Genomic DNA, 141,374 nt, shown 5'->3' on the forward strand with positions numbered 1-141,374 from the left:
GTAATCTGCTGCGTGTGGAAAGAGCGGGCATGCCATGAAGGCGTGGCACCATGTAAGCTGTTTTCCCGCACGTTTAGTATTGAAGGTTGCGCAATCTCGAGTTTTGATGATCCGTTGGAACGAGAAGCAGACGAAGCATTCGCTCCCAGCTGCCGGCGCTTTTCATGATAGCGTCGTCGCAGTGCGACCGGGCGACGCTTTGGGGGCGGAGTGCACGCGAAAGCATGGCGTCACTCAATTCGTACCGCTGATGTAAAGATATCAACGTGGCATATGAAACCGTATCATTCATCGCTGACTCCTATATTCGTCAAAATAAAATGTTTCCTAATTCAAACTTGCTTTTTTTTATTGCCCAATAATTCGGAAAATTGCATGGCCCCTTTCCGTGCAACAAAAACGATCGGCGACTGTACTCATTTGCATAACAGATCGAATTTCAATACAAGGAAATTTCTATATAACGAAGCGAATTGCCGATTTTACTTCTTTGTTATATCAAGGTCAGTGGCGTAGCTAGGTCGTCTGGCACCCGGGGCCCATAGGTCTTCTGTCACCACCCCCCCCCCCCGGCTGTAGTCGAGGAAGGCGAGGACATCAACAAGTTCCTGGTGTCTTCAGACGTATATGACACCCACCCCCCCCCTCTGGCCCCTTGCACCCGGGGCCCGCGGCCCCCCGGCCCCCCCTGTTGCTATGCCACTGATCAAGGTTTAAGTGTATAAAGAAATTGCCTGTTCTCTACACGGGGGTGGCAATGTGGGCTTGTTCGTTGATCATCATGGAACGGCATGTAGTGTAGCGCAGCAAAAACAAGAACACAAGAAGAAATGAAACACAGACACAAGCGCCTAATTATGTCTGTGTTTTCCTTTTTCCTGTGTCCTTGTTTTCGTTGCATTACACTACATGACATTCAATACTTTCACTGTCACATTCATGAGCACTGAAAACCTAGAATCAACTAATATCTTGCCTGATTTGCCATAATTAAAAAGAAAAATGTGTGTATAGTAGGTCTAATTGAGTTCTGGGGATTTTAATCGTTTCTTCTGTTAAGGCAGAGTACATGCTCAACTGCTACAATAAGTGGGAACGTAGGCAAAAACGACATTTTTGGCCCTTGCATCAATTTTATGGCATGTTGCGTGATCTAATCAAGTGGTTTCAATTTGACGAAGTTCTCGATTTAACAAAATAAAACCTCACATCCCAATAAAATTTATTAACTAGACTTACTGTACTTTATAACCAAAGTACTGTATAACTATAAGCAGCTACAGCCGCCATGAGTGGCGAGCAGAATTGAAATGAAAATGCTTTAGTCGAAACACGCTGAGCACTGCTGCTAAAGTATGCGCCACATGCATTGGGCAACTGTGGGAACCGCGGTGCCACACACAGTTATTCAAAGCAGCACATAAAAGTGCTGTGGACTCAAATTGGTTAGTAAATGCATTCGGAACCAGTCTTTCGATTACTCAATTAATATATCAGCCACACACTCGCATAACACGGCCACGTGGCAAACGCGGCCATGCGGACGCTTCACTATGCGCGGATCGGCTTGTTGCAATATTGGGGCACTCTATGGGTGCATGTTTAAAGCACAGCGTTTTTTGCCTATCGTGTGATCGTTGCAGGTGCTCCATGGCTGAGTGTATTGCATGGTACAGAATTGGCCCCAGTACCAAAAGTACACAGGTAGGGCGGTCCGTGCAGATGAAGCGTGAACGCGAGCTCAACATAACCACGTCGTCATTATTCTGTAGCGATTATTTATGCGAAAGCGTCAAATGGCCCATTGAGCAAAAAAGCCGGCGTCTGTCGTCTCAGCGAAACAGCGCCTCAAATCCCATTGGCTGCGACCACGTCACGAGCGCGCCTCGACGAAACAGAGCAGGTGAAAGGGTACACCTGCTGTCGCTATAGTGCACCAGGTGTTGCATGAGGGGAGAGGGCATCGTCGCGATGCCCATCATCCTTGCTCTCGCAAGCCGCCGCCCGGTCCGTATCTCCCCCCTCCACTGGCTTAGCTGCTGCGCGTGCCTGCCGGCCTTGGTGGCCACTGCTGTTTCCTGGTCTCTGGTCGTGCAGCACGTCGGTGGCATGCGGTGTTGGCACTGCAGGCTGCTGCTGCTTGCTATCTCGGGCCCAATGTAGCTCTAGGGTGCATCACTTGCAGCGTAAAACTCGAAGGACTACTCAGTGGCGTTCCATTGGGCATTAATGCTTTCGCAATCACAACTCAGATAAGACATGCTTAGCTGTCCTCATATGTTTTTCTTTAGTTGCCAAGTGGACGCATCATTGTTCACCATTCACAGTCTTCAATCTGTCGTCATCATTGCATTGTCATTTCAAATTAGTTGTAATATCACGCCGTTGGATGCTGCCGCCTTCACGCTGTGTAGTAGATACGCAGTCATTGCCATGCATGCACTCATCATTCCAAAGTCGTTATGCCTCAGTCGTGATGACTCTAGAATTGACCCATCGTCGATCATGCCATCGTTGTCACCATCAGCATCATACTGTTGTCGGCATTCGACAGATGCATTACACAGATTAGCATTACCTTTTCAGCTTCTAGGACAGAATGCACGTGGTGATCTGCCGCAGTAATATTATGAGAGACACTTGGGCGGAACAATTGCTGGCCTCAATCGCCAAGCCTCCCTAACATCATTTATTTCAATCTCCATAATAATCCTAAATTGTGTCACAAAACTTCTACAACAAATGTCAACATGGTTGCCATAAGACCTTGTCTCTCATGAAAAACATAACTATATTGTCATGTTCACTAACTTGATCTCCTCCATTGAACTTAGTTCTTGCGTTGAATGGATGCTTCTAGCGTTTTAAATTCTGCTACTTTGTGCCACTGCCTCCTTCTCCTGAATAAGCTAACTTAATATTGATCCACATGCAATTACTAAAATTCACTGAATGCTTTCTTCATGACTAAACACAATTTGTATGTTAACAACTCCAATTCACAAATCTGTCTTTTGTCACTTCTGGCATGCCACAATGCTGAGTGTTTAGGCCCTTGATTTTTCTCATTTTAGATCTCGCAAAGAACTTAACGTAGAAAACTAAACTTTTTGTTGATGACTGTGTGTTTTGTCGTGAAACAACCAAGCTCTGGCAGGTCCGTTTCTGTTCAAACAGACTAAACAAATGGCCCACTGAGTAAAAAAGCCAGCGTCTGTCGTCTCAGCGAAATGGAACCTCAAATCCCATTGGTTGTGACCACATTGCGAGCGTGCCTCTAGGGAGCAGAGCGGGTGAAAGGGTACGTCTGCCATCACTCTAGTGCGCCAGGTGTTGCGTGAGGGGAGAGGGCGCCGCCGCAATGCCACGTCATCCTTGCTCTCGCGAGCCGGTGCCCAGTCCATATCTCCCCCCCCCCCCCCCCTCCACTTGCTTAGCTGCTGCACGTGCCCAGTGGGGCAATGTCTCCACTAATGTCTCTTCGGAGTGCCATCACTAGTTTAAAACCTAATATCAGTACCCTAGCAAAAAAAACTGATAGAAATTTCTACAACTCTCTTAGGAATATGTATAGGTTGTATGGGTCCTTCTAAGGGTGATATATATTCCTACCTGACCCATAGAACTCTTTACCAGACTGGCAGGCATCAGATAGATCTCACTGTGCTGCCTACAAGACCAAATAGCATGATGTATCAGTCTTTTAAACCCAGGTAGAGATCATCATATGACATACAGGAAACTGATTGAGGCACTGATAAAGCATGTTAGAAATAGCACACAAGCCGGTGCCCACACGCCTGAAGAGACGTTTTTAAAATGAACTGAATATACAACCCTGAATGCATTGCCTGCCATGTGAACAGATTAACAAACACAGTTGGGATATTAGAGTATCAAATAAAAATGAAATGTGTAAACTGTGCAATTATCAAAACTTTTTACAGCTTGTATGCAGATATATTATCCTAAACATGTTTCAACATAAATTAAAGCACACGTTTTCAAAGCACAGCAGTGTTACTTAGCCTGTGAAACTACATTGGGGAAGTTGCATGAGAAAAGTATCAGTCCATCTTTGTAGCAGGCGTGCTCCAGTTCTTTTAATACAAAATTACATTTACAAATTTTGCGAGACAGATGTGCAACATTTAATGCATATTCAAAACAGAATTACTGTCATCATCATCATCATCATCATCATATTTATGTCCACTGCAGGACGAAAGCCTCTCCCTTCGATCTCTAATTACCTCTGTCCTGCGCCAACCGATTCCAACTAGCACCCGCAAATTTCCTAATTTTGGCGCACCACCTAGACTTCTGCCATCCTCTACTGCACTTCCCTTCTCTTGGTACCCATTCTGTCACCCTAATGGTCCAACTGTTATCTAATCTGCGCATTACATGACCTGCCCAGTGCAATTTTTTTCTCTTAATGTCTATTAGAATATCATCTATACCCGTTTGCTCTCTTGTCCAAACTGCTCTCTTTCTGTCTCTTAAAGTTATACTTAGCATTCTTCGTTCCATCACTCTTTGCACGGTCCTTAACTTGTTCTCAAGCTTCTTTGTCAGTCTCCAAATCTCTGCGCCATATGTCAGCACCTGTAAAATGCACTGATTGTATACTTTCCTTTTCAATGATAATGGTAAGCTCCCAGTCAGGAGCTCACAATGTCTGCTGTATGCGATCCAGCCCATTTTTATTCTTCTGTGAATTTCCTTCTCATGGTCAGGGTTTCCTGTGATTAGTTGACCTGGGTAGACGTACACCTTCACAGACTCTAGAGGCTGACTAGCGATCTGGAATTCTTGTTCCTTTGCCCGGTTATTTATCATTATCTTTGTCTTCTGCTTATTAATCTTCAGCCCCACTCTTACACTCTCCCTGTTAAGGTCCTCAATCATTTGTTGTAACTCGTCCGCAGTGTTGCTGAATAGAATAATGTCATCGGCAAACCGAATGTTGCTGAGGTGTTCGCCGTCGATCCCTACTCCTAAACCTTCCCAGTTTAATAGCTTGAATACTTCTTCCAAGCACGCAGTGAATAGCATTGCAGAGATTGTGTCTACTTGTCTGGCTCCTTTCTTCATAGGTATCTTCCTACTGTTGTAATAAAGTTTATTTACAAAAGCAAAACAAAGCACTTTCAAGACTGTGGATACTAACTGTAGCTCTAACATGTCAGGCTGAGTTTGTGAATGCCATAAATTAGACACTAGCAACGTGATTTCATTAAAGCTACTTTCTGGGCTAGTTGGTGCATACTTGATTTGAAAATTATGACAACGCTAATGCATCCATCCACAAAGGAACAAGGACAAGACACAAGCAACATGACTACAAACATGACTAGGGTTTATTTTACACTCCATTATCTAAAGAATAAGCAAGCAACTTGAGCCACATTTAAACAAACACATAAGAGGAACAACACAGACTGAAGTACGAACTTCACCATGCCCATTTGTGCTCACAGATGCTGTATAGAACACCAGGTCTAATTGGCACATGGTTTTATAATATTACAACTTCATATGAAGCTATTTTCTCTAGACTATGCACTTTTGCATTCATCCCAAAAGTGTTGTGATATGTGACAGAACACAAGTGAGCTTGAGCAAAAAGAACAAACTGGCATGGCACACTGACAAGAAGCAAGGAAACAGGACAAGCATCGCTATTGGTACAAGATCTACAGCAATATATCAGAACATGACAATACAGCAATATTATTTAAGCAAAAGTGAGTACAGATCTGAGAACTTATTCAAGTAAGAGCATGGATTTACCATTTTTAAAACCACACATTCATGAACAAAAACACCTAAACATCAGTGAACATATTGCAAAATCAGAAGACACAATTCTTCACTGGGTGCTAGTTCAACCACCGCACGTCGAAATGTGTAAAAGTGGTTTAACCTGTGTAGCCTTCAGCATGTGACAGCAAAGAAGACTATCAGAACAGGCTTCATGTATAGTGTTTGCAGTCTTTGATTAAAACCGTAATACACTGTTAAAATAAAATTTCAGAGTTTGCTTGTTTCATTCAGAAAAAAGATAGTGTCTTAGTCATGCCGCCACAGTTAACGGATAAACTTGCACCAGCTACATTGAGTCAAAGGAGAAAATAAAGTGAGGAAGACAGATGCACGGTGTGAAAATGATGCTGTTGTATCGAGTAGCATAACTGCTCACTTAACATTCAGCTGCTTTCCATGCCTCTGCATACAGACTGAGAAGCTTTACCTCTTCACCATCTGCTAGTGAAGCACTGTTTGTTCACTGTGATCACCCACTCAAGGCAGTCACGTGGTTAAGTAGGGCCCTTCGCTACATGTAAGGACACCGACCTGAAACTGTGCATAAGTCCTGTAAAATATTGTCATGTTTTGGCTACTGCAACTGTTCATTAGCAGCTGCGTCACTACTGCCAACATGCAGACCATGCAATTCCCCAAGCACTTAATTAACAAGCGTACAATAATGAAGAGTGGCAAATTGGGCTAGCTGGTTCATTAGGAAAACAAGAAGCTATCGCAAGAAAAAATAAACACTCTAGAATTTTGATGGCTCTGGCTTGTTTAATATATTCAAACATCAAAAAGCTGATTATTACAGAACGCCATAAAGCATGGTGCACTGTTACCAACTGTTGTTTTTTAAAGCTATAACCTGTTATAACCAGACATTCATGTACCATGGCTAAAGACATACTGTTCATCATTGCCATGTCTTGAGCACGGGAATTAGTCTCTTTCTTAAAGGTTTCGTATTGTCCATTCAAAAATATTGTTGTCTATTTCTATAAACACATAAAGGCGCATAACTTCGCTGGGTGTTACGTAAACTAGTGGCTCCTCTCTCCTGACGCAGACTGAAAGCATGGAGAATTTCAACAGGAAATAGTTTCTTGCATTTCAGAATTATACAAGAATTCGCTCCAGTAAGAATTCTACAAATGAGAGAAAATGCACCTGAGAAGCTGACAAATGCACTGTTTTTAGTCTTTATAGTTCAAGTGTACTGGAGAGAGTGGAATGTTTGTTGGTTGACGACCATTTGGTAATATTCAGTGACACTTGTTGAGTCACAGCCACGGTTGTGGACTACAGCCTGTTTTTCACTTTCATCCAAGTTCAGGCACAGCTTTCCAGTGCCTAACGAAACTGTCTGCTGATCAGCTCCCCTCTCCTGTGCACCAAAAAAACTCACTGCTTCTGGTGAAAGATTTAAACTAGCTTTAGCTGCCTGTAACTTACAAGCAAGTACATAACATTCCAATATTTGTAAAGGAACATCATTAGCTCCACTGACCAATTTCACAAGAAGTTCATTTCCGCCTTCAAATACAAATGAACAATGCGACCAATGAGGTCCTAGTTTAGCCGCACTTTTAGGAACATGCAGGATTTCGTGTACATTCTATGCCATTGCACCCAATCCATACAAAGACTGTGCTCTCACAACAAACTCCGAGAGAAGATCAGATGATCTCATTATGGTCATCTGAAGTGACGGTGTCTAGTAGAAGTATATAGACACCCTCCACAAGCAAACTGGAATGTCTGACATACTTATCCGGCAAAAAGCTATGAAGGCATGGTAATGAATAATGAAGAACCCACCACTTCCATTCACTAGCTTTCCAGATTGTGAAGTCTGATAATCTTTGTGGTGTACGTGTGAACCAATTCGGTGGCTTGATTGCCAATAACCTCCTGTTTAAAGAGGCTAAACTTTGTTGTGAACCAATTGAAACATCTTTTCTCTTTTAAACATGATCACATTTTTATTCTTTTTAAGCTATTGTATGGTGTTTATTTGTTCCAACAATCTTTCCTTTCTGAATCCTGGGCTTAATAGTTGATTTATATGTATTGTCTTTTGTGATAATATAAGTGCATTATTTCTGACTCATTTTTTGGGCAAATGAGGAAGCTTGCTTCTCCTTGAAGCACATTACACCTATACAACACACATAGATACTGATAGACTATAGATCTGGCAAACTAATATGAATACACTATTACACTAATAAAAAGAATACACTAGTAGACTTGTACAAGCAGAATAGCACAGATACGTCCAGAATAGAACTAAAAGTAATTTTATCAGTGTATCAGTTGTATTGTTTCATAATGCAATAGAAAAAAACTGATATAATTTTTATTAGGTTGCCCTATCAGATTTTTTTTCTAGTGATCTTTCAGTGTAAATGCATATCAACTTTTTGACTAATGCTAATAACTGAACACATGGCTTTTTGTGCTGCAATTTTTCTTGGACTCCTGCTTCCCTTAAACTTATACTGTATAATATGCTTGCAAGATCAAAAAACTGGAGTATGCTTAATCAATCCGGGATATACCTACAAAAAACACAACTCTCATATTTAGTTGAAGCCATACAAAACCAACCTGTAAATTTTATTGCAGCTGCTTATTCCCATACCGTAAGCTTATCAACAATTAAAGCTTGCCTTGATTGGCCAGGCTTGTCAACAAAAAAACTTACCCATTTATTTCACAAATTCTCAATTGAAACATATGTTATTACCTCCTTGTATCTCATTGAGAATGAACTACAACCTCAAGGTACAAGTGCCAACTTGCCAAACCAATCTTTACTATTCCTGTAAAAGGCAGCCTCAGAACACACACACGCACACACATGCACACACATATATATCAATGAGCTACAAGGAGGTAATAAAAGCATGTTTCAATTGAGAATTTGTGAAATAAACAGGTAAGTTTTCTTGTTGCCTAGCCAATCAAGGCAACCTTTAATTGTTGATATGCTTGCGGTATGGGAATAAGCAGCTACAATAAAATGTACAGGTTGGTTTTGCATGGCTTCAACTAAATATGAGAGTTGTGTTTTTTGTAGGTATATCCCGGATTGATGAAGCATACTCCAGTTTTGATCTTACAAGCATATTATACAGTATAAGTTTAAGGGAAGCAGGAGTCCAAGAAAACTTGCAGCACAAGAAGCCATGTGTTCAGTTATTAGCATTACTCAAAAAGTTGATATGCATTTGCATTGGAAGATTATTAGTAATATGAATACCTAAGTACACGGTGCTTAATAAGAACAGAGTGTTTAATTTTGTAGGTAAATGTGTTAAAAAGACTAGTCATGATGTGAAAATCTCTTCATTTTACTTTTACCACCCCACCTTACCACCTTCTACCTTTACACACACACACACATACGCACACACACACACACACACACACACATATACCATGGCACCCATTCCGTAACTCTAATGCTCCATACGATAGAAAATACGATAGAAAATTGGGCAAGTTGTTGAAGCTTCATGGCAGCTACTGCATGACAGATGCCGACAAAAGTAATAGAACGGGACAGGATACAGCACTATCAAATGAAGTTTATTGAAAGAAAACAACCAATATATAACACACATCACGTGACCAACACCCGGCCCCCTAGCATATGCAGATACATACCAAAACAACCTTCACATCACCGAATGCACAGGTTTTGACGGCAACACACATGTCACGGCTGATTAATCAATGTAAAAAAACAATTACTAAGGCACAATGCAACTCAGTGGCTTTACTTAGGATCTAACACGGCAACCTCGCTATCTTGCAGCGAGATGGATGGCTGGCTAACACTTAGTGAGCTTTTCTTTCTAATGTGATAAGCCTCCACTAATTCATGTGAGAGCTTTTCACACGTGTGTGAACAGCAGAATAGTACTTTCAAAAACTGGATGACGCCCAATGCTGCAACAATGCACAGAAAGGTGTGGATGCGCAAAAACCCTTAAAGAAACTATGGTACTTCCTTAGTCGAATGTTTAAGCACCTTCCAGTCTGACTGATATATATTTTGTAGGCTTCAAGAAAAAGGAATCAAATAAACAACATTTTGTGTGCAAGAGACAAATTATATGCTATATTTCACTTTGCAGTCCTCCCTGCTCAGACACCTGTTGTGAAGAATGTGCTTGTTTATTGCTTCACATATTCCCTTCAGCTTATATTTAAATGAAAACCCAATCCTCTCCTGGAACTTAGAAGCCACCTTTTTCTGTGCCACCTGTGCGGAACTTAGAAGCCACCTGTGCGACAATTAATAGAGGGGATAATGGCAACTTTGTTCCGCTCTTGCTCCTTAAGCTTCTTCCACCCTGGTTGCACCTTAAGTTCCTTAATTAACGTGTTTCAATATAAAAAAGCCACTGAAACTGAATAACCTGCCTCATTAAGCCTTGTCACCAGATTCCTTACACTTTCAAGGATAAGGTGAGGATAGCTCTTGGTTGGGGCATCTCTAATTGTGTGAGTGGCAATACTGTACTTAATAAGTTTTGAATGGCTAGACCTATAATCAAGAAGGGGCTTAGAAGTTCTCGACTGATATCCCCAGCATACGTGATCCCACATAAAAGTAAGCCTGACATAAGAAGTTGCAGCACATATTTTTTCTGGAACTCCTAAGTGAAGTTGAAACCTTGCTATTGTTCTCTAAATAGCTTCAGTACTTCGATGACAGCTCTGCGAAAGTTATCATTTGCTCATGAAAAACAAATAATCATCCACGTATCTGAAAATTTTAAGAGCAAGCCCACTCAGGTTTTGATTATTTTCTGGTCAACATAACTTAAAATATTACTGAGCACTGGTGCAACACCAGAACCTATGCAGATGCCAGCATTCTGGACACATATTTTACCTTCCCACTAGACCAAAATTGACCTTAAATAGAAATCAAGAAGCTCCAGAAAGTTTGCAACAAGAATTTTACACCTTTCAGCAAATTCCAGCAAACCTGTTTGATTGTGTATGCAGTCCTTACCAAACTACAAGAGACGCACCTGCGGCAAAGAATTGTATAGAACTTCTGCATCTATACTAAAGCCTGCCCATTTTCCCAGATTATGCTCCTGCAGGAAGTGTACAACAGTCTGAGAGCTGGCAGCAAGGAATTGGTCGTTGATTCCCAGCCTGTCAAGGTGTGTCTGCAGAAATTCTGAAACATGAAGCCATGATTTATATTCCGACACAATGGTTCTGAAATGGATTCCCTAAGCTTGTGTGTTTTGCACTGAAGAAGGCGCATAAAAGAAGACCTTTTTCCACCTTAACATCATTTGAGACTGTTGTCAAACCAAACTGATTCAACTTCGTGACAGCTCAACATTTTATGTCAGCTATATTGGTATAAATTTCATTAAAATTTATGTCAGTGGCTGACACACCCTCCTCCGGAAAAGTGCTTTCCAACATGACAACACAATGTCCTTTCTTGTCTCCAAGAAACCTGCAAGTTTCTGCCCCATACGTTAGCACAGGTAGAAGGCAATGATTCTATGCTTGATTGCACACAATTATATATATATATATATATATACTTTGTATTCACCATCCAGGGCCAGGGATCAAGAGAAGCCAGACACCACTGACCAATTTCTGACTAAAAGAAGTAATTTTTTACCTTATACATCTTGTTTTTACTGTACATGTCCCTCACCTCCATCCAGGTTCCCAACATTTATATCTAAAAAGGGTCTGTCCTGAAAGTAATGTCAATAAATTTATTGTGATGTGACTGTATGTCAGAGCGGTCTAACTCGTTGAAACTAGTAGTGACGGAATCCAGCTAAGCAGCGGTTCGTCACTCAGTGTGCTCCGAACATTGGAGAGTGTTGGACGGGCCTGTCCGTGAGAGCTGTTTTTTATTCTTGTGCAAGTGAAAATGCAGCGCTCATTAGAACAAAGATTTGCGATCAAGTTTTGTGTGAAACTTGGCAATACCGCTGCGGAAACTGTTACTATGCTCAAGATTGCTTATAAAGAACATGCCCTGTCAGATTGGCAAGTGTTTCGGTGGCACAAGGCCTTTTGGAAGGCCGGGAAGAGGGCGACGAGAAGGACTGCGCTGGATGGCCATCCACGACCGCTATGACTGACAATGTGACACGAGCGAGGGAACTGTTGAACTCAGACCAATGATTAAGTGTTCGTTTACTGGCCGACATGTTAAACGTTCCGAAAACTCAAGTTCATGAAAGTGTTACAAACGATATCGGCATGCGGAAGGCATGCACAAAAATGGTTCCAAAAGTGCTCACTGACAACGAAAACTCACGCCGCGTGGAAACGTGCCAAGTAAATCTCAACATGTGCAAACGTGAGCGAAAATTTTTGGACAACGTCATTACAGAAGACGAGACTTGGGTATTTGAATATGACCTGGAGACCAAAAGGCAATCATCTGAGTGGCACACACACTCGTCCCCTCCCCAGAAGAAAGCCAGGATGAGCAAATCAAAGATCGAGATCATGCTCATCGTTTTTTTTTTTTTTTTTACATCCACGGACTGGTTCATCATGAGTTTGAAGAACCTGGAACCACTGTGAACTCCAAATTTTATGTGGATGTCCTCGAAAGACTGAAACGCAGGGTTCAACATATCCGGCTGGACATTTCACACAACTGGAAGTTGCACCACGATAATGTGCTGGCCCACAGCGCCTTCATCGTCACTGACCACCTGGTTAAAGCAGGGGTGCCAACGATCCCCCAGCCCCCGTACAGCCCAGGCTTGGCTCCCCCCCCCCCCGACTTATTTATGTTTCCATGACTCAAAACACCCCTGAAAGGCAATCATTTTGGGACAGTGGACATGATCAAAGCAGCTAGCACCACAGCATTAAAGGCCATTCTGGAGGAGTACTACCACAACGCATTTGAGAGCTGGAAGTCTCACTGGAGCCGATGTATTGACGCAAAAGGAGAGTATTTGAAGATTTTTAAACTTTTTGTAACAACAAATTCAATAAATGATTTTTAATTGCCTTACTGACATTACTCTCAGGACAGACCCTGTACATGCACCTTGAAGGTATGTATGTGGAAAGCATTTCAACCTCTGCTTGCTTTTCTGGCATGGAATAAAATGGCCTTTTGTCTCTAAACCACTTACTTTTAAACTATTCCATTTGGTTCATTTTTCTAACTTCTCCAGAGTTGCATTCACAACTTTCATAGTTAACCGGCTCCGTTTTCATTCTTGCTTCCTAAATTATGCCCTCCTGTCATGCATAATTTGGAAGGCCTTCTGTTAGCAATGGGTATTGTATTTCAAGACTATCAGTTCAATGTTGCATGAAGAAACCTATTCTTGGAGTGAATTATTGTTGAGCTTGATATCATGATACTGCTGCATGGTTGTTATTTAGCTCTGCAAGAGAATGGTCCTGCCATCCTACCAAGAGTGCATTTCATGGGTATTACTCTCTTTCTTTTGACATTAGTTTATGAGGCTCACAGATATGTATCTGTGTCAACAATAACACCTGACATCTAATTTTGTGCAACATGCACTACATTTAATCAGATAAAAGTTGCACGTTTTGTCTCTTGGACCAGTCTGCTCAATGGTAGGAGCTCGAGACCACAAATGAGAATGGTTGGCCAAGATCTGTGGTGTATGTCCCGTGTTATGCATCTGACAAGATTTCATGGTGGCAAGAAGACATATCAGACATGATGTGATCTTTCTAATTATTGTGCACAGAGTTATCAGCATGATAATATCCTTAATGCTATAAAGAGTACCTCCAGCAAGCAGTCTATATGCTTATGCCTTTTTGCTGCTTATGGCAACAAAACCCAACATCCTTTGAAACATGCTCACTTGCTGTCGGATGCACAAAATGAAGAACGCTGCCTTCTCTAAATTTATTAGCAACAAGAAAGCCACTCTGGAAGCAATTATATACATACACAGCAACACACACTAAAACCTACAAATGGGAGAAACACACAAACTAGGCTAACAATAAAAGAAACCTGACACCAAACAAGCGTTGCACGTTACTCAAGTATGCACATTCAACCTGAGTTAGAGAGATAGATGGTCGACTCCCGCACTCCTGTGCATGCATGTGGATATGTTAAACCTCAGCTACTCTTTCTATATCACAACTATCCCCATGTTTGTGAAATCTGGTGTACAACCGCAAGAACAATGATGGCTTGACAGGTGGTTCACCTTTCACTGAGTTCTATAAGGAGGATGCATCAACTCTTCCAGCCAATGTACACATTACCACATGAAAGCAGCAGCTTATAAACAGCACAACACCATACAGCACAAATTATATATTTGCCACGTGTTATTAAACTTACATCATTAAAGTACATTAGAATTGGTGCTAAGGCTGGTGCACAATATATGCATATACTTTAAGCAATCAAATAATGCAGGAGCTTGGAATATGATTGACTATTCTCGGAACTGCTTTGATAATACAAAAGTCAAGGCTTTGTTTTTGGCATCACCCACTCCAATTCGTTTTCTTTTTTTTTTTTTCAATTGAAGCTTTGGCAAGGTTTGTGCCATGCGCATCGACCGTGATTTTTCCTTGTTCGTGCACGGCCATGACCATAATACAAGAAAATCGCCCCAGTAACGCAGTGGTCCCTGACTACCTTCTTATATACTTTACCGCAATACATTACGTATGCTTCACCGCATATCATGACTGTATTGCGGCAAAGCTGATTTTATGAAACTGACATTATGTAACGGACCTTTTGTTCTTCTGCTGCTCGCATGAGCATAAGCTCGAGAAACCACAAAATACAGACTTGGCTTGCTGCTAGTTGATTTCTAGCTAACATTTCGAGACGTCCACGTTGTTTACAAAAAAATCGGTGAAGTTTCTCGCGCTCGGACGCGCTTCAAAAGGCAACGTGACCACCTATAATTAAGGCAGTCATAAGCGGCAACGAAATCCACACAAGGTACATCAACTTCCACAAAGCTACTGGGCAACGCCATCAATAACTGGCACAGGGGCCACCCAGGAGCTGGCAAAAGCTGCGATGACATCCACACAAGCCACGTCGCTTTCCACAAAGCTATTGGGCAACACGATCAGTCACAGGCACAGGTGAAGTCCGCAAAACACTACATGGGCAGAACCACTACGGCCATACTCAATCACTTCGCCACAAGCTCTCACATTTAACGACATCAAACAGCTACAATCACTTCCCTACAGCCACGGACACAGGCGAAGACCGCACCATACCGCACGGGCAGAACGGAAGCACCGATTCAGGGCTCTCGTAGCGTTCATCGCTTTAGCGCCACCTATTTAAAAATAATATACGGAGCCAAGCCAAACCATTATTTAGCGTCTATTTGGGTGAACCTAACGCTTTTGGGCCCTAAGCGTTCGAACGACCAGGGCACTATAACGCTTACCCCCCCTTTCCACTCCGTCGACCGGGTCGCAGGAACGGCGGCCCATGGCGATGCTCCGCCTTTTGGGCCACCCTCCTCTCTTGTTTACATCTTTCGCGAAACCACGCCGCGCTGCGCGTGGTGTCGCGCGCGGAGCGCGCGCGCGCAACATCTGGCAGAGCACGGTGCAGGTAACACAGCGCAACAAGACACGGTGACTAACGCAAACCCGCCCACTCAGCGCCTTTGCCACGGCCCAAAACCTACCAGAGCAACACGTGTGAGCGCTCAAAACCATAACAACGCCGCCATTGTGGCCCAAAAGGCGTGGCCATACAACAGAAAAAATAAAAAAGCAGCAAGAAAATGAGAACCTACTCCGTCATTTCCGCCACACTTTTCTCCTAGCGCGCGGAGGGGGTAGGGCCTCTCCTTAGTTTCCTTCCTCCGTGGCCACGCCTTTTGGGCCACAATGGCGGCGTTGTTATGGTTTTTGAGCGCTCACACGTGTTGCTCTGGTAGGTTTCGGGCCGTGGCAAAGGCGCTGAGTGGGCGGGTTTGCGTCAGTCACCGTGTCTGTTGCGCTGTGTTACCTGCACCGTGCTCTGCCAGATGTTGCGCGAGCGCGCGCGACACCACGCGCAGCGCGGCGTGGTTTCGCGAAAGATGTAAACAAGCGAGGAGGGTGGCCCAAAAGGCGGAGCATCGCCATGAGCAACGCCAAATTGCGGCTTCACTTTTGCTTCACAAATAGTGACGTCAGGGCCTCTCCTTAGTTTCCTTCCTCCGTGATACAGGGTTAGAGTGGATCAGTAGTTTCGGTTTTTGCGGATCGCGCATCCAGGGTTCCTGTTACGAACGCAAAATAAAGGTAGCGCAAAAGTTGTTTCTTTTTGTACATATTTACTTCACTACAATTTTTGTGTGTGTTTGGCTACTTTTTGCATAAATGCCAAACATGGAGGGTAGAAAAAAAAAATGTTTTCCCCTTCCTTGGCTTTTAGCATCTTTCCATAGAGTTACTATGCTGACTATGCATCTTTCCGTTGTTTAGACCACTATCATCATCAGTTTGCCATGCGTTTGCGAAAGCATAGAAAACGCCTGCCGAAAACCACGCGTGTGTCGTCTCTGTGACAGCTGTGACATGCAAGCAGTACAAGCAGTACAAGGGTCTGGTAGCAATCGTGTGGATATGTCGCAGGTACGATTTTTCGCCTTCGTTATATCGTAAATATACTGCTGGCAAGTTGAAGCCGCTGGATTCGGAGAGCAGAAAAATATGCGTTACTTTACGCAAAGCTGAGTAATCCCGGTCACATGGGACACTTGGATCGCGATCGGAAGATACTGTCTGTCGTTCGCCAAACAAATGTTTCATTGGACCTTGTGAATGTATTTTCAGGTTACGATTTCTGACCGGAGGCATGAAAAGGAGGTACCGGAGTTCCTTACGTCCCTCAAAGAGGTGAAAGATAAGGCGTCTGGTGTTTCTGCGGCAGTGGAAAGTCTTCTATCTCGTGTCAAGAACAAAAAGGAGTTGAATACTGCTGCGGTAGGTAATTATAGGGTACCTGATGCGACCTGTTTCTAACAGGGTGCAGAGGAAGGTGTCTTGACGTGAATATTGTGTATTTCTGTGAAGCATACTAATCGCGACGGGCGATCTTGGCCCGTAGGGTTCCTGCCGACGATGAACGGAAGGTTCTAGCCCGCCGCGCAGCGTCCGTCCACTAACTGTTATAAACGGGTTGTTATTACAACTAGCTTTTACCCAGTAATAAACCATGCGGTTTGTGCTGTCGATCGCGACATTACTGTTGTACTGTTGCGCGCGAGAGCAATGATAAAAAAAAAAATCAATATTGGTTCTATTCACATATCTTTATAAATTGTACCGGCTACGTGAAATCAGTGTTACTCATATTTAAGCTGAGTGTGCTGTGGACAAGGTAATCATATTCTTGACTGCCGTCAGCTTTAATTGAACTATGATTTTGAGGCATAGGTATAATACTTTGCGTTATGACTAAGTGAACAGATTTTAAAGCGCTTCTGTGAAAACTGCTGTACCCCAACCGCTTGGGTTTATGAGGACCCTTCTCCAGATCTATGTTACCGACAAAGCTACAGAATGAATGAGAAGAGGTATGAATAGCAAAATGGCAAGTCTAAAAGAGAAGGTAATTGTGGTGATAAAATTGCTAATGGCTATCCGATTTAATTTTTAAGCTATAATGTTAATGAGAAACAGTGTCCTTCTTCACTTTTGATCAAAATATCTCATGGTATCAACTTTCATTGTGGCCCCTTGATGTATAGATTTTAAAATAGCATATTGTTTAAGAAACCTTTGATTGCGGAAAGACAGCTTTAAATAGGTACACAGTCACTGTTAAGTAATATTGAGTGGAGAAAAACACGATTATTTCGGTAGCCTATGCTTTACGGAAGAACTGATAAAGAAATATGCCTTTTTGGTTATAAATGAGTAGTATTTGGCATTTAAGCAATCTTGTCAAAGCTGCAGGGCTGGTAATTGTTTAATTTTCTCATTAGCAGTCTTTGAATAGCACCTAAGCTGATGATGCATGCACCTTATGGTTAGTAGGTATGATGTATAAATCCCAGCACGTTGCCTTCAAGAATTTTCAGCGTGCCGCAGGAGGCTGGTGGGCGCAGCCTAATTTCAGAAGTCATGCCAAGGAACCACACTATTTTTCAACGTTCTGGCTCATGTGTCACTTCCTCTGAATGGTAACAGCAGTGTATTACCAGTTTCAGCATCAAAAATATTTTTTCTGAGCCTTTCCTGATGCAATGCGCTTGTATTTCCAACTTTATATTCTGCCCGGTGGCTGCTGTAAACATGGTCCTAAATCTCGTTACAGTTGGCCTTTAGTAAACTGCTACAGTGACCAATTTTTGCAGTCCCACAATTTGTTGCAAAGTATTTGTGATCTGATGCACATTTATTTTGTGTAAAAAGAAGCTTTTTCAGAATACCACTTGGCTCACTAATTCGCATTCATTATTTGCATAAATATTGCATTTCATGCTCTAGTTTATGTAATTGCAAATTTGGTATTTAGATTTCACTGGTTCAGCTGGTATAAATTAAAGAAAAGCTCTGGCATCTATGGTCCTGGCACATGAAAAGGCAAATTTAGCCTGCCAAGTGAAGTGGCCTCAACAGCTGCCGGAGTAGCTATTCTGCCGCTCTATTTTGGCATTACATGTATAGCACAGAAAAAAAGTTCTCTAGGGTTTGCTGGCTCATTGACTCTCTAAATTCAATTACTTCAAACAGCAGTTACGAGCATTTATTTGAAAGTGATTTATAGAACACCCGTAGTTTCTAGTAAACTTTAAGAGAATAGCAGTGCCACCTCATCTCTTGGACGACGCTAAGAGGCTCCCCTGCAATCGGAAGCATGTAGCAGCAGATGTGTGCTGACACTACTTTGTTTGTGTGTGTGTGTGTGTGTGTGTGTACGTGTGTGCGCACGCACGCACGTGTTCATTTCCTTGATGAATCAGCAAATCTCGACAGCATCAGATAATTGTGGATGAAGTGAAGGAAGAGCACACTGCAGTGGACATGTGCCAATTTTGCAAAAAGTGTGTCAGGATAAACAAATGCTGTTGCATGGTACAGGAGATAAGCTCGACAAATAGGCATTGAGATTTGTTCTTGCCCAATGCAAGTGGCATCTATTCGCCTGCGCAGAGCTGCTGTTGTGTATTGGTTTGAAAGCCCAGCTTCAAAACACATCATTTCATTTTATTACCTTAAAGACCCGTTGTGTGATATTACATAATCATTATTACATCATCATTAGCTTTATCCCACGCATGCTGAGATATTTCTATTTTTTCTTCGTCACATTGTGTCGTGCCTAAACTTAGTCATGACAAATGAGCAGACAGGATCTGCCTGTTTTCTAACTCATGACAACTGTTCACAGTAAAAAAGACTAAGATTGAAACAAGTTTAGACAAAAGCAGAAGGCTCCACAGGCTGGTAACAATGCCAGTCAACTTGGCAGTACAAACTCTCTTTCTTGAGTGGTGAGGATGTAGTGATGGCAGTTCTTCATTTATAGTGGAAGTAGTGGTGTCTACATTACCATTGCAAATAAAATTTGAACTGTGCGCCACAGTGACATTTGGAAAGCGGATCATTGTGGGCATGCTCTGCTCTGCTGTAGCCTTCGCAGTGCAAGGCATTGAAGAAGGAGTGGGAGCACCGCAAAGGCCATGTATCATTGCCAATAACTCTCATTCTGCTGAATGCATTGAAGTACTTTTTGCAGCAAAGTATTTCTGAAATAGCCTATTTTTACTTCAAATGAATTTCTCATTTTCGATAAAAAGTGGTTCAGGGCCCCTTTAAGTGCAGATGACTGTACATTACATAGGTGCTTGACTGTAGTGCCCACAGTTATAGTGCCCCATGTTGTAGTATAGCTAAACCAAAACATAACAAAGCTTCCTGTCAAAAACTTAGCTGAATAGACTTTGATCAAACCAAGGTTCCGCATGGTCGAAGTTGGTGTGGCATGTATTGTTGAGTAAAAAAAAGGGCAGGAAGAAACGTAGTGGACAATATAGACACTCCTGCACACTTCATTTCTTGCTGTTTTTTTTTTTTTCCGCTCAACAACAGAACATACTAAGGTTCTGTATTTCAGCAGTCCAGTGAAAAGCTTGGCCTGTCAGCTTTTATGAATAAAAGAACCTGTTAGACAACTGCACAACAATTTCAATGATCAAGCTCCCTGGTTATCATTTGGCACATCATTGTAACATGCGATAGTGCAGGTGCATGCTGGAGGGAACAAAGCTGCCGTGCTGACTGCAGCTAGTCCTCAAACTTACCATTTGGCGGCACCACTTGTGTGATCACTATCAGCCAACATCTTTCATTTTTATTCAGTGCTATTGGAAACCTGTTAATACTTCAGTGCATGATGATGATCTGTGGGTACACTCTTGTGGGGATCTGTGTGATTTTGGGGATCTGGGGATCACTCTTGTGGGGATCGTGTGGGGATCTGTGGGGGCACAACCTGTGCATCCTAGCCGGGGAGAGAAAAAAACACACACAAACAAACCACACACAGCACTTCACTGGTTTGCTGTCCAGATTTGGATCATTTTCTACCATTATTGTGGTCTATCCTTTGTGATGGGCGTGGCAGTTGTGCAGTGTCCGCTGTCCATGGTGAATCCATGGCCTGCTGTATGCCGGTGTCCTCTTGTGGGGATGGTGAGAGCTGCCTGCATTGGAGGGAAATATTCTAGTAGTGACAGTGACCTCTAGTGGAAAAAAAAGCAAAGGCCCCCATCTCTAAGCCACTGGCAGTAACGGAAGGAAGAAAAACCATTCTCGGTGCCAGGGGTGCTAAAGGAAAAAAAAGAAAAAGATAATAAAAAAGGCATCGCTTATTTCGTTCAGTGCCTACCATAAATGTAAAAAGCTTTTTCACCACACATTGTGTACTGGAAATTTTATTTCTTAAGCTTATTTTAATTTTATTATTAGGCTTTGAGGTTGTAGCATGACGTTACCTCTTAGCTTTTTCATTCTTTATGATGCTGACGTGCTTATACATGGGACACAAAAAGATCATGCCCTACGCAAGGTTCATGCTGGGTTAACAGATGGCACAGTGTGTGTTTTTCTTCACAATTGCTTTCCATGCTTGCTAACGTGTACATAGAAAGATATGTGCAAGTGAAGTCTGTCTCAGTGGATTTTGTATTTTTCTTGTTATGAAGGCCCTAGGTTTGTGCACGCAGTATGCGAGTACTTTGTTAAACTCAAACTAGAATGCAAGATTACTTTGCTTCATTGTGGGAAAAGAACGAAAAATTCAGAAGGGAAAATAATTAAGTTGCTAATATTGTTAATTCAACATTTGGTAGATTGAATTACCACTTTATAGTGAATGTTTCCAGAATTTATTTGGGGCTTGATTTTTAGGCTTGAACAAACGGACAGGATGTCAATCATTATGTCCTCATGGCTTGTATTTATTCTTGTGACATTGCGCAGACAGGCTCAGGTGGCGCATTGTTGAAGTTATTCATCCATATTTAACTGTTGCAAGACTGCTGAAATCATTAGAAGCTTATGTGGTTTTGTTTTGCTTGTTCTTATATTGCCGGTATGACGGATGGGCCTTAGTGAGACATTCGCATAAAGCAATCACAGTGTCTCAGTATTGCATTGGTAAGCTCTTTTTCTAAAGAAGAAAAAAATTTGTAGACATTGCTGCAAAGAATTTTATTCACCAAGAAGTTTAATGAGCAGCAAGTTTGCTTATAGTTTTGATGACCTGAGTTTTACCTTGTATCCAGGGCCTGAGCTTCCTTGAGATGAAGAACCATGTCATGCTTGGCTACCTGCTTGACCTGACACACATTGTTTGGTGCAAGGTTTCTGGCAAGAGGATCAGTGGTGACCCTTCAATTCGTCGGCTCGTGCAAGCTCGAACTGTATGTGTCACTGCTTCCATTATTTTGTTCTTTTTAGCTGTTTCATAGCCATGCGATTTGATTTTAAAGGGCCCTGCAGCAGGCCACATAGCAAATTTTGTTTATATGCTGGAAGTTACGTGCCCTCTAAGGAGTGTTCTACCTTAACAATTTTTCAAATTAGTTCATTAATAGCAGAGATGTAAATACTTAAGGCAGCACAAACCCATGATATCAGGAGACGAATATCACCGCCAACATAGACACTCTCTCCACTTGACGCATCTATCCTCCACAAGAGAAATTCCTTCCATGCATTCTTCCATAGCTGAGGCAGAGGATCGCATGACAAACACGTCATGGGCCCGCCTTCTTTTTCTTTTTCTCTCTTGTTTTTGCTGAGTGATTCACATCCGGTGACGGTCTCACACGCGAGCTGTTGCATTTGTCTTGTTTTGCACAGCGGACGATTTTGCGCACTCTGCATGAGAACACTACAATCATGAGCAATGAGGCCAGGCGTGAGAGAATGAAAGTGCATAATCACAGAGTGCGGCTGCATGACATGGGAATGAGCAGATGAAATGAAAGTGCATTTCTATTCCTACAGTACAAAGTAAAACAAAAACGTCCAGACATTTGGTTTGTATGTTTTATTATTTCTCTAAAGTTTAATTTGTCAATTGAAGCAACAGATTAAACAAATAACTGATGTTGCCTTGAATAATTATCGAAATATTTTGTCACTATGAATGATGTCACAGCACTGCCATTTACATAGATGCATTTGCGTGATATATGTCAACTCTCCGGCTGGGAGCATGGTGCCTGCGAGGAAAAGGGCAAATGCATTTGGTTGAAATTTGAGCTCTTTCTGCGGCATGTAGGGATATAATACTTAGCAGACATGATACCATAAAAACCCGCATATAATACGGGGTTTTTTCCTATTATTAGCATCCCAAATTTTCATCTCGTACTATATGCAGATCCGAACAAAAATTTCAGTCAGAAATTTGAGCTAGAAGTTTTGGTTTCGTTATTGCTGTGTGGCTATGGCTTGACTTCGTTAATGCTGCTTGGCTACGGCTTGGTTTCGTTATTTCGGCGTGACTACAGCATCGTTTCTTTATTGAGTGCGCAAAGTGCTTCTAAAATGCTTCGAAATGTTTCTGCTTAAGAGATGGTTAATGTATTTTTAATGCGCAGGTGTGTCTCAAAATTTCTTCTGTGCATTTAACTTTAAGCAGAACATTAGTTCAATCCCAAGTAGTTCTAAAAGTTTAAATTTATCTGCTCTGAAAATTTTTGCAGCATATTTTTTTTTTGTTGTTGTCATGTCCTTGTTACAAAAAGTGATTTTAATTAAAAGGGCCCTAAACCACTCTTTGTTGAAGTCAAGAAATGCATTTGAAGTTAAAATAGACTACGTATTTCAGAAATACTGTGCCGCAAAAAGTACTTCAATGTGTTCAGCATAGGCGAAGTTATTGGCAATCAAAAGTCTCCTACGCAGTGCTTCCACTCCTTCTTCAACAACTTGCTCTGCGAAGGTTATGGCAGAGCGGTCAGACTGCACAATGCTCAGACTACTGTATGTCACTGTAGTACAGTTAAAATTTGATTTTGGATGTTAACATAGATGCTACTACTTCCGATTTGGTGCTTACGACGCGCCAAATGCAGTTGTCCTCAGCAAGCCACAATGCACTCAGTGAGCTACAGTCATCTACAGGCAATGGACTCGTCGCGGCGGCTGCAGTATCTACGCTATGTAGCAGACAGCAACTATAAGCAACTATAGAGCATGTACACAATGTTTGCTTTGTGCATGATAGGCCTTGAGTGCGTGCTCGCGCTCATATGCTCCAGTCTGGTTTTGCTATGTGGTGCAGACTGGCTTTGTCCTGCATCAGCTTGACCGACGTATAGTAGCCACATCCAACTTGTGCATTTTGAAGCTCTATCAAGAGCTCACTGCGAAGTGGTCTGCCAAGGCATCTAACCAGGAGCGGCCTGGAGTGAGCACACGCTGGTAAACATTCGTGTGGTGTGACCTTAAGTTTTGCGTCCAAGGCTAGTTGAGTGTTCAAAACTAGTCGAAATTAGCGAGACCCGATGGCTACAACACTGATAAGCAGAGTAGCCAAAGTTTAATTTCTACGTGGGCGGCCGTGGCCAAGCGTGAGCATACGACAGTCAGCTTCTTTCGGGAGTATGTAATTATTATCGAAATTTGAAAGCAGACTTTCCCTTACTTCAGCCTGTTTGTTAAGTGTATCAATAAATATGCACAGTAACACTAACAAGAAGTGCACTGACCCAAACACCCTTCTTGATTGATGTGACCTATTGACCAATAGCAGCCATGTATGGTAATCTGGTATATTTCGAAATAAAGCATGCAGAAAAGAGTGAGGAGCACGCACCTGTTCAAAAGAGAACGTTTGAGAAAAAGATGACTTCGCTTGCGAGCTCCACGCGCCATGTACGACTGTAAAATGCATAAAAATGTGTGCTGTCCGCAGACTGTGTTTTTTCATCAAGCCCGAGGGGTGGTTCAGGACTCCTTTAAGCATGTTTCTGGGAAACATTTTTCACTGATACGTGGTAGGGAATACTTGGAAATAGACTGTTCTGACTCCTCTCAGAGTACATGCACATGTGCCCTGCTTGCACTGCGATGTTGGTGGTCCTTTTTGCTTTAATTGGGTTCAGGGAACCTTAAGCAAAATGCTAAAGCCACCTGCATTGTGAATTTTGACGTTTGATTATTTTAGTGGTGGAGGTGGTTTTCTGGTAAGTCTGGTCCTGCTTTTGCCGCAGAAATTTCTTGTCCTCACCTTCCTGCCCCATCACAAAAATTAGGACTTAGGGCAGCTTTAAAGGTTCTCTTTTTTTTTTTTTCAAATCTAAACATACAAAAAATGCGAAAGCACCCACGTACTTAGATTTAGGTGCACGTTAAAGAACCCCAGGTGGTCGAAATTTCTGGAGTCCTCCACTGCGGCGTGCCTCATAATCAGAAAGTGGTTTCGGCACGTAAAACCCCATAATTAAAAAAAAACATCCAAGAATGCAAATAAAACTGCACTTCCAAGCATTGTATCATCTACTAAGGACTACCAATATCAGCACCCTTTGCAGCAGTGGTGGTGTAGAGAAACTAACTGTGAGGTCAGTCTATTCTTTTATCTTGCGTTACACTACTGTTTGTTGCGTAAATATGTTCTCAATATTACAGGTCCTTGAAAGAATTCGTCCCATTGACCAGAAACTCAAATATCAGGTTGACAAAGTTGTCAGAACAGCGACTCTCGGAACTCTTAGTAAGTCTTGCTTTCAAATTTATTTTGTTGTTTCTAGATATCTGGCTGCTAATCACAGGGTGTCTACCAACCGAAAAAGCTGGGAATTCTCAGGGAATTTAAATAGTCTGGAAATACTCGGGGAAAACTCGGGGAATTTCTCGTTCTATCAGGAAAAATTAGCTATAACGTTATTGAGAGGGAACGAAAGTTGCGCTAATGCTTGCTTGAGTAGCAGAGAGGAATCGTAACGAATTGACTTTGACGCCGTGTCGTTGGCTGGAGAAGCTTGCAGCATACAGTCGACACCCAATTTTTGGGACATGCCCGATAATTCGGATGGCTTTGCGGCACCACCACACACTCCATAGAGTCAATGTATAAGAACATCTGAAATTTCGGACGCAAGAACTCTTTGCCGTCCGATCTTATGGACTTTTTGCTGTGACTGCAGGTCCAAAACCGCGTTAAGGAAAGCCACCACCGTTTCCCATTTTGATTATTTGATGACCTCACTGCCTCGAACCGGCGCTCTCGCACGCCGATTCGCTGGCAGCTGTAGCCACCACCGCTGCAACACTAGGCCGAGCTGCTTTGATGTTCGCTATTAAGTTTCTTGCCATTCGGTGCCGTGTTCTTCATTGAAAGAATTCGCTGCTGTCAGCAATGGCACTGACTCTGCCTCTGTAATCCTCGCAATTGACTTCGAAACTTGGAAAGCATAGCACGTTGCATAAAGCTGGTTCCCGGAAGTCGACTTCGCCTCAGTACAGAAACATTGCGCGGTGAAGCATGCGCAAAGTATTGTGGTGAAGAGGCAATAGTCACGGGATACGCTATGTATTCCTTAATTATACACGCATGCACACACCGTCTCCTGTCACAGTACGAGCACCAATATGCCTAATAAGTGTACTGGCAGGCCTTCAGAGCTTCTTCAGGCGTGCCTGTGATGATTTGAGCCCTTAAGGGCAGTAAAAGACATAGATTCATTTTTTCGGATGTTTTCGCGGCCCCTAGGGAGTCCGAAAAAGCTGATGTTGACTGTACAACTGACCAAGAGGATGCTTCAAATGGTCCGTGGGGCGAACGCGCGGTGGGAGGAGGATGACAACACAAAAGACCGACCCATTCAGGAATGAATAGAATAGGAAGTGTGCCGCCGCTTCTTTGAAGGAGCTTGAGCTCAAAAAACAAAGTGTTGGCTGACGCTGAGGTGCAGGTGTCTCTCTTCCAAACCAGAATAAACTCTTTAAAGCAGTGAAACGCAACACTGAGGCATTGTGCACATGCTGAGAGTATGTCAGGACACTTGAGGTTTACTTTACAGCTGCTCAGAGAGGATCTCACATGTGACAAAGTTTAAGCCTCATACAAATGAGCTTGCTATCAGTTGATAAAAATAGCTCATTTTCGAAAATATTTGCTTCTGTATGCATCTATTTTTATTCGTATTTGAAAATGTTTGACTCGATTTGGAATGGGCTTTACCATTTTTTTCGAAGATATTTTATTTTCTGTGCATTTTACTAACCCCTCCCTTCAGTTTTCTATCTTGAATAAACACTACTGCTTACTATTCAAACTGGATTAAGGTTTCTTATTATTATTTTTTAACATGCTTACTAGAGAGTGACAGCATCGGCCGACATGGTGTCAGCTCGTCTTGACTTAAAGCAAAATTCTGTGTCACTCGGGGGAATTTCGCAAAGGCACTCGGAGAAAACCTGGAAAACTCGGGGACCCTGAGATGCAGTAAAATGGAAAACATGTATGTCAGACTGTAGCGCTGTAATAAACACATTGAGAGCAAGCAGTGCAGTCTGCAGACGGATGTGCTCTGAAATGTAATTCTAGTGACCAGTAAGTGGTTTGCTCCTGGCATTTACTTGTGATGTTCGCCAATTATAGACTTTTCTAATATTCTTCGCTGCATTTTACTCTGTGCCGTCCATGTTCTTTCCTCGTGAGCTTTCTTGTTGCACATTTGCTTGAACATTTTTTGTAATGGAGGAGGATGCATACATGTAATATATTTTATGAAGCGAAATGTAAGTGTCTGAGTTTTCATTTTCTTTTTTTTTTTTTCAGATTCAGATGACCCTTTGAGGTTTAGAGCAAATCCTGCGGCCCTTGAAGCTGAAGTAAGTTGTTTTTATTTAAGAAAAAGAAAGTGCTTAGATAATGTCTTGGTATTTTTGTTGTCGCTTTTCATGATGCATGATTTTTTTCTTTTATATTGTAAATATGCAAGCAATGACATCAGATGTAGCCCTGCATTAATGTTTCAGTAGTATCATTTCTGTAGTTTTATTGTTTTTCAGAGTGGTGATGAGTCCACAGATAGTGTTGAAAAGGGAGCTGGAGATAAAGTACCCAAAGTGTACAGACCCCCAAAGTTGGCACCTGTTCACTATGGTAAGTTGGCATCTATATTACCATCCATTGTAGCTTAAAGGGACATTAAAGAGAAACAATAAGTCACTTCAGATTTATAAAGTATTCTTCCAAATTTAACTTTCATTGATTTAGCAGTAATACATTGATTATTAGAAGAGAAAATGACAATCAAAGTTTCATTTTTGAATTTCGCACTGATGCCCACGTGCCTGTATGTCAGTGTGACGTCACGGATTGCAAGGCATTTTTTTTTTTTCACATTTTGGCCATTGTGGTTAAGTAAATGTTCTTGAAACTCCCTAAATTCAACCTCTGGCTCTCTTAAAATACAATGTAGTTGAACATGTTGAAGGGGCGGTGCAAGATGACAAAGACAGAAGGCAGGAACACACAGGACAGTGCTGAACTCGCAGCTAACTTTATTTGAAGGCATACACAGACTTATGTACTGCAACCCATGACCATGTGCTCTCCCATCGATGGCGTCATTACCAGTGCGCAAGCAAAAACGTAAAATCCTGCCTTCTGTCTTCGTCGTCTTGCGCCGCTCCTTCAAGATGTTCAACCAGTACCAACTTGCCCAAATGTAGATCCTTCTACAATGTAGTCCATTTTTACCGAAAGAAATTTCATTAGGCCCGAGCAGACAGCATCAAAATCCATGATGTTACAGCAGGCTGGTGTGGGAACTTCAAAGCAGTGTTGCCACCCGTTCTTTGTTCTTGCAGCTTTTCTGGCGTACCAAGCATCTTCTTGCAGTAAGAGTGGGCTTTTTGGTATTGGGGAAGGGTAATTTGCAAACACAGGTAAAATAATTTTTCTCTTTAGTGTCACTTTAATACAAAATACGGCGGCTCTGTTTAAGCATTCCTAGTAGGAATTAGAGAGTTTTAATACTAAATGCAAGGAATTAACATTGGTGTTAGCAATGTGTGCCCCACACCGTGCATTCACAGTAGTAAAAGCTCGTTCATTCGAAATTTCGGATAATTCGAAGTATCTGCCACGGTCCGTCCAGCAATGTATTGAACGCAATATGTTACACATCCCTCTATTTCACACTGAAATCCACACCGTCACCGATAATTCTAACTCCTCGCCATTATGGATGGAGAGAGTGCTAGTGTGTGGGAGCACGTTGGCGAAGCTGGCGTCGCCGCGCGGGCCGCGCGGCTTTGCTTTTTCCATCTGCAGCCCTTTGTTTAGGCCTGACTAGAGAGAGACGCATTTGCGCCTGGCCAGGCATGGCCAACACCTCTGTTGCATATCGCTTCTCGCCCATGAGGTTCGGTACATAGCTCAAGGGCGATAAAATCGTCGCCGTGCACCATATGCTGTATGTGCAAGTGAAAGCGTGCGAGGGTAAGCCAGCGTACGTGGCACAATCTCATGTGCATGAGCGAGAAAGGCAGGGCGGATGCATGCCCTCTCCTGTCGTGCGCAGGGCACGGGGGTGAGGTGGAAAGAGGGAAGGGAAGGGGCGGAGGGGGCATTTTTCTCTGGCGGCAGCTGCTTATGGTGCAGCCATGCGGGCGCCATATCCTGAAAGGGATCTGCGATGTGGCCAAAGTGCGCGCACACATGGGCCTCATCTTCAAAGCGATCTGTGATGTTTGCAAAGAGCGCGTAGTGCCAGTGGCTTCGTATGCAATGTGGTTTCTACATTTCATTCGCGTTGAAGCGAGAGCTGTACGAAGGTCAATTCGCTCGCTGCTACTGCTGCGATTCCTCACTCCAACATTTTTCAGCGAGTTTCCACGGTCGTCGAGCAAGATGTGTTCATGTTTACCTGTGTGTGCATGACACCGTATTTGTCAATTTAGTTAGTAAACGAATGTTTACAAGTTTATACGACCGATAAAACTACTATTGTTACTTCATATAGCTATCTACTAATTTGCTATCTCAGTCGATGCTTCGCTTTTGAAGTGAAACTACATTTCTTTTTTCTCCACGCGAGTCGGCGAGACGAACGTGCAGATGGAGCAAGAGCCATCTTGACGTCGGGCACGTCGGATCGCTTTGGCCGCATCCAGTTACGTTGGATGCACCAGTGCTTCAAAGTATAGACATTGTTGTTCATGACAATGTGATGTAGTGTGTGTGCGCGCGGGCTCACGCTATGTCGGGCTATGTACGCGCCTTATCTCAGCAATTTTTTTCTCCAACTTTAATTAGTTCAGATTTCGTATAATTCGAATTTTCATAGCATCCCTTCGGAATTCGAATTAACAAGCTTTTACTATGTAAGTAATGCCGGGGATATTGTGCACATAAGCTATTTACAGTACTTCATGCTCAACACTCTTGCATCGGGGAACATGGAGGTGCCTGTTGAAGGAAGGACTGTCTGCTTCAGGTCTATCAAGTCATGGTTCTGCACTGTTTGCTTGATTAATGCCTAATTCATGCTTTAGGTCTGTGTTGGGGTATTTTGATTCTTGGTGTGTAGGCTTAATTAATGAATAGGCTTGAACTGGTCTCTCATATAGGGTGGCAGAAGCGGTAAGCCTCATGTGGTGCCAGATCTTAAAGTCGATAAGTTGCTGCATTGCGTGTTTTAAAGTGAAGCTTTCTAAGCGAACCATCCTGGACTTTGCTGACCTTGGTTGCTACTGCTGTCTTGCCGAACAGCTCACACAAAGAAAATAAAATAGTGTGTACTACTTGCTCAGAGGCGGGGTTGATCGTAGTCTTCCTGCAGAAGTGCCAGATGCTCTAACCATTATGCTACAACTGCTCACATACTTTTCTCGTGACAATTCGAAGTAGCCCTTCCATACAATAGCCGCACATGTCTCGTCGCACAGCATGTGCGTGTGAGAGCATGTCCATGCAAAAGCACATGCACGTGCACCTGCTCCCACTTGCTCATAAACACTGGAATGACACGGGCAGATAATAGTTAATCTTACCTCTGTCTTTCGCATTTTACTTCTCTCTGTGTAACTCTTTCCTCACTGTTCTTCCCTCAGTGAACATCAAACATCACTTTAGTCCTTGGGACATCACTTTGTCAACGTCTCACAGCATGCATTTCAGGAGTGGAAATTCTGCGCCAACTGTGCCATTTTTATATGCATATTGCTGCGACAAATTGGACTGAAAGTGGGAAAATGATCCAAGTTGTGTCACACTGTGCCAGAATAGCTTTGGCAGCTTTGGCTCTGGCAGGCATCAGCAAAAGGATGCTGGCATGGTGCAGGTAGTTGTGTTGTTAATCTCAGAGGTCATGTAAGATTAATTTTCGTATTCTGGTTGCCAATGGGCACGAGCAGCTGCAGAGAAGCCCCTGGAATAAAACTAAAAGGTAGTGACATTGTTTTGTCTTGCCGCCTGAGCCGGCGAGCGAGGGCACGTGAGGATTTATTCACACCTTCCTGTTGGTGGAATGGAGTCATGTGGTTGTGCTCAGGTTGTTTCTGCGGAAACAAGCGCCTGAGCGTCTGTGCGCTGCCGTCTGCGCCTTTCATGCCTTTTTTTTCTTTTACTCCCACCAGCACTATGATCATTGCTTTTGATCGCGGTTCGCAGCCCCGCAATCATAGTGATCACGAATCCGTATATTGCGCTGATTGCAGCGCTGCGCAGCATGATCGCCCCAATCAGAAAGAGCTAGCTGAGAGGGTAAGCGGTGAGGGAAGGCGCATGTGATGAAAATACTCTGAGAAGGAGAGGCCAAGAGAGGACAAATGACGCTATCGTTAGCTTATTCAGGGGCCTTGAACCTTTACACCCAATCGCTCAAAGTGAACTCCATATGTTTCAGTGCTTCTAGTGAGTCTAGTGAGTGGTAAAGCGAATTCAGTTACATCCAGAATCTCTGTTTGAAGTAGTGAGGGCTGTTACATTACCTAGAAATGTCTTTGAATAAATCACATAGGTGTTCACAAACCCTACCTTATTCTCATCTTCTGGGAAACACCTTCAATCATTTCACCAGAATTTAATACAAAGATAGTGTGAAAGATGCCTTTAGGCTGCTCTTTAACATTTCTTTAATGCTGCATAATTCAAGGTTTTGTGACTGTTACCCTGCCTAATCATATCAATGCTCTAAATTAAAATTTGCTTGCTCCAGGTTTCTCCACTAATAAGATATAATATGCTACAGACTGCTTCAACATCTGGACTTGTCTGTTCCGGTCTGTTCCTAAAAGAAATTTTACCTGCTGCATAAATTGCTATGAAATGACTTTGTGCGTTCCCATTCATGGCATCCACATGAACTGCTATCAGCAATTTGGAATAGCTTGTGAACAGTGTAGTCCATAAATATAAACATTGCATGACATTAAAGTTGGGATCCGTGGGTGAACAAACATAAGCATTGCATGAGATTACACTTGGCACAGGATGACAGTAAAGACAGTTCTAGGTATTGTATTTAATTTTGTCACATTTAATTAAGCACTTAATGTAAGCCTCGCTTCACATAGCTTCCAGCTTGTGTGTTGTATCTGCATAATTTTTTTCACATCTAGTTGGCACCGCAACTGTTTATCATTAACAATCTGTTGCTATGGTGCTTTGCAGCAAATCTTAGCATTAGTATTGTGTCCCACACTAGTGCTAACATAAGCATTTTACATTATACTAAAACACTGTATTGTTACATTAGTTTGATTTACTGAATTCTCATGCCCACAGAGGTGAATATCCACTTTCTAAGTAAAATAACGCTCATTGCAGAATGAGCATTCATGCAGTTCAACTGTTCATGGTATCATGCTTGAGAACAAGATATTGAGGTTGAAACAATAAAGCAACCATGTATTAACTATTCGGACCACTACAGCCTTGATACTTTTCCACAATTGGCTGCCAACAATTAATGTGACATTGATGGGGCCTAGTCGGGACTAAATTGTGGGATTTCTGTCCCAAAAAGAAGCTTAAAGGGTTTTTAAGTATATAGTATTTGTTGGATGTAGAAATATCAAGAGATGTTTTTATTGGTTTTTGATTTTGTTGATTATACTTTGCACTGCAGCATTATTTGCAAAATTTCTTAATGGTAAAGTGCGGCTTCATTTCAGTGAATGTTCAATTTTTTACTATATAGTACAACATATTTGGAGTTTGCACTAAGTGGCTTACCGAACTGCTGACAGTGTAAAGCTTTCTTGCATATAATTTTGCATGCGCAATTTCGACTGGGCTGTGTATTTGTTGACATTCGAAACGCAGTAGTTGTCACTGTGGAATGTGTTTTGACTCGTAAAATGCGATTTCAGATGGTGATGAGACTGAAAAGGAACGTAGGGAGCGACTTCTAGAGCGAGCAAAGAGAAAAGCTTTGTGCACTAGTGTTATGGAAGAACTGCGAAGCGAGTTCTATGATGGTCCTATAGAAATCAAGGTGAGTTTTGCCTCTTTTAGAAGCTTATGTCATAGTTTTCATTCTTTTCATGTTAGAAATGGAGCCACGGTCTCAAACATTGTTGCTGTAGTTCATCCTATCTATTCACATGCTCCACATGCACAGGTGTGCATTTCTTGGTAGTAGATCATCAGGTGTACAGTTTGGCTGTCAGTTATGTTACTTGGCAATTATTTCACTACAAAAGTTTGAGTTGTTGAGTTTATTAAAAAGTTCATGCTGGAAATAATATTCAGGTGCAATAGAATAATCTTGCACGCATATCATTGCCATTTCATGAGTGCTGACATAAATTGTGGTCTCAGAAAGCTGTTCTGGCCCACACTGTCACATATCGGTCTTTCTCACACTGGTGTAGATGGCACTTTGGGTTTATCTTAATGTATTTAAGCCGGAGTTCCTGGCAAACACTACCGTATTTACTCGCATAATGATTGCACTCGCGTAATGATCGCACTCCTGAATTTTGTCATCAAAATTCGTTTTGTTTTTCTTTCCCGTGTAATGATCGCACACTGAACTTGTCGCAGTGATATGTTGTGTGCCAAGTCTAGCTAATGGTGATCGCGCTTACCATCTCTTGAATGCTACGTGAACGACTCTTGAAGACATACCAAGCAGTCTGCACGCACCCAACATTCTCAAGCAGATGCCCCATTTCATTCCTGTCATCACTTTCCGCACTTCCGTGAAAAAATAAAAGCTACAACCAAACTTGCCTCGGGTTTATTATTTGTAGGCTTCATAATGGTTTTGGTCAACAACAACAATATAAAGGGCGCCTTTCGATTCTTCTCGTCTGCACTCGTGGGCACACAACAAATCGCGAGCGGCAACGATAGTGGCCACGTTTACACTGATACGTTAGAAGTGTACCCTATTCATACGCTGACGCTTGTAACGCAGCTAAGATATTCGCCCACCCTTAGCGGAAATGTGCCGTATTAGGCAAATGCCGCAGTTTCCGCAGAATGCCCGCCATGTCACTCGCAGCTAAATGCGCCCATCTCTGTTTCTGTCCCTTCAAAGTGGACATGGCTACGTTATTGTCGCAAACTTCCCAATATTAATGATATTGTTACGGGGACATTGGGAGTAAAGACTGAATATATTTACAGTATACAGTGAAACCTCGTTAAACCGTAGTTGGCCGTAGCTCGGAAAAAGTACGTACTAAACGGTCGTACTGCTTAAACGAAATAGCATGAGATCGCCCACTTACCTGTCAAAAATGGAAGAGAGAGTGTGATGAAAGGGGAAAAAATTTGCAGTATTTATTTAGTATTTATTTACTTCGCGCGGCAAAAGTGTTATTTTCGTTTGATGCAGCGGCGGCCTGGCAGCGACAACATCGGCCTCAAACTTACTGAAGCTGCGAGCCAGCTTTTCAACTAGCCCCCTCTTCTCGGCAAACACTCGCATTGCAGATTCCTCGTTAGTGTTGCATATTCTCCGTACGTGGGCGCGGTAGCATTGCAGAAGTCGCGGGGCACCTTTTCATTGCGGGGTCTGTTCTCGTCACGACGATTGCATTTGTGAGGCTGATGTAACGCGCAGCTTCTGCCGCTGTCAGGCCTGAATCGCCCGTGCTGTCGCTTTCCGCGTGATCCTTATCACTGCCGTTAGGTGACACTTCGGCAAAACAGAAGCAACAATGGCGAAAAGTCAAACCTCGCAGCCTACATCTCTTCGTGGTCGCAGCAGCGCTGCCGAGCAACTTCTTCACATTCCAAATGCCATGCACCGTAGTCAACAGTAGACTCATGTCGCATGCCAGAGCTGACTGCTTCGTGTCACGTTCGACAGCACGAACGATGTCTGATTTTTCTTTTTATCCGAGCTTCGGTATGATGCCAGTCCTCGCTTACATGACGCCACAATGCTCTCTGGGATGGTGCCGAAATGATGTTGATGTTGATGTGGCTTCACGCGCAAACACATAGGGCGCTTGGAGGCCGTTGTTCAGATCTCTGAAGCTTGTTTTTCTACATGGAGATGAACCACCGCCATGTTGACGCGACGAAAAGTGGAAACACTACGTGTTAACCGATACGTATGCAATAAGCTGGTACGGTTTATGCGGATACAAAACACATTATGCTCAATGGCCGCTTAGTCAGGGATTTGACTTTACTAGTTTTAAAATGAAACTACTGTTTAAGCGGGTACGGTTTAACGAGGTTTTACTGTATAAACAAGCAAAATCAGTGTGGTCAAGATGGCTGACCAGACAACACGCAGCAGCCAGTGTCTCGTGATCTTCTTCTTCCTCTCTCTGTTCTGTCATCCTTCCATAACAGGACCCCCGGGTGGTGAAGCGCCGTCTTGGCGCATGGTAGGCGAACAACTGTGAGCGAAGTGTGGCTTCAGCCGCGAAACGTGCACGACGTCAACAGGCGGCGTACTTGAGGATGGGTGAAACTGTAACGGCGCGATCTCGTAATTGACATTGTTAATTTGACATAAGACTTCATAAGGCCCTGTGTAGCGAAAGAGGAGCTTTTGGGAGAGGCCGACCCGACGACATGGTGACCAAAGCAGCACCCAAGCACCTGGGGCGAACTGAACATTGCAATGGCACCGGTCGTAACGCTCTTTTTGCAGATGTTGTGAGGCTAATAAGCGAGATCAGGCGACTTGACGCGCCATGTGAGCGCGATCGATGACTTCACGAGCGTACACAGTGGCAACGCGGGGCACAGAAGGTAGGATGGTGTCAAAGAGAAAAGTGGGGTTGCGACCATACAAAAGGTAAAAGAGTGAATATCCTGCGGTGTCATGTCGGGACGAGTTATACGCGAATGTCACGTAGGCTAGCGTGACGTCCCAGTCGCAGTGATCGTTGGAAACGTACGTCAACAGCATCTCTGTGAGTGTTTAGTTGAGACGTTCCATAAGACCATTCGTTTGTGGGTGGTAGGTTGTGGACAGCTTGTGCTCAGTGGAACAAGAGTGGAGGAGGTCGTCCACAACTCGAGACAAGAACGAGCGGCCACGGTCTGTAAATAACCGTCGAGGTGCACCGTGCTGAAGAATGACGTCGTGAAGGAGAAAATCGATGACGTCAGTTGCGCAGCTAGGCGGCAATGCCTTTGTTATCGCGTAGCATGTCGCGTAATCAGTAGCGACAGAGATCCGCTTGTTCCCTATAGTCGTCAGAAAAGGGCCAAGCAGGTCAAGGCCAACGCGAAAGAATAGTTCAGAGGGCCGACAGGTGGCAGGGGAGGTTTCTTCCAGCGCTCACACAATTCGCAAGTTGCGACATAACGACGCACAAAGCGGTAGAGACTCGGCCAGAAGAACTGGCATCATACACGGTCGTATGTACGCAAAACTCCAAGGTGTCCCGCCATCGGTGCATCGTGAAGTTGTTCGAGAACGACTGATCGTAGATGACGAGGAAGGACAAGGAGCAACTCAGGGCCGTCAGGGTTGATATTGCGGCGGTAGAGGATGCCAGATTGCGCTCTGGTGATGAACTGTAAGGATGTGTCGCGTTGTTCTTCAGCGCGCATGTCGGTCATGTCAGTCAAAGCCATCACGCAGGTCACCGGATCATGCGCAACAAGATCGGGAGGATCCACGGGGTGACGCAAGAGGCAGTCAGCGTCCTTGTGCAGGCGTCCAGACTTATAGTTTACAACATATGAAAATTCCTGGAGCCACAACGCCCAGCGACCAAGCCGTCCTGTGGGGTCCCGGAGGGAAGACAGCCAACAGAGGGCATGGTGGTCTGTAACGACCGAAAACGTGCGGCCGTACAAATATGGCCGGAACTCGACGACAGCCCAAACTAAAGTCAAGCACTCCCGCTCGGTGATGGAGTAATTTCTCTCAGCAGGTGACTGCTGGTGGCTGGCGTAAGCTATCACGCACTCGGTACCATTCTGCTGTTGGGCGAGAACAGCGCCGATGCTGTGGCCGCTTGCGTCAGTGTGGACTTCGGTCGGTGCAGATGGATCAAAGTGGGCATGTATGGGAGGAGTGGTCAGAAACCCGATGAGCAAGCTTATGCGATGAACGCGGGAGCTCGTTCAGGGCCCCATAAGAACGGTGTGTTCTTCTTTAAAAGATCTGTCAAAGGCCGAGCAACATCGGCAAAGTTTTTGACGAAACGGCGAGAGTAAGAACACAGGCCGACTAAGCAGCGCACGTCAGAAGCAGAATGTGGTACAGGGAAACTGCGTACGGTTTGAACTTTTTCCGAATCTGGTTGGACACAGGATGCGTCAACGAGGTGTCCCAACACGGTACTCTGATGGCGCCCAAATTGACACTTCGTAGAGTTCAGTTGGAGGCCGGCTTTTCGGAAGACCGCAAGAATGGCAGCAAGTCGGGTAAGGTGGCTGCCGAATGTGAGAGAAAAAACTATAATGTCGTCAAGGTAACAGAGACAGGTAGTCCATTTGTAGCCTCGCAGAAGAGAGTCCATCATATGTTCAAATGTCGCAGGAGCATTGCATAGGCCAAAGAGCATGACTGATATAATATATACGACTGAACTGATATAAGCCATCCGGCGTGATGAAGGCCGTCTTCTCGCGGTCCATTTCATCAACTGAAATCTGCCAGTAGCCGGACCGAAGATCGATGGCCGAGAAGTATTTAGCTCCGTGCAAGCAGTCCAAGGTGTCATCGATGCGTAGTAGTGGGTAGATGTCTTTTCGGGTTATCTTGATTAAATGGCGATAATCGATGCAAAAACGCCAGGTACCATCATTTCTTTTTTTCACAAGGATGACAGGCGAAGCGCGAGGGCTGGCTGATGGTTCGATGACTCCTTTGCGGAGCATTTTGTCCACTTTTGATTGGATGACTTGACGTTTAGCATGTGATACATGATAGGGACGCCGACGAATAGGATCCGTGTCTCCAGTGTTGATATAGTGGTGAACAACAGATGTTTGTCTTAAAGGCTTGTCGCTGAAATCAAAGATGTCAAGGTATGATTCGAGGAGGAGTCATATGTCCGTGGCCTGTGCAGAGGTGAGGTCAGGTGCAATCATCTTCACCAAGTCATCCGTTAGGGAACCACAGCTGTGAGCTGCAATTGGTGCTAAGAAACCGCTCTCGGCATTCAGACTTTCAATGTCAAATTCGGAAGTATTAGAAACGCTGGCTAAGAACATGCCAGCTGGAAGCACTTGAGGCCACAGGCTGAAATTCAGAAGCGGAAGAATGACGTTGTTATTAGTAATCGTCACCAGCATATGCGGAAGAGCAACATTCCGGTTCAAAAGCACGTCAATGAATGGGCGAAGGATGTAATCACCGTCGGGAATCTGTGGCTGTGCGGTCAAAGCGACGTAAGTGACTGCCTCAGGTGACAGACGCACATCTTGAAGCAAACACAAGTGCGGTGGAACGGTGCTCGGAGCATCGGCTACTTGAGGCAGTTCCAGCTGAAGAGTGCCGGTTGCGCAGTCGATGAGAGCGGAATGATGGGATAAGAAGTCCTATCCAAGGATAATGTCGTGAAGGCAGTTGTCGATCACAGCAAAGAGAACAGAAGTAGGGCGGCCGGCTATACTTATGCACGCAGTACGCATTCGAAATACAGCCGCCGTCGGCCACATGAAGCACTCGGGCAGCTGCTGGGGTGAGGACCTTCTTTAAATGTCTACGTAGGCTAGCACTCATCACAGATACGTGGGCTCCAGTGTCGACGAGTGCTTGGACAGGTAAGCCGTCTATTTTAACGTCAATTACACTTCTCTTGGTGGGCACAGACAGAGGATTTGCTGCAGTAGTGGGCAATGCAGCGCCATCTCCGAGGGCTGCATTTCTTAGTTTTCCGAAAGGGTGTGGTCAAAAGCGACAGGGGACGAGAGGCGACGTGGCTGCAGCGAACAGGAAGATGGGCGATGTGTTTACGGTGAGCGAGACTGGTGTCCACGCGACGATGGTGAGCGACTGTACCACGTGTTCCTAGCAGAGTTGTCGGCGCTATTAGACTCAACGGTGGGCGAAACATTGCGGGCATTTACATTAAAACGGCTCAGGTTTATCGGCGTGCGAGGTGTTGGGGGCCACGACTTGCGACAGTATCTGGCGACACGACCAATACAGCGACAGTTGAAACATATCGGCTGGTTGTCCGCGGTTCTCCAGTCAGTCAGGTTGCGATAATGCGGAGAGAAGCGTCGGGGTGTAGCGAAAATAGTAGAAGGGCGTTCGGTGGCTCTGGGGTTGGTGACAGCACAGACAGAATGTAGGCCAAAGTTTTCAAGTTCCTGTCAACCGATGGCTTGCAGGAGGGGAATTGAAATAGGGGTAGCATCAGGGCTACACGAACAGAAAGCTGCGGGCGCCTTCGCGTCCAGTTCACGTCGGAACGATTCGCACCACGTCCTCTGATGGCGACGCATGCTGCTGTGCGGGCTGATCTTCACACGTCGACGTTGCGGCAGTATTGGGAAGTCTGGTAAATGGGTGCAGGATGCGTCGGCTTTTGGCCTGCTCGAATAGGCGGCACTCTTTGATGATAGCATCAACTGTAGAGCAGCTTTTGCACATGACCAGAATAAACGCGTTGTCAGCAATGCCCTTGAGCACATGCCCTACCTTCTCAGCTTCTGTCATGTCGTGATCGGCTATACAACAAAGCGCCAGCACGTCCTGGATATATGAAACATAGGACTCTGTGGGGGATTGGGTACGAGAGGCCAGTTCCTGCTTTGCATCAATTTTACAGCCGGCTGGTTTGCCAAACAACTCTGTTAACTTCTCTTTGCATTGGTCCCAGCTGGTCAGCTCCTCTTCATGGTTTTCGAACCACACCTTTGCCGTGCCTCTTAGGTAGAACAACAGGTTAGCTAGCATAAGCGTAGGGTCCCATCTGTTGATTCCGTTCGTACATAGCCACCCACTCTTCAACGTCGGCGCCATCAGTCCCGCAGAAAGTTCCGGGATCCTTGGGTTGCACAACCACAACCGAAGGGGACAGTGTCGTAGCGGGTGGGATGGTGACATTGGAGGCGGCAACGACGTTGATCCCGAGTGCTCACCGTCATTCATGGGGAGGACGGTGATGCGATGTCCACTGCGGAGCTCCGTTTCCAGCCGTGGTACCCCGCACCTCCCACCAATATGTTACGGGGATGTTGGGAGTATAGACTGAATATATGTACACTATATATACAGTCGAACCCGACTATATCGAACAATTTCTGGTCACGGTATAGTTACAATGAGTATATATAGCAAAAATTACACTTACATCGAACAAATATTGCAGTGACTCCCGATATATCGAACGTCAAGCGGCGGAAAAGTACCCCCAGAAGTTGGCTTTCCCTCGCGGTAGCGGGGAAACCCGGCGGTGCGGCTCCATCCAACCGCTCTCCCTACCGTGACCGCGCTGCCTCAGGCTGTTCGGGCGAGCCGTCGACACTCCCCCTGTCGCGCATAGTGGAGTCTATTAGGCCACATCCTCCCTCTTTCTCTATCATCTTTCACTTGCCACCCCCTCTCCCCTGATGACGCTTCGCCATGCTCCCTCACGGGTTGCAGAATCAAGCGTCCTTCCTTTCTTTAGATCACTATCTAGCGACACTCCCCAGCAAAAAATGATCCTGGCCCGCCTACAGCGCTTGCTCAGACAGCCAATCAGAGGCTCTTGTGCTCTCTTCGTGCAAGATGGCGAAAGTGCTGCTTCTCTGGTTTATCGTGTTTGCGCCTTGTGGGCCTTCTCCCGCAGTGTTGCCGGGATGAAGTGGCAGAATTCGCCTTTCGTCGTGAAGCTCGAAATCATTAATCGCGTCGAACGCGATGAGAAGTTGGATGTCCCCGCAGCGTGCAAGATTCCGAGGAGCACTCTCGGCTCGATTAGGGCTAAAGTGGCCAGACTCTCAACCCGGTGCCCATGGGACCCGACGCGTACGCACGGCCGTGTACGAGGGGTTCTTCATACGTGCCGGTTTCCGCATGCTCGGTGAGGACTGTAAATTCTGATGAATGCGACGAAGCCGTTGCCGGTGTTGCCGAAGTTTGGAGCGAGCTGTCAAAATTTACGGGACATTCGAATCGACGGTGGACGAGTTTGTGAGTGCAGATGATGGTGTCACGACCACGGTAGAGCCCGGAAACGATGACTACATTGCCGACATCGTACTGAGCACAAATGAAAGTAGGCACATTGAGGAAAGCAACTACGGCCCTTTGCCCACATCCTCTGAAGTGATTGGTGCACTCGCATTAGTCCGGCACTTCTGCGCGAATGCGGAAGGTTGCGGCCTCAGCTGCTCCGACTAGACAACGTGGCGAAGTGCGTGCGTCGCAGGCAGCGAAATTGCCCAAGCAGAAGAAAATGCAGGACTAATTTATGCCAAACTAAGCTAGTTTCGTTAATAAAGTTATTTTATAAATGGTATGTGCTTTTATGACATCCAATTATTTAGCAGGCTTATATCGAATTATGCTCTATATCGAACTGATAGGCGTTTTTTTGCGAGTTCGATGTAGCCGGGTTTGACTGTACAAGCAAAATCAATGTGGTCAAGATGGCTGACCAGCTACAACATGCAGCAGCCAGCGCCTCGCGATCTTCCTCCTCTCTCTCTTCTGTCATCCTTCCGTAACAATATTATTCATTGCTGATATGGAAGAAACTGTTTCAATGCACGTAATGTACTCACAAGAAGAAAAATAATTACGTTCGGTGCGTTCGGCTTGCTCCGCCGGACGCCATTTTTGTTTTGCTATCCCGCACTGACAGCGGCAGCCGCCTGCTTGTCATGATGAAAAAGAAAATGTTCCTTTTCGTGGGAAATTTAATCCACATAGTGATCGCACCCCTGAATTTGCGTCAATTTGCTTGACAAAAAAGTGTGATCATTATGCGAGTAAATACGTTATTAAATGACCCTTTAATGCTTTCAAAGCTTCTTTATTCTGTGGCGACTTCTGAGTGCCAGTATATTTTATTGAATGCCAGCGAATGTATGCATTATTATTGAATGACAGCAAAGCAACAAGGGATGGATTTTGAAAAATTGAATTCAAAACTCCCAAGTTTAATGACACTTTCCCAAGACAGACCGGGGGCATATTCAGTGTTGTCTTGAGAACTTGGAAGCATGTTGTTTGTCGTCATGTGTAGCGCGTCTAGCAGTAGGAGTAGACAATCAAGGAGGCATTTATTAATAAATAAATAATAAATGTGAAGCAGTGATGGTGTATCAGAGCAATCACTTTCTAGAGTCTGCAAGATGATGCCGCAGCTGTTGCCATTGTAGTTTTTGTTTTATATTTAATTTTGTCATTTAGATTTCTATTTGGCTAGAAAACGAAAAAGAAAGGCTAGCAGCTTAGATAGAGCAAATCTTCAGTGTCAGGTCAATGGTGGTGTGGGCATGGTTTGCACTTGACCATTGGTGGTCTATCATGGTGGCTTGTTTGTAATCGTATCATTCATAACAATCTGAGCAAGCATTCATGCCATCCCATGTGTTACACACTCCATATAGGTCAATGTGGCTGGGAGTAAACAGAAATGGTACCTCAAAATTCACACCTATCGTAGTCATGTCGTTAAATTAATATGCGAATTTCACAGTGTCAGGATACGTATCAACAGAAAGTGCAAAGGCGGATTATTGTGTTTTTTTGATGAACCTTGCTTACTCCATTGTCAACTGGTTGATGAAATGTTATTCTGTGTTATCCAATATGTTAATTCATGCTATTTTGTTACATTACAGGATGCTTATGACAGCCACAAAGCAAAGCAGAATAAAGCAGTGCAGGAGCGAGTGCAGTAAGTGTGCATGCAAACTTTAACCCTCAATATAGCGTACGTTGGTGTGAAATTGACCTTGGATGCGCTTAAATGTAGGGGTGTACAAGTACCAAATACTAGATTTCGAATCGACTATCAAATCTAACCAAGAAAAAAAAAAGGCGAATATTGAATCGAATCGCAGCCACTTTTTCAGAAAAATTAGTGCTTACAAATTCTGGGCAAGGAAATATAGGGCTGCACATTCTCGGGAGTATCCTAACATTGCATAACAAAAATGTTGCAGGCTATCTATAACTTAGGTACATAGAAATCAAGATATGCAGTATGGTCTATTCTTATAAAAGGGAGCAGTAAATTAGTATGCCAGCACTGATTACAGCTCAGTTCAAGCATATGAAGGTCTAGAAAATATTTTTTTTATCAATATAATTTCTGTTGAATAGAATAAAGCATTTTTTGTTTTTTTCCCCTCTGAAACTAATGTATGGTGACATTATGTTGCACTGAATACCAATGAGGTTCTTAATTTAATAGTGAACCTGTGTTTTGCTGCGATCTTTTATTTATAGCACAGAAAAGCTTTACTTTCAAGTTTTAAAGTACACGAGGGCTGAACGAACTTTACGGCAGTTGGGTTATCGTAAAGCCAATCTGCGCGACAGACAAAAGCACCATGCACCACGTGACTCAATCACCACTCCACATGTAACCAGCGCCGACGGTAAAGAGCAGGCACCATCCACATCATTTTATTTTCCGGTTGGACGTGATTTACCATCCGTCAAAGAATGAAACCTGGAGGTTCACTGCATGTTTGCGTGCCACTTGCATCCCCTCCCTATCCCCTCTTCATTCACCCACCATCTCTCGCTTTCATTTGCAAGGTAGTTTGTTGGCTTTCCAAGTGTTGCATGGCTGCTTCGAATAGGTCTGTGCCAAATCTGTAATTCTTTACCAAACCGTAATTTTAGTCTCCAACGCCTAATGAGGCAGCGCCGATTAGGCATAATTGCTGAGGCAGTGTGGTTGTGATGAAAATTCTCTGCTGGCCGATGTGGCAATGGAACCCTGCAAGCCATCGCGGAATGCTTGCCACTACAGTCGAACCCGGCTATATCGAACTCGCCAAAAAACGCCTATCAGTTCGATATAGAGCATAATTCGATATAAGCCTGCTAAATAATTGGATGTCATAAAAGCACATACCATTCATAAAATCACTTTATTGATGAAACTAGCTTAGTTTCGCACGAAATAGTCCTGCATTTTCTTCTGCTTGGGCAATTTCGCTGCGTGCGAGGCAGGCACTTTTCCACTTTGTTTAAGGAGTCGGAGCAGCTGAGGCCGCAACATTCCGCATTCGCGCAGAAGCACCGGACTAGTGCGAGCGCACCAATCACTTCGGAGGATGTGGGCCAAAGACGGTCGTTGCTTTCCTCGTTGTGCCCATTTTCACTTGTGCTCGGCACGATGTCAGCAATGTAGTCTTCGTTTCCGGGCTCTCCCGCGGTCGCGACACCATCATTTGCGCTCACAAACTCGTCCACCGTTGATTCGTCAACAGCTTCCGGAAATTCTGACAGCTCGCCCCAAACTTCGGCAACAACGGCAACGGCTTCGTCGCATTAATCAGAATTTACAGTCATCACCGAGCACGCGGAAGTCGGTACGGCTGAAGCTATTTTGGATGAACCACTCGTACACGGCCGTGCGTACGCGTCGGGCGCCACGGGCGTAACTACGGGCACCGGGTCGCAAGTTAGGCCGCTTTAGCCCTAATTTCCCCCTTCAAGATCGTGCCGAGAGTGCACCTCGGAATCTTGTACGTTGCGGGGACATCCGACTTGTCACCGCGTTCGACCCGATTTATGATTTCGAGCTCCACGACGAAAGGCGAATTCTGCCGCTTCATCACAGCAACACTGCGGGAGAAGGCGCACACAATGAATCAGATAAGCAGCGAGACAACTCGCACTTTCGCTGCTTTCGCCATATTGCACGACGAGGGCACAAGAGCCTCTGATTGGCTGTCTGAGCAAGCGCTGCGGGCGGGCGGGCCAGGATCATTTTTTGTAGGGGGGTGTCGGCGGCTCCGAGGTAGCGCGGTCACGTAGGGAGAGCGGTTGGATGGAGCCGCGCCGCCGGGTTTTCCCGTCACTGCTAGGGAAAGCCAACTTCCGGGGGCACTTTCCGCCGCTTGACGTTCGATATATCGGGAGTCGCTACTAGTTTTGTTCGATGTAAGCGTAATTTTTGCTATATATACTCATTGTAACTATACCGTGTCCAGAAATTGTTCGATATATGGAATAATTCGATGTACACGGGTTCGATATAGTCGGGTTCGACTGTAGTACTATGTTCATGTGGATTGCTCATTAGTGATCAATGGCTATCAAAGCGACTTGCACTTCGTTGCTGCTTATCCAGCGCAATCTGCATGCCTATCAGCAGCTAATCGACCCGATCTTCACACTTTACGGAAATACACACTGCTTTTGTTGCCATGCTCTTCGTCCATATCGCATGATCATTTCAATGGGTCCTGTCGATCTGGACGAACCTTGCACTGACAGAGGTGGATCTGGCCAACATGATGCCGCTGTGCAAATTACGGCATTCAAAAGCTGTTTGTGCGATCTCTGCGTTAGCCTGACGTCGGGGAGTGCTCGCACTGACCAAGTCCGCTACCGAGTCCAGCGTTCCTATTGTGCCGAAAACAAAGTGAAACGCCTGCTTGGGTGACATCTGAGCACAAGTGGCGCTACTGGGCACACAACATGAGGCACTGCGCTGGTCCCTACACCGAATAAATTTAATATTCTAAAAATTGAATTTTAGATGTTTGAATCGCAGATCGAATTATTCAAATGTTCACTATTCAATTCAATTTGGTGATATTTGAATACAGTCGCCGACCGTTTATTCGGACCTCATGGGGACTGCGGAAATGTCCAAATAAACAGGTGTCTGAAGAAAGAAAGAAATCCTTTATTTCCATGCACTTATTCAGACTCGGCAGTAGGCTTGAAGAAATCGTGAATCCGCCATTGCATGCTGTTCTGTTTACGCGCAATCAGATAAGCCTGAATCTCGGAGAGGGTCGTACAGTCACTATAGGCGGCTGAAGCACAGTCATTGCTTGTGCACGCTCCGCATGCGACGGCAGCGCAGCACATGGTGCGTCATCTTCCGACTCGGAGTCATCATGCGGCGGTGCAGCAGAAACTTGACAAAGGATCTCGCCGTCGTCAAGTTCTGCACATGTCAGTACAGCAGTGTCAGCACCTGTGAAACTGTCAAATGAGACGGTGTCCAGAATTGCAATGCAACCACTGCGCAGGTCTCGGCAGAACATTTTCAGCGTCAGTAAGGAGCACATTGAAAGGTGACAAATCCTAGGCCTCCCGGCACCCGCTTGCCGGCATTCCCCAGCGCAGTCTGCGCGGGCACTGTCGGCGCCATTAGACACTTGACGCGATGTTTCCGTATGCCGATGTTTCTGTATGAGCGCAACCTCGGCACAGCACACAAAGCAAACACCACCACGCCGGCACCCGTCGCACAAACGAAAAGCGTGGCCTACTCGCAGCGTCGTGCACGAAGAAAGAAAGAAATCAGCTGCTGGATTATCTTGACATGGCTTACTAAGCTAAGACCGGAACTGCTGTAGCCACTCTATCGAACCAGGCAGAAACGATGATGATGTGCGGGGAGTTGCAGTAGCGCCACTTCATGGGGCAGCAAGGAGGTTCCGTTCAAAACAAAAATTGCGTTCAGCAAGTCGAACCATGCACCGGTCAGAGTCAATGCATGGTGTTCTTGATCGAGTTGGCTCAACTAGTGTCCGAAAAATCAGACGAGAGGTTGCAAGGGGTCTGCACTTTCGGCAGTTGTTATACATTATGGTCTATAGGGAGAATGGCGGTGCCGCGAAGCAGACCAAATAATCGAGCATGTCCGAATTTTTGGAGTCCGAGAAATCAGTCGGCAACTGTACACTCGAACCTCGTTATAACGAAGTTGAAGGGGGAGAAGGCATTACTTTATTATATCCATTACTTCATTATATCTATTGTTCCATTTTGAGTCTTTCGCATCCGCTTTCCACTTCGCTTGTCGTGGTCGAGCAGCACGTGGCACACAACGCAGTGCTCTGCTGTGTGATTGAGAAGGCAAGCAAACTTCGTCGCGCCAGCTTAGCTTGGCCTGCTCGTGGCCTCTGATATTCCACCAATGCCAATGCAATCTTGGAGGCCATGCCCAGCTGGCTGCCAGCCTGTGCAGCGTGCCACAGGAAGAGGGAGAAGTGAATGCACGGCCTGAGCATGACCTCCAGTATTGTGCTGGGAAGACCTCTGAGACCAGGCCCTATAGAGCAAGAGAGAAGTGAATGCACTAATTTTCTTCACCTTGGCGTGTAAACGTGCTTAGCCGTGCATCATGACGCAGCTCATGCAGGCTTGACATGACCCCCGAGGTTGCGCCGGGGAGATCTGGGAGGCGAGGCACAGCTGTGCCTGGCCTCTAAATGTGCTAATCTTTAGCACTGCAGCACGTAGCTGCGTGGATCACGCAGCCAGGCATGCGCAAGAAATAGAAGTCGGTGGAAAAGTATGATAGTCAGCAGCTCCTTGTGCGCAGGTGCACAGCTACGCGCAACGATGAGAAAGACCAGTGTTGCTCAACGACTTATTCAATGCGAGGATATGGGAGTTCTGAACTGCCGCGGTGAATGAGGGCCGAACCCTGCAGAAAGCAATGTACTTGGCGCGCAACCGTCAGCAATCTTTTTTCTTTTGGAGACTAATCTAGTTTGTTATATTCATTGGCAGGACAATTTCACTTCGTTAAAACTAGGGTTTCAATACAGTTAAACCCACTTATAACGATACTGGTTTTAACAATATATCGTTTATAACAATGAGAAGCTACTGCACCGTTGAATTTTGTATGTTTTCAATGGTGAAATAACCCGCTTACTACAATGCCCAGACACTGCATTATTGGTTATAACGATGAAGTCTGGTTGCTGGGTGTCCGAGCCGAAAGGTAGTGAAATGCAAAATCCTTTAAAAGAAAGAAAGAAAACGAAACATTAGAGCCGCTGCACGATGGGCCGCTGTTCCAACAGCCGCCGCGCTCTCATTTTCTAGCCATCTCCACGCGGCTCTCTCCCATCACCCTTCCACCCCTCCGAATATGAATGGGCTGCGCCCATAGCTCTACACTGCCCCACCCTCTGAAACACAAATGGACTGCGCCAACTGCGCCGCAAGCAGATTGCTCGCATGTTGCTTGCTGGCTCCTCATTCAGTGCAGTTCTGCGAACAGCTTAATCGCTCGCATTCGTATTTGTTGGTTGTGTCGAAGTCGTTCCTGGCCACGCAGTTTCTCAACTTCGCTTGACTCACCATCAAAACGGAACATGGCTGATCCACCCGCTGATGCATGCAATGCATGATGTACTGCAATGCACACCATTGCCGGTGAAAAGAAAGTGCACGGCTATAGGTTTGGAAACTAAGTGCTTCTAACCGATGAGACGATCGTTACGAACATGCATCAGGTAGCGACGGCGACGACGGCAGCGGTGACACGGTAGGGCAGGCTGCCTCAACATTGTCCTCACAGGAGGCCCGGCATGATTCAGTCCCTCCGGGGCTTCGTTTTCACGAGGAACTTTCCGCTGCAGTCTACATAGAGCGCTTGGATGCCTTGGAGAAAGATGTCGGCAAGCTTCACGTAAAGCATGCCTGGCTGAGGGACATAGGCTTTTCTTGTGCAAGCCAGTGACGAGTACGTGGTGAGATGCTTGTGGCAATCTCTCCTCAGTGTTTCTGCTGGATTTCTCAAGCTGAGAGGCTGCCGCGGCAGCCTTATCGCCATTCTTAAAAGGCCCCGTTTGGGGCCACCAAAGTGATGCCTCGGCAGTGCTCGCATATCGCTTGCCACCCGTGACACCTCTTTGCAGTTGTTATAGCAACGCCATTCTTTACCGCCGACAGCAGTGGCTTGTTACATGCGATCGGAGCGCCCACGAAGCAGTGAAACAAGTGAACACAATCAGCAGTCGGGCGGAGGAAGGTGGTGGGGAGGAGCACTGGCGTCCCTGTCTCTATAGTTTTCTCATATCAGCTCTGCCATCCCCCTATTTAGATTTTTCATGCAATCTGGTTATAACAATTATCGCCTATAACAAGGGAATTTTCGTGGCACTTGAATGTTGTTATAAGTGGGTTCGACTGTACACGAAACTCTATGGGGATATCAAGGGGAATTTAATTTACTTCGTTATATCCTGTTTCGTTATACATAACAAAGTCCAAGTATATTTGCACACCCCTGCTTAAGGGGGGAGGCTACCCTGTGGACCGAACTTTTTATTTTTTAAGATATCCGGATGAAACCTTCAGGGTACGTTCACACCACCGAAGGAACTGCAATGTTTCATGAAGATGTGTTTATTAGTTCCAGAGTTATTGAGGTCTAACTAGGTGGTTCATGTATATGCCTGAGGAAGAGCCTGGAGAAATGCCAGCACATCGTAGGAAGCTGAAATTCATTGTGATGATCCCTTGATAGATATCCCAGGGTGCTACAAAGTCCTTTTCTTTAATTTCCCCTTCAAAAAATTTTAACGTAACTTTGAATTTTATGTAGCCAGCAATGACCACATTCATCAAAAATTATTGCTTATTATAAGTTAACTGCACCAGCTTTCAAAAAAAGAAGCTTGTTACACCCTGGCAAAGTCATTCAGGAACAGAATAAAAAAGATGGCACAGAAATCTGAAGACCAGTTCTTGAGATATCACCTTCCCCAGCACCACTATTAGCGAAAAAATCCATTTCGATAAAACAGGCCTTAACGTTGAACACGTGTTTTTATTAGAAAGCTCCTGCGGAGCTTCCAATTAGCTCTTGCGGCTCCAGGCACACTCAGTGTGTCGGATTGGCGGTGAGCAGCTCGCAAGCAGGCATCTGTTGAGGCGGACGGAGCAAGGGGCAACAACGATGCGAGCGCGGCGGGCGCGGCATCAAAGGGAGCAGCCACTGCCACCGCCTGCGCAGCAGCCAATGGCTGGCACATTTTAGCCCGTGGGATTTGAACGCGCTGCTCCTGGCCAATCAGCGCTCCGCATCACATCGAGGGAAAACGCCAATAGCACCTCAACCGCGCTGACGATGCCATTTTGCAAAGCGGTAAAACAGAGACAAAGAATTCACGGTCAAAACGACACCAAGATGGCGCGGGCAGGCCGCATGGGCCGGGAATGGTGCGCACACAAAGTTTGACTTCATTTCAGCAGTTCTGCGTGTTTTGCGGGCCGCAGGGGCCTCAAAAGTAGTTTTTTTTATATACTTTACGGTCTAATTAGGTGCTGATAATTACAGAACAGGCAGTTTCTGAGACATACAATCCAAAAATATTGTTTTTGAAAAATCAACTTTTTCACGATTTTTCGTTTTTCGAGGGCCACATCCCCCCTTAAGTGTACTAGATATCAGCACTTTTTTGCTTAGAACAATTGAGCTTCCATGTTTGAGGGGAAAGCACAATATATTAAGTTTCCCAGCACACCCACGACATTTATTTTAACACGCTTTTCCTGCAAACCAGTTCCATAAAAATTTTTTTAGCCAGGTGCTTGCTGTTATGTCACTAGGGTGTTGAAACAAAACTGAAACAAAATCCGAAAAAACTATTTTTTCATGAACCAAAACAGGAATGGAACAGTACAATTTTCTTGCATTCTGGAGCTTTTCATTGTGCAGTATCTGCACTTATGGCCCAACCTTGCTATGTGGGCTCTCAGACATGCTCTTAGGACCGACGAACAACACACAAGTGCAAACATAATCACCTTTTGTACAGCAATGCCAGCTAGTTGAATTACAACAAATAGAGCATGCCCATTGACACTGACGAATCAAGGAATTCCGATTCACTGCGGAATATGTTTGCCCCATGCCGGACATCGTTCGTGTGTACAGTCACGCAAACGGTAGCGTGTTTGAACGATCATGTTCATCCATTCTGGTCCCTCTCTCCGAAGCCTTTCATGGGACAGCACCATGAATTGTGTCAGTGACCACGTGGTTGTCTGTGCATGACCTCAGCCCCTTTAGCACCCGAGTAACCCCGCGGGTGACATTAATAGCTCTACCCTCACGCCATCTCTCGTACTGTTCTGCAACTACAACAACCGGTGGTGTCGCACTGCTACGCGGGGAAGCCAAAATACAGCATATGTGAGAGCCATGCAGAGAAGACAACATCAGGGGACGCATGTCCACCTCCCTCCAACCCTAAATCGCTACATGGTCTGGTGAAACATGCCACACGGTCTAACATGAACGCATACCTTGCGAGCAAGAGGTAGTAGATGTGGCAGTGGCTGTGCCTAGGAAATGTCCACGCACTCTTGTCCATAACAAGCCGAGAGTCTTTTTGGAGAAAAGCTTATCCTTGTATTCGAGTAGATATACTAACTTTGTTCATATCTCTTATGATTTCTTCTTTTATCATTGGGGCGTAATTGAAACTGTAATGAGAAAATTTTGGTTCAAAGCGCCGGATGTCACTGTAAATTGAGTGCAAGCGTACGAAAGGAAAAGCAGCTGTTGAGTAATGTGGCCTCAGGAAACGGGTGTCAGTACATGTTTGCCTCCTGCAGTCCAGGCCGCCTAAACAGCCTGAGCAACAGCCAATCTCAACTGCAGTCCAGATGCAGTTGAGTTTGTCATTTTAGCAGTGACATTGTCAAGCTTGGTGCGACTGAACCTTCCTAAGCTTTCCATTGTAGACCTCGAAGAAACTTTTGCTTTATTGGTAATATTAGAGCTATTTGATGAGATCACTATTCATCAAATTTCTACCCACCGTGGTGGCTTTGGCATTGTGCTGCTAAGCCCGAGGGCGCGGGATCGAATGCTGGCCACAGCAGCTGCATTTTGATAGGTGTGAAACACTAAAATGCTCGTGTACCTGCAATGGGTGCATGTTAAATCTTTCGTTACCTCGAGAAAATTATTGTTTTTATAGGTCTCGGAGAAAAGTTTTTGCCACTACAAATAATATACCGGCACACATTGCAGCATAGCAAATTGTACACAGTGAAATGCTCTTTCCAAAAACATACACAAAGCAAAAAAAGTTTATCAGGTAACACATAAAAATTGTAAGAAAGCAGCATTTTTGTGGTCAGTTGATAAAAACAACAATAAGAAACATCTACAAAAGCCTTAATATCAAAGAAAATTCAGAATACAGTGAAGTCTTGTTGATACGATTCTGCGTAATACATTTTTCTTTCTTTTCCCGGACACCATCCCATAGGAGCAATGTATATTCATATGGTTATTGCGATCGCGTTTACATCTAAAAATTGGATAATATGACTGCAGAAGTGGGCTTTTACTAATATTTCTAAATCTCAGCTTTATATTTCAGTGTACTATATTAAATAACATTCCAATGACCTCCAAACAATGTGTTAAGCCCCAGCCACAGTGGAGGAAATACACACGTGGCGTGCTGCCGGCAGTAAAACACTGCTGCAACAGTGCAGCCACGTTGCTAAGTGAGGAAATGGAAGTTTCTTTTTTTTTTTTTTTTTTTTTACTTCCAGCAAAGATTTTTACAAACATTGAAAAGAAGAAACTTCAGAGCAAACTGGCAAACTGGTTCAACGTTGCTGAATAAAAGTCTGTTGACTGCGGCTCATGTGGTTTTGAGTGATGCTGCTCTGCATAACATGTTATGCGTAGTAGTATCACTCGACGCCATATGAACCTTTGCTATTGAGTTTGTGACTGAGTACGCCTATTTTCATACTTTTTGGAGCTTGCTTTGGATAACAGGATTTTCGAATGATATGCCTTATTTTTCAGTTCTTGTGAAGATCATATCAACAAGATTCCACTGTATACATTTCAATGATAAATCACCCAGAAAAAGTGTCTGGAAATGTAAATGCTCAGTACACTGCCATTCTTCGGATACAAAAAAGAAGCTAAGACCAGGAACTGCTTTATAGCTCCTGCCATATGGTCAAGCAGTTCCTGGTTTTTGTGAAGCAGACGTACGATCTGCACTTTTCGCACAAAGCGTTTATTTTTTATTCAACGTTGCGGTCCTTGTAGCCCATTTGGCAGTTTTCCTTTTTCAGCACCTTCTGAGGGTGGTGTGATAGAACTCCAATAAACTTCATCAGTTTGTCTAGAGTTGCCCCTTTCCAGGACCAATCTCTCTCAGCGTGGCTGAGCTACTCCAGAAGATGCATCCAATCATATTTGTTTGTATTTTCGCAGACGGTCTTTATCACTTCTGCACTGAAGAAGAGTAGAAAGAAATCCCGCGCCGTTGTAAACTGTCTTGCGCTGCTCCGTAGTGTTGGGCCTAGTTGTTCTAGGCCCAACATCGTTGTCGTCGTAGCTTGGATGTGGTTTGCTGTCATCTTCAGACTTCTAGCTTGAGTCCTCATTACTAAATTCAAGTGCGGGCGTAGCATAGTTTCGAGTGAAATACTTTGCTCGCAACGCAGTCGGGCAGCGCGCCACTGCCAATGGAGTGACTTTCAATAAGTGCGTAGTAACACTGTTAGCACCCCTCGCTGGTATTTTACAAGAGAAGCGAAACCGAAACTCTTGGAAACTGGCTGAAAAGGCCAGGCCCACATGTTGGAGATACGGTGGGCCTTCAGAAATGTGCTTTTTGTGGAATAAGACTACTTCGACTCCAATCCAAAGCTTACTAGTGAACAGCTGGCATTATTTTCGGGTAATTATTGCTCAGCACTGTCAGATGGTAAGGCCAACCACATAATTTAATTCTTGGTTTGCTGAGAGTCTTTTTAATCACAAAAATTTGATGTTAGTGCTGCGTAATCATAACTGGCATGCTTTCTTCTTGAGTGTGGCAGAGGGGGATAGAAACTCCCCTTTTTGCTACAATGCGTGCACATTAGTTAACAAATAGTTAACAAAAATGTCTGTCAAAAATTACAACATCGCCACAGTGGGAAAATTCAAACTGATTCTACATGTTGAAATTGGCGATTTAAAGCATCAATCACCGGTTATCGATCTGAATAAGCATGATAACAAAGGAGTTAAAGAACCCCATGTGGTTAAATTTAATCTGAAGTCCCCTGCTACAGCAGGCCTCATAATCATATGGTAAATTTGGCAAGTAAACCCCCAGAAAGAAGAAAAAAAGAAAGGGGTAATGTTTTGTTGTTTCTTTAGTTTTGGTTACAAATTGCAGCATTTTCATGTGCAAGACATTTAGAGCACGCCTCGCAAAAAAAAAAAAATAGGAACTTAAGCTTAGAACCTGTAAATAAGAGCTTTCCTAGCTGCCAAGTGACAAAAAGTTAAGTGCAGAAACACTGCGCCAGCTCATAAAAAGTGCTGTGAATAGTGCATTTGTTTAATAATTCTAATTGTGTGGGGATATATACGCACACATTGAACATTTTGTAATTCTGTGACTCTGTCAGTTCATATATATTGTCGAATACCATCTGACATTTGGTTCCACGTTTGTTATGTTTAGGTATGAAGAAGACAACATGTTGAGACTTACATTGACCAAGAAGGAAAGGGTGAGTTGCTTGAACCTTTATTACCATTAAGTTTAAATTTCATTGATGTTTGTGAAAGTGATATCAAAGACTATTTTATGCTTTATCTATTGTAAAAAAACTTGAATCCATATTTCCTATATTGTGTTATGGTTTTACATTATTTAAGTGCATGTTTCTTGGAAAAATGTGGGTTGAAACTGCCTCTTTGCATTTCTTGTGCTCCTGATGAAGTAACAATACAACCCAATTGGGAATGAAGTGCTGGTGATACATACATACATACATACATACATACATACATACATACATACATACATACGCGAAATGCGAAAACACCCGTGTACTTAGATTTAGGTGCATGTTAAAGAACCCCAGGTGGTCAAAATTTCCGGAGTCCTCCACTACGGCGTGCCTCATAATCAGAAAGTGGTTTTGGCACGTAAAACCCCATAATTTAATTTTTAATACATACATACATACCGTATTTATTAAAATCTAGGCCGATAGTTTTTTTTTTTTTTTTTCACATAATCATATACGAAACTCTAGCGTCGGCTTAAATTCAAGGATTTTTAAAAATGGGCCAGTTTGTAATTGTAAATGATAAATATGGTGCATAGCTAGCGCCATATAGAAAAGTCAGTATCGCAGCCACTACTAGCCGCGCCACAAGCCAACTGAAGTACATGAGTGACTTCGCCATTGTGACCTGTGTCGTATCGGTATGGTGGCCAAGTATCGGTGTGCGGCGTGGCGTTATCGTAATGACACCAAACAGGCGATGCCACAAACGAAAAGTTGTGCTAGCCGCATACGCACCATCAAACGTTCAAGCCTGATGGGACTTCAGCATCGATGAGAAAAACGATCCATCATTAGAGGGGGCAACAGGAGACGCCTGTTGCATGTGCCGCTTTGAGATGATAGCAATAAGGAAGATAAGCGCGCGATGACAGAGAGGAGCTGTTCACCGAGATCGTGCCACTTTTCGACGCGTACGAACCATGCTGCACTGTCTGCACATGCGTGGGTGTGGAGACGCGAGCTTGCACGCGTCAGCAAGCGTACGAGGCTAGCAGCGATAATGACATAGAGTGAGCTCGGCATGCTCATATTAAATAAATACTGTTTTCATTTTGTGAATGCTGTCCTTACTTTTTTGTTCAGCTTACATTCAAGATAAGTTTTTCAAAACATTTTTCTGGCTTCGGATACAGTTCAGTCCACTTATAACGATATCAAGAAAGACGAAAAATATGATCGTTATAACCGATGATCGCTATATCTGGACTGCAGTTATAAAAAAAAAAATTTTAACGCGTTTGCGCTCTTTACCTTTGCAGCTCTGAACTCGAATTCGCTACTTGCTCTAAAGAATAGATGATGTATACAGTAGGCCGTGAAAAACAAACTTTATTTCTAGCGCCAATGACCGTGTCAAGGATTAGGCGTGCCGAAATAGTCCGAAATCTGCACTTGCTTTTGCGGCAGCTTCAGCTTCACAACCGCGGTGTGCATGAATTCCAGCTGCTGCGCGAACACTGACGGGAATCCTTTAGCATGCATAAAATCAATTAAGGAGTCGATCGACATCAGTGCACTTTGCGTGGACATCGTGGTCGGGGTCAAGGAGCCACTGTCGATCTTGTTGTCACTGTCGCTGATGCCGTCGCCACCGTCGCACAACTTTGCGTCTGTCGAGACAGCACATCTTCGGCGATCGCCTCGTCGGTGACCTCATCGCAGAACGAGGCAGCACTGTCTGCAGTCAAAAACTCCTCCTGTGTCACCAGTAGGAACGAGCTCCCAGAGCTCGGTTATGTCAGCGACTTCCACCGGGTCGGTCTCAGCGGGTTGGGGAAGTTCGTCCTTACGCACAAAGCCCGCCTTCTTGAAGCAATTGGTGATGAACCACTGGTAAAGCGCCTCTTCAACATCGGCGTACAAAGGGTCTCTAACCCCTTTTCCGCTGATCGGAATGGCCGCTGATAGCTCCTGCCTTCACAATCGCGGTGCTCCCGGTTTTCAAGATGGTTGATATCGTTAACTGGACGAGCTCATACTTCTTCGCGAGGGCGCTCACCTTGAAGCCGCATCGAGAGTCCTACAAAATATCCATCTTCGTGTCAAGCGACACAGCTTTGCGCTTTGTCGGCGCCATCTTCGAACTGGGTTGAACCGTTGGTTGCAAGCTGCTTCGGTGGCGTCAGCCTGCTATTGCGAAAGAGACGCGGGACGGGCGCCACCGCGCCGCTTTGCTTGTCGCTTCTTTTTTTTCTTTCTCTCTCTCTTTCGGAGCAACTGTGGCCGACGCGCATGAAGCAGCTAGCGCCATCTTGTGGCGCGCTGCGCCAACGTTGGCTGCGCCTACTCGTGCGCGGGTGGTGCGAGACGCGCTGCGCGGTAATGGCGGCAGATACGAACTTACGGAGGTAAACATCGCCTCGTCTCGACATCGTTCGTTTCCGTGAACTAAGCAACACAAACGTTACGATTATTTGGCACGGAAAACGCCGTCCAGACTGCAAAATTTTGATCGTTATATCCGATATGCAGTGAATAACCTATCGTTATACAGTTAAACCTGGATATAACGAAGTTGACAAAAGCTCGCAATTTTTCGTTACATGCAGGTTTTCGTTACATGCAGGTTTCGCGTGAAGGCTCGTACGAATGATGCAGAAACGAAACCAAATAGCTCAATATATCCGTGAAGGTGAACTCGCCCTTCAATCATTTATTTTACACTAAAAAACTGCGTAATTTCCGCTTGCTTCTTCGGCACGAGTGTAGGCACAACACGCCGCTCCAAAGAGGCTAAATCGTGTAGAGCTCCTTCATCGTCGAGCGAGCCGACGAAACGGCGCATAACGTCCATTGCGTTCATCACCTCCTTTGCAGTAGGCACGTCACACGGATCTGCCTCACAAGCACCATCATCACCGCCATCCGGATTTTGCACGCTTTCAGCTACTGCTGCATCAGACATTTCTTCTGTAGTCACGGCGGCGTTGTCGGCAAACAAAAAGTCAGTCAGTTCAACGTCGTCGGGTACACCACCGTTAGTACATAGCTCGTTCCACGCTTCGGCCACATTGGACGGAGTAGAAAGGTCTTCCTCCTTCTCGTCGGCACCAGCCCGTGCGTTTTTGGCTATTCCGGCCTTTAAAAAGCAATTCGCGATAACTTCTGCCCTGACCTCTTGCCAGGAGGCAGCAAGCATCTCGACTGCTTGATAAATGTCGATCTTCATCTCCCGTTCCAGACGAATGTCGAGAAGTATTTTCAGGATTAGTCGGCGCCGGTAACAGCATTTAAAACTGTTAATGACCCCTTTGTCCAGGGGTTGTATTAGGGACGTGCAGTTGGCCGGGAAGTAATGCAGTTCGATGTTCGACAGCTGCAGGCCCTCGACGGGGTGCGCCGAGCAATTGTCCAGCAGTAGGCAAACTTGACGGCCTTGCCGCTTGACGTCCTGGTTAAATTCCTTTAACCACTCAGAAAATATTGGCCGAGTCATCCACGCTTTGGAATTCGCCACATACTTCACGGGCATACGCTTCGTTCCCTTAAAACACCTGGGACGGGCACTTTTGCCGACAACTAGCGGGACTCGCTTGTCTGTGCCGTCGAGGTTGGCACACAGCAGAATCGTTATGCGGAGCTTGCTCTGCTTTCCACCGCGGCAGTCATCGCCTTTTAACGCTAGTGTGCGGCCCGGAAGCATTTGATAAAATAGAGCTGTCTCGTCGGCATTGTAGACATCAGCCGTCTCGAAGCGACTCAGGATTCCAGGCAGCTTGTCAGCCACCCACGAAGCAGCAGCATCGCTGTCTGCGGAGGCAGATTCGCCGCTGATTACTCTTCCGACGACACCGTGCCGGCTCTTAAATCCCTGCAGCCACCCGTTGCTTGCCTTGAAATCGTCATGACCCAAGATACACGCAAAATCCTTTGCCTTCTGTTGCAAGATCGCGCCGCTTATGGGTACATTTCTGGCTCGCGTGTCCAAAAACCACGTGAACACTGCCTTGTCCACATCAGTGTATGTGGACAGCTTCAGTCTTTTTTTCTTCGAGCTTGTTCCCGACTCCACTGCGTTTGTGATGCTGTGTTCCGCACTCAAAATCGTTGATAGTGTGCTCGCTGGAATGCTGAAACGGGTGGCAACGTCCTTCTTCTCGCCCGCGGAGACTGCATTTAAAATTGCGAGTTTGTCTTCAAAAGACAGAACTTTTCGTTTTCTGGCAGTAGAACTCATCACGACCAACCGACGACGCAGTTAGAAGCGGAGACGCACGACTACACGCCGACAGGCAGGCCTAGCACCTCCAAAACAAGTCGGACAAACCAGTACCAGAGCACAGTTGACACATGCACACGTGCAGAACGCAGGACAACACTCAAGATGGCGAATGCAACGCACCCATAGAGAAAGAAAAAAAAGTGACGGATATCGTTCGTCATCGTCCCTCCCCCTCTCCCTTCCGGCGCCTTGGCAATGAAAGAACCGGCTATCAGCGTTGCTTTTCAAGTGAATTCTTACACATAAGTGTGTATACGCCGTTGAAACAAATGAAAATCACAAAATAAGAATGCTTGTCCTCAAATCCATACGAAACAAAATAATTCTGCAAGAGAAATCAGCTGCCGATACCAATGCCACCTGGTGCCACGCTAGACAAGCAAAGCCTGAAAAGACTGCTACGTTAGGCACGGAGCGGCGCTAGTTGCCGCCATCATCATCATCATCGCTAACTTTGCTCGGTCGCGGCAATCCCTGGCGTGCGCGTAGCTGCTGGCTCCTTACAGCATTAATATTCAATAATCTAGAGCATTTCTTCGGCCGAATTTTCCTTAAAAGTGCTAAAAGTAATGACTGATCAGCTTTGGGAGTTCGTTACATCAAGGCTAACCGCCGCAACGCATTCGTTACATCAAGGTCGAAAATACATGGGCTTCAATGGGGGCAGCGTTGGGGAATTCAAAAACTTCGTTAAATCCAGGAATTCGTTACATATAGGTTCGTTACATCCAGGTTTAACTGTAAATGGTTTTTTTCCCCATAGACCTAATGCATAAAATGACACTCTCATGTCGACCCATCGTTATAACCGATATATCGTTATATGTGGTATCGTTATAAGTGGACTGCACTGTATTTGGGGGTTGGCTTAGAATCGGGGCCAGCCTAGATTCAAGTACATACATACATATATACGTACATACATACATACATACATACATACATACATACATACACACACATATGTGTGTGTGTGTTTATACAGTCAAACCTTGTTCAAACCTTGTTATACAGTCAAACCTGCAAGTACAACTTCATTGTACTTGCAGCTAAAAACTTTGTCATATTACGAATTTCATCAATTCAAGGTTTTAAAGTTTCAGCAGTAAAAACAACTATTCCCAGAGCATTCCAGTGGATAGTACCTTCTCTGTAAACACTTCTAAACAAATCAGAAAGTCAGGCCGCAATATCATGGTTATGAGTGCCACTGCATGCAGTGCAGGTCGCACTGAGAGCAATGCATTGACGTGGCTCACGGTGTCTGAAATTTGCGTGTGTTGTGTCACGTGGTGCTGTAAATCCTGGGCACCATGGTTACTGCAGTCATGGCTGACTGCGCCTAGTACCCACAGCTGTGGTCAGATGATGCTCCCAAATTCAAAGTAAGTGTAAGAGGAACAAATATTCGTCCCAAGCAACAACTAAAAAAGTTGCAGTTTTGCCAGAAAGGCTGAGTCTTGATGGTGATAGTAAAGAGACAACTACACGAAGTAACGTTTGCAGTTTTATTGGTGTCGCATGCTCAGGCAAACACATGAACAAATCTTGCTTGATAACCACGAACTTGCTGTCACAATGTGAACGAATGCTTCACACTGTGTCTCGGACACTTGAGATTACGTGACCATCAACAGTAGACACGTGGGAAAACAATGCGCATCAAAACACCAACCGGCTCAGCTCAAGCTTTGCACTGATTACCTTCAAAATACCGCACGTGGCCAGCATGAGAGGAGGAGACCCACGGGCTAGTGGGAGAAGGAGATAGGCATGCCTCCCTGCCCCCCCTCCCCGTGCTTGCTTGATCACATTACCAAGCGTTCACTCCCTCTCCATCGCCCTTCCGCAGAAGGAATCGTTGGCTCTTGTGCTCCTCTGAGTGCTGTGAGCTGCTGCGTGTCCCACACCTTGTGGCTTCTGCAAGTTATTTCCCAACGTTACAAATGGTGCAGCGGTGTTTACTACCTATCGCTTCCCGGCGCCGCGTGCTCTTTGAAGGCTTTTTTGCCACTCAAGCTTTTCGTGCGAGATGACGCTTGGAATAACTTTTGCCTTGGCCGATATTCTTTTAGTTCTTTGCTAGATTTACTAGCCATTCAGGCTCAAAGTACATGCTTGAAATGGGTGAAAACTTTGTTAAATCGTTGATAGAAGTTGATAGAAATAACTCATATCCGAAAATATTTGCTTCTGTATGCATCTATTTTTATTCGTATTTGAAAATGTTTGACTCGATTTGCAATGGGCTTTACCATTTTTTTTTTTTTTTTCAGAGGTATCTTATTCACTGTGCATTTTACTAATGCCTCCCTTCTGTTTTCTTCTTGAATAACATAGGCACTACTAATTCAAACTAGATGGAGTGTATTTTTTTTATTTTTTAACATGCTTACTAGAAAGTGACAGCATCGAGCGACATGCTGTCAGTCCGTCTTGGCATAAAACAGAGTTCTGTGTGTCACTCAGGGAAAACCTGGAACACTCGGGGAATTTAGAAGCGTCAGCTTGGTAGACACCCTGGCGAAAAATCCGGCGTGTGTGGGCCACCAAAATAGCACCTAAATTCCCATGGGCTGAGGCGCTATGTCACATGCGTGCCTCGACAGAGCAGAGTGGGCGAAATAGAAAACCTGCTGCTGCGCTGGCACACCAGGTGTTGCCTGAGGGCATCGCTGCGACAACATGTCACCCTCACTCTCTCTTTCGGAAGCCTGTGTTATCTGCTCGTTCCTTGTCTGCGCAAGCTCTTGCCTGCATTCTAACTTCGCCTCCGTAATCGCTATAAAGAAATTAATGTATAAAGAAACAGTATATTCAACAGGGAAAACGTTGACGGTAGTGAGTTTCGTATGACGCCATGTTTAGAAGCCGAGTGTCTTACCCACTGGGCTGAACCAATGCTTTCTAGATAGCATACCTGTGCACTCTGCTTTATGACATCATGCTACTTGGACTGAAACTTCCATTGCCAAGCTTGGCGTGATGAAAGCAGCTTACTCAGGAGTGTCCCCATTAGATTACATGGCAATCAGGCAAGGTAGCATGACATCACAGATCAAAGTGCACCGGCTTTGTGCCATCTAAGATATAGTGGCCAAGCGTCTCAACGTGCTTGCTTGCCCCTGAGGAGTTCATAACTGGAAGGACCACTCAGCGGCGTTCACCTGGACATTAATGCTTTTGCATTCACAACTCATAAGAAGTGCTTAGGTGTCGTCAAATTTTTTCGCTTTAGAGACGTGATTCAATTGTGAAATTGAACCTGACCAGTAGCAAGGTCATGTCTGCTTAGTGGAAATTCTAAGGCTAGCAACGCTTTCTCACAAGAAAATGAAAAACAGAAAGAAGACAAAAAGAGGGAGAACCAAAGTGAGGACTACTGCGCACTGCGAATGTCACCACCTTTTGATTTTGAAGAATTCTACCTCCTTGTCAATCAGTGTCACACATGCCTGGCCGACATACTTTTCTTTGTTTCTACTAATATGGGGGGGGGGGGGGGGCACTTTCTTACATTCGTAATGTTGATGTGCGCATGTGCGGTAAAAAAAGGGTAAGGAGTCTGCAGGAGTGTTTGCGCAACACGTGTAGCTTGAGCCTGGGAGTTTCTTTTTTTTTTTTTATGCACTCTATGCATGTGTGTTATTTTTTGCCTTTTGTTTATTCCTTCAAGTATTGCTCTGTTCATTTTGTTTCTGTCCTTTGTCTGGTCGTGCTGTTGGTAACAATGAATCCGCACCAACTTGCTCGACTTTCAGTTTTTATATTCTGCTCAGGATATTCCAAATCTAATAAATATTCACTAAGTGCACTCATATTCTAGTGAGATGTTTGTTATTCACAAATCTTAATTCATTATCTGCTAAAACGTCTGCTGTTTGCTAAAAGGCAATTTTGCAGTGGACGAAGGCTAGTCTTCTAGATTTGGTGCAATATCCACCAAGATGGCAACACTGCCCGTCTTCCCTGAAACTAGTGGCAGAGCACTTTGGCTGCAGACAGCAGCTGCAGTATTTTTATTGGTGACAACTGAAGGTGCCAGAGATTGTGCATAAGGTTTTTACTTGAATTTGTGCTGCCCCGCTATGCATCAGTTGGCCTGCATGAGGGTGACTGGCAAAATGTCAAAACTTTCTCAGTAAGAATGTCACAGTCTGTTTAGAGGATCGCAAGATTTTTAAAATGTTCAATTTGCCCTCTTTGTTATGTGTAGCATTGCACTGCAGCACCTTGTTAATATTGCAGAACCTGGGAAAGCAGTTGGGAACCATGTCAAGCCTGAGGGACCTGACCCGCTTTGGGGATTTCTCAGCTTTGGATGCCAATGATGCAGATGTAAGGTTTTATATTAAGTTGCCTTGTTATCATGGTGCAGTGGTATCTGCACTGTCTAACTGCGTTCAGGCCTAGTTAACATGAAATTAAGTTAGAATCACCAATCGCATCACTTTGTATGGATATCTTATAATATATATCTTGACATTGAGAATGCATGTTCCATACTAAATGGTAATATTTGCTCTCTCTGCAGAGAACTGTAGGGCTTAATGTGTGTCCTTCCAAGCATGCACTTGATACTTTAAAGGTTTGCTCAAAAAAAGGAACCTCTCTGCAGGCAAATTTATTGCACTGAACCTAAATAGTATTGAGTAGGTTGTGCAGCTATACAGTCGAACCTTGATATAACAAACAGATGGGTATAACTACGTGATTCTGAATTTTCCCACTGAAATCAAATGTGTCATGAGAATATGCTTGTTAGGAATATTGGATATAATGAAGATATGCTTGTGTCAGATGCAACATTGTAATACTGAGATTCAACTATGTAAATCAAAAATTTCAGATTTAATTCTAAGTGGCCCCTGTTACTGAAGCTGTGTTCAATGTGAGATTGGATATTCTAAGTTTTTTTTATCATTCATTAAGGTCAAATGATGCTGGATAGCTATGGTTAAACACTATGTTTAGGGTGAAACAACTATGAGGAGTGGGTGTACAAAAGTATAGTGGACACTTATAGAATCTGTGAAGCTGAATCAGCCAGAAATACTTGGCCATTCCTGCAACCTCTGTTCCAAATGATTGTGTGTATGCTCCTGTGCCAGTGGTGCTGATTACTGAGCAAGGCATGTAGAACACTCAATTGTTTACGTGATAACTTGCACTGATGTGTTTAATGGTGCCTTGTTTTCCACTGCCTCCACATTTAAGTATTAGGTCTGTTTATGCAAAATAAGATTTGGTTTCTTTGGTGGGTTTCCCCACGTTGGCATCACTGAAGTGCATCGTTGAACAAACAGAAAAACGTCGGCTTCGAAGCGTTGCCACTCTTGTACTGGGGTAGGCAGAGCTATAAGGTTGCTCTTATTGGATTTCTTTAACCATACAGAAGTCATTGATGTCCTGTTCAGTGAAAGCTGAGGAACTGATCTTTATTCATATTGCTAATTTTTTTGTGAATATAATTAAAAACTCATAAAATTAGAGCCAGATGAAAAACAAATAGGCCTCATATTCAAATAAGTACATAAAGTTACATGTAAAGTCGGTCCTGAGTATATCAAACCCAGATATATATATAATTATTAGCTATATCAAACAGTCATTCCCTTCGAAATCCTCTACAAAATTATAGTGCTGTGCAGTCAACGACCAATTTTTCAGATTTTCTAGGGGGTGCAAAAACATCCAAGATATTGAGTGGAAATCTGGAAAATATTAATGGCTGCCTTTTACTGCCCTCAAGGGCTCAGATCACTACAGGCCCATTCAATATAGCTCTAAAGGCCTGCCAGTGTACTTATCAGGCGTATTGGTCCTCGTACTGTGACAGAAGACAGAAGCTGCAAGTGTGTGTAACTAAGGGATACATACTGTGTCCCGTGACAGTGGGCCCTTTCTACTCTTGTTATGTTTCACCGCAGTACACTGCCTATGCTTGATGCTAAAAACTGCTGCATTGCAGCAAAGCTCACTTTTGGGAGCTGGCACTATTCAATGCTTGAATTTGCCATGCTTTCCCTGCTTCTAAGTCATTGGCAAGGGACAAAGGTGGAGCCAGCGCCATTACTGACAGTGGTGAATGCTTTCAATGAAGAACACGGCACCAAACCACAGAAAAGTTGGCAGCGAATGTTGAAGCAGCTAGGCCTAGCATTGCCGTGGTGCCCATGGCTGCCAGCGGCTCAGCATGCAAGTGCACTGGTTCGGGGCTTTGAGATTATCAAAATGGCCGTGGTAGCAACTTAAAGGGACCCTGAAACGCTTTTGACGATTTTCTACAAACGTGCTGAGTCGTTAGAGTAGGTCCTTCTGATCATTAATTGACACATCTAAGTGCCCCGCGTAAAGCGTGTAATTTATTATAAGGTTTTAAAAATGCACATCGCTGCCGATCGCAGCGCACTGCTCGGCGGAATTTTAAGCCGCCCCTACCCATATGACCGAAATCACCCATACGACGTCAGTGGGGCGAGCTATCCGATTGGCTGACAAAGGCGTGTGATCGATAATTTTTCCAACTTTATGGTAAACAAATGATCTTCGCAATAGTTGGAATGTTAGTTAATTTGTTTTTATGAAAAGAAAGTAACATAAAGAGAATGCACAAGAAAAATTTTTCAGTACACTTAAGCACTTCCGGCACACAGCAAGTGTCGTCTGCTTGTGTTACAACGTACTCCATTTTGACGAGTGCTCCGCGGTCAGAGTCGGTCTCAGTCTTTTCGCGAGCACTATGATTCGGCTTTGTTGCCTTGTGGACTGCAAACGTAGCGACTGGCAATATGTCAAGCTGCGACATCGTGTCCCTCTGCAAGGCAGCGTACGAGCGAACTGGCTGCTGCGCATCGGACTGCCGCTATCTGATCGGCGTCAGGATTGGCGTGTTTGTGGCCGTCACTTTACACCGGAAGATTACTAACGCAATAGCGTTTCGCGAGTCCGGTATTAGGGCAAACACAAGCGCAAGGGGACAGAGTCTGGCCGCTTGACTGTGCCGTAACGGGATGAGCCATGAGATGAGCAGAAGGGCAAATGTGAATGGTCTGCACGGTGCAGCCACCTGGTGGCACAGAGCTCAACCATACACAGTAGCAGCAACGAAGTGTATTCTTCCTTGCTGCTGGTGTGTATTTTTCCCAGGAGTGTAATCATCAACACGTTGTTTTTATAAATGTTTAAAATGTTTTACACTTGGTTAGAGCAATATTAGCGCTTTGTTTGGATGGTTAAGGGGGGACACGGCTCTTTGCGGCGAAAAAATTGCGAAAAAATCGATTTTTTGAAAACGAAATTTTTGACATCTACAGCTAATATTCCTTTAATTCACGAAGTTTCGAATCTCGGGGAAGAGTATTTCGTCCGCAATATCAATTTATAACATCACTGTGAGCTGAATTCCGTGCAAAAACAGCCCTTTTTATCGCGGCGCGTAGCTCTTTTTTTACGCGCGCGATCGCAGCCATCTTGGTCTCGTTGGAAAGAGGAGCCTTCCTTCTTTAATTTCCCGCCAAAAGTGACTCCGTCGGTACGCCAGTGACGTTGAAATCCAGGGAGAAAAAAAGCCCGAACGCGCGATCCGATTCGTTGACTAGCGCACGTGACCAAAAACGCGCGCTGTGGTTGGCTGCGCGAGGTTCCCATCGTCTGCTCCACTCCGCAGGCGACGCGACTGCGCGTCTCGTAGGTTTGTTGGCACCATGCCCAACGATGTCCGATCCACCGGGAAAGTTCGCCACGAGGCACAAGTTCGGCAAAAAGAAGCGATCAGCTTATAACTTTCAAAAGCGCTCCATTCCTTCTGAAAGCATCGAGAGTAGCTCGCCGCCAACCGCAAATGATGCCGAAGTAGGCCTAGCCAGCTCACAAATGAAATCGTTACGGACAGCGGCCGCGTTCGGCGTGACACTGCAATGTTGCAGCGTGCGGATTTGTTGCAGAGGGAGATGAATGCTCAAAAAAAACTTCGAGTTCTTGCGTCAACGCCAGCAACAAAGCGGGTGTTGGATTTGCTCACTCGCGCCGACGGCGTTGCAGCCGCGCCAGTCGACGCCGAGGCAGCCTTCGCTTTCCTCAGTAGGACTCCGTGAACGGACTGATGTCGTTAAGTGCAAGGTGTGCGGCGGCAGCGTCGCAGTAGGCAAAAGCGAACGGTAATCTGGCCTCGCCATAAAGATCGTTATCACGTGCGCGTGTCGCGGCGATATCGCGTCGGCATGGAGCTCGACCCTCGTGAACAACCTTGCCGCGCGCGCGATGCAAGTCACCGGGAATCGGCGAACGGCGCTAAACGATGTTTTTGCCGCATTTGGGTGGCCGTGGTCAGAGCGACTACATTCCTGGTGGCTTTTAGCCACTTTCACTGCAAAGTAATGCAAAATTATTTCTGCACTTTTGATTAAAAGTGAATGTATTCCTTTTTTCTCGTTTTCTCAAAACACCGACTTTTCACTTGTACACAATGTAGGGTCAGATTTTGGAATTTATGCTTTAAAAATTTTCAATTCTGCTTTAGATCAGACAGTAGGGTAGCCACAATAACAGTAAAGATTGAATTGCTATAAAATTACTAATATTTGATATATCAAAATAGTATTCCTACCATTATGTTCCTTATGTTTTCTAGTACCCAGGCATGTGCCAATACGAATTTCGTAGCGCATTTACCCCCCCTATTGTTTCTGCAAATTATGAACAATGAATTTAATTTATCTTCAGAACTAAATGGCCTAATGGAAAAATAATTACGTATTTGAAATCAGCACAAACGTCTTAAGAATGGAAGGTTTTATGAATATTGATGGAAAACATCATGAACATTATTTGAATTAGTGTCCCCCTTAAAGAAGCGAAAGTTTCATTCTTGCCTGGTTGGACCCCTGTATCATCCTTGATCAATTTAGTATTCAAGCATTTGCCGTAATCACTATGAACATGTCCTGAAATGTTTTTCTAGTTTTCTCAAAACGACATTTTTGATGGTAGTGTAGTTTTGGAGTGACGATATCTCTGGTTCTACTCATCTTATTGCAATAATTCTTTTTTCATCAGAAAGGTGGACAAATTGGGAGTGCAGTAGGCCTAAAATGTGAACAAATATTATTACAGAAATTTTGAAAAAGTAATAATTTCTCCAGGGTTTCACTAATGCCTTCTGCTCACAAAAGTTTGACATGCTGTAACTTCGGCATAAATCAGTTTAGAACATTCATTCTTGTACCACTGCAACCTCTGATCATTCAACATCATTTTGATGTGCCAGTCTCCTTCATGAACAGCCAGCATTGTAGAGAGAACTTGCCTCCAAATTAGTCCATACAAAAAAACATGAATTGCTTATATTTTGAAAAGTACTTGTTGCATGGGAAAACCAACTGAATATTTGAAATCAGCATGTCAAAATACATAAGTGATGGAAGTTTTATCAAATTGTGGCCACAAATAAAAAATAAAAATTTAAGTGGGGTGTCCCCCCTTAAGCGCTGCGCCAACAAGTGTGTGGACCGTGCAGACCGATCAGGCCGCTCACGTATGTCTACGCTAAAGTTCCTTCATCAGCTTGAGTTTATGCCTCCAGTCATTTGCTGAAATGACCAGCTTGCCTGTGGTTACCGGAATACAAGACACGTTCGGCGCTACGACAGAATGCTCGCAACGCACGCTGCTTCGATAGCTCTCGCTTGGGGTTGACGGCCAAGCGGCTAGCGGAGAGGTCTCGCGCGGGCGGGGGCGGGCTCCAAAACCACCGGAAGTGGACGATGTGACGTCGCATCGTGACGCAGAACCAGTGAAGGCGGAGCTTAGCCCCGCTCGCTCGGCGAACGAGTTGAGGAGGAAAAGCGTGGCTAGGGAAGAGGGTAACTTCTAATCACTTGTAGCTCCCTTAATACGTAACGCTTCACTTAAATTGTGGTGCGGATGTTCTACTTAAGCTGTACCCTACGCGTCTACAAAATTTGTCCGAACCATTTCAGGGGCCCTTTAATGTTTTTTCAGACCTCTGGTCATAGCAAAATGTCTGGAAAATTGTACAGCGAAGGCTTTCAATGTCCAAAATTTCAGACTTCCTTATACATTGGCTCAGTACGGTACGTGATGGCACCATAAAGGCATCCAAATTGTGATGGCACCATAAAGTCATCCAAATTATTGGACATGTACGAAAAATGTCATTCACTGTGGTATGCATGTATTGAACTACCGTTCACTTCCACATTTAATATATTGAACGCTGTGCTGCACCGTTCTTCTCCTAATGGGGATGCAATCACGTTTTGCACCATCTGAAATATTCACTGCCAACAAAACAGCCCTGTTTTGGCAGCTGCTGTCAAACAAAGCATTGAATCTGAAGGCCAGCATATGCCATAGAGGAAAAATGAGCAATTTGTGTTTCTCAGCTTTGCTTGCTTAAAATATGAATGGCTCGTGCATGCTGCAGCCATTGGTTATAGGCAAGAGAAGATCACCACGCTGCTTCAAGAACACGAAGGGCCCCTGGTGCAATACACATTCCAATAGAAAGCGGGGATGACATTCAATCTTCTCACTAAACGACTCTGGCCATGGGACGCCAAACTGGAGATGCCTGAGCACCTGCCGGATTGACTCACTGTCGGGGAATGACGATTAGCTGTTTAAATGATGTATCGTAATGGACGTGCGGCTGGGCCCATTCACAGTGAATTCACAGTACAAGTGTGCTGATGGTGGCATGGCACATATCCATGCAGGCTCATTTACTTCTGCACTGCATCCATTTGTACCTTATCTTGAAAAAAAATATGTAACAACAACTTTGAGGCATACCATGGTCTTGCAGCATAGAGAGAGACGCTGGCCTTTAGGGTTAGCATTGCAATCACTATATCAGAGACCATCCTGCAGAGTGAGCAACTTTCAACATTGATGCGCAAGAAATTATTAAACTTTGTGCATTTGGCACAGCCTTGGAGAAACAAATGAGTAAATTCCCACTTTTCGCAGTCTCAGGAAATTGTCTGAAATAGATATTTGTATTTCAGATTATCAATATATTGAACCGTTCGCGATCCCCTTTGAGTTCAATATATCCGGAATTGACTGTATCTACAGGTTTTTAGCGCCGTAAAATTGCAGAATAATTTAAAACATTTTTGGTGTCAGACCCAACTTCTCTGTAGTTGTTGTATCAGAAATTTCATTAAATCAAGGTTTGAATGTACTATGCACCATCACATGTCCCAGGTTGCCGACCAACCTGGAAAACTGGGAATTCTCAGGGATATTGAATATGCTGGAAATATGCAGGGAAAACTCAGGGAATTTGTGCTTCTATCAGGGAAAATGAGCAGTAATTTTGTTGAAAGGGAACGAAAGTCGCTGTAATGCTCGCTAAAGTAACAGAGAGGAATCGTAACGAAACCTTTTTGACGCCGTGTCATCCGCTGGAGGAGTTGCCAGTGTACCGTCAACGACCGACTCTCTGGACGCCTGATAATTCGGATGGCTTCGCGGCACCATGACGTCCCCCACAGAGTCCATGTATAAGAACGTCTGAAATTTCGGACTCGAGAACCCCGTCGCTGTCCGAGTTTTCAGACTTCTTGCGGTGACCGCCGGTCCGAAACAGCATTAATCAAAGCCGCCATTTCGATTACCTTGCCGCCTCGAATTGGCGCTCTCGCACGCAGATCTGCTGGCAGCCGTAGCCACCACCACGGCAACGCCAGGCCTAGCTGCTTCGACGTTCGCTATTAAGCTTCTTGCCGCTCTGTGCCGTGTTTTTCATTGAAAGAATTCGCTGCTGTCAGCAACGGCACCCACTCCGCCTTTGTGGTCCTTGCGATTTGTTTCGAAGCTTGGAAAATACGGCGCGTTGCATAATGCCGGTTTCGGAAAGCTAGCTTCACCTCAGTACAGGAATGTTAAGTGGTGAAGCATAACAAGTGTGGTAAGAAGCAATTGTCATTCGACACAATATGTATTCCTTGATTATACACACGTGCACCCGCCATCTCCTGTCACAGTACGAGCACCGATATACCTAATTAGTGCACTGGTAGGCCTTCCGAGCTTTTTCGGATGTGCCTGTGGCAATTTGAGCCCTTAAAGGGCTCCTCACCAGGCCTGGCCATTTTGAGTCGACAAGTGCCGTGCATACTATGCGCGCTAACGATCGTGTCTGCTAACTATTGCATTGCTACGTGCCGCAGAAATAGCTGAAATTTCAAACTGAATGCCGTCTGCTTCTCTTCGTGGATGCCATGCTCCCAGTCACAGAGCGGATGTAATCGCACAAGTATGCCTACATACACCCGTGAGCAAAATTATACGGACCACAGGGTCCCTGTAAAAACTAAATTTCTTTGCAATTAGCATGCATAAACTGAGACTGACGAGTAAACTGGAAAGTTCCCAATGCTAAGTTTGGACTGCACTCCTTAGTTTCTTTCAATGTGCATTTACAGGCTAAGGAAAAATATCGGCTTTATCGTGCAATCCCTGGTCCGTATACTTTTGCTCACGGGCGTACATTGCATTGATGTGACGTCGCTCATAGTGACACGTGACTTCGAGAATTATTTAAGGCAACATCCTTTATTGGTGTAATCTGTTGCTTCAATAGACGAATTAAAGTTTAGAGAAATAGTAAAACACACAAACCGAATGTCTATGTGTCCTTGTTTTACTTCGTACGCTGCAAGAGAGATGTACTTCTGTTTGCATGTTCCCACGTCGTGCAGTCGCGTGCGCAGACGAAAGTATGTCATTTTCTGCAATGTTTGAGCGTGCGATCATGCTCTATGATCCGCTTGTGTCTTCCTCAGTATCTGTGTAGCACTGGCTTATACTGCTAGTCAGGTGTTCTCGTGCGTAGCACGCAAAAAGGTGTGCTGCGCAAAACGAGACAAATGTAGCAGCTCGTGCGTGACGCCATGAGCAGAAGCACACTGCGCAGCAAAAAAGCGAAAGGGGAAAAAAGGAAGGCGGTCCCGTGATGTATGCGTCACGCAATCCTCAAGCTCCTGTATGGGAGAACGCAAGGAAAGAATTTCGCTTGCAGAGGCTAGAAGGGGCAAGTGGAAAGAGTGTCTCTCTTGGCAATGCTAAATGTGACCACCTCCAACATTTACCGCGCCTCCTAAAATCACAGGTTCGCTGTACTGAAATATTTCTATCTTGGCTATTAATGAACCAATGTGAAAAATTCTTGCATCAGAATGCTCCCTAGAGGGCACGTAACAACTTCCAGCATATTACCAAAATTTGCTATGTGGCCTGGTGAGGGGCTCTTTAAGGACAGTAAAAGGCATCCATTCATTTCTTTTAACTGCCCGATTTTTCGAACATTTTCGCAGCCCCTAGGGAGTTCGAAAAATTGGACGTTGATTGTACAGCTGACTAAGAGGAATGCTTCAAATGGTCCGTGGGGCAAACACACGGCGGAAGGAGGACGAGAACAGAAATGCCCGACGCATTTAGGAATGAACGGGAAAGAAAGTGTGCCGTGGCTTCTTTGAAGGAGCTTGAGCTCAACAAACAAAGTGTTGGCTGATGCTGAGATGCCCCACTTTTCCGTTTCCTTTTTGAATAAAATAAACACTAGTCGTTACTGTTCAAATTGTATTAAGTTGTTTTTTTTTTTAACATGCTTACTAGAGAGTGGCAGCATCGGGGAACGTGGTGTCAACCCGTCTTGACGTAAAACGAAGTTCTGTGTCACTCAGGGAATTTTGCAAATGCACTCAGGGAAAACCTGGAAAACTCAGGGAAATTGGAAATGTCAACTTGGTAGACACCCTGTGTCCATCTTGAAATAAACAGTATTATCAGTCACAGCAGTCAAGACTGAACTTGTAATTTCTTGCTGTTTGCCAGGTGTTAACCTTATTATTTTTCCTTGACTTCCAAACAAATTAAGTGTTAACTGCCTACCAGAATTAACTTGGCAGACGTTTACTGCAATGTTTTGTGTAATCGGAATAAAAAGTTGGCCTTCAGTGTTAGATTCTAAGAATGTGCGAGAAGTATTGTGGATAAGTTCACTTGAGAAGCCGATATGGTAACCTTGAAGGAATGAAGGAAGAAAAACGAGGTGAAAAGCAGAGAGGTTAACCGGTTGGCTACTCTGCACAGGGGGATGGGGTAAGGGGCAGAAAATATAAGAAAACAAGAATATTTAAAACAAAAAAGGAATGCAGCAGTTTGCTCATTCTATAGTTAATACTTAATTATAATTAGCTAATACTATATTAGACTTCTTTATTTGTCCAAAATGTGATGGTATTCACGAGCCACCATTTCTATAGGGTGTTGTTATGAGTTCAAACAGTTTGAAGTGGTATTATTCACTTACAGGACCTGCAACCACCAAAGAAAAAGACCAAGAAGGTAATTTTTTGAGTTTCCCTTCATTTGGATAACAAAAGCATGGCTAGTGCCTTAAAAACATTACAATGAATTACATTCTAATAGCGGTGTGTAGATATTGAGAATTTGGAATGTGAGTTGATTATATCTTTAAAGGGCCCTGAAATGCCTTTCTTTTTTATATAAACCTGAGTAACACCCTGGAATGAGTGGGACACCTTTAAAAAATATATATACAGTTAAACATCAACTTAATGAAGTTGTTGAGACGTGAACGCTACTTTGCTAAATGGAAAACACTTAAAATATTTATGCGAATAACTTTATTTTATTCAAGAACAAAAACAAAAGAGATCGTATTTTTGCTTGCGCACATACTTGGGTCACACTTATTGTAGACTGTGCGGGCCTGTTGATCGTGCTGTGTTCCTTCATGGGAACCAGCAAACCATATTAATCGGTGTCCATCACCTCAACTGAAGCCCAGTGCATACAGTAGAACCTCGTTCATATGTTTTGTGAAAAAAAAAGATGAAAAACATACTATCCAGGAAAACATACGAGCCGCAGTCATTCAATATGTCAGTTTCACCTGAAAGGCAAAGCATTGGTAAAGATGGCAAAGTATTTGACTATTAAACGAAGTATGACTCGTAGTTTTATGGACAGTGTGAATTACAGTAAACATCCACTTACTAACCAGGGTGGTGTGGTGCATTGGTGTAATACGCATGAAGACACATGAACAGAGTACTCATCATGACTGTGGGCACTTGCAGTCGCAACACTGGCAGGATGAGAAGCGCCGGGAGCTGGAAGTGCGCATGCGTGTCCCAAATCGAATGACCTGTGGTGTGCCTCACTTCAAAATTTCAACTATGCTGCATATACTAGGCGTTGTCTAGACAGGTGTCTCCATAAATAAGCAGATCACTGACATCCAACACTGGGCGCGCATTGATGCCACCAGCTGTAAACGGTGCACACTCGGACCGGTCCTACTCAGAGGAGCATGACAGGGAAAGGTGTTGCATTTGTCAATGGCACTGCACCACATGCACGGTCAAACATAAGTGACGATGCTTATTGCGATAGGGTTGGCAGCGATAGCTGTGAATGCTGCATACGACAACCCAAGAGAAGATTTACTGCTACTGGATTAGGTAACTGAGTGTGCACCAGTATTTTCACATGACACAGGTAGGCAAGTACTCAGGGGAAGCTGCTGTAGCCCCTCAAACTTATAGCTGTGGCTTGCGGCTACTGTTCTCGATTGCACACGCCTCGCATCTTTTCTTGTTTACACGGAAATCAGCATCCAGAAAACGTATTATACGATCGCACTTTGCCGATGTACTGAACGTTGGTGCCAAAAGATGGTGTTTTCCAGGCACGTATCAATCGGTAAAAAAGTGTAGCTGTATTAGGTTATTTTTTGTGTTCTAGATCATGAATGTTGGCACCAAGAAATCGTGCTAAACGGGATAATATCAACAAGGTTCTACTGTACTCACATTTTCCTAATTTATTACCCATATTCCGCCCTAAATCTTTAAGTGAGTTGTTGAGTTCTATCTGTTGCTTCAAGGTTTTTGACTATTAACGTGCTGGAGAATCAAAAGTACTTTTTTAAATCGAAAAGTTTTGAAAGTCAGATTTTGTTAAGTTGATCTTTGCTGTATTTCTGAAGAACTTCCGAAAAATGATCTAATGTTAAGAGAGAGAAAAAGGGTGCAGTGTTTATTCTTCCTACTCTCCCTCAACTCATAGTTCCTCTTATCTGTGGTGGCACTAATAGAATTGCTCTCATCCCTTTCTCTTGTAGGTATATAAGAAAAAATGGGGCAAGAAAGGTATGTGAAACAAAACTGCAGAACCCCTTTGCAGCAGTGCAACAGCTGTACCAATTGCACCCAAGGCCTACATTTATAATTGCTGTACTGAGTTGCACTAAACAACACAAAATTGTCTCTCATTTCCCCCATGCATTAGTTTTATTTGAGAATGACAGTTACGGGACTAACCTTTATTTTATTGTTAACTTAGGTGTATATATAAAGAAATGGGGTGAATGCTAGCTGACAAATATGACAAGCATTTGTGAGCGCTTGTCCCATGTCTTTTTGTTTGTGCAGAGATTGTTTTCTTTTTGCTAATGTTAATGCAAAAATGTGTGCAAGCTAACCTAACTGCAAATTGAAGGATTTCATTAGTTTCGTCTTCAGGATGTCGAGAGATGCTGGGGTCCACCTTGCCTCTATTTGACTGCATTTACGTGCAAAAATGCATGACACTATGCTGCACTGTGATAACAAGCCCTTGAACCTATGATCATGTTTTGTTGAGGACTTATTAATAGCATGCATTCATACATATCCTGTAAGACACCAACCTGCATACAGCCGAGGGCACACAGTATTCTGCGAGGCCTGCTGGTGGGACGAGTTGACCAAACTACTGTTTTTACTTGCATAATGATCGCACTCTCGTAATGATCGCACCCCGAAATTTTGTTGTCAAAATTTGATTTTTTCTTTCTTTCCCACGTAATGATTGCACCCCAAACTTGCCGCAGCGATATGTCGTGTGCAAAGTCTAGCTAATTATGATCGCGCTTACCATCTGTCAAATGCTATGCGAACGACTCTCTAACACATACCAAGCAGTCTGCACGCACTAAACCGAGTCTTAAGCATATGCCCCATTTCATTCCTTTCATCACTTTCCGCACTTCCATGAAAAAAAAAAAAAAGCAACAACCAAACTTGCCTTGGCTTTATTATTTGTAGGCTTTATAATGGTTGTGGTGAACAACAACGAAAAAAGCACCTTTCGATTCCTCTCGTCTATATTCATGGGCATGCAACAAATCGTGAGCGGCAGCGATAGTACACCGATACACCGATACATTAGAAGTGTACCTTATTCATAAGCCAACGTTTGTAACACAGCCAAGATATTCGCCCACCCTTAGCGGAAACGTGCTGTATTAGGATAGTAGTGATGACAAATGCCGCAGTTTTCGCAGCATGCCTGCCATGTGTTTTTGTCACTGGCAGCTAAGCGCGCCCATCTCTGTTTCTGTCCCCTCAAAGTGGACATGGCTACGTTATTGCTGCAAACTTGCTGATATTATTCATTACTGATACGGACGAAACTGTTTGAATGCACATAATGTACTCACAAGAAGAAAAAATCGCGTTCGGCGCATTTGGCTTGCTCCGCCGGCCGCCATTTTTATTTTGGTGTCCCGCACTGTTACAGTGGCAGCCGCCTGTTTGCTGACCTGTTGTCATCCCGCAGCAAATGCGGGATGAAAAAAATATTTCTTTTCGCGGAAAAGTTAAGCCGCATAATGACCGCACCACTGAATTTGCGTCCATTTTTGTGACAAAAAAGTACAATCATTATGCGGGTAAATACGGTACCTGTGTTGACTCTAACACCTGGTGCCATGAAATGGCTAGGTTCTTTTAATTATTATTTTTATATGGGAGCTCGAAATTATTTAATTTCAACTGTTTAATTTGTGTGTTGGTTTTGCTTACAGTGTTGCAGATTTACAGTGCACCTACTCTTGCATGTGTTTCAAGTGCATATACAAAAGCTTAGTGTGTTTTATGATACAAGGAATATCTTATACTCACCAGTGGTATTTGTCTAAGCTTGGCTCGAAGCCATTTGGAACTCTGGCATTGCGAGAATGTTACCACTTTAGTTGAATACTACTAGCTTTGTCTTGTCTCAATCCAGCACTGAGCTTGATTGATGCTACAAGTATCTCGTAAGCTCTAGGATAGGGAAGACAGCTTGTTCTTGAATTGATGTCACTCCCTAGGTTTCATATTCCTTTCTTGTGCACTAGTAAATCTGAGCATATTTGTATCAGCCTGGTTTGTGGGACCATGTGCATTCATTGAAGCTAAAGCATATTGTATTGAAATAAATTTTGTATTGACTGTCAGGCTTCTTTTTTAAACTCTGCAAGAGGTTAATCATGAAGTACACTGTAAAAATTGTGCTACAGTACTGATATTCTTTATTTCATTTAGAGCCATTCTCCAGGTTTGGGTATTTCATGTGAACAATTGCTGTGCATAGATCATCTGATGATGATTGCATTTGCAAAGTGTTACATCAATGTACGCCGTGATAGCAGCTGAAAACTAACACAAAATCCTGCATGATATTTTCCTTGAAGAAGCGAGCCACTCTGGTGGCGAGTGAGACGATGTCACATGCAATGGCGCTTCCGTGTCTCATGCCACTGCGCAGAAGTAGCAACAGTGGGAGCAACACTGGGATTCCTATGAAATGCAAGGTGCATAACCTCTGGAAACGTGCCGCACTGCACAGGAAGGAAATGAGGCAGACGAAGTAATAAACAGAGGTTGGGATCACAGGGGCGGGGACTGTGAAGAAAGAGGAGGAGGCGTGCGTTTGGCTCCGATATGGAAGAAGGCAGGCACTTGCAGAGACAAATGGAGATAGCCTCTGCACAGGAAAAGTAGCTCACCTCCTTGCACCACTGCTTTACATTTCCTTGCTTCTGTCTCACCTACTACTAAAATCTAAAAAAAATTGTAGTGGTTGTATAATCCTTAGGTTACCATTTGTAATTCCTATTTTATAATTGAAGTTTCAGACTGGGACTGTTTAGGGGCGCTTTAAGCTTCTCCATAATGAAAATTTCGTTGCACCAAAAATTACCCTTTTTTCCTGATATATTCTGCTGCAAATTCACATTTTTCTGTTTCGAGAAGCTGCTCCATTCCTGGTTTAGTAAACATGAGTGCATTTTTTACGGATCAAATTCATCTTAATTTGTTATGTATTTAATACACTTTAAAAGCGCATTTCACTTTAATAACTTACTGGGTTCTTACAGTGAGCAAACTTTTTCTTGCAGGATTTCGGAAAGGAAGACGCTGAGGCCATGAACATGTACAGAACATTAAATCATCCTTTTGTGCACAGTGCCGATCTCATATTTTTCATTCACAGAAATAAATGCTACAAATTTGTGATGCCACAAAATGTTGCTGCACGCAGTGCTTTTACTCTAATGCTGTTTGTAGTTTCAGAAATTCATGCATGACATTATCCAGAAAGTGTGGAGAGTACTGTTTCTTACAGAAAATAAATTAGTTGATATCCGCATTTCTGGGTTTCATTGCTATTCAAGACTACTTACATCAAATAGTGTTTGCTTTAACTGTTTTAAGAAAAACCAGTACTAGTACATGTTTGCTCTCAAAATGACAATCGCCTGTGTGATCCGAGTAGGAGCAACTGGTTTTCATCATGGGCTTCATGAGTCAATCTTAAGCCTAACACAATGAGCCTACCACTATTATAAAAGGGTACATCGCAGTAGTTCTAACATGCCAGAAAACAGATCAAGGGCACAATTAGAATTCAAGTGTGCAAAAGTTGGCAGAAGAAATTGCTAAAGCACTAAAATTTCCCTGGAGGGCCAGGCCACTTCACAACAAGGGATGAAGGCACTAATGAGTGGTTGTATACCCTGGTCGCATGTGTTCATCTTGTGCAAGCCTGTTGTCGACAGGTACCACTGCCATATTTCTGACATGTGCTAGGGCCTCCTACAGCAATGATGAGATTGTGATCACTTTTCTCTACAGGAAGGCCATACCACTTTACTAACTTGAAGATACATCTAAAAGGGTTATGCTGGATGGCTGTTGAAGATCACAACACCCTTTTGTATGGTCACTAGATGCTTGTTGTAATTTGTAATTATAGCACTTTTGTGCCCCCAAATGTCATTGGCTGACAATGGTCAAGTTGATAATGTTCAGTTAGTTTTTGGCTACTGTGCCTGCAAAGAAAGCGGTTCACTCGTGTATCATCGCATGGAGTGACCAAATGTGTTCATATTCTCTCTGGAAGCTGAAGCTATGCTATGAACTAAAAATAGGAAAGAAAGATTACTGGGTATGAAGGCATGCACTTGTAAGAACAATTTGTCCAGTTAGGTATTATTGGGACCAAACAATTGGACCAAGAAAGGAAAAGCTGTTGAAGCTTGCGATATTGACTAGGTCTTAGATGGCATTCATATGGCACTAAATTTAAGAGTTGTGCATAAACAAGCAATGGGCAGTTCACTTCAACGAAGCACCTATAATTTCTCTTAACTGTGACCTCACTTGCTATATATGCGAGTGAAATTTGGATTTAGTAGTGCCATGCAGTGTTAAAACGTTTTATGGCAGATTTTGGAATTTAAGTCGTGCTGTTCTCCATTGGTCATGCCACACTACAAACATCTCTTATTTGCACACTGAATTTTAATATCCTAAACTGGTTGCAAAACAGATATATTTTCAATTCATGGTTTAAAATCGCAGTAGAACCGTAATGTGTGCGAAACAAAAAAGAATAAGAATCCGCTTAGGTGGCTTTTAAACGATGCTAGGCGGAGAGCTCTCATCCGCCCCCCACCCGGGGGGGGGGGAGGGGCGAGAGGGCTGAGGCCCGACGAGCTTTCAAACCCCCCATTCCATGTGGACATGCCTTGCAAACCTGCCGGCTACAAATTTCAATATGTGCTGTAGTGTAATTAGGAAGTTAATTACTGAATGTTTGTTAATTAGTTTAATGTGTTGCGATTTCTCGCACAAGTAATGTCCGCCACTGAATAATCCAGCTCAAGGACGAGAAATGTGCCACCTGCCACAAGCGATTTTTAAAAATGATGTAAAACTTTAAAATGATCGCCCCATATATATGTACAGTAGCGAACAAAAAATTATATTTGGCTTTTTCGGTCTTAAATCGTGGTAGAACCATAGTAAGCCCCCGTTAACTCGAAGCTGTTAAAACCGGCAAGAAATTCAAGATGAGCGAAATCACGAGAATAAAAGCCCTCTGGTGCACATAGACCACACGGAGCCTTTCCAAACTACCGCTAGCAACATTTCCGGTCACTTTCGCGTGTATTCGCACTGTAAGGGCTGGAGGACGGTCTCGCCACTGCCACCAGTTGTCGGGGTTGTAGGTCGTAGGGAGGAACTTGGGAGGACAGGACCTAGGCGAGCAAGATTTATTTACATATTTTCACATTAGAACAAGCGATACATTCGACAGTCTAGCGTGACTCCCAAATGGAGCCCGCAAGACGACGCATACAGCATACGAGCACGAAGCTCCAAACGCACTGCTGCACCTCGGCAGGCCATTCCTGACAGCACTCGTAACCGAGCGAACGAGCACAGCGTAGGATGAAAAAGCGAACGCGGAGCGTAGCGGGAGATGGAAGATGGCGAGAGCGGGGAGGAAAAGAGGAGGAGGGTGCATGAGGAGAACGGAGGAAGAGAGTATGGTGAAAGGTTGAGGAGGAAAGGGGAATGCTGCACGAGACACGCTCAACGGCTGCAACCACAAGTATGCGGCGAGCGCTATGGGAACAAAGCACTGGCATGGGCTTTGGACCCACTGCGCATGCGCTACTTCGCCTGCGCCGCCACCGCCGCCGCTTGAGAATGCGCGCCGCGCGAGGCACGTGTTCCCGTGTTTACGCTTTCTTTCTGAGCCATGAGTGACGTAACCGGTTGAAACGCTTCTTGTGCCGGTGCTGCTAAACGAGCTGTCCGAGCACAGGCTCAGCGCCGCCGCCGAGAGGGCCCTGTCCTTCATAATCAGATTTGTCACAATATATCGCGAGTTCAAAACACCTGAACAGTCGCGCTCAAAATTCGCATTAGAGAGTATCGTAATCGTCGGTGAATTTTTTTCCTGGCACTTTAGAACTGGAAATTTTGGGATATCCAGAGTCCGGCGCAAGAACTTTTCGACATAAGAGGGGAGAAACATGCGTTGAAACCACGGCTGGAATTCCCCCCCCCCCCCCCCCCGATATTTCGAGATATCGGAGATCGAGTTAACAATGGTATATCTAAATGTACGAAAACTGAGGTAATAATAGAAACAATGTGCTTGCATGACAACGATTAATATTTTCACAAATATTAAGTCGCACTGCTTTTCAACTGGAATTATTCAAAATTCTGAATCATTAACTATTTTGAATTTATACGTGACTGTGCTCTTACACAAGAGAAATCAACGTAGGATAATATGCCTACAAATTTGGGAAAGGCATGTTTAGTATGTTGTAGGGAAGCCATTTGCTTCGATTACAGCTTGACAGCGATCAGGCATGGATTCCAGCAAATGTTTAATGACCGTTTAGGTATCATCGCGTTTTCTGCGTTCTTGCTGCAGCTGATGAAATTTCTGGTCGGCTTTTCTCGCTGTTTTCTGCTTCAGGTGAAGTTCCATTTCTCAGAGGTGTTCGATGGGGTTCAAGTCCGGAGGCTGGCTTAGCCCCTCCATCAGCATAGTTTCCCTTCTTTTTCCTTTGAACCAAACTCTTCACAACGGTGGACGTGCGTTTTGGGTCGTCTTGCTGGAATATAAACTATAGCCTAAATTTCTTCGTACCCGCGATAACCTCGAAAAGCGCGTGAAGAAATGAATGTGGTTTCTATACCTTTATCGAGAACTGACGCAGGCCCGCACCTATGCAAGTTAGCGCATAATTTGACATTGTAGAAGTGGTCCACACCTGACTTCGCTCACTGTCGGTTGCATTAACTTTACTTTTCTACGCAACTGTGTCTGTTAACTAGTCTTCAACGAAGTGAAGAAACAGTATATGCCGCTTACGCCTGGGGGCTGCATTCACAAAGAGAGAGATAATTCAATGACAGGCAGAGAGGTCGGCCTGAGGTAGCATGCTCTGCCCTGATACTCTGCATAAGAGAAAAGGAAGGACAAAAATGAGCCATGAAATCTGATGATGAGGACTGGAGGAGGGGAGGCACATATGCAATAACCTCGTAACACGGTGGTTTCTTTAATGTCTTGAGTCTAGTCCAGCGCTTTTAAAAAAGTCCCGAACAGCCCTTGTAGCTGTTGTTGCTATTGTGCGGTCACACATTGCGGACAAAATATTTTCAGGCGTAAAAGCCAGCGTCTTCAGTTGTGACGCGTAGAGAGGGCAGTCGCAGTAGAGAGGACAGATGTGCAATTTCAGACAGTTGGCAGCGTTCTCAGTTCGGGCTGTCCACACGGCCGATAAAATGTGTGTAGCGTCGAGTGAAGGCGACGCATGGGCGAATCTGTTGAAGCATTCTTGCTTCGTTTCGCTTGAATTTCACTGGGAGTCGAAAAACCCTTGCGGAGTCTATTTCCCGCAAGCGCCTGTACCGATGGCCTGGTCGAGGCCAGTAATGTACTGTGCAATTTCGTATGATCGCAGTCAACAAAGAGTTGGTATGTTTACGTCGACAGCTTTAGAAACAGCGGTTCTTGTTTCCGCATCAGCTAGCTCGTTGCCGGCTAAGCCACAGTGGCTATATAGGCACCCATTGGAAGGTAACTGAGTGACCGTTCCTCGGCGCATGATCGAATACCTGTATGACGTCTCATTCTAACACATAATACTGATCTCTTCTCGAGAAAGAATCAATGGCTTGCAGTGCTGATTTTGCATCAGAAAGTATAGTCCATGCACGCGGTTTCAGAAAACGCGAGCTAGCCAAGTACCCATGAAGTTTATGAATAGCCCGCGCAAAGCACGCACACACTTTATTAAAAAGTACCGTAGGCTGCCTCGCGCGTAGTATAAGCTTTAGGCTAAAAAAAAAAGCATCGGAGTGCTCTTGTCCATTTTGGTCCTGCTGACCCAGAACTGCTCCAAGATAGCTGACATGCGTGTCAAACTCCAAGATGAGAGAATGGTTATATTCCGAAGCTCGTAGAATAGGTGGGGATGTTAGTGGTTTCTTCAACTTGTGGTAGAAACAGCGTCCGAAACGAGGACTGAGACACACACAACACTAATGCTGCGTGTTAACCTTGACCGGCTCTCCTTAAGCTATCGGTTAGGGAATTGACGATCTGGGAATGTGTAGGAATATAGTTCTGGTAATATCCAGGGATACCGAAGAAAGCACATATATTTGTTTTAAGAACGTTTTTAGGATAGTCATTGAATGGCGATAACCTTTAGCACATGAAGTCGCCGGTATCCTCATCCTCTTCTGATAACGTGTCCCGGGGACTCAAACCTCTCTGCCTTTCTGAACTGGCACTTCTTCACGCCTTGGTGTATAACCTACAAAATAACATTATAAGCATGAATGCTAAACTTAAAGAGAACAGGACTCCATTAACTTCGTTGCACCAAAGAAAAATTGTACAACTGAGAACTAATGGTAACTTACGCACGCAAAGTAATACCCGTGCCATTATGTACGCTGACGATATTTCACTGGTGGTTACCGCTGAGTCCATTGAAACCGCCACGCATATTTTAAACTTAGAACTTCAGCTCGTCAGTAAATGGTTTTCCACAAATAAAATCTCTTTGAGTATTGCCAAGATTAAATATGTTATCTTTGCATCCCCCCATAAAATATGCCTGAATGTGCCTTCCGAAATATCAGTAGGAGATAATGACATAGAACAGGTCAGTACAATTCAATACCTGGGTGTAACGTTAGATGCAGCGTTGAACTGTAAACCGCACATAGAGAAATTTTGCAGGAACCTTTCTTATGCATGTTTCATTCAGGCTAAAGCTCGGCGGTATTTCGAAATACACACGCTGAAAACATTGTACTTCAGCATTTTCTAGTCATAGTTAACTCATTACATATAGTCTTGGAGGTTCACTTACAAAACTTACATTGAACCCATCTCACGAATGCAGAAGCGAGCATTGAGAATAACGAATTCCACAGCCTCGATTACGCCCTTTCGCCCTTTGTTTCTGAGCAACCAAATATTGCCGGTACTGCCGTTTGGAAATTTCCGTGTTGCACTACTTTTACTAAGAATACTGTCTGGCCAGATTCTGCTTTTCCTTCGCACACATTTCATACAGCCGCAACTAATAGTCGCTCGACATCACAGGGAAAATTCCCCAGCGTCGCCTTTAGTACGTAGGATTGAAAATTTTGAATAAGATCCCTTGTGCTGTGTTAGAGAGGTCGAACCCTTCTAATTCGTTAAACACTTTTTTGCTGTCGCAAATAATTACCTGAAGTACAATGCCTAATGTTTGGATACTGTTTATTATTTCCACCCATTTTATTGTCACTGTTGTGTTTATTATTGAAACCTATGAATAGTCGCCTCAGAGAGATGTGCTTTTTAGTATAATGAATGCTGCTCTTGACATAATATTGTGGGGGCGAAATGCGAAAACACCCTTGTACTTAGATTAAGGTGCACGTTAAAGAACCCCCAGGTGGTCCAAATTTCCGGAGTCCCCCACTACGGCGGGCCTCATAATCAGATCGTGGTTTCGATATGTAAAACCCCATAATTTAATTTTTATTTTTTTGACTTAATATTATTGCCTCTCACTATGATTCGCTCTTGTGTACTTGTGTAATTTGTATTAATATGCTATTATATCGTTCTCTCAATTTTGTGTGTCATTTGTATACTTGCTAATACAAATATACAAATCCAGACAGTGATGCCCATGTATTGTATCAAAGAAATGGACGTAAAAAATGCTGTAAGCATCTAATTTTGAAGCGTCGCTTTGTCACGGCAAACCTCTCATTTCAATGCTTAATTAGATGGATCATCAGCTGCACCCTGTGTCACTATATCGTAAAAATTTTGTTCAAGCTGAATTTCACCATGAGCGGCTCATATGCAGTACAAGAAACTCTGAACTCAACTCAATATGGATGAAAAATAAAATGCAGTCTTGAATCACTTACAAGAGAAAAGAGGTGTATTACGTTCTACGTAGAAATATGTCAACAGACCGAATAGAGAACGCAGGTTTTCCCCATTCTGCCATCCCTTCAGTATGCGAAGCCATCTTGCAGAAAGAAAAAAAGAATAAGTTTGGAACCAGCAGACAAAGAAAAAAAAATAAACATAGGAGACCAGCTCACGTGGTGCCATACTTGCACATCACACAATCTAAAGGAAGTTTCCGATAGACATAATGTTCATTTGCTTTTCAGTGCCTCGTGCAAGCTTTCCTCGATATGCAATCGTATGAAAACGTTTGAAAGGCCCCCGTGCACCACAAATCATAAATCTCGTTTCACGGACTGCAGGCGCGACGTTATCTATCAGATACCGCTGAGTTGAGGAAAAACTTATACAGGGCAAACGGGACAGTGTTTCAATTACAGAACTCGTCACCACAGCAGTAACCTAAAGAATGGCTATGGGAGTCATTTAGCAGGACATTGTAACAAGTGTCCCTACACTCCCACATTAAAAAAACAACTAAATTTATAGGGAAAGGAGAATGTAAGAGGGAAAGGAAAATAATAGAGGCTTATTACATTAGAAAGGAAGGAGATGAATGTGTAAGCGCTTCCTCTCTTGCCTTGTCGGAAAAATAAATGGCTTTTTTGCATGAGAGATTATGATGTAGCTGATTTTACAGATGTATTTGCGACTGGTGTACGCATGCCTATGCTGGAAAAGGTATAAAATGGCTGGAGAATATCAAATAAACTTCGAGTTGGCAGTCAGCGCTCGTCTGTGGTATTTGTTTCCTCGTGTCCTTGTCCTATTCGCGCTGTTCAACCTCAGCTCTAGACCGCTCTCACTTACCTATGATCATGCATGGGCGTATCCAGGGGGACGTACTCGCCCCGCGCCAGCCACCCGGAAATTTGTGTGAATATGCTACTGAACGAATTCTCTGGACTGCGCCAGTTTCGAGATATTAATTTTCTGTGTCCGAGGAAGTGCATTCGCGTTCCAGTTACTTCATTTAAGAAAACGCTGTTTTATGCATTGACGCACACTTTGAAAATTATCTCGAAACTGGTGCAGTCCCGAGAATTCGTTCCAAGTGGATACGCCTTGCGAACTCACCGGCTATAATTCGTAGATTTAAATATGTGCCGTAAAGAAATTAATTAAAAATTGAATTAGCGTGATTATGTTAATTATTTATTGAAACGTTTTGATTTCTCGTAGAACTGTTGGCCGCATCATCCAGTAATTTAGATCAAGGGTTAGAATCTGTCAGGCAATTTTTAAATATTTTGAACCTTCTAAAGAAAGCCTACGAACGGGTGGATGTCCGATTTTCCCTTTTCCCTTCTAAAGAAAACACGCGATACATATACAGAGTGTTTCAGCGAAGACTTTCGAAAATCGTTAAACGTTGCCTGTGACAGATATCACAATTCTAGTTCATGAGCTGGCCTACTCGAAACGGCGGACAATGCTTTCAGAAAAAGTTGAGATGCAAAATCAACAAATTAATAAAAATTCACTAATTAATTTTTCAACTAATTACATTACGGCACGTATTGAAATTTGCAAATTCTAGCCGTGGAGTTCGCAAGGCGGATACACTGGAACGAATTTTCAAGATGACACCAGTTTTGAGATATACATTCCCGATGTTTGCGGAGAAATGCATTGGCGTTCCAGGTAATTTGCTAACAAAACGTCGTTTCATGCACTGAAGCTCACAAGTAACTGGAACGCCAATGCATTTCTCCGCAAAGTTCGGGAATTTATACCTCGAAACTGGTGTCGTTCTGAGAATTCGTTCTAAGTGGATCCGCTTGCGAAATACACTGCTAGAATTTTTTAACTGCAATATGGGTCATAAGACAATTAGCAAAAAAGTTAATTAGAGAATTCTTGTTAATTAGTCGATCTTGCATATAATTTTTTTTGTGCGAGTAGTGTCCGCCGCTTCGAGTAGATCGGCTCATAAACTAGAAATGAGCCATCTGCCACAGGCAACATTAAAAAATTTTTGAAAGTCGCGGGAATCCGCAGTAAGCGGGAAAAGCACTAATACTTAATAGGTCGAAAGTTAGAACCTGCCTAATCGGACGTTTTGCAAGCCGCTTTGCAACTTTATAATTGGAATTTTTCGCCTAACTTCGTTGCTTCAGAAGTTGGTTAGTTAATCTTGACTACCCATCTAATTAACCAACATACAAAAAACAGCGGGACACACTACATACGATAGTGAGCAACATGCATTTGGTCGTGTCGTCTTAAACGCGAGACACATGGTGCGATTTTCCGTGCGCTCCGTCTTACGGCGCGTCGTGTCCGACTTGCCGCATGTGGCGATTCGGGACACATGGTGCGAACGAGCGAGCGGCGGGTAGCTCCGCCCAGAACGGGCGCCCCAGCGTGGAAGCCCGGAATGCTGCGTAACTTCGAGCAGAAAGTGAAAGAAAACGTATTTGCACAGCTCTCTCGTTTGAAACAAACGATGACACTATAAACACGTTTATGCGAGCACCGTAGACGTGTTTCCGCAAGGCCGCGTTCGCAGTGTCGGCTTCATTGACAGCCGCCGATGACCAGGAGCCGGCAGGCATCGAATGCGACACCGGTGGCACTTGTGACACGATCGCTTGCAGCTCGTATGACAAAGCGCCTATGTTACTCGGCACAACTCGTACACAGTTATGTCACACTTAAAGTGCAGCACATTTGATTTGATTGGCGCCGACGGAAGCGAATGAGCATGCCAGGCGAGCTTGCGATCGCTGGGAGACTGTGTAGGCCTAGCTCGCCGGCCGTCTATCCGGGCCCGAGAGCCCTTGCGATGCGTCCACAGCTCGTAATAAAGCGCCTAAACTCGTCAGCACAATCTATGTCTGAACATTTATGTGCCCCTTAAGTACAAATAAGATTAGTTTTCAGATGCAGTTCGTAGCGATGAGTAAACACGCCAATCAGGCGAGGCGATTGCTGCGCGTCTGCGGTGACCGCTTCCGAGTGGAAATCACGCCAACGATTTACTATTTCGCATAACCTTTTATAACACGCACTCTTTTGAGGTCACTTTATTTTATAAGTAATTTAGTGTCAGAAACAAATTGTAGCCGATTTATGTGCCGCCGTCAGCGGCGAAAGAGGCCAGCGTTTCGACCAAGGAGAAGAAAAGAAAAAAAAATTAGAGGCCTATCAAGGTTAAGCCCAGTGGATGCTTCGCATCCACTGGGCTTAACCTTAGCGTATCCTTAGCGTTTGGAGGCATCTTGACCGCATACACGCCCGGCGCAAAGACGCTGGCGCGGTTGCGGGCACAGAGACTGACGCGACGGCGGGCGCGCGCCGCTTCATCCCTGGCGTGACGTCACATATCACGTGATGCAGCGATGGTGGCGCCGCCGCCGCGTCGCGCGCGACGGCGCGAACCGAAGCGTGGAGGCCTCCGCCGGGAGGCGACCGACGGCGCGATATGAGGCCCCATCTGCAGCCGGTGTGACGTCATCACGTGACGTCACATCATGTGATCTCACTTCAGGGTCAATGGTGGCCACCGCCGGGAGGCGACCGACGGCGCGATATGAGGCCCCATCTGCAGCCGGTGTGACGTCATGTCACGTGACCTACTTGAAGGTCACTTGAAGGTCAATGGTGGCCACCGCCGGGCGTCGCGCGAAGGCCCGAAACCTACGTTAATATGCTTCGCATAAAACACACTCACACAAGCATCATCGGAGCGGCGAGGCGCTCGCTTGTCGGCTCCGCCCCGCCGGGTCTACCACGTGGCCATGAAGTTCACGCTACTGGCGCTGTCATTGGCTGCGCTCGTCCGACCTATGCGGCAGGCGCACGACAATATTCAGCAAGTTGGTTGCAAGCGCGGCGTGCGATTCGGCGACGCATGCGGCGGATTCTGTCGAGAACCAGTAGAGTGCGACTGCCGATGCGAATGGTCGTACGACGGATCGCACCCAAAATCGCACCATGTGCCGCGGGCTTTAGAGTGCATCGGCATATCTTTAAACTCTGGCTAAAGTTAGGTGAAACACGCTATATATATATATATATATATATATATATATATATATATATATATATATATTCGCAGTTCTAGGGCATGAAGCTCCGAGTGCGACTGGAGTGTCATTCGCAACGGCAGTTTAAAAGCTACTGCAGCTTTATAGCCACAACGACCTTTACTGTCCCTCAATGCAGTGTTGTCGTACAGGTAGAGCACGCTTTACAGAAGCTTTTAGCGCTTGAGAGCACGTGGCTTAAGATTAGGTGGAGTCGCTTTTCATACAATATTGCGGTACCACGTGCAAAAATATTGCAACAGAGTGCGAAAGAATGCTGAAATTTAATACTAACTAACTTCTTTTTGGCAATATGTTTGATGCTTGGTGCAGCCATTGTAGCACAATAAAGCAGACACAAAGAACAGGGAACCGAACATCGAGAGTACGAGTTTTCAATTAGGAATAAAGGCAACGCGCAACTGCCTGCACTTTGCATGGTTTGCAAGTGTGAACCTAAATCATAGGAGAATAAGATCCTGGGCCGAAGTAAATAAACTATTGCACGCTGACATTTGGAGGCTTTTTCATATGAAGAGGCGCGGATTGCGTCAGCGACACGTTTGTCTGTCCATTTGGAAGCACGATTCGCTTTTTTTACTCGTTTTTATTTTGGCGTTCTGAACCTGTACGCATTCGCATTATTCTGTTTTTTCTGTTCATTCACTTTATTTTGTTGTTGTTGTTGGCTAGGGGACTGCAATAAATCAGTCGAGAGTGTAGCGACCGCGGTGTCTGGTTCTCTGTTCATTGTGTCTGTTTTATTTGCGTGTATTTGTGTTACAATCGCATCACCGTGATAGTTAACAGCCAACGAAATATGCAGACAGACGCAGGAAAGCATATGCTTGCCACAAAAAGTTCCTCAGGGGACTTCAGAAGCTTCGCTCGCTGGTAATATGGCAGATTATGGAGGTGCTAAATATATCTAACTTGGAAGGCACGTACGCTAGATGGCATATGTTGCATTGTCAGCCAAATAATTAGCATTCCAAGGAGAGCACACTGTTTGTTAGTTTATCGAAGCAGTGTGAACGTTTCATATTTTTTTGCTTGATGTGTGCTGTGCATTGCTTTGCCTGTGTAAAAATGGTTACTACCAATTAAACTGGTGAGTTAGCATGGTGTGTATCTCCTTTCATCGCTTTCTTGTGGTGAAATCTAAAAATTATGCCATTTCTACAATGTACCGTCCTTCTACCGGGAGCTTGTCAAATTTCATAGAGTACCTCCAAACATTCCTTAACAATGTAAATGAAAATAAACTAACGCTTATTTTAGGTCGTAACTACAATATCGATAGGTTGAACTCGTCCCTACACACCAGTTTTGCTCAGTATTCGACTCGAATGGATTCCACAGTGTTAATGATAGTCCTACCCTTATTACTGCTAATAGTAGCACTTTTACAGTGTAGTTGTATATGGCCAGTCGATTCGTCCGTCCGTTTGTCGCCTGTACGCCGAAAACTCTTCCGGCGCAAGCCCGTGCGAATTCGCGAAAAAAAAAAGAAAGAGAGGCGCGCGATTGCCTGCGCCAGTAGTGTTGCGACTGGGGGTCCGAAGATGTGCAATGTGCTTTGTTGGTGGAGGAATAAGGGAGTTTGGGGCTGGGCCCGATGTCCAGGATGTACTACATACAATTTTGTATTACATATTTACAAGGAAATTCCAAGTAGTACAGAAAAAGTTAAAGAACTTGTAGCAGCCGATCACTCTTGCCGTCCATTGCTCTTTTTATGCCCTGCGTGGTCATTGTTCAGTAACCTCCTCCAATCCGGCGTCAGGAGACCGATGACATCAGCTCCCACCAATCCGGAGGTCTGTTGCCCTTTTCCTCCGAATGGAGCTTTGTCGGAAACACACGTACATCAGTGGGCACTAACAGGGGACAGGGGATCGCACACTGACTCCGGCGTGGACGTGTCAATTTGGGCGGCTGACAGGCGATCGACCGTATCATTGCACTGACGGCGTCTCCGGCGTGGGCGTGCCAATTTGTGCGGCTAACAGGTGAAGGACCGTATCCTTGCTAATTGCCCAAACCTCTCCTGACCGAGGTACTCCCGTGCTGGCCATAAATCATCAGTTTTGAGAACCATTTTGACGAGGCCGTCGGTCCATTCCCCATGATCGCGCTAGCCGTGACCGGAGGTTGTCGCGGGGTGAACGGCCGATCACAACAGTAGTGACGTCGTTGCTCTCTGTCGCAGCTGAGCGCGCGCGCAGCAATTTAGCTCCGGCTCCGAAATGGGTAGGCCACGCGTCATACGTACTCCTGAGGAACAGGTAGCTTTCGATCAGCAACGCCTCGAGCAAAACCGGGAACGAGCTCGTCTACGCCGTGCCTATGCTGCAGCCCGGACGCAAGAACAGGCTCGTGCAGCCGAGCGCAATCAGCAACTGCGTACCGAGGATCCGGCAGCCTACCAAGCCGTCGTTTAATGAATCGTCCGGAATAACCCAGCGATAAACACCGGGGCTGCGCGTTTCAGCTTCGCTGGTTAGCCATCTGTATGGAGTGCTTGGGCGGTTATTCTTTATTTATTTATTCATAACGAACCAGGCTGCTAGCGACACTATGCGTGGCACTCTTGCCTCAGAGGTTAGCGACCACTTGCCATTTCTTTTTGTTGATAAAAACGCCCTACCGGTGACACTAAATAATACCTTGCGCAGATCGAAAACTAAGAAACAATAATAAACGTACATTATACAATTCTGGAGCTAAACTAATAAATATTGCCTGGGAAATCGTTTATGAGTCGTAAACGTGTGGTGAAGCCTATGATAAATATCTGTGCCTGTTTAAGAAAACCTACTTCCAATCCTTTCCACTTATCCTTATTAGGAAATCAGCGCGGTCACGTAAACCTTGGATAACTAATTATTACCTCAAACTAATCAAGAAGAAAGATAAGCTTTTCAAAAAAAAAAAAAAACATTAACCACGCGCAGCCCTGAGGATTGGGAGGGAACTGTTTCGAAAAGAACGAAATACAATTAATATGTTCCTGCGTAAGGCGAAACGCGAATACCTGCACAATATTTCTTCTTTAGAACATAGTTATTTCTCTGAATCCGGGCGGAAGAAAATTAATGACCTTTTGAATTGTTCGAACGTCTATCGAAATATCACAGAATTAAAATTAAATGATAATCACTGTATGGTATTAAACTGGCACAAGCTTTTAATGGCTTTTTTCTTGAATCTAATGAAAGGCGCTCATCATTTCCATGCACCTTGTTTGGTTGAAAATAAAAATTCAGGAGCGATTCCGCTCTGTGAAGGTAGATGTGACCAGCGAAGCTGTAGCACATTACACAGGGTTGGACAAATGTACATGTATTTATTTTCATCATTTAGTAATGGTAGTAACGATAGCTTTGTGATTACTGTGATATACGCTGATTAGTTCAGTTACAAGCTTAGACAGATTCTTGGCCCAAGTTAGATCTATACACGACCGTTGTTGAGCAGTTTAGTGACTTGAATTAATGGAGCACTTCAAGCCAAACTCTTCTAGCACAAGCTGAGTGAACCATTTCTTGTCTGGTTTTGAAATGTTCGCATTGAAGTCTCCAACAATGATCACAGGGCTAGTGTCATCTCGACTAACCCATGCAAAGTGCGTGGTCATAAACTCCTCGATATCACACTTGGGTGTGCCGGGAGATATAAACACAGTGGGTATCACAATTTCGTCTTTCGTTTGTACGGCACAGACATCCCCACAGTCGGTGGCATTGTTCTCTTGCAAGTCGAGGGTGTATGGTTGTACATACATTTTGTCCTTTGCCTATATGGCAACGCCTCCTGCTCGTGAGTCGATGTGCTGTTCACAAACGATTCCAGTATACCCATCGATTTTAAAAAATGCGTTATGATTTATTGATTTCATTTATTATTATTATTATTATTATTATTATTATTATTATTATTATTAATCAGGGGTGGTTCTTGAAGTCTGCTTAACCTCCGCCGCGGACTTGGCCCGGTATTGCACAATCTCCGGGATCGGCCCACACTCGTCTTTTTTTAATGTTGACGCAAGGGCACGAAAAATACATGGAACCCTAGCCATATACATCTTCGCTGTAAAACCCTAATACCCTTTTTCTAAAACACACTACGCTTAATTTTCTTGACGCTTTCATGATACCATTTGTTCTGTGTATTTGTGCTTGTCTGAAAAATAATATGTATTTCATTATATGCATTTTATTTATGTACCCCTGCAATTGTCTATATTGCTGTATTTTGTTTTCCAACAGAGACTGTATGAAACAATAGGTCGTGCTTGAAATTTCGATAATGAAATGTATGCTGTTTTGTTTTTAATACGTCTTGTGCTCACATAATGTTTGTAATGTTAGAAGGTGCATTTCTGGTTTCTCCTACTGTATGCCTTGTAAAGGGGGCCCGAACTTCTGTCAAGTGAATTAATTTTCACTTTTAGTTCGGGATTTCCCCCATTTAACCCGGAAATAAATTTAATACAATTCAGTTCTTTTTGTCTATGATGATATATGTAGTTTGGCGAACTATATGTATGTGTTAGGTGCGGAACGAAGCGGCGTAAGGGGCGGGGGGGGGGGGGGGGGGGAGAGTAGTATTAAACACGCGAGTGCCGCACCAACCTAGTTGTTTTTGCTAAAAGCAAATTTTATAGCGTGGTATGGAAACTAACTTCTGTATATTTTAGCACCCTTTCTTTCTTTATTTAAGCTGGAAATGTATAGAGACGTATTTCAAAGTCGATCTTTCGAAAACCACAGAACTACTAAGAATTAAACGAGCCTTACAGTGGATTGGTTCCTCCCGCTTTTGAGCGCATTTAGTTCAGAAAGAATGCTGTTTTGTATTTTTATGAACTGGAACTTCTGCAGAATCTTGGTTTCAGCTATTTTGTGTGCCATACTGTATGTTTTGGCAAGCTTTCTTTCTCTATAAGCGGAAGAACTATACAGACGCATTTCTAGCCTGCTCATTCGATAACCTTAGGATTATTAATAATTATACGAGCCTTACACTCCGGCCGCGTCTGTGTTGCGCCTTTCATTTTCCCTGAAGTATAGTACTTTGACGAGTTGGTCCTAAAGTAGACCGGAGCCGTTGTTCACGGAGCTCTCCGTCGTTTACCGGGAGTGTACTTTCGACGATGGATTTTTATAGACGTCCTTGCAGCATGGTTACCCGGAAGCTAAAGTGTATGCAATCTTTGTTATGTGCGTAACAACGCTGCGTACATCGCTATCGTCATAAAATACTTTTAGCCGAGCGTCTAAGCTTTGCTTTGCATTTCGGCCTTTGTCTTCGTTTTATCCTATGAAGCCGACAACACGAACGCTACTGCGCGAGCACCATGCGCAGGTGGTAGCAGATTTAATCGCCCAATACTCTTGTCATCTGAGCAAACAGATCATGAAACGGTGTCTCCTTGGCTCTCTTGTTTTTAAGGCACACTGTGTTCCGCTTGCATCTCACTATAAATAAAGATTGAAAAATTAAATTACGGGGTTTTACGTGCCAAAACCACGATTTGATTATGAGGCACGCCGTAGTGGGGGACTCCGGCACAATGTGGACCACCCGAGGTTCTTTAACGTGCACCTAAAAGTACACGGGTGTTTTCGTATTTCGCCCCCATCGAAATGCGGCCAGCTGTGGCCGGGATTCGATTCCGCGACTTCGTGCTTAGCAGCCCAACACCAGAGCACTGTAAATACTTGTCATAAATATCGAATACGTGGCAGTGACGCTGTTCTCTGCTATGTTTTAAGAGCGTTCAGAGTCAACTTGTCAATGGTCTTACGTGCACATCTATCTATCTATCTATCTATCTATCTATCTATCTATCTATCTATCTATCTATCTATCTATCTATCTATCTATCTATCTATCTATCTCTATGTATATATATATATATATATATATATATATATATATATATATATATATATATATATATATATATATATATATATATATATATATATATATATATATATATATATATATATATATATATATATATATATATACACTGGACTGGAGCCAGAGCACCAGGCCGACATTCACTCGCGCCAAGGGCACAGACCCACTTCGTCGTCGTTCTCGCGGCGGCTCGTCTCTTGAGCCAAAGTATTAAAATTGAAATCCACTTAATGTTCATCCTTGTTCATCCATCGCACGCTTGAGAGCCGCACAATAACAGTGCGCAATTGCCCCGTCAGGTAGTATTTTTTTCATATTTCACGGACTTTCTTTGGAACGCGGAAGAAAGAACCACGTGAGATATAGCATGTTGGAAATAATTTATTGAGAGATTTCTCAAGGTGCTCTACAACTTTGCGTATCACACTTGGGATCTGCAGCCAATACTTAAAAAGTTTATTAATTAAACATAACTAATCCGTTAGTTAAGGGGAAAATAAAAAAAATTGCCCAAGTAACTCTAAGCTAGTGCCAACATTATGCATTCAGTTCAACTCGCGTCCGGAATGCCTTTCAGTTTTAAAGGTTTGGCTCAAGCTACGTAGGACAGCCTGTATATTAATTGTCGTTGACCTTATCAGTTCCACCAAGCAATCAAAAACCATAGGTACTTTCCTCTATGTTTTCCTTGATTTCATTGTCTGCTGGATTTATGTGGCTATGTCCTGTGACCGCGCTTGGACGCGGTCACAGGACTCGAGTGTGCACGAGGCCCGCTCTACCTCGCAGACACCAAGAGGGAGCCAAGCACGGACTGCCGGCGGTAAGCCACTGGTCGGATCCAACTTTCTTAATCCTTGACCATTGCTGCATCGACGTGTTTGGCTCGTACCGCTGCGGGTGTCAGACCGTCCCAGATTAGATGTTACGCGTTGGACGACGGGGCATGTGGCAGTCGGGACGTTTACTTATTTATTTTATTTATTTAACATACTTTCAAGGCCCGAAGGCATTACAGAATGGAGTGGGTAAACATAACAAAAACATTGTGCAAGGTACAAAGACATATTCAACGTGGCCTTTCATGAATGGTGGTTTTGAAGGTGTCGGTATCCAGGATGGCTGCGAGGGTGGCGGGAAGGTGGTTCCGATCTTTGCTTGTGCTAGGGATGAAGACGGCACACCAGCTTTGAAACTGTGGTCAGAGCGAGATTACATGTATGACGGTTGGGTGATAAGCTGTTCTTTCAACAAAGGGTTGTGGTGGTAGATTTTATGAAAAAGCGAAAGGCGGAAGCGTCTACGACGGAAAGAAAGCTCTGGCAAGTTAAGTGTTGTTTTCATTGAAGTAACGCTAGCATATCGGGAGTAGTTTGATAAGATGAAACGCGTTGCACGATTTTGAATGGCTTCTGTGCTGTTTATGAGTGTAATGTTAGCCGGGTCCCAAATGGCGCATGCGTATTCTAGTCTGGAGCGAACTAAGGTTTTCTGGAGAGTTAGTTTCAGTGACGGCGGTGCAGATGAGAAGTTTCGACGCAAATAGCCCAACATGCGATTGGCATTGATGCATATAATGTCGACATGCATGTGCCAGTAAAGGTTGCTGGTGATGTTTAATCCAAGGTATTTGTACGATGAGGCAACTGAGAGAGGGCTATTATTGAGGAGATATGTATGTAGATTAGTAGTAATAGTACGCTGTGATACACGCATGCATTTACATTTGCTTAACTTAAGCTTCATAGACCACTTGCTACACCATAACAAAACGTTATTAATGTCGTCTTGAAGTGTATGAGAATCATTTGAGTCAGTAATTTTATAATATAGAACGCAGTCATCAGCAAAAAGCCTAATAGTTGAAAATTTCACACAGGAAGCAAGAGCATTAATATAGATTAGAAGAAGTAGAGGACTTAGAGCCGACCCTTGCGGCACGCCTGACGTTACCGCGAGGGGCGCAGAGGACGAATTGTTCGCGATTACGTATTGTGTTCTATTAGCAAGAAAGTTTTTAATCCAGTCCAGTAGTAGAGTCAATGTTAAGAAAACTAAGTTTACGGATTAGTAGGCTATGGGACACGGTATCGAAGGCTTTAGTAAAATCGATAAAGATGAAATCGGTGTCAAATCCTAAGTCGGTGTTAGAAAAGAGGTCGTTAGCAAAGCAAGCTAGTTGCTTTTCGCCGGAGAACGATTTCCTAAAGCCATGCTGACCGTTGTGAAAAAAAAAAGTACGTCTCAAGAAAATCAGTTAGGTTGGAATATATTATATGCTCCAGAATCTTGCAGGGAATGCTGGTTAGTGATATGGGACGGTAGCTTTCGGGACAATGTGTGTTACCTGATTTGTGAACAGGAACCACCTTCCCCATCTTCCAGTCGCTTGGCAGTGATGAGCAGTGTAATGATTGTTGAAATATGCAAGAAAGAATCATTGATGAATACAGTTCAGTACATTTGAGTATTTTTGAATTAATTTCATCTGAACCCGCAGACGAAGATTCTTGAGATCTTGGCTCTTCGTCGGTTGAGTGCTCTTCGTCATATGTGATCGCGCCTGCCTGCGAGGTAGGTGCCGCTGACAGTTCCAGCGGCAATTTTTTTCTTTTCCAACTGAAACCATGAATGACGCCGTTTTAGATAATTTAACGGTTATTTATCGGTTAAGCAGCTGCTGTTTGCATTGCTTGCGACGTCCACAATGAAGTCCAGCAGATGGTGTGGCTTCAGTTCTCCTTAAGTCGTTTGCTTTAGAATAGCAGTTTTAAAACGAAAACACCGGTCGTTCTAAGAGCAGGGGTGATGAAAGTGGGAGAATTGAAAAGACCTTGCAAGTGCCTGGGGTGACTTCAGAATAGCTCTCTCACTTTTCAGAATGTCCGTCTACTGGAGCGGAGTGCTACGAAGCGAAGCAGGCCAGCTGGTGGGTCCAAGTGAGCGAAAGAAGAGCGCTGCTGGGGGTGTCTTGGGACACCGTGCTCGATTCGGGCGAGCAGAACCTAAAGCCCCTTGCTTTAGCGGGGCCTAAGCGGGGCCTTGAGAGCCGCGCCATCTGTCGGGCGCGCTCATAGGTACACAATGCCGCGGATTCCTCGCGGAAGAAAACATTCGCCTCGTCGTATACTGCTCCTAGACCAATCGACATTTCATTTTTGCTTGAGGCACAGTTTTGTTGCTGTGCCCAGTCTGTTATCTCGGATATGGCCCTTGTGTCAGCACGACAATGAAGTGGCCACCAAGGAACAACAAGATCGGACGGAAGGGAAACCGACCCACTGGTCGCGCTCTTCTCACGGCTGTGACGAATGTTTTCAAAGCAGGTCTACACAGCAAGAACTATTGGGAGGGGCCCTAGCGAAGTACTTGTCTTAACAGCAGAAAATGTTCTGTCATGAGCGCGCAGTAGGCGGTGTGTGTGTAGCGTTCGGCTATGTGAGGACGTATTCTGCGCTTCTGTTATGGTATACGGCAGGAATAGTTGGTGCGATCTGAGTGGTTAGGTTCTGAATAAATATTATGAAGAAATGCGATGACAGCAGTACTTACAAAATATACTTTGGCCAGTACCATCGACTGAATCGATCTAGGGAAGTTTCGCCAAACATCGTTCGTCACCGGTTATCAGGTAACCAGTGATTTTCATGCCTGCTTACTTCTGAGATCGTGATAAATCTTGCTAAAGCTGTGCTTTATACATGACCGACTTTTTAACCATCTGTCGTAACGAGTTGCCTTGTTCATATATCGTACTTCAGTGCGATAAATGGCTTGAATAACCTTTTAGCATCTCTAAATACTCGAAGTGGACAGGGATCTGTTCACACTGAATGTGTTGGAGCAGAAGCAATTTTTTTTTTTGGGGGGGGGGGGGGGCAGTAGATAACTTTGGCTTTTCTTTTCTGCTGTTCTTTCTGTCATTGTTGTTACACAGAGGATAACCGGTGGAGCCAAGTTGATCGTCGAAATAGTTTAGTTGTGTGGAAAAGCTAGGAAAAGCCGGACAGACTCGCTCTTTAACTTTCGCGATGTTCTCTGCAACTCAGCCGGACTGGAAGCCGGCAACGTATGACAACAGACAGCTGCTCGAAACTTCCAAGAGCCGCTGAAAACTTTGTTGCCACTCGAAGCGATGTCAACAATTTAAATAATTACTACAGAGATAAATTCATAATTTTTGTTCTTTATACCGAGCCATCATTAAAGAGTAGGCATTGTACTGGCATGTAAAAGCAGTTACGTTCTCGCCACCTTCATCGCGTGGCGCACTTCGCCTTCATGCGCCGACGTATGGGACATGCGTCAGTTATCGTGTATAAAGATTGATTGATTGATTGATGGATATTGTTTCTTGGCGCAAGGGCCAGAAATGGCCAAAGAGCGCCATGACATTTGGTGATGAATGGCAATGAGTATCGATGAATATGGCTGTATATTGGCCTAAAATATTCGCTGTAAATGGCGTAAGATATGTATCTATTAAAATAAGGTCAATGAAAAGTGAGTCCAATGGTTGTTAAAGTACGTTGAGAACGATAAGATACTAAAACATGTTAATTTATAGCAGCACCAGTGCCTCTGCAGAGCCCTTCAGTGCAAGGGCTGCGAGGCATGTGCTGTGTAAGTGATTTCATTGCAGCTACAGCCTCTAAGCAGAGGCTGTGCTACAAATAGCCTGGCCAAATGATTTCTATGGTATTAGTTTCTTCTAAGAACTTGAGCACTGATTTAAAATTAAATAGAGGGTCATTGCCTAAAAAGAAGACTGGGTGCAGAGGTATATTATGACTGTATAAGGAAGGGAACAACTTTTTTCTCTCTATTTCTAATAATGGGCACTGATCGTGTATAAAGAAAGAACTGACAAACTCGGGAGCAGTTGTACAAAATACCGCATTGTGTATATATATATATATATATATATATATATATATATATATATATATATATATATATATATTTGTCATTTTTTTATTTACTAAGCCACCGCTTCGAGCTACATCCCCGTTATTTTTGTTTCCTACTGAGAGAACGACCAAACACCATTTGTGACGGTCCCTTTGAAGTGTCCGTTTTTCTGTGCGCTATAAAACATACTCCTGCTTCAACGAAAACGATTATTCGCCCTGAACGCCTACTAATTATAAATTCATGAGTGATCTGGCCAAAGTGAGCACTTCTCACTTCAATACAATGTGTTCGATAAAGTTTCGCGTAACTATGCGAAATGTACTGGCCTTGAGAGGGACACACCATTTTGTACTGCTGTATGGACCCTAAACCAAGGTTTCTTGTGTCTTTTTAGTGGCACGAGCATCGAGTGACACTCTTTTATTTTGCGCAGCACTTACGGTTCATCTCCTGAGACGACCGGGAGGAAATTCAAAATATATCAGAAAAAAAAGAAAAATATAGTATACGGTACAAAATTAATGGTTTCATATAGATATGATATCAGAGCATAAGTTGACTTGTAAGTTGAATTACTGAATGAAGTGTCTGAAATAATTAGAATGAATTAGAAATAACTGATTACCGCACACCAAAGCACAGAACTGTATAATTTAGAGACCCGCCAGCTGAGCACGACTTTGGCGAAATTCCTGGAAACCCGGAAGTAGAAAGCGGAAGTAATGACGTCACTAATGACGTCACGCACAAGAAGGTGTTACGATATTTAACCGGCTAATTAACAGAAAGCAGTTGCCTGGCATGGCCTTATCATCTGCCTAGCGGAGCGGATGTGACGTCACTTCTTCCTCTCGCTTGTTCTGTCCCGGCACTCACCTACTCGCTCGTTCGCTTGCTCGCAACAGCTGCGCGCGCGCTCTCGTTACATGCTCTGACATCAGCACCGGAGAGGGCGCATAAGGTGCGCTTCGTGCGCCGCTCGCTAGGGGGCTACGCCCCGCCAGATGGCGCGCGCTGCGCTTCCTTCTCGCCCTCCATCGGTCCTCGCCCGCATATCGTGCCAGGGCTAAAGACGTGTGCTCGCTTAACCTAAAGAACACCAACACCGAGGTGCGAGTGCCACTGAGAGACACCTAAGTCAAAGATTAGGGTCACCTACCATTTTTGTTCACTACAGTGCAATATATGATCTCAGCGATATTATCCATGTTGTCACTAAAGGCTTCCTTCTCTCAACATCGTGCTGACCTGCATCAATGACTTATGGAAATAGCAATAGGCAAACGTATCTTGGACACAAACAGTGCGTAAATAGATATACATGCAGCGTAACCTGATCGGGGCACAATGCAAAACTACTGTTCACATCGTTCTTTCGTCCCGCATCAAAGAGGACCTGAGGTTCTTCGCCGCGACTTCTTTCGTTGTCCAGATTTATGCCTCTGGGACATCAAATTCAGTAAGTCCCGTCTTAATAACGAAAACAAAAATCAATATTTGACTTGTGTTTACGTAGCGGCAATTTCCTTGATTAACCTGACGTTGGCCTACTGGGTAATACATCAAGAAATAGTACTAAGATTTTGTTTTTGTTTTTTTGAGGGGGCTGTTTCTCGCGAGGGTGACGCAACACCCATTTGAAGCAGTTATTAAAGTGTGAGGTAACGAGCCGTACGGGCTCACCGTGTTTGCAGCTAAATGCCAATGGGACACCGATAGCTCAATCTTGAAGCTATAACTGTTCAAAGGTCAATGAGTTCCTCATCGCTTTTTCAACAGTGCTACACCTATCAGAATAAGAAAGGGGATAATAGTGATAGCGGTCGGGTTAAAATATTCATGTGGTATATCTAGAAAGATTCGCAGTGCTTAAGATGCATTCACTCGATAGACAGAATGGATGGCGCATACTGTCGGGGGGGCGGGGGGGGGATAGTAGGTCTGCAAGAATCGCTAGTCACCGAATGTGATAGTGAAACCCCTTATGAGTTTAACTGAAGAAAAAAAGAAACTCGCCGCCGTTGGCCTGCATGCGCATTTAAAACATTCCTTTGTGTTTGTTGAACAGTAATACTGCTTCTGTAGCTGTCATCAGAATGAAAGCGGGAGTCATCATAAGTTGTGCTTTGTAGAAGGGAACGTGAAAGGATGCTAAAAAGTTTGTGGTGGAAAATGGGTGCCACGTTAGACATAACCAAACAGTAGTATGGGACAGGGCCGGACTGGACTATTCGCGCGCTCTCTACCTACGGAGAGTGTAGTCCGGCCGTGTATGTGGTTAGGTACAAAGAACTAGACGGTATTCCTGACTGAGACTGTATAGGGAAGCTGAAACGATTTAAATGGCTGTGCATGAGTGCACTGTACCGCTAGGGGAGACCTTTGAATAGATCGAGGATATTTATGTGATCTACCTGGGTCTTCTAAATAATGAACGAACTTTAAGTAATTCCCAACCCTGCTGTGATATCACAACGTATAGTAGTAAGGGCCGCTTGCCTCCAAATTTGACCCGTTTTGCGGCCCCCGTATTTGTGCGGTTGCCCACGGAATATTGCCAACGGAACGTGAGGCGGAGCGCCCTAAAGGTGAACCGTTTGTATTCTGAGGCGGGGTACCCTTTATGAACCTGATAGTTAACCTGACAAAGTACAACGCATGAACTACGTCGAGTGAAGCTAGCTTAGCAGGGCTCTTTAAGGAATTATCAGACATTACCTGGGATATCATTGTACTTAGTGAGGTTTTATTGAGGTTAGGGAAGCTTGTGAGGCACAAAGTGCTGACTACTGGGCTCGTTCTTTGGTACAGAGGCCTTCCGGATAAAAGAGAATTCGGAGTAATATTTCTAATTCTTAATGGCTTAGCGGGCAACGTCGCTGAATTCTACAGTAATAAAGAAATGGTAGCAGTCTTCGTTATAACGCTAAATATGACATATAAATTTAAGGTAGTACAAGCCTACGCTTTAACGTCCAGTCACGATGGTGAAGAAGTAGAACAATTCTATGAAAACGTTAAATTAGCAATGGCAAATGTTAAAACTCTGTGTATTGTAGTCATGGGTGAACTCAGTGCGAAGGGGAAAAATGAAAACGGGCTAAGGAACAGACAATTAGCAACTATGACGACTCAATGAATGTTAGAGCACATACGTTGGTAAAGTAATTCATGGCGATCGAATAACTAATACCTTCTTTCGGACGTGCAATAAGAACAAGTTGACCTGGAAGATGCCCGAACGTGGAGACAAGAAATGAAATAAATTTCATGCTCTCTGCTGACCAGTATTGTGCGGGATGCAGAAGTGTTAGGTAAGTTAAAGAGCAGTGATCCCAGATCAGTGAGGTCCGGGATTGTTCTGAGTTAGAAGAAAGAGGAAAAGTTTTAGCTAAGAAGAAACAGGCCAACCTAGTAGCAGCCAGGGAGAAAGCAGACGAACTCAGGCTAGTGCTTGAAAACATATATGAGGCTCTAGAACAGGAGGCTGACGATTGGTTAACGAGGGGAAGACATAAAGACAGGACAAGCACCCACCCTGTCTTGATGTCCTCCATTCTCTGGAAAAATGCCGATCAAAAAAGGCACCAGGCAAGGAGACAATTTCTTGAACGCCATTCACTGCATGCTTGTAAAATGTATTCAAGCTCTTGTTTGAGTGGGAAGGATTTAATATGAGGGTCAACGGAGAAATCTCAGCAACTTGTAATTTGAAAATGACATTGCCCTGTTCAGCAACGATGGAGATGGCTGAAGGAGACAATAAATAATTGTGGACCTTATAGTTGACAAAGTTTAACAGTGCGTTTGAAGATTAATATACAAAAGACTAAAGAAATGTTCAACAACCTGGCAAGAGAACGAACATTGTGATTGGCAATCAGCCTCTAGAATCTGTGCAAGAGTGCGTTTATCTAGGCCATTCAATCACAAGGGACCCGGATCATGCGAAGGAAATCTGTAGAATAAAACCGGATTGTACGGCAGGTATTACTAAGTCATGGCCAGTAGCTTACCACTATCCCTGAAAGAAAAATTCTACAATCATACAACTTCGAGGTTAACAAGGAAACTTGAGAACAAATTAAGGACCAGACAACGAGCGATGAAACGAAGAATGATATGCGTAACTTTTAAGACAGGAGGACATCGGTGTGGATTAGAGAGCAAACGGGGATAGCTGATATTCTAGTTGAAACTACGAGGAATTCGGACGGGCCATGTAATGCGCAGAACAGATAAGCACTGGCTTATTAGAGAGAGAGAGAGAGAGAGAGAGAGATAACGAGAGAGAGAGCAAAGACGGGAGGTTAACCAGAGGCGAGTTTCCGGTTTGCTACCCTGCACTGAGGTGGGGGATATAGGGGTTGTTAAGACGACAAAGAGAGAGAAAAGAAAGGAACAAGAATTTAAAAAACGGGTAACAGAAAAGGCGTTCCAATCGCAGGCGTTCACACAGCCCGGTCGATATCAAGAAGCGCAGTCGTGCTTGCACAGCCTTCCGATGCGATGTTAAGTCGCGTCGACGTTTCAAAATTCTTTCTCCCAATTGAGGCTGGTCGTCCAACTTGTTCAGCACGACGCAAAGCGCTTGTCTCTGCGCACTCCACTGTTGGCACTGGCAGTGAACATGACGAATTGTTTCCGCGTCGCCACAATCGCAACATGCTGCGGCATCGGCTATCCCCATGCGAAATGCGTAGGCTTTGTTGAACGCGAGGCCCAACCAAATCCTATAGAAAAGGGTCGCGCCTCTTCGGGGAAGTCTTGTTGGAAGTCGGAGGTTTAGGGTTGGATCCAGGATGTATAAACTGGCGTGCATAAAATGTGGCTAATTCCGCTCTGATGCAGTGCATTGGCGTGCAAGTAGGCGGAGCATCCGTGCAGCATCTTCCTAGAGAGCGGGATTGATAGGTGGTTGTCTTCTATATGAGCTCAACGAGCAGCCTGATCGGCATGTTCATTGCCGATAATACCACAGTGACTTGGCGGCCACTGAAAAAATATTTCTATACTAATTGTTCATCTGGGCCGCGCAGTAGGGCTGACAATAAACAAAGTGATGTCTTCCAATCGCAGAAAATTGACCATTTGTATGTTGCTTCGTCACTAATAAAATGTAGTGCAACTTGAAGCGCTGCGAGTTCTGCTGCCGTCGACGTTGTCAAGTGAGATGTTTTCAACTTGGTAGTGGTGGCTTTTGCTGGAATGACGACAGCTGCGGTAGCGCTCTTTTGCAGGACGGTACCGTCGGTCTATATGAGGGTGTAATACCGGTACTTCTCATATAATAGGAATAAAGTAAGCTGTTTAAGAGCCGGCGATGACATATCTGCTTTGTTCCGGACGCCAGGTATTGTCAGCTTGATTTTTGGTTGAATGAGGCACCGAGGAGGTGTCGAAGGTCTTACGGCAGGTGTGAAGCAAGGTGGTATAGCCTCTCGATGTGCGGATACCGTTTGGCAGAGCGAGGCACGTGGTCTCTCCACAGCTAGAGAGGCTAGATGGTGGCAAGGAGTCCGGGCAAGGTGCCCTACGTGCACTCTTAGTGCTTCAAGTGTGATGTGAGTCTGGATGAGATGGTCTCTGGCGATTGCAATAGTCACCGCTGTTGACACACTTCGAGGAAGACCTAGACAAATCCGGAGCGCCTGAGCCTGAACACTTTGTATAGCACGTAGGCTTGTTTTATTTACGTTAGTCATTGCTGGCAAGCTGTACCGCAAAAATCCGAGAAGTACCCTATATAGTTGCAGCATTACACTTGTGAACATTCCCCAATTCTTTCCAGCAAAGAACTTTAGAAGGTGATAGATGCCTTTCAACGGCTTCTTCGTGTATGATACATGGGAGCTCCATGAGATATCTCTGTCAATTATGACACCCAATAATTTGTAAGACCGTAAAAATGTTATCATCTGCCCATTGATTAATACACTGTAGTGCATCATGAGCCTACGCGTAAATACCGCAAATGCACATTTATCCGATGAAATCTCCAGGCCTTCATTGCGGAGGTAGAGTGTAGTCTGAGTGGCAGCCTTTCGGAGCCTTGCGCGCAGCTGTAGGCGTGTCGTGCCGGACACCCAAACGCATATTTGGTCCGCGTACATTCACAACTTAACTGTTTCGCAGGTGATCAAGGAAACTAATCAGTGTGAGGTTAAACGACGTAGGGATCAGTGCGCCGCCATGAGAGACGCCAAAGTAGATGTAATGTATAGGAGTGTGGCCGCCCTAGGTGCTCACGGTGCTCACAGCTATATGGGTGATTAAGCTGGAAGAGGAAGAGGTGTAACTGGATATTTCTGTAAAAGGCCTTGCTCGTGAAGTGGCTCTAGCTGCTTTTGCCGAAGATGCACTTGTTCGCTGGCAGGACCCTAAAGCGAAAATATGTCCCGTATTATCTTCACGCCCACTGAAGAGGCGAATCGGCAGCTGGCAGGTGGTGATGTGACGTGCATGATAGGCCATCCGTACCTGAAATCAGTTATTCGATTTGTCGTGCGAACCAATCCTTACCGAAAGTGCCGGGACCATGTGTGCAGTTCGACTGCTCACAATCGTCGTTGTTGCTTTGTTTCTCCATCCTTTCAAGGTTCTTTTTAACGAATACTAACAATTTATCTATTTATTTATTTATTTATTTATTTATTTATTTATTGTACCCTCAAGGTTTTACAGCATTGTAGAGGGGAGTGGCACAGAAAGAACATTTACAAATTTGAAAAGAGCACATTACATAAAACAAAATCAGAAAAAATAGCAAAAAAGAAATGAATGAAAGATAATGGCACGTTGAAATAAGGTACATGAAATGACATGGTGACACATAGGTTGTGGCGCTATGCACGCATACACGCGCCAAAGAAAAAAAAAGATGATGTAGAAACAAAAAGAAAATATATCAAAAGGACGTGTTAGGCTCCCCGCGGAATCTTTCTGGGTTACTAATACTGACGGTTGAGGCTGGCAGGTGGTTCCAGTCGCGGCTAGTTTTGGGCAGAAATGAATGGGAATGTGTTACCGTGTTTCCTCGACGAATATGAGCTTTGCAACGGTGATGAAGGCGTGAAGATATGAAAGGAGAAGGCTGTATCCAGCGCAATTTAAGTACGTGATTGTGATAATAGATCTTCTGAAAAAGGCAGAGGCGAGACAATTTTCTGCGCATTACAAGGTTAGGGAGATTAAGGCTATTTTTCATGGTAGTTACACTGGATGTTCGATGACAGTTTGAAAGTATGAAGCGTGCTGAGCAATTTCTAACTGTTCCGAGCTTGTTGATAAGTGTTACCTGACCGGGATCCCTTGCGGATGAAGCGTATTTCAGCACAGGACGGACGTAAGTGACATATAGCTGTTTATTTAATGATGATGGTGCAAGGAAAAAATTACGTTTTATGTAACCGAGCATACGATTGGATTTGGATGTTACATAATGTGATTAGCCCATGAAAAAGAGTTAGTGATGTGTACACCAAGATGCCAAGTTTGAACAAATTTAAGCGGAATTGCGTTCAAAGAGTACGAGTAGTTAGGAAAAGGTGCGTGGTTACGGGAAACTCTCATTGCTTTACATTTAGAAATGTTAAGTTCCGTTTTCCAGAGCTCACACCAATGCGTATGTCGATGGCGGCTCGATGCGAGGTTCATCTGGACTGCTCTCGTGCGTCACATAGTTTCTACGTCTGAGCAAGCAACCAACATGTTCTGAAAACAATAACCCACATGTTCAGACAGGCAAGCTGGCAATCCTTAGCTAGTATTGAACTTGGCCCCCGAAGATTCGAGATACCTGACCACTTGGTTCGTCTGGACACCGGATGTCTGCGTGTTTTGACAACAGAGATATAGTCTGGCGATCAACGAGCGCGCTGGACTTTGGACAGCGGGGATGATATAAGCGTACGTTGGCGTCGCGGGGCTACACACAAGTGGCCGTGCGTGCCTCTTTGCGGGGTAGCGTTCCGCGGATGGGGCGTGGCGGCAGCGCGAAATAGTTGCGCTCTACGGAAACGAATGCTACGATCTTTACGAATATTTCGCTTGGCGTTAACCTTAATTCCACGCCAGTTAACTGGAGTGGGAGAAAAGTTGAATGTGTGAAAGCTAAACGAAGCATATTACGAAATGCCCTACGCGTCCGGGCCCGTACGTGTTCACAGAAAGCTCTTTTGATAGAATAATTATACGAGAAAATCCTTGCCAATCCTGATGCTGGACGTAGTGTTAGCGAAAAAGCCGGCTAATGGCAAAGAGCACTTGTGAACGAAAACATATCTGAATTTGGCCTCCAGTTCGTATGTCGGAACACCATCGGCGTAGCCAGGGGGGGGGGGGGGGGGAGAGGTTGGGGGGGGGGGTCGAAACCCCCCTCCCGAAATTTCCGGACACTTCCCCCCTTCCCCCTTTCCCATGGAACAGAAAGTTTCAGGAGGTGGGAGCCGAAAGAGCGACGTGGATCAAAGGAGAAGTTTGAATGTGAAACGAAGGTGAGGGCTGGTGCTGATCCGAATGGGGGGGGGGGGGGGGAGGGAATTGGCATGGGAGCGATCCTCTCTCCAATGCACAGAACATTGCGGCCACACTCATGGCGCGCCTCTACCTTGTTCCAGATCGTGTTAACCATAAAGCATCAGCGCTAAAAATTATACACACAAATGAGGATGGGACGAGCGCGTACATAAAACTTGGGGGCATTGTTGCTCCCTACCAGGCCTCCGTGTGGTCAAAGAGCTTATCATTTCTGGCACTTCTGTGAATCTTCGTCGACCACCCTGAGCGGAAGAAAAGCATTCCGAAAATAATGCGACTTGCTTGTCTAGGAAACGCATAAGTCCCCCCCCCCCCTTTTTTTTTTCTTCTTCTTTTTCTTTTCCTTATCTCTGACTTTTATTATGTTCATAAACTTCAGAAGATTTTGCTCTTAGGCTAGTTCGTACACGCTTTTAAGAATGAAAGCATGGCAAAAAGCGGACATGAAGGAAAGACCTACAGAACGCAGATTTGTGCACGGCAAAATATATCAGGGAAGGGAGGTACTGGGCCAGGGTAGATAAGAAACTGCCTCAACAAACAGGTAGGAGGGCAGGTAGGTGAACGGCCTCGAAGTCCACGCAGAAACAGGTATATAGGAATATTAGCGACCGCTGCGTCGTTCAACAACCCGGTGAATGTTGAAGATTCTTACAGTGACTATAACGGAAAAGAATATTAAGAAGGGGAGTTGCGTGATGGATACGAGGAAGGGGAGGGGGCGGGAGGGCACATAAAAGGCATCAGGAACGAAGTTGGCGGATAATTTGGACATAGGGAGAGCGACTCGTCACTTCCATTCGCTCAACACCAGAAGGCCGTGGCCAGTCTCCTAGCTGATGCTCACCTACCCGGTCGTAACACGTGCTGCTTGCTGCGGAGAGCCCATCCTAACGAAACGTCTGGGCAGTTTTCAGAATAAACGATTGTCAGGAGGCACGACGCTTTCAAATCTGGCGGAGCTACTGGCCCTTATTTTACTACTAACTACGGATGCCGTAATTTTCACAAGGGCTTCTAAACAGGAAGCAGCCCTGCTTCGGTCTGTCTGCCTCATTAACTGCCGAGTGTGATCGTATATTAATATGCGCCGCCTGATGACTACAATACCATGATCGCAAGTTACTTCCAAACATCTCTTCTAACAAGTCGTAGAGCAGGTCGTCGTAAGTGAGTGAAACTTGCATGATATGATACTGTCGAAGTTCTAGCGCAAAGCTTCGTTCCTGTATTTTTAAATCTAGAATAATATAGCATGGGGGCCCACAACGCGGGAAGCGCGATTGAGCGATAGGCGATTCGCAAAATAGTGCCTGCCCTCTTCTGTACGTAGCCGTGGCCCTACAATGCACTAGAAGATCTGGCTGGAAAACAACGGTGATCTCTACTGTTATCTGGACTGCAGCAAGTTTGGCTTGCAAACAAGAAGACACACGATAGTGCGTTGTTTTATTTTGCCCCGTTTTTAGCGCTGTTCGTTTTTCCAAGTCATGTACCAGCTAGGTCGTCGACATACATTATACTCATCAAGTCGTAAACGAAGAACATTTAGAACGTATTATCTGTGATCTCTTCGCGCTTCAGTTTAAAGGTTTCAGAAATAATATAATTCAAAGATGCGTGTTGCAAAAAATGCACTTTGATGGCGATTGTCAAGGTTGCAAACTGAACTTTTGCATGCCACTTATTGGCTATTTCGGGCCGCATTCCATTTGCCATTTCACTTACTATAGGCAGTTTATACAAAATATACTTAATTCTGGACACGCACATTCCTTCGGGCATTGAAGTAATGGCAACGCTTGCCGGTGTCCGCTGCTCAGTAGATGCAGCTTTGTCATATGTTATAGCGAGACAGGTATGTAATTAGTTCGACGCTACAAAGCACGGTTGGTATAGAATGACACGGTGTAGGCAGAGAGAAAGAGCGCGATAGAAAAGAAGTAGAAATGGAGAAAAACTAGGGCGTGGCCACAAGATCGGAGTGAGCGAACTTGATCAAGCTGGAATCATTGTTGGGTTCGTGAGGCCTTATTGGACCACGATACGCGCACAGCTAACGACCATGCTGCGCGACATTCGAAACTCTACGGGCGAAATGAAAACGTCGCTGGGAGTTGGGCGGTTCATTTATAATCCCGGGCGGCTCGTTCCATCTCGCACGATGCTCTTGGGACAAACAAAAGCGCGGAAACAAACTGGCAGACAGGCGTAAAAGAAACGCATTAAGGAAGAAGGAACCAGGGCACAAAGCGCGCGCCGCCTGTAGAGCGTGGGCGGAATGGAGGGAGGGGCGGGAGATATATAAATATACACATTTAATGACAGCTCGGGATTTAAGAACAACAGCCCGAAAGTGGGATATGTACTGTACTCTGGTATGAAATATGAAATCTCGGCAAGATGGTGGCTGGGCGTAAACAAAAGAAAACAATGCAGTAATGGAACAGCGAGAGAGTAGCGGCGCCAAAAGAAGGCAACACTAAACGAGACTTGATCGATCATGGTGTCCGGCGCACGTGGCGTATTTCTACGCAGCCTTACCCTCCGAGTCGAGGTTTGAATAGAGACAGCGCCAGTCCATTTATCAAGTTCATTTACGAAACTCCACGAAAACCGGCGCTGATCTCCATCGCTCTGTCCGCCGCTGTTGTCGTCGTCGTCGTCGGCACGCAGCTGTGTGTCCTCCTACCGCCGCGGGGCTTCGCGGCACGACGAGGGAAAAGGGGCTCGGCCGCCGGGATTAATAGAAAACGCCCGAGGCACGGCCTCAGATGGGGACCGGCAGCAACGTTCCTTGCGCCTCGCCCGTTTTGTACGCGGCGCATCGTCTCTGGACGAGACTCGGAGGTGCGTGTGAGGAGGCGCCCTGGGTATCGCATTTCCGGCGCTTCCCGAGTCGGGGGCTCACGAATCCCACCATTACACAGCCAGGGACGGAATGTATGGATTCTGAACTGCTGGAACATTTAATACAAGCAATGCGAACAGTCGCCTCTCACATCACTCACCTGTAAGTGAGGGAGGGAGTTATATATACGGCAATATCAGCCTTCCGCGGACTTGGGAACGTCAACTCGAGCAACGACAGTGCGCCGACACATCTCCGTCGGCCTATCATCAAGGGCATGCTGCGGCAAATAATCGACGCCCTGCAGCTGCTATCTCGTTTAAATACTGTCCAGCCCCCTCGTCAACCACTCGTTGCGCTACATCCTCGGCCGCCACCACACGTTCATAGTCCCGTTCATCGACCTGCTCCTGCCTTTACTAATCCTTTGCGCACGCAAGACAACAGGCCCATATGTTATGCCTGCGGTATTACCGGCCATGTTGCACGACTCTGCCACCGCCGCATGCTGCACTCTGATGAGTTTGTGCAGTCGCCTCCCTACGCCAACGTGCAGCCTTTCCACGACACTTATTTTAGTCGGCAGTCGAACAGGCCACCAGCCGAGCGCCCGGTCCTTACACGTCGTTCACCTTCCCCGCGTCGCCGCTCGTTGTCCCCCATGCGTCGGCGCCCTTCACCCACGCAAGAGGAAAACTAAGCGCCGCAGATCAGGAGGCAAGAACTGCGTCGCCATTGATCTGTACAAGTCCTCCATTGTCGCCTTCGAACGTTGTCGATCTTACTGTTGACGGCGTCCCTACCGTTGCGCTAATTGATACTGGAGCAGCCGTGTCTGTCCTAAACGAACGCCTCTCTCGCGCTTTACGAAAAGTTACGACGCCACTTTCTGGGTTTTCTCTTCGCACAGCAAGCGCCCAGCCAGTTCAGCCTTCAGCAGCATGCACAGCTAGAGTTGTTATTCAGGGCGTTCTCTATATTGTGGAGTTTGTGGTTCTGCAGTCCTGTTCTGACGACGTGATACTTGGGTGGGACTTTCTTACGCGAAATAACGCCGTCATCAATTGTGCACGTGCCGAAGTCGAATTATCGCCTCTGTGTGACGTGCCCCTCGTCGGCGCCACTTCTCTTCCCGCTAAGCTAGTTCTTCGAGAAGACATCGCCATACTGCTGTACTCGTCTGCCGTTGTTCCCGTCTTCTGTGGCGCTGTCTCTGAAGGCGCTGTCCTCTTCACTCCTTCAGAACTCTTCATGACCCGCAAAGACGTTCCCCTGCCTTTCGCCGCGCTTGACATTTCAGCCGGTTTCAGCGCCATCGTTTTCTGCAATACGCTTCCTACAGCCCTGATGGCTCTTCACGGCGAAGTACTTGGCCATGTTCAGCCTCTTGATGACATGTTTATAACCGACGTGCCGGATGCTTCGTATGCAGAGCTCACTGACTTCTGTGCACTTTCCACTTCTGCTCCGCCATCACCTGACTTATTCACACCTTTCATTGCCGATGACCTTACTTCCGAGCAGCGCTCCCAGCTTCTTCACCTGCTTGCCCAGTTCCGCTCTTCTTTTGATGTCGCTCAGCCTACTCTGGGTCGCTCGTCAACAGTCAGCCACCACATCGACACTGGCTCCAACGCACCATTGCGGCAGCGCCCGTACCGCGTATCCGCCAAGGAGCGTCAGGTGATCAGTGAGCACGTGGACGACATGCTCCAGCGCGGCGTCATTCGACCTTCCAATAGCCCGTGGGCATCACCGGTGGTTCTCGTCACAAAAAAAGATCGTTCCATTCGGTTCTGCGTCGATTATCGCCGTCTCAATAAGATAACGCGCAAAGACGTCTACCCTCTACCGCGCATTGACGACGCTCTGGACAGCTTGCAAGGCGCTAAATTCTTCTCTTCGTTGGATTTACGCTCGGGCTACTGGCAGGTCCCCATGTCAGCAGTTAATCGCCCTAAAGCTGCACTCATTACGCCAGATGGTTTATACGAATTTAATGTGATGCCATTTGGCCTATGCAATGCGCCTGCTACCTTTGAACGAATGATGGACAATATCTTGCGCGGTCTAAAATGGAGCACGTGTTTGTGCTATCTCGACGACATCGTTGTGTTCGCCCCTGATTTCAGCACGCATCTTCCTCGCCTTAGGCAAGTGTTGACGTCCTTGACCAACGCAGGCCTGCAACTGAACCTGAAAAAGTGCCAGTTCGCCGCGCGCAAGCTCATGATTCTAGGTCACGTCGTATCACAAGACGGCATTTGCCCCGACCCATCAAAACTTCGCGCCGTGGCAGAATTTCCGAAACCTAAGACACTCAAAGAACTCCGCGCCTTCATCGGTCTCTGTTCTTACTTCAGGCGCTTTGTTCGCAATTTTGCCTCGATAATATCACCTCTGACACAACTCTTAAGTGGCGCCAACGACCTATCCTCCTGGTCTCCTGCATGCGACACCGCGTTCGTGACCTTATGCCGTCTCCTGACGTCTCCGCCTATACTGCGACACTACGACCCCACCGCCCCAACTGATGTGCATACCGATGCCAGTGGTATTGTCCTTGGCGCTGTCCTTGCGCAGCGCAAGTCTGGCTACTCCGAGTACGTCGTTGCTTACGCCAGTCGTGCGCTGACCAAAGCGGAACGCAATTACAGCGTCACAGAAAAAGAATGCCTGGCCATCGTTTGGGTACTCGGGAAGTTTCGCCCCTATTTATACGGCAGGCCTTTCAATGTGGTTACTGACCATCACGCCCTTTGTTGGTTATCCTCTTTAAAAGACCCGTCTGGACGCCTTGCCCGCTGGGCTCTGCGCATTCAAGAATACGACATACACGTCATATACCGCTCAGGTCGCAAGCACACTGACGCTGACGCTCTGTCCCGCTCTCCGCTGCCAGCCGACACGGCCTCCCTCTCCACCATTAAGACGGTATCCTCGGTCGACATCGACACCTTCGCATCAGAACAGCGCAAGGATCCTTGGGTCGCCTCTCTTTTGGATCTCCTTTCTGGCTCGCCTGCATCTCCCATCTCCCGCTCCCTGCGTCGCCAGGCTGTCCATTTTGCTGTCCGGGATAACCTCTTGTATCGACGCAACTACCAGCCCGATGGTCGCGAGTGGCTCCTGGTTATCCCTAGGACTTTGCGTTCCGACATGTGCGTGTCTTTCCATACTGACCCACAATGTGCACTCGCAGGCGTTTTGAAGACGTATGAGCGCCTGCGGCAACGTTACTACTGGCCAGGAATGTTTATTTTTGTCCAAAAGTTTGTCCGCTCGTGCCCGCAATGCCAACGCCGCAAATCTCCGCCTCATCCGGCCCACGGTTTGTTACAGCCGCTTCCGTGCCCTGCTCGTGCCTTCGACCGTGTGGGGATTGACCTGTACGGGCCGCTACCACTAACACCCGCTGGAAAATGATGGATTATTGTCGCAGTTGATCACCTTATATATATACACGCTATGCTGAAACCGCTGCTCTACCTGCAGCGACCGCCAGTGACGTTGCATCCTTTCTGCTCCATCGTTTCATTCTTCGTCATGGCCCACCTCGGGAGCTGCTGAGTGATGGAGGCCGTGTGTTTCTGTCGCAGGTGGCTGAAGCTCTGCATGCTTGCTCAATGCCGCATAGTTCACCGGACCACCACGGCGTACCATCCTCAAACTAACGGACTTACAGAGCGTTTCAATCGCACCCTTGGTGATATCGCCATGTACGTTTCATCGGAGCATACAAACTGGGACATCATTCTCCCATTTGTCACGTACGCTTATAATACGGCTACACAAAGTACCACAGGATTTTCTCCATACTTTCTTCTCTACGGTCGCGATCCTTCCCATACCATCTATACGGTTTTACCTTATACACCAGACGCGTCAGAATGTGCTCCTGTTTCAGCCGTCGCCCGATACGCCGAGGAATGCCGTCAATTAGCCCGAAAGTTCACCTCCGCTGACCAACAACGACAAAAAGCCAATCGTGATGGCGACGCTACGAATCCAAACTTCGCTCCCGGCACCCTTGTCTTGTTGTCCGTGCCTTCTACCACGCCTGGACTTTCGACAAAACTTCTCTCGCAGTATGATGGACCATACCGCATCGTCGAACGCACCTCTCCGGCCAACTATGTCATAGAGCCGCTTACATCGACATCCGACAAGCGCCGCCGTGGACGGGATGTTGTTCACGTGCGCCGCCTGAAACAATTCTATGACCCGCTCGTCTCCACGTCGTAAGTCGCCAGGATGGCTCCGCTTTTGCACCGGGGGTAATTGTAATGAAGAAGAAGAGCACAAGAATGCCTGCTGTGCAACCAGTGGGCCAGCCGGATTGCCAGTGCTTGGCACGAGTGTGAGCCGTTCGGGCAACCAGCTGTTCCTGCTCTGCGTCACCTGCCTCCTCGGTTACGAAGAGACGTTGCCCTCGGAACTGTTCAGTGCACCCATTACAATATATATATATATATATATATCGAGCACTTATTGCGTACCTGCCCCCGCTACGATGTACAACGCCTCTCTCTGCGGGAAACTTTGCACCAACTGGACTTAAGACCGTTCACCGAGTCAAAGATACTCGGACCGTGGCCACACCCATCACTGGCACGAAAAGCGAATCGTGCATTAGTGCAATACTTGAGGTGCACCGGTTTAAGAGACCCTTTATAGTGTCCCTGTGCATAGTGTCCGGCCCACACGCACTCGGTGCTCACTCTTTCCCTTTTTTCCTCTTTCTATTCCCCTTTCCCCCCACCCCCAGTGTAGGGTAGCAAACCGGATGCTCTTCTGGTTGACCTCCCTGCCTTTCCTGTCCTTGCTCTCTCTCTCTCTCTCTCTCTCTCTCTCTCTCTCTATATATATATATATATATATATATATATATATATATATATATATATATCGGAATCAATATGAGTTTCCTTTGCATCTTCGTGCTACTTTCAAGTTGATGGGAACTTTTTCTCTCAGTCACCGCATGGGGGACAGTGCAGGATTGCGATAGCACGCAAATGCGCTACCAACTACCGACGAAGTACGTTGGACACTTTGCTGATAATCATGTACTCACAGTGAGACTAGCAAAACGGTGTGATGAAAGCGTTTTCTCGTCGTCTCTGTGCCGCCGCCCCATTTGGCCGAGGCAGCCTTCGAGCGAGAGATAATGCGGGATGTTGGCTCTTGTATACGCAGAACCGTCGGGTTGTCTATTCCATAGCTTTAAAGCCAAGCGAGGGAGAAATATATATATATATATATATATATATATATATATATATATATATATATATATATATGCGACGGAAATGAAATGGAGCAGACACAGTGAAGGACCGTTCTCCTTGCCGCCATGACAAGAAGCAGAAGAGAAGCCCATCGAAGCGGCCGCTGCCGCGTATGCGCTTCCTTTCTCGAAGCCTTGGCAGTAGGACGGGCGACGGCGTCTGAAGAAGGCGGCGCTTCTTAATTCTCGCCGGCGTCCACGGACGGGCGGACGCGCCGTCTGGGCCCGAAAAGCCCATCCCCTCCCCTCCAGCCCCCTCCACTCCTGAGCAAAAAGTAAACTCGGCAGGCACCCTTCCCTTTTCTAGCTCGTTATCGGTGCGAACACCTGACCTCCAGGCTGGCACAACGGAAGCATTGGAGGGAAGCGAGCTTATCAGGAAAGACCAGCGGCCGCGCCTGAAGTTCGCTGATTGGGAGGACGGCTTCTCTGCAGTGCGCGCGGCCGCGGCGGCGCCTCCGCCGACTGACGCGCGCTCTGCCCCCCCCCCCCACCTCCCCTCTTGGCGTGCGCGCTTCCTCCCCCGTTCCCCACCTCGTCCGGCGTGACTACTGTTCGCGACCAGCTGAGGGAACATCTGGGGCCCCTCTATCCCGCTGCCTCTGGGCTGATACGAGCCCAGAAAGGAATGCCGCAAGGCGGCGTTCATTTTCATAGACAGCTCGCCGTGTGCGCCCAGCCGCCAGCCACGAGATCCCGGCAACCCTCCCCTCGCGTTTGTAAACGGCCTCGCATCCGACGAGTCTGCTGATCTCTGGCCGTTCATTCGCCTTGTTTGTTTGCTGCGTGATACATAACTTTGTTGTCAATATTCCTTCCGATTGGGGAAAGTTCCAATCAGTGTCGGCTTTACTTCGCGACGTGAAAATTTCGCTTGGTCGTTATGATTCCGGCGGAATATGCTACGTGAGAAGTAAGATTGTATGTATCTCGGTGAAATAAAAGTTCTTAAAAAGAACACATGGTAATTGTTCATTCTGAAAAGTGGGGTTAAGGACCTATCTGCAGCAAAACTACATTTCTGCAGCTGCGTTCTTTTAACAGAGCGAGCCAAGAACTCTGACTATGTATGCTTAACACCGCCGTGATTTATTTATATTGGTTTGTGCTATACATGTTCTTAATTTTGGAAATCTGCTGCTTAACATTGTATGCAATATTTTCGCGAGAATATGCTGCCTCGCTCCGTACTTTCCCGTTGAGAGAGAGAAAAAAAAAGAGGTGTCATTCTACTCTGTGAAGGTGGATGATCAGCGAAGCTTTAGCAGAACACACAAGGTTAGACAAGGGTACATGGATTTATTTTCATCATCTGGTAATGGTAGTTACGATAGCTTTGTGACTACTGTGATATACACTCAATGATTCGGTTACAATCTTAGGCAGATTCTTGGCTAAAGTTACATCTATACACGACCGTTGTGTAGTTGAGTGACTTCGATTCGTATGACACTTCAAACCAAACTCTTCTAGCGCAAAGTGAGTGAACCATTTCTTGTCTGGTTTTGAAATGTCCACATTGAAGTCTCCAACGATGATCACACGGGTAGTGTAATCGCAACAAACCAATGTAAAGTGCGCGGTCATGAACTTCTTAATATCACACTTGGGTGTGCCGGGAGATATAAGCACAGTGGATATCACAATTCCGTCTTTCGTTTGTACGGCACAGACATCCACACAGTCGGTGGCATTGTCCTCCTGCAAGTCGAGGGTGTATGGTTGTGCATACATTTTGACCTTTGCCTATATGGCAACGCCTCCTGCTCGTCAGTCGATGTGCTGTTCACAAACGATTCCAGTATACCAGTCGAGTTAAAACAATGCATCTATATTATTATTATTATTATTATTATTACTATTATTATTATTATTGGTGGAGTGCTTGAAGCCTGCTTCACTTCCGCCGCGGGTCGGCCCGGTATTGCACATCTCCGTTCGCATATGGCATTACAGAAAAGAATAAACTAAAGCTTTGCGAAGGACAGCAAACGCGTTACTTATTATGTGCGGTGCAGCCTATAGAAGACACTATTTAAAACTGATACTTTCTTTAGTGACTGATACACACATGTAATAATGCCCTCTCTTTGTACCCGCAATTCGGGTGCCTGAGACGGGTGCTTTTGGATGGTGTTACTGTGCAACATTTTGGCTAACCTTAAAGACTGCTTGAACCTATATCCGAAGCCCAGTTGCTTGTTTGACAGCTGCTATGGGATGGAAGAAGGCTTGCGAAGATGTGTGCAGGCTGTCAGTAGTTTCGATGCCAATCAGCCAGTGACAAACTTTGAAGCTGAGTCTTGTAACACGGTTCTTGCAGCGCTCCTGACGAGTGAAGCTCACGAGAGGGAGCAGCAATCTCCGGCTTAATTTTTGCAGTTTTCGAGTGAGGACGTGCTAAAGTCCCCCCTACGCGGCCTGACGACAGCTCTCGTCACGCGCGTCAGCTTTGAAACTTTTGCAGAGTACTGTGAAGTAATGAAGCGTTCCTCAACTCCAGAGGCTTTATGATTAGGGATTTTTATCGTTTGAGTACTCTTCCAAATATATCATGTTACGAGATAACAAATCAGGGCACGCACTTCAACGTTGAGCAGACACAAACGAACGCTGCGGCCTTGCGGAGGCAAAGTGATCCATACGTTTCTTTGAATAAAACTGTTTCCATCGGTCAGTCACATTAGCTAAATGTATGGTCACTATTGCGATTGGCCGGTACCTCTAAAACATTAAATTATGGGGTTTTACGTGCCAAAACCACGATATCATCATTAGGCACACCGTATCGGGGGACTCCAGAAATTTGGAGCACCTGGGGTTCATTAACGTGCACCTAAATCTAAGTACACGGGTGTTATCGCGTTTCGACCCCATCGAAATGCGGCCGCCGTAACCGCGATTCGATCTCGCGACCTCGTGCTTAGCAGCCCAACACCATAGCCACTAAGCAACCACGGCGGGTGCTGGCACCTTTAACAAACCCCTGTAGGGTACGCGTTCCCCAATGAATGCGGGCGGTACTTGTCATGCAACGTCCTTCTAAGGCTGGGTCCGGCCATGGGCTAACGTTAAAGATGCATTTAACTCACTATGGAGCTTCGTATGAGAACGCTCCATAGCGAGCCACACTTAGTCCGATCTTTCTTACTCTCTCTCTCTCGTCCTTTACCCGCTTCCCCAAATAGGCCTCGATCCATCATTTAAATATATTCTGTCTATTTCCATCTTACCAACAGTGCATTCAGCCCCAGATCTTTCGACCTAAAAGTGCTTTGAATCCGGCGCCTCCTCTTAAATGAACGTTAAAAAGAAATGGCAGGGATGTCTAACGGACGCACATTCGACGTGTTACCTTATGCATGGAAAGATGTATGAATAGATTAAAAGAGATAAAAGGAGAGAAAGAAAATAAATAGTACTGAATGCACACACACATGGCGGCACCTGATGTATTACTAAGAACTGCTGACTTCAGGAAGTGCAATGACGCTCGTGTTGCTTTGTGCGCCAGCGACGCTCATGGCCACGCTCCAAGTATTTTTGCCACTCATAAACGGTCCTGCGTCAAGCCGGTTCTAAAGCAGTTCGGAGAGGAAGGCGCGGGGCGCCTATAGAGGACGCAAAGCCCACGAGGCTCTGCTAACGTGAACAAATGTCCCACCTGTGTGTCGCCAACTCGATGCTGCACTTCTTACCGTCATCGAAGTCGCAGTCGTGCCATCACTGCTATCGTCATCTTTTAACCATGTCGTCGCGGCGTCGTACGTAGTGGTCGCACCGTCTATCGTAGTTAAGGCGACGGCTAAGGCTTTCTATTCACTCCTCCTCCTCCTCCTCCTCCTCCTCCTCCTCCTCCTCCTACTACTACTACTACTACTACTACTACTACTACTACTACTACTACTACTACTACTATGACGACGACGACGATGGCGGCGGTGGCGGCGGCGTTTTTTTTTATTTTGTTCTTTATTAGAAAGTAAATTATATATATTGGCCGTACTGCAACCTTCCAGCCTTGATGCTGACACCTTAGCATAGGACAGCAGACGAAATGGAAGAAAGGAGAATATAATAGCGAAAAAAGTTACAAATGAATGTCAACGCTTTGGAATATACAAAATATTGCGCGACTCTGCCCTACGAGCAGCCCTCTACAGATTTTTTTCTACAGACAGCAGTTGATTTCACGTTTACTTTTTTTACCGCCATGGAAGCTGTTTGCGTAACTTCACATTTGTATCGCAGAAAATGATTAATCATGGCTTCGTACAACGTAACAATGTAATGATGCTTTTGCCTAAACAGTAACGACACGCCTTGAGAACGCTTGATCTCTTGTTCGATTCAACATACCAGCTCGGGTATTTTTACACTGTGAACTGTGAATCCACGCTTTGTTCTTTCTTCCCTGCTTGCAGGGTAATAGTCCAGGGATTCACACAAGCAGTCGAAAAGAGTCAGCGGGTAGGAACTGCGTGATATTGAGTGCAGCGTTTGTAGACGCTGCTGGAGTACGTTAATCTGTGTCGGGTGAAATACCGAGTACCGCAATTTAATAATACGACTTCAAGAGAGCTCGGAAACTCAGGCGATTCTTCTTCTTTTCTTTTTTACATCTGTAGAGGTAGGGGCATAGATGAATCGAGGGAAAACTTCGCAGAAACTTAGCAAACATGGTTTAGAGGTGCCCTAAATGTCTGTTTAACCTAAAGCCCCCGATTAACAAACTTGACTGATGCGTTAAAAATATCTACAATTGAAGATTAATTCCATGATAAAGGAGCACGAAACCTTTGAGTCTCATCTGTATTTTTTCGCCAACCTTGAGTAACCACCTCAGTTACCCACGATTGCTCCGCACGTGTTATCTTCGGACAGACCAAGGCCGCACAATGTTCACTCTGAAAATACTCGCGCGTATGATAAGACGACCATATTGTGCAGGCGCGTTTTCTACGCCACGCGCGCGATTCGTCCCAAAAGAAAAACACAGCACCCACTGTATTTAGCCGCATGGCGTGTTCAAGACAGTCTCTCAAAGCAGATATTTCGAGATGACTGATTCATTTCTCGCCTGCTCAGGCGCTATGTCGCGCACAGAAGCCGCGGCAAAAACTTTCGAGACATTATCAGCGCAACATGCGCACGTTAATAATTGACGAAAAAAAAAAATGCTTTAGCGACTTTGAATCGTCTTTGTTTCACATTTGTCTTTAATTAATTAATTTTTTTTCTCCGTACCGATATATCGACAAGCGCAACTTGTCTTCTCTACTATAGGGCTGCTCTCGGTTTTCTTATGGCGACCGCAAAATTAAACGAAGGTAAGTCAGAACCTCGCGGAGGCACGTGGTACGGAAGGAAATGAATAAGCAAAGGAAAGAGTGTAATAATGAGAAAGGGAGGGGCGGAACGAGCGGGAAACGAGAGAAAGAACCCCGCGGCCGCGCTTCGCCAAGAAAAGCGGAGAGAGGGGCGAGTTTTGCTGACACCTCGTAATTACAAAAGAGGAGACTGGGCGAGTAATGACTCCGCGGCCGGGAAAGAAAGGGGGTGGGAGTTGAAAGGGGGCGAAGGAAAAGTTCGCTACGAGAGGAACGGACGTCTCGCTTCCCAGGAAAAGGCGAGGCTTGCTCGGCGCACCTGTTTTACTGGCCCCGGCGCAATTTCATAGTCGAACGGGATTCAGCGTTTTCCCGACGCCGCCGCTCTCGCTCCCCCGGGCGGCTCCGCGTCCCAATTTTCTTTGTTTGCGCGCAAGACGTCGGTCGCAGAGGCGGCGGCGGCGGCGCTGACGGCCGCCGCCGTTGACTCCGCCGTCGCGCCCTCGCGAGAGGCATCGCCGCCTCGCGCTCTCCTCCGCCTCCTTGCTCCCGCTGTATTAATCCGCCTTCCGAAATGGGCTCGCCGCGTAGCGATGACAGGCAGTCGACGTACCAGTGGAGCCGTGCGCAAACACAGTGGCGCCCGGTAGCCTTCAACGACAGTGATTGTCGAACAGTCGCCAGTGCGCTGTTCTTCTGTGCGTGTGAGTGGAATAATAATAATAATAATAATAATAATAATAATAATAATAATAATAATAATAATAATAATTGCATCACGTATACTGCGTACATGACAATGGGGACAAGCAGTATAAGCTTATTTAACAGGGATAAGCGGGCTAGTTGGTGGTCGTTGGTTCAGGGCTAGTTGGTTCATACTTAGAACTGAGGTTTAAACAGCGCGAAAAAGACAAGGACACAAGGAAACAAATACCACGGACAAGCGCTTGTCTGTGGTATTTGTTTCCTTGTGTCATTGTCTTTTTCGCGCCGGTTAAAACCTCGGTTCTAAGACAGAGAGGGGTATGCGGTGGGGGTGCGCACCCTTACAAGTTTCAGAGCTAAAGAGAATGCAGTGCCCCCCCCCCCCCCTAAACTTCAGTTCAGAACCTCCACCAACATATAAAGTTAAGTCTGGATGTCACAGTAAGACATAAAAGTATGCGATCCTGAAATATGCTCAGGCTTCTGACTAAATCACTAAAACTACATTTCCATAGCACCAAAAGATACGTCTAACCATAACAAGGTGAACTGACGGTAAATGACTTAACACTTACTAGTTCCAATTGTTTCTGAAATTTTTCGAAAAACGAGAACTTATTTGGCCCCTCTTCTTTCCAGACATAAAAAGGGAAAGAAATAAGTGCGCGAAGAGTCAGATTTTGTGGGGTCTTAGGGTCTCACAGGAGTACCGACTACCGTGGGTTCGAGCTTAGCGAGCCACAGGGCCGCGTCAGCCGTCAGCCTCTAGCGCCGCTGCGCGCGAGCTCAGGCCACAAGGGGCTACTGAGCAACGCATGCAAAAACATAGTATTGCCCTAAGTTGACGGAAACCGTTTATTGTCTCCAACGGCACCTGCCACTGCACGAACGCCGGTCCCGGGACGGCGGGGAACCAAAGGGGTCCCGCACCAAGGGCGGAAAATACAGTTAGGGGCGCCTGTAGCACGTCGCTGCGAGAGCACAGGCTCAAGCTGGGACACTCCGCTAGGAAAAGTCCCGGTGGCTATGCTACTTGCTCTCGCGATAACCGATGGGTCAACTCGCGAGAGCACGGGCAATCACCTTCGGCTTGGGCCTCCGATGAGTGCGGCTCGGCGTGGTACGACCTCGCGCGAGCACTAGGCACCCGTTCTTCGGCTTAGCGTCGGGATAGGAACAACACGAGGTACGCGCTCCCTGCACGGGCAAAGGCACCGTGCGTGAGCTCAGTCCTAGTCACAAAGGTGTCGGCTAAGAAAGCGGTGGTGGCGCGTGGATGGAGGGGCTTTAGTGTCGGCGGACGAGAGGAAGCATGTCCGTACCGGGCGCCGTCCCAAGGAGCGAGAGAGCCGCCACCGTCATGGCAGTAGCCACCAGGGGCCGCTCCGTGACGTTACTAGCTCCGCCCTCACCACGAACCACAGCGAGTGGAGCGCCACCGCTGACAACTGGTTCGGAGCGAGCACGATGTGGCTTAAGGATTGCAGAACAAGGTGAAATGCGCCCGCGCAATGACGCGTCGTATTCCCCAAATCCCCACAACTTTCACAGTATTATTTACATGTCACTACTATATAGGTACAGTGCTCGCGGAAGAAAACGCGACAAGGAGAATTTCGTATAACCCTGCATATTTGCAAAGTACCCGAGAATGCCATGTCATGTCGCTAGGAATCTGATCACCAAATGTGACGCGGACTCTGATCTAAGCGTACGCGCCAAAATTACGTCGATATGACGCGAACTGCAGCCGCTGGAAACGACAGTATGCGCATTAGTTGGCCCTAAATTGACGCATTTCATTCCGGAGCACTGTAGATGCGCAAGCGATGAAGCGCACAAATGGCGCTCACAGTATTATGATATATAACGACAATGAGGATAGTTTGCCGATACAATAGAGCGCCAGGTAAGCCTTGTGAAACTGGCGTCTGCATCATTTTTAAGTATGAATATTCATGCCACAGATTTCTCTTCCGTTTGTTCAGTCTTTGGAATGGCATGTGATGGGTAGTATTTCGGAATTTAGTTTTTCAGAGCAACAAGCTCGACATGCATCATTTATGCCTTTTTCAGGCAATATCACAGTGCTCCGCGAGCGCGCGGTGTTCTGTGGTGAAAAAGTATACGTCGAGAGAGCAGGCTCACCCGGGCGCCGTGGGACGTTCTGTGGGAACCGATGTAAGCGAAGCTTTGTATGCTGTTTGCTTTCATTGACGATAATATGCGGGGATGTTGGAGGCGAATGTGTAATTTCTTCAGCGTTTAGTCCAATACGAGAGTGGTAGTTGACGTTACACGTTACCTTGCATGCACCACTGCTGTTTGTCTGCATAGTCCACAGAACAGATAGGGAACCGTGTTTGCTTGAGGCGTTGTTGTACGTCATTGTTCATAATCTCTGAGAGTTGAGCATTATCATTGGCTCACATGGCACATCCCATGGTAACAGAACGGTTAAACTTTAACTGAATTACGGGGCGGTTCGTAATTTTAATTAATTAAAATAAAATTGTATGTGTACGTTGTATACATACATTCGCGGTCTTCGCCACGTTTAGCTGCATATCGAAGACGCTCCTGTTCCGCGCGACGCTTCTTTCGGGCCTGGGTGTCCTCGACGCTGAGCGCACGCTTTGTAGCCGTTTTTGTGGCACGCGTTTACGTGCTCCTTCTGCATACGTGGCCAGCACGCTGTTGAGACGCTAGCTGCAAGCGCATTCTTCAGGCTATGGACGATTGTAATGTTCGCACTATCACAGCCCGGCACGCGACCTCCACAGCCCAGCACATAAGCGCCGACTACAGGGGGCCTCCGGGGCTCGAGCCCCCTCCGGAGTTTCCTGGGAGGGGGGGGGGGCGGTTGAGCCCCTCCCCCCTAGCGATTCTGAAGCCTATCCTGCGCCCCCCACCCCCTTACCGTGTCATTGTCAGAGTTTTGTCACCCACATCATTCGAGGTTTCTTTTGACTTGCCTTTTGACCGTTGACTTAAAATTTTATTGTGGCTAATAGCTGACTGTATCATTGTTGGCGTGGACGTGCACGGATTTTCATCCATACTTTGCTTTATTTCTGCAAATCCTGACAATAGGAGAACAAGTGCATTAGAAGTGCCAGCGGCGCCTGCCTCATCCGTATTTTTTCACTTCAACATTGTTTTAAATTTCCACTGTAAACACCATGCACATACACAATATGTTTAAATGTATACGCAGGAGAAAGTTTATTATATTTTTAAGGAGAAGGAGGTAGCCAATTAACAATTATTTCTAAAGGTATGGATAGCTTATCCCTAGAGAATGAATATGTTGCTGTATGTTCACCTCGCTTCAAAAGGCTTTGCGGGCTTTTTTGACCCTGATAGAAACCTGTATACTTTAGGGACCCCTTCGGCAGAGTCATTTATCAACGGCGTGTGAAGTGCACGTGAATGATATGTGTCTCAGTATCGCTTTTCTTTCCACTAAGCAAAGCTAACGAGTCATTAAAATACACTTCGGATAATTTACAACATTTATTAGGGATGGGAACATCGTCAATTGCATGCAGATGTCATAAATACATACAGGGTGCCTCAATTAACTATCATGCACCAAGATTGAAAAAAGAAAGCAATGCGAAAGTTAAGCAACTCGAAGAAAACCTAGTGCGTATTGTTTCCAGTACAGTGGAGTAGCTGTCAGTAATTTTTTTCGTTACTGTATTTAATTAGGTAATTAAATTAGGTATTAGGTAAATTACTGTATTTTAATTAGGTAATTGTAATTAATTCTCTAAACTGAGACGCGGAGTCTCACCTAACCTTTCGCGGAGGGCTAAGCTTCGCCGTAAACATATCGTATCCATCGTTTATGACTTGGTTTACAGAATGCCGCGCTGTCGGATGACGCGCAAACGAAGAGACCGTGGCTTCCTAAAGGAAAAAGTTGTTTGTGCCTTTTCTGCTGCCACAGCGGTCTCGTAAGGAAAAGCGCATACACGTTGCGAGGTTTTAGAAACAGTCAGGGTGCTCGCCGGTTGGTTGCTCGCAGGTTGGACGCTCATGTATTCCTGTTTCTTGTTTTTTACAGCATTATGAATCACATGGTGCTGGTAAACAAGGAACGCTACATAACCGAGACAACGCCGCAGGTAGTAAGGAATAAACATTCAAAATACGTGAAAGAGGGCGGATTTTCTAAGGATTGCTTTAAACATTCTTTCTTTTTGCAAACTGTGAGAGAGTGGAATAAACTTCCGGAGAGTGTGTTAAGCGTGATTGACTGCGAGCAGTTTCGTCCCAACCCGCCGTGGTTGCTCAGTGGCTTATGGTGTTGGGATGCTGAGCACGAGGTCGCGGGATCGAATCCAAGCTACGGCGGCAGCATTTCGATGAGGGCGAAATGCGAAAACACCCGTGTACTTAGATTTAGGTGCACGTTGAAGAACCCCAGGTGGTTAAAATTTCCGGAGTCCTCCACTATCGCGTGCCTCTTAATCAGGAAGTGATTTTGGCATGTGAAACCCCATAATTGATTTTTTTTTTTAGTTTCGTCCCACCTTAAACAATCCTCTTCTTAGTGGCGCGTGATTTCAGTTTTTCTATTACCTTATAGTACTGTACTAAGTGCCATAAGCTGATGCACCACGTGTCATGAATTGTTGTTCTTAATATCGTTTGAGTATACCTGATCATATGCACTGCTGTGTGTTCATTGTTGTATAGCATGTAATAAGTTATTGTTCTCACTCCTATCTTGGCCCTGTAGAAGGCTGATAGTACGTTCAAATAAATAAATAAATAAATAAATAAATAAATTGAAGGGAAATGAAATGTAAAAATATGAAGAACGAAAAAGAAGTCATTTCGCCTATACTCTCTCTCTCTTTAATGAGAAAACATTGCTCAAGGATTAAATTTATGGCCCCGGGCATTGCATTCGTATGCCGTGATCCACTGAATCTAGGTAGTAGCTCGCAGTACCGTTTTCATTTGGGCGCATTGGTCGCAAGTGCAGTAGGTTGCTGCTTCACGGTGACAATCTCTTTGACATTCAATATATTCAGCTGCACTGCATAAATACTTTCACGGCGGACGCATCTCGATGGGATTGAAATGCGAAAACACCCGTGTGCTTATATTTGGTGCACGCTAAAGAACCCCAGGTTCTCCCAATTATTCCGGAATCCCCCACTACGGCGTGCCCCGTAATCAGATCGTGCTTTGGCACGTAAAGCCCCCTAATTTAATTTAATTTAATGAAAATAAATTCATTAACGCCTATTGACTCATGTACTCGTTTATCTTTGTTCGGTGACCGCTTTTCACCAGATAAAAAATGTTAAACGCTATCGCCCGGTGCAGGACGCGCTTGCATGTATCGGAAGTTCCGCGAATGTTATCGATGGTTCTATCCGTTGTCTGTTGTCACCGAACCTCGTGTAATCTGACTGTACGCGCGACGCGAATTGTGTATTACCTTCGGGAAAGTACGCGGGCACCAGCGATAACGCTTGGACCTTCGACGAGTCATGCATAAAAACCAGCGTGCTTGACCCGAAGATGAGATTTTCGCCGATCACCAACTGTATTCGGCGCTACGTTGCGCTTTGAATGTCACTTGCTTTTAGGGGCCAATTAAGAGTTAGTTTTGCTACTGTGTTCTTGACCGTCACTACAACGTGACATCTGGGGGACGTGCTTTTGCATTCATGTACCGGACGCCCCCGTACAACCCACACCGCGAAGACAACACCAGCGTCGCCCCGGACCATCGAGCAAGCCGCAGGCTACAAAACCTGCCCCCGGAGCCCGCACTTCTGCCTGGGACGGCTAGGAAAATCGTGGCCCAGTCAACAACCACAACGGCAGCCCCAGCGTCTTTCATCGTGCTACAACAGCCTATAGGGAGCCACCGGCCTTCTGTGGATCATCGTTTGAAGACCCAGAATACTGAATGGAAACATATACGAAAGGGTCGCTAAATTCAACACCTGGAACTTCGACGACAAACTGCGGCATGTATAGTTCTCCTTAGAAGATACAGCCACGACGTGTTTCGAGAGTCGTGAGTCAACCCTAACAACGTGGGACGTCTTCCGTAGCACTTTCTTGAACACCTTCACGAGCGTCGTTCGCAAAGAAAGAGCTGAAGCGATACCGGAATCCCGTGCGCAACTTCCACACGAGGACATTGCGACCTAGACGGAAGCGATGACCCGCCTGTTCCGCCACGCCTACCCGGACATGTCTGAGGACAAGAAAGTTCGCTTGCTTATGCGTGGTGTGAAGCAAGAGCTTTTCGGCGGATTGATTTGCAATGCACCCAACGCCGTCGCAGAATTTTAGCGGAACCTGCGGGCATCGAGAAGACGCTGGAAATGCGCACTCGACAATGCAACCGCCAAGTGCTTTCTCAGAAAAGCGAAATTCAAGCACTAGGCTCCGACGAGTTCCGAGGGACCATAAGAGCCATGCAGGATGTTCTTTTCTACGCAGCCTCAAGTAGCCTCCATTGCTGACATCGTCAGAGAGCAGATCCAGCAGTCACTTGGAGTCCCTGAATCGCCGCGACCTCAGCCGGAAGCCATGACAGACGCCGCCGTAGCCCGCTGTCACGATCCCCCTCCGCGCCTGCACCAGGGCCCGTTAAAATAATCGCCCAGCGCAGGAAGCGCCTGCATGTATCGGAAGTTTCGTGAATGTTATCGATGGTTCTGTCCGTTGTCTGTTGTCACCGAACTTTGTGTAATCTGATGGTAGGCGCGACGCGAATTGTGGAGTACTTTCGGGACGGCACGCGGACACCAGCGATTACGCTGGAGCCATCGACGATCTTATTTTGTTGTAGCGCAAGCTCAACAAGGACAAGAGAAAGGCACATCTGACACACACAGCGCTAACTTTCAACAACAGATTTATTTCCCGTTCTTGTCGCTATATATTTACACCCCCCAAACGTGATGCAGCACGTGTAAGATTCGACGAGTCATGTATGAAAGCTGACGCGCTTGACCCGCAGATGAGATTTTCGACGACTTTCGACGATGAGATTTTCGACGGTATTCACCGTTATCGTTGTGCTTTGAATGTCACTAGCTTTTGGGGGCGCAAGTTCGCCGAATAAAGAGTTAGTTTTGTCATTCACAGTTTTGGCACCGTGTTCTTGACCGTTACTACAACGTGACAGTATAATGCAAATGCTAGCGCGGAATGTAGCTCAGGTAGCTCCTTGTCGCACAATATGCGTAAAAGTAAAATAAATACCAGCAATAGCTTTTCAAGCAAAGATTCAGAGACGTGCAGCTGCGCAGGAAAGCAGTACATGAATTGTTCACAGGATATATGGACCAACGTATTTATTGTGCGGGAAAACTCCGCTAAGTGAAATCTCGGCCTGTGCAGCCGTTCATAAGAATAAACACGTTGGCTCTTTTACCAGGCGTGTGGGCTGTGAGTTCACTTGCACCTTCTTTCTGTAAACGCTGATCCGTGTAGAGAAGCCAGCCGGACATGCATCTGGTCAGCCTTCCAGTGTTCCACTGTTTTCTCTATCCATCTCTGCGTCTCTGCGCATGTAGCTGCTTTACATCCAGGAACTCCTTCCCGTTCTTTATTAATTCCTATACATCGGTCTTGTGCTTGTGTACTTCGGTCTTAAGCTTGTGTGCACGTCTCTGATTATTAGTGCAGTTACTATTAGACCACACGCGTGAGCGAACTCATCGCTAGTTTCCTTCTTTCATTCCCTCATCTCTCTCCCTGTCATCTTTGTTTTGCCCTTTTCCCATTGCCCCGGTGTAGGGTAGCCAACCGGACGTTATTCTAGTTAACCTCCCTGCCCCTTCTGCTTTCCTCTTTCCTTCATTTCCTTTAATTCGGCAGAATTGAGCCGCTTACAGCCTCCATCGCTTCCATCTTCGTTATCAGTTAGGCGTTGGTCGTCCTATACTGCTATCAAGAGTATCAAAACAAGCAGAAGGGAAGAAGCGACAGGTAGAGGGGCTGCGTTGTCTATGAAGACGTTAATTTGGACGACAACGCGCGGGTGGGAACGCGGGTAAATAATGGGAGCTTAATCTACGCACATCGATAATTCCTCGCCAAATCTCGATGTTCCACCACCCTGATCTCCGTGTGATCATTAGCACCGGTCGAGGACAAAGAAAACAAGGCTGCGCATTCCGTGGTGAGGGGCGCTTCTTCCCACGACGATCGGAAATGGGAAGAGGCGGACTGGGGCGAAGCGAGTGGCGGAAGACCGAGGCCGGCAACAGTCGCCGGCTAACGCTCACACGAACGAAAGCGTAGTCATATAGGAGTTCCGGGAAGATCAAATATTTGATGGCGCCATTAGGACCCGCGCCAAGTGTGGCCTTGTACAGTGAGCACTGCTCACGCACTTGATGCACGAACGAGCGAAAAAGTGGATCTGCCCCTGTGTGTCCACGCGCCATAGCGGCCGATCCGCCAGCCAGCGCAGCGAGAACCAGTAAGCCCCACGCTGGCATCCCTTGTTGCCCTGCTCTTCCCTCGAAGAGGCAGCCCGCCCGCACGTGGGAAAGAAAGCCCGGAAAAGCTTTCCTTGTCTCTTTTCACCCGCAACAGGGTGCCTCTTCCGTCACGTGAAAAGTGAACATATCGAGCTTGCTACTTCGAAAAAGGGGTTTAAATTCAACTCTGGGGTTTTATGCGCCAAAACCACAATCTCATTATGAAGCATGCCGTAGTGGGCCACTCCGTGTTAATTTTGACTACCTGGGATTCTTTAACTTGCACCCAATGCACGTACACGGGTGTTCTAGCATTTCACCCCCATCGAAATGCGGCTGACGCGACCGGCATTTGATCCTGCGCCCTCGGGCTTAGCAGCGAAACACCAAAGCCACTACGCCACCACGGCGGCTTACGGAATTAGCAGCTACTCTATATGCACCATTGCGCCGAAGCGCAAAGCGGCGTTCAGTAAGCGCAAAACGCAAAGTTTTGTTTACAGCTTGAAATTGCTTCGATAGCTTTACAGTTACACTTAGGAGAAACATTAAATTCGCTTACACTGAAAAGTATGTTTTTAAATTTTTTTGTCGTTAATTTTGCAGTAATATCTTAATTATTAGCAGGTAAAATTAATGCAGAATTTTTAATTACTGCATGAATTTCCTGTCGAAACCTCAGAGCATGGTATGCATCAGTGCGACGTCACGCATGTCACGGTATACTTGCGTATTTCGGACGTTGCTGCGCTGTAAATGTTCTCGAAGCTTGATAGATTCAGCCTTTGGTTCCTTTAGAACACAATGTAGTCTGTATTTTCTAATCAAAAGTTGACTATAGGCTCGAGCAGACGCCATTAAAATCTATTACGTCACAGCTAGCTGGTGCAAGAACTTGTCGTCGCCACCCGTCTTTCGTATTAGCATCTTTTCTTTAGCCAATTGTCAAGCCTCCTCTCCCCACTTGAGTCACTTTCTTTCGTTTCGTATCTGGGTAAATATCTAATGCTGCTCGATTTATTGTTCTGTTTAGAGTCTCTTTAACCTGTGAAAGCATCTAGGGGCGGGTGTCGCACTGCATAGCGCATGTTAGCGCAGGGCGTTTAACATGTGCTATTCGCACGGTCAGTTTAAGTTTCGCGTTTAACATTCTTGACATATGTATTCCGAGCTCTTGTAAGGCCATAGCGTTGCGAGCCCATGTCGCAGAAAATCCGGTCTCGTAGTCGGCGGCGTTGTCAGTGAGCGAAAACTGTCGTATATATTTGCCACGCCTTACTATATGACATGTGGTATATGCTGGTTGTATTGCTACACCATTATATAGCTAAAGTTGCTCATAACTTGTCTTACATTCTTGAAAATGAAATTATCGGGTTTTACGTGCCAAAACCACTTTCTGATTATGAGGCACGCCGTAGTGGGGGACTCCGGAAATTTAGACCACCCAGTGTTCTTTACCGTGCATTTAAATCTAAGTACCAGGGGTGTTTTCGCATTTCGTCCCCATCGAAATGCGTGCATTCTTGACAAAGTTATTCTTCCGAATTTTGAGAATGACAACCCATAAACAAACGCCATGAAACAAAACACCCACAGCACATGCCTTTTATGTTAAATCTTCTGAGACTTCTTCACATACCCGCATCTTCACGTTTATGTTATGTTCTTGAGAGTCTCATATATCCTACGTTTTAAGGTATAGCTACCTAGTCTGTGAAAGAAAACGTGCATCTTTTGTTCGTATATTACCAGGTTGTAGGCACCTTAACTTCAGACCCGCGACTAGCCTCTGGCTATGGGTTTAATCAGTCTTGTATAGTGTATATTTCGTATTATGAAAACATTGTAAGTTTTCATAACTTTAAAGTTTTCGCCGTAGTTGCTTAGTGGCTATGGTGTCAGGCTGCTAAGCACAAGGTCGCGGCATCGAATCCTGGTCACGGCGGCTGCATTTCGATGGGGGCGAAATGTGAAAACACCCGTGTGCTTAGATTTAGGTGCACGTTGAAGAACCCCAGATGGTCCAAATTATTCCGGAGTAACCCACTACCGCGTGGGTTAAAATCAGATCATAACCAGATCGTGCTTTTGACACTCGAAGCCTCATAATTTGATTTTGATTTTTAAATAACTCTTTAATCTTGAAATTCGCCGAGCCACAGTTTAAAGCAGAACCGTGCTAGTTCAAAAATCTAAACGCGCTCTTGGTAAGGATTCAGAAACATAAATGCATTTTATAGTTGGATAAGCCGCCCGAGTACGCTATAGCGAAAAATATTAATTGAACTGAATTCTGGGATTTTACGTGTTAAAACCACGATTTGATTGTGAGGCACGCCATAGTGATGGACTTCGGATTAATTTTGACCACCAGGTGATCTTTAACGTGTCCCCAATGCACAGGGCGCTATAACCTAAAGCTGTTCCAAACTTTTCTATTCCAATTCTACAATCAGACCTCCACGATAGGCCAAAAAATTTTCCGGCCACCTCCACTTCGCCTGTCTGTCACGCGACGTCACGAAAACAGTGATAGCTCTCCATCTGGTATGACGTGCACACACTGGTTATGCATGGTTAGACCGAGCAAAAGAAAAATGATTATTTCTGATTTGACGCCTTTTCGCCATTAGCCCTCTGCTATTGGTCAAAAGTTTTCAGGCTGCACCCATTTCGCCTGTCTGTCACGCCACGTCACAAAACCGCGAAAACTCACAACGTCAAAGTGATGTGTACACGTTAAAAGTGAAAAGCCGGACTGCCCCGTTCCGAAAGGAATAGAAGATGACTGCCCGCCAATCATTCAAATATTGCCTACTCGGAGTTGACGGTGATCATGGATTTATTTGCGTATAATAAACATTCTTGCGTGGCAGTATAACGTTATCTAGCCCTCTCGATACGTTTGCAACATCACTCTGTCAACTCTTCTTTTGTTTTAGCAACATTCTTAACCTTCCTTTGTACGCTGTCGTCATTGTCGACGAGCCATCGCAAGCTAAGTAAGGGGAAGCGGGCCAATCTCAGACGCCGGCACCACTCTCCTCATCCGGTCATCTATTTTCACTGCGCTGGATCGGCCCCATCGAAGGCCACTTGAGCGTGCTCCTCGCCTCTTGTCAGCCAATTAGATAAGACAAACCGCTCAGTGTAGGCAATGTTATTCGTTTTTCAAGCAACAGAGTTTCTTTAAGGCTTGTGGCCCGCAAGAACACCAGCAGCGCCTTCGTGGCGCGTAACGCACAGGTTGTGTTTTGCTACGTGAAGCGAATGTGCCGCGATTCCAAGCTCGAATCTTGTTGCATGTGTAGTGCCGCCTTAAACGACTGTCTCTCTGACTAGTAGCGTCAGCAGTCGCACAGAACATGTTGCATGTCTTCAGGAGCGTTACAGACAAAGCTCATTGGCGAGTCCGTCAGTTGAATCTTGCACTTGAAGGAGTTCGTGTAAGCGACATTGAGTCAAATTCGCTGTAGGCATGATTGGTCTCGTATACTGAGGCCTCGCGGCATGTAAAAGTCACACGATGAATCTATTTTGTATATGGGTCCGTATTGATGGCTTGCATCAGTCCAGAGGGTCGTTGGAGACGCCAAGCGTGTGCTGGTACCAGTATCGCCGCGTCTTTTCTCAAGAAAGGTATCCGGACCATTTTTCTCGAAGTATCGTGTCCAGCTTTGACCACATGGTCATCCTGGACGTTGCCTTGTATTCCGCAGTGGGCTGGTAACCACTGCAGCACAACGCTGTGATGGAGTTCGCCGGCTTCATTGCATATGTGTGTGATGCCTATTGCTCGTTGTTCCTGCGCGCGTGGCGACTTCAGGGACTACAGGGCCGCTCTTGAGTCGATTAAGGTAGCCCAAGACTGCGCTGTCTGGTCTATGATGTAATTAAAAGCTGTCCGCGGTGCAGCTAGTTCAGTAGCTGTAGCTGCAGTGCGGTAACTGAGCGTGGCAGAGATGGTCGCAGACGAAATAACACTTGCAGACGAAATCCATACGCCAATGGCAGATGATGTACGAGTTGGCGCCATCAGTGTAAATATGAGGGTGAGCCCTGTACCTGGTGTTGACATGCTCTAGAGCAAAATATTTCAACGCTGGACCGGGCGTATTTCTCTTCCTCTTGAACCCAGTCACTGAAGTGACAATTGACCACGAAGGAATTTTCCACGCTGGTTCCGTCGCAGAGATGGGCTTTGATATTGCAGCGAGAGCAAGCTCCGCACAAGAGGAACGCTGCCAGAAGCAAGCGGACGACCCGGCACTATGGCAGTAAAGCGCATATATAGGTGCTAGAAGAAACTCCTGCTGCAAAAGTACTGGAACCAAAAGGCGTCTGCTTTCTGCAAGGGTTATGATTGCCATTATTCAAAAGACTAGCGCAAAATAGCAGGGACAAAGACAGAGAAGACGACAGGACGAGCGCTAAACATCAACTGAGGTTTTTACTGCGAGCGAAGGTACATATATACATTTCGTTGGTGCATGCGCACACAGGGTTAAAACAGTAGAAGCACCAGGTTATTTCGATGTGCTAGATCAAAAAGGCTTCGACCGCGGATTGAAGCTCGGGTGGCGTGATGCGCGTTGAAGTCCACAGTTAGTACAGTAAACTCAGTTGTACGAACGTCGGTTTAACGAATATTTCAGAATAACGAACTTTTAGAAAATCCCCGGCAGTTTTTCTATGAATGCAATGCAAAAATTTTTGAGTTAAAAGAATTTCTAAATAGCGAGTATTTAAGTTAAGCGAATTGGATCAGTGGACCCGGGCTTAATTTGGTAATAAGTTCAACGAAGTTTTGTGCCCTGCAGCGCTGGCATAGCCGATGCCCACCGCTCCCAAATCGCCCCTCCAGCAGCGGCTGTGTGCAGTGTGACAGCGAGCTGGTTACCTGTGCTCAACTATCAGATCTGGAAATTGTTTCCAGTATTCGTCCCGAAGAAGAGGAGTGCGACGAGGAAGATGCAATGACAAAGGCAGATTAAAATCCTGTAATTCTAGCTGAGGCTGTAGGATACCTTGGAAAGTTGCGAGACTTCGTGTCTCGGCAACAAGCTGTGCCATATGAAGCGCACAAAAACATAGACTCTCTGGACAGCTTTTTACTTCTTACGCTTTAAGAGCACCAGTGCAAATGAAAATTAGATATTTTTCTCAAAATGAGATAGGCAGCGACGTAACTGTTACGCACTTCGTATATATTGATGTACATTACTCCATAAATTGCATTTCACACTTTTGATTTGATGTCTGCTGTGCCCTATGCTGTAACATATTCTAGTGAATATTCAGTTTAGTGAACTTTCGGTTAAGTGAACTATTTCCTTGGGTCGCTTGAAGTTCACTCAAGTGAGAGTTCACTGTATGTGTGGTCCAGGTGTTGCATCTAATATGTCCTGTAGCCTATCCACATGAAATGTAGTCCAAGGTGGTATGTATGCCGCAACATAGAAAGGAAGAAACAAGCCGAGCCGGCCAGATGAAAGAATACAATTTGACAATACAAAGATTATCACGGAGCTCTCAGAGTGTGTGAGCGTGTGCGCGCGCACGTGTTTGCGCAAGGCGTGTGGACCTTGCAGAACAGCAACATCTACGTCAGCGGGGAATCCATCTCGCAAACGAAGCTGAACGCTTGTCTACTGGGCAGAGACCTAGTGATGCAGTTTTGTATTTCAATTGTTTTTCGGCATAATACAAAACACAAACCTATATGCAAAAAAATAAAAAACTTGAGCTGTGGCTAATGCGTAAATAACGGTGACTGATATGTGGTGACAACTAGAAACATTAAAACCATTTGGATAGCAGCGCAGGCCCGATCCTAACGGGAAGGCTGGCCATTGACATGGCTGGCGGAGCTCGAGGCAGAAAGCGGCTCAAACCCACTATCAGTGACATCATCAAACTAATTGGGTAGGGACTTAAGCGATACTAGAAGATGGGAAGGGGTGGGAACAAGCAGCAATGCAGAATTAAACTGGATTTTGAAATGTTAAACTGTAATACATTCCATCTCATGCTTATGGGACGCACTAACTACCCGTAATTATGTGAGCTTAGAGCTCCAAGCAAATACAAGATAATGTTCTTTCTCCTGCCCTCCGTATTATCTGATGCGTATAGCGTTTAGTGCTGTGCTTGTGGCATTTGAAAAGTCAAATATGATAAAAACGTGAACAGTTGGACATGATGAACTCAACTGTATGTGTCAGGAAACAGTGCTCCCAAACGTTGATTGCATGCGTTGCGTCTACATGAGTGATCTGGCGGGCATTACTTTCGCGATGCTGAGTTTGGCGTAGTATGGGAAGAAACACTGCGACGATTTGCGATGCTGTCGTCGTAGCTTGGGATATCGTGTGATCGTTCAAGACGACGACTCGCTGAGTCGTCGCTGAATGCCGACTCCCATGACCTCCAAGATGCTCGTCGACGTTTAACCTTAGCGTTGTAGACTCATGGTAATGGATAACCATCTAGCTGAATCAACCACCCGGCTAAAGCAAAGGAAGCAAGCTAGCCCACGACCTAGTCGTTCTAGGGCGCTATAACGTAAAACTATTCCAAACTTTTCTATTCCAATTCTGCTATCAGCCCTCCACGATTGGTCAAAAACTTTTTTCAAACACCCCCACTTCACCTGTCTGTCACGCGACGTCACGGAAACCGCGATACCTCCCCATCTGATATGATGTGTACACACTGATTATGCATGATTTGACAGAAAAAAGAAATACAGTTATTTCTGATTCGACCCCTTTTCGCCATTAGCCCTCGGCTATTGGTAAAACGTTTTCGGGCTGCACCCACTTCACCTGCCTGTCACGCGACGTCACAAAACCGCAAGAACTCACCGCGTCAAAGTGACGTGTACGCGATAAAGATGCATTAATATGCCGAACAAAAGTCAATTTTCTTCGGAATAGCCGCAGGCTGCCCCGTTCCGAAAGGAATAAAAGATTGCTGCCGCCGGTCGCTCGGACGCTGGCTACTCGCACCTGCCGGAGAGCATGGGTATATTTGCGTATAATAAAACTTCTTGCGTGGCCGTGTAAAGTTTTCGAGCACTTTCGGCACGTTTACCCCCTCATTCTGCCAACTCTGCTTTGCTGAGGGTCTGTTTTAGCGTCATTCTTGAGCTTCCGTTTCATGCCGCCGCGATTGTCGACTAGCCACCGCAAGCAAAGTGAGGGAAAACGGACCAATCGCAGACGCCGGTACCACCCTCTTCATCCGGTTATCGATTTTCAGTGCAGTGGCTCGGCGCTATCGAATCCCTCTCCACTTGAGCGTGCTTCTCGCCTCTTGTGAGTCAATTAGATAAGACAAGCCGCTCAGTGTAGGCAATGTTATCCGTTTTTCAAGCAAACAAAAGTGACCTCCTATGAACGAGGAGAGCGTTTGATTGGTCTGTTCAGACAACACTGCGGGTGACCGCCCGGTGCTTGCGTTGGTGGTTACGCAAATTTGACGTCAGGAGATTGGAATAGAAACATATTGGAATAGTTTTACGTTATAGGGCCCCTAGTGTCCGTTTCAAAACCGAAAGGATCTTGGTGCGATTGCCCAGCTGTAAAAGATATATGTAAGGTACGTAAGGGATGTAAGGGACCGGTAAATGACCCGGAAAGGTTGAAAAAGAAAAAGAAAAAGGGTTTTCTTTTCGTTTTGTATTTTTCAGCATAGAGAAAGTCAAAAAGAAAACAATTAAAATTTCCATGTACAGTAATACCATTCTCTGCTATGCAGCATACGAGTCTAGAAGCAGCTACGACGACGACAAGGAAATGTCAGCGCAGTTTTCAAGTCTTTTCATTATTTGCTTTAAGTTCCGCTTTGAAAACACAGTGTAGGTTTTGATCGTAGAGCAATACAGGACGCCCGCTGAGTTTTGATCCAGACTTGGCGTCTGGGACTCCGCGTGGAACGTGGAGTCCCAGACGCCGTCAGCCTGATGTCAAGGATTTTGCACTAATCAGCCGCTGACATGTATAGGTTCTAAGCTGTTTCAGATACCTTCGCCATTTACCAGATGTGAACGAAACTGGTCTCGTCTAGGTACAATAAAATTTGAATCTGGAAGCAGCCGCGACCGATTCTAGTGATAATGTGTCCAGCGACAGTAACTCCGACACTGAGTGGTCTTTTTCGAAGTTTTCAGTTTAGGAACCTTTCGTAGAAGAAAAAAGGCGTTCATTCCATTGTCTTCATGTTCTCTGCGTAATTGGCACATGTATCTAATGATAATTCTTTTTTTACTGTTAGAATAATAAATATAAGCTATTTTTAAAGGAATGTCAATTTTTCTCAAAATTTACCACTTTTCAGAAAAAAAAAACCGGAAAGAGATGTTTCCCACCCCGCTCGAAATTTCCGGCATTTTTATATCCCTACTCCAGCTAACAGGGGCCTAATTCACGAAGCTTTCCTTTCGTAATGGCTTTTTGCCATTGGCCTGCTGACTTCGCTAATAATATCCAGGACCACGGTTGACTGAAAATTTTTCCTACGAATAATTCTAATGGAGGACGTTTTTCTGAATACGGCCCCAGGAGTCTAATATACAGAGCTTGCCGTTTGTAAGCGTTGTTTGCCATTGGCCGGTCACCTAAATAATACGTCCAACATGATGATTGGCTGGCATGCTCTTACGAACAGTTCTATGCGCAGGAACATTTTTGTGGATACGGGCCCAGATTTTATTTCCAGCGTAAGAGCGTGTACAAGCGTGTGTGGACACACATTTGAGAGTGCAAATTATGTTTACAAGCGTATTGTTCTGCTAGCACCAGCAGCACAGAAGCGCCGCGTGATGTTTTTTTTGTGACTTCACTCTCTTTTGCTCCACGGGAAGTGTGTCATGGTACAGAGGTGGATCATGGCCATTAATGGCCATGTTTCTGAACGCACAGTTTTCTTTGGAAACTTCGCTACCACTTGTACATATACTATGCTATGGTGGCAGCGTGTACACGTAGTTTGCCGATGGATGCCGTATATATTACAACACTATGTCGGAACTAGAGAAAGTAGACGACGCGCTATAATATGTGAGTAGCGGTTTGCGGGTTTGAATTGCATTGAGAGGCTTAACGTCTCAAAACTGCCCATTCTGCTATGAGTGACACAGTAGTGGAGGAATCCCGATTCATTTTGACCAGCTGGGATTCTTTAGTGCACCTAAATTCAAGTGCACGAGTGTTTCTTCATTACGTCCCCATCGAAATTCGGCCACCGCCGCCGCAAATTAGACCGGAGACTACCTGATCAGGAGCAGAACATGACCACGCTGAGCCACCACAGCGGGTGTTTTGCTGTTTGTACAATGCGCATAGTGCCTGTGGCGTTTAGTGTGCTGTTAAAAACAGTCGTATTTTGTATAAGGATGGCATCGCGAGCTTTCGTAACGACATCGCCTGCTGTCGCCCGGTCAAGTTCTTAGATCTGTGTACACGCTCACGTGCTCAATTACCCCGTAAGCGACGGCATGTTTCTGTAAACGCTCCTCAACTGGTGTCGTGCACGCTTTTTACCCGTATAGCTCTGTTTAGAATGATGGCCCGCGATTCGCTCTACCACCGCACGTGTCGCCGGCACGGTGGCGGATTGTTGCCGCACGCCCGCCGCGTGCCCGTGGCGCGGCTGGTCCCGGAAGCGCGTGTTGGCCACCCGAGCGGCCGTTCGGCTGCCGGCTGCTCGCCGTCTGACGGGCGCGACCTTGGCCGTGAAACTGCTGCCGGCAGAGTCGGCAGGTGGCGGGCTCGGCGTCCCAGGCGCTAAACGGACACGAGCTGGCGCGTGCCGGACAGGTGGTAGACACGGCGGCAGCTGCTACTCTGTACTAAGCCGCCTCCTTCGTACGAACCCTCCACTCTCGTTGCCTTTATGCGGTTTTGCTGCCGCGCGAGGGAAATACGTGCGCCAGAAGTATTGTTTGTTTTCTTTCTTTCTTTTGTCTCACGCTTACTCATTGCCACTCTACGCCCCTCCCTTTGTCAGGCGGCAGCATTCCACTGTTAGCAGATGTAACAGATACCCGGCGTCACGCTTTTAATGCTCAGGCGGCTTCTGTGTGGTGTGATCAGCAAATAAGATATGAGCTAAAGTTCATAGGCGCCAACCACCAAGAGGAAATTCTACGCACATCAATTCCACGCGACAAAGGCTTGCCGCACTCAAGACGAAGCTTTAGCACGAAGCCAGTTCCGATTTCTGCATTCAGATGCACGTGCATTAACGAAGAAATGCACTCATCAGACAACCGCTGAACAGATTTCGATTAACTTTGTTGCATTTAAGACAGAGAGACCAATTATACCGACTATTGGAAGCAGATTTCTGATACAAATCCGGAATTCTTTTACGAGAAAAAGCCCAAAGTTGTGTCATTTTAATACAGTTGAAGCATGAAGCTTGCAATTCCCTAACTCTAGACCAAAAACAAACATGTTTCTCTAAACGGAATCTGTTATGACATCTAAGCCCAACGAAGGCGATGTTAGGTCACAGCATACATAAAATTACGACATTTTTTTTTTTTTTTTTTTTTTTAGCGCGAATCCTAATACAGTTCGACTGACAGATTTATGGTAGGTTTCGGAGCGGTATATAATTAGGGTAAGTTCAATGTCTCCGGCTCTGAGT

At 45.3% G+C, this 141,374-nt stretch overlaps 1 protein-coding gene and 1 long non-coding RNA gene across 2 annotated transcripts; one reads left to right on the forward strand and one right to left on the reverse strand.

Annotated features, from left to right (window-relative positions):
* Positions 1-9,392: 9,392 nt before the first annotated feature.
* On the reverse strand, positions 9,393-15,314 carry LOC129380798 (uncharacterized). The gene is made up of 2 exons (XR_008608983.1): positions 10,113-15,314; positions 9,393-10,075 (listed from the first exon to the last, which is right to left on the reverse strand). It is a non-coding gene; the product is annotated as an uncharacterized lncRNA (long non-coding RNA).
* A 1,015-nt stretch (positions 15,315-16,329) lies between these two features.
* LOC126546986 (neuroguidin) lies at positions 16,330-77,862 on the forward strand. Its single transcript, XM_050194754.3, has 13 exons — positions 16,330-16,455; positions 16,657-16,806; positions 21,618-21,755; positions 24,979-25,063; positions 27,134-27,186; positions 27,367-27,460; positions 32,680-32,804; positions 42,527-42,582; positions 54,131-54,179; positions 62,716-62,805; positions 72,814-72,846; positions 74,651-74,678; positions 77,735-77,862. Exons 1-13 carry the CDS (start codon positions 16,399-16,401, stop codon positions 77,755-77,757), a joined length of 981 nt encoding a protein of 326 aa, XP_050050711.1. The 5' UTR covers positions 16,330-16,398; the 3' UTR covers positions 77,758-77,862.
* Positions 77,863-141,374: the final 63,512 nt, after the last annotated feature.

Source organism: Dermacentor andersoni, chromosome 1, assembly GCF_023375885.2.
Source record: "Dermacentor andersoni chromosome 1, qqDerAnde1_hic_scaffold, whole genome shotgun sequence".
Classification (NCBI taxonomy): domain Eukaryota; kingdom Metazoa; phylum Arthropoda; class Arachnida; order Ixodida; family Ixodidae; genus Dermacentor; species Dermacentor andersoni.

What these genes read in the sequence shown, in the direction of transcription:
- LOC126546986 (XM_050194754.3), top strand. Translation starts at nt 16,399, where the DNA reads ATGCAAGCAGTACAAGCAGTACAAGGGTCTGGTAGCAATCGTGTGGAT. An exon ending in ATGGTCCTATAGAAATCAAG is followed by an intron (nt 32,805 to 42,526) that starts GTGAGTTTTGCC and finishes GTTACATTACAG; the next exon opens with GATGCTTATGACAGCCACAA. An exon ending in CATTGACCAAGAAGGAAAGG is followed by an intron (nt 54,180 to 62,715) that starts GTGAGTTGCTTG and finishes TTAATATTGCAG; the next exon opens with AACCTGGGAAAGCAGTTGGG.